Here is a 113,958-nt window from a genome sequence, read left to right on the forward strand (position 1 = left end):
TGCCGGGGCGAGTGGTGTGGGTGAAATAGAGGCCGCTGTAACAGCGCAGCAGGGGAAGCTGTGTCAGAGAGTGCTAGCCATGTTTCTGTGAGGCCTCCAACGTGTATGGAGGATTAAAGGGACTCTGTCACCTGAATTTGGAGGGAACAATTTTCAGCCATAGAGGCGGGGTTTTCGGGTGTTTGATTCACCCTTTCCTGTCCTCTGTCCTCCGTAGTACATGCCTGCACAAGGCAATCTTGCCTTGCGCAGGCGTGTACTATGGAGGACAGAGAATGAACTTCAATCCAATATTGCAGCCAGCATGCAGCCAGCGGGTAAGGAAAGGGTGAATCAAACACCTGAAAACCTCGCCTCTATGGCTGAAAATTGTTCCCTCCAAATTCAGGTAACAGAGTCCCTTTAAGATGCAAAAAGCCCAATAGTAGCTTCCAATAATGTGGAAAGGGAGTAAAATATAATTGAAGGAGTTAACTAGTGGGACAGTTTTATAGGTTGAGTCGTTACGGACGCGGAGATACTAAATATGTGTACTTTTATTGTTTTTTAATTTACATAAAGGAATGTATTTTTGGAAAAATATATTTTTTAAATTTATTTAGGAATTTAAAAAAAAATTTTTTACACGTTAATTTTTTTTTTTACATTGTCCCAAGGTGGGACATAACTATATAGTTTCAGATCGCTGATCTGACACTTTGCAGAGCACTGTGTCAGATCAGCGATCAGACAGGAAGTGTAGAAAGCTTCTCAGCGCCTGCTCTCAGCAGGCACTGACAAGCCACCTCCCAGCAGGACCCCGTGGCCATCTTGGATCCAGGGGCCTGCATGGAGGAGGCCCTCGGAATAACGCAATCACATCGCGTTGTTCTGAGAATCTCAGGGAAGCACGCAGAGAGCCCACTCCCTGCACGATGCTTCCCTATGCCACCAGAATGCTGTGATCTTGTTTGATCGTAGTGTTCCAGGGGTTAAAGTGTTGTGACCGGTCCGTGACCGCTCCTGGCACATAGTGCCGGGTGTCAGCTGTGATAATCAGCTGACACCGGCCGCAATTGGCAGTGCTCCCCCCGTGAGAGCGGCTGATCACGTATGACGTACTATCCCGTCTAATGTCAGAATGGGGTTAAAGAATTCCGTGATTTATTTGTACCAAGAGATTTTGGTGGAGGTGCAGTGGAAGAGGTTTCAATTCTCTTCTGTCAAGAAACGCCTTATGAACTCAAACTTAAATACACAAAGTTCTATCTGTCTCACCTGAAGGTTACTGCTGACATCCGATTTCATCCAATCTTATTTCTTTGAAACATCTTGGGAGGTGCATCACTGACTGGAGTAGAGGCGACTGGGTAGAACATCTCATCAGGGATGCTAAGTATGGTTGTGACTTATCCTGGGGGGGAGCGGGAGTGTCTTGGCCCCTCCACAATTTCTGTTTGATCATACCCTGAGAGGCACTGTATCCTTTTTGTACTAAACTAGTTGTAATTGGAGGAAACTGCATTATGCAGATTAATCACTTTCCTTATCAATAAAGTGGACTTTAGCAGCATTTTCTTAGTCCAGAATTGTCATTGCTATCTTTGCTCCAGGAGCAGTATCTGATTGCTCAGCAAGATAAATTCGGTAGTGGGATGGACCTATGCGTTTTTGGTGGCAAGCCTTATTTATGGTCCATGAATCCATAGGTCTGTCCCGCTATATATTTTATCTTGCTGACCAGTCAGTTTCTGTTCCTGGATAATTTTAATGGTTAAATAAAAGTCAAGTTTTATATATTTACCTGGAATGATGACAGCATGACAGAATGTTGGGACATAGCCCTGACCTGCTAGGTCAGCTCCCCTAAATCGGGGCAGTCCAGCTGGATCCGGGATGGTTAAGAGCTATGTTCGTTGCAGAAAAATGCCTCATTTTACTCCTGAATTTCTCATTCACTCTCAGTTTCCTGTTAGAATTTTTCTTTAGTGAAGACAGACTTTCCAGCTCACAGAGTGAGGAGATGATAGTTGCTGCTCATAAAAATCTATGGTGAGGTTATATTGAAATCACTTACACATAAAATACGAGTTACACTTTATTGCTATGATTACCACATTCTGAAAATAGTTTCTCCTTTGTGTGATTTCTCTTATGTCTAACAAGACGTAATTTCTCTGCAAAACATTTTCCACATTCTGAACAAAAAAATGGCTTCTCCCCTGTGTGAATTCTTTGATGTCTAACGAGACCCAATTTCTCTGTAAAATATTTTCCACATTCTGAACAAAAAAACGGCTTCTCCCCTGTGTGAATTCTCTGATGTGCTAGAAGAACAGATTTACTACAAAAATGTTTCCCACATTCTGAACATGAATATGGCTTCTCCCCTGTGTGAATTCTCTGATGTGTAACAAGATGTGATTTTTCTGTAAAACAAATCCCACATTCTGAACATAAAAATGGTTTCTCCCCTGTGTGAATTCTCTGATGTCTAACAAGATGTGATTTTTCTGTAAAACATGACCAACATTCTGAACATGAAAATGGCTTCTCTCCTGTGTGACTCCTCTGATGTCTAACAAGATCTGATCTTTGGAGAAAACATTTCCCACATTGTGAACATGAAAATGACTTCTCCCCAGTATGACTTTTCTGATGTCTAACTAGCTGTGATTTATCGTTAAAACATTTCTCACAATCTGAACAGGAAAATGGCTTCAGCTGTACAGGAAGTCTTTGACGTGTTACAAGATTTGATTTATCGCTATAACTTTTCCCACATTCCAAATCTAAAATTGGCTTCTCTCTTGTTTGACTAAACTCCAGTCTATCGAAATGTGATTTAGTACTATGATGTTTCTCATAATCTGGAAAGGAATACAGCTTCTCCCCTGTGATATCTCTTTGATGATCATCACTCTTTCTGGGACTTTCACTTTGCTTAGCAGTCTTTGATGAATCTGATAATCGGACATATATAAAAGGATTAGATGATAGATCTTTGTTGGGAAGAGTTGATGGTAAGTCTGGAATAATGGCTTTCTCTTCATATGTATGTTGTGTGATACCACAATCATCGCCTTTAAAATCTGAAGATATCACATATCTCCCTGACCACCTGACACAATCATCTGTCAAAAATAAAACTGTATTATTTTTTAATAATTTAACTTTACAATTATATAAAATATGTATAACATTTTTATATAGAACACTTCCATAATAAAGTAATTTTAGGTGGTGTCCATCTCACAGCCTGTCTGGAAAGTATGGATAAAGAGAATGAATCTTGCCTATCATCAAGTACCGTATTTACTCTTGTATAAACCGACCCCAGTATAAGCCGAGACATCGAAATTTGCCTCGAAAAAACTGGGAAACCGTATTGACTCGAGTATAAGCTGGGTATGCATTGTCCCCTAATCCTTATTCTCGTATGCATGGTTACTCATCCCCATCCTGGTATGCATGGCTCGTTATTCCCATCCTTGTTTGCATGGCTCCTTATTCCCATCCTCCCATGCATGGCTCCTTATTCCCATCCTTGTCTGCATGGCTCCTTATTCCCATCCTTGTATGTATGGCCCCATAAAAAAGCATGAAAAAAAACATCCTACTTACCTTCCCTGCGTGCCCTCGCAGCATCTCGTTCCAGTGCCAGCAGCTCCTGCGGCCGAGCGATCACGTGTCCCCGCTCATTAAGGGAATGACTATTCTCCTCTCTCCACACCTATCGGAGTGGAGAGAGGTGAATATTCATTACCTTAATAAGTGGGCACCCATGATAGCCTGGCAGATGCTTTGAAGCCGGTGATTGCTGCTGACACTGTGCGCGCGCTATAAGACCAATGAATTTTCTCTGCAAGTGCAGTGAATATTCATTTCTTTTTAGCAGCGGACACAGGCTTTAGCTGCAGCCGCCGGCTTCTGCCTCCGGTCACCCATTGCTCCGACACTCTCCGTCCCCCGCTGTCTTCTGGGACAATGACTTGTGTGGAAGCTGAGGGGGCATTTTCAGCACACATAAATGTGCTGAAAAACCCAGCTTATACGGTTAATATTTTATTAGTAGGAATATTTAGTTATAGTTTTCGCAATGATCAAAGATACATACTACATTTTAAATGTGCAGGCATTTGTGAACCCTACAACTCTGTGTCCATGGATTTAATTACAAATATAAGCTTTGATACAAATAATCTTTCTTGGGACTAGGAAGACAGAATATACACTAAACAACTGAAAGAACACACATTGGAAAAGAACGTAAAATTGTAGTAGCCAGTATCTGAGAACAATCTGTGACATCTCAGCATTTAGTGGACACTACTCACCTGGGTAGTCGTATATAGGAATCTCCTCTTTACACCGCACCTCACTACTCACATATGTCTCTGTAGTATTAATATGGGTCAGATCTTCACCCTAAAACAAATATTGTAAAAGTCACAGACAGATGGAGAAGTCACATCTATGATCATCTCTAATCCTGCCATCTCCACTGTTCTCATTACACAAGTATAAAACATATAATACTTGTGGATAAAACAAGACTGAACACAAGACCTTCACAGCCATCTACACACATCATAGAGGAGATCTCATGACACCTTCTGTCCATCTACCTGATGATCTCGAGGAACATTGAGAATTTCTTGTTCACATTCCTGTGGAAGAAGAGGACGGGGACATCTCTCTGGTGTTGTCCTCTTACTGGATAGAACTGGAGAAAACACATACAGGAAACTAAATTCATTCTTTATATACAGTTAGGTCCATATATATTTGGACAGAGACAACATTTTTCTAATTTTGGTTATAGACATTACCACAATGAATTTTAAACAAAACAATTCTGGTGCAGTTGAAGTTCAGACTTTCAGCTTTCATTTGAGGGTATCCACATTAAAATTGGATGAAGGGTTTAGGAATTTCAGCTCCTTAACATGTGCCACCCTGTTTTAAAAGGGACCAAAAGTAATTGGACAGATTCAATAATTTTAAATAAAATATTCATTTTTAGTACTTGGTTGAATACCCTTTGTTGGCAATGACTGCCTGAAGTCTTGAACTCATGGACATCACCAGACGCTGTGTTTCCTCCTTTTTGATGCTCTGCCAGGCCTTCACTATGGTGGTTTTCAGTTGCTGTTTGTTTGTGGGCCTTTCTGTCTGAAGTTTAGTCTTTAACAAATGAAATGCATGCTCAATTGGGTTGAGATCAGATGACTGACTTGGCCATTCAAAAATATTCCACTTCTTTGCTTTAATAAACTCCTGGATTGCTTTGGCTTTATGTTTTGGGTCATTGTCCATCTGTAGTATGAAACGGCGACCAATCAGTTTGGCTGCATTTGGCTGGATCTGAGCACACAGTATGGCTCTGAATACCTCAGAATTCATTCGGCTGCTTCTGTCCTGTGTCACATCATCAATAAACACTAGTGACCCAGTGCCACTGGCAGCCATCCATGCCCAAGCCATCACACGGATTCCGTCGTGTTTTACAGATGATGTGGTATGCTTTGGATTATGAGCTGTACCACGCCTTCGCCATACTTTTCTCTTTCCATCATTCTGGTAGAGGTTGATCTTGGCTTCATCTGTCCAAAGAATGTTCTTCCAGAACTGTGCTGGCTTTTTTAGATGCTTTTTAGCAAAGTCCAGTCTAGTCTTTTTATTCTTGATGCTTATCAGTGGCTTGCACCGTGCAGTGAACCCTCTGTATTTACTTTCATGCAGTCTTCTCTTTATGGTAGATTTGGATATTGATACGCCGACCTCCTGGAGAGTGTTGTTCACTTGGTTAGTTGTTGTGAAGGGGTTTCTCTTCACCATGAAGATAATTCTGCGATGATCCACCACTTTTGTCTTCCGTGGGCGCCCAGGTCTTTTTGCATTGATGAGTTCACCAGTGCTTTCTTTCTTTCTCAGGATGTACCAAATTGTAGATTTTTCCACTCCTAATATTGTAGCAATTTCTCGGATGGGGCTTTTCTGTTTTCGCAGCTTAAGGATGGCTTGTTTCACCTGCATGGAGAGCTCCTTTGACAGCATGTTTACTTCACAGCAAAACCTTCCAAATGCAAGCACCACACCTCAAATCAACTCCAGGCCTTTTATCTGCTTAATTGAGAATGACATAGCGAAGGGATTGCCCACACCTGTCCATGAAATAGCCTTGGAGTCAATTGTCCAATTACTTTTGGTCCCTTTAAAAACAGGGTGGCACATGTTAAGGAGCTGAAACTCCTAAACCCTTCATCCAATTTTAATGTGGATACCCTCAAATGAAAGCTGAAAGTCTGATCTTCAACTGCATCTGAATTGTTTTGTTTAAAATTAATTGTGGTAATGTCTATAACCAAAATTAGAAAAATGTTGTCTCTGTCCAAATATATATGGACCTAACTACAGATAATTATAAGATGGAGGGGTTTAGTCCTTTCTATTACCTGGTGACGTGAGGGGCTGGGGAACCTCCATCATGACATCCTTATACACATCTGTGTGTCCTTGTACATACTCCCACTCCTCCATAGAGAAATAGACGGTGACATCCTGACACCTTATAGGAACCTGACACATACAATAATATTGTTATCCGCCTGATCCCTTCATAGCATTACTGTATAATGTCCCAACATTCCCAGCAGTGTCACCTCTCCAGTCAGCAGCTCAACCATCTTGTAGGTGAGTTCTAGGATCTTCTGGTCATTGATGTCCTCATGTATCAGGGGGTGAGGTGGGGGCACCGCGATTGGGCTCACGGGTCTTCCCCAACCCTCAGACACAGGGGCCTGACAGTGCTCACTACAGGTCTTCTTCACTACTGTGTAATCCTGGTTATGGAGATGCACATTAATAAATCTCACAACAGACATTTCCAGATTCCTCACCCCTCCAATTCTGTCCATCTGCTATTCTCATAGATAAGAATGATGTAATGGGACGTCATCAGAATCTCTCACCTCTCCAGTAAGCCGGAAGAGGATCTCTAGTGTGAGGTGTAATATCCTCTCCGCCATCTTGTCCCTGTCCCTATCCATCCTTAATGGGTCAATTAGAAAAAAATTATTATATAAAAGATCTCCACCGAGAGGATCCAATATTGTAGGGACCTAAACGGGGAGAAGATGATCTGATGTAACATCATAAAGAATCTCATGTAATAACAAAATTACAGAAGATATAAAGTGTAGACGTCATAATCACTGATCATACTTACTGGCATCACCACTGCAAACATAGACTGACAGAGTCCATTAGAGCATCAGCATCGGAGTGGTGAGAGATTTAACATGTATTTAGATGTTTTATTCAACAGCTTTACACTTGTAAATCCTAACTTGACATGAGCAAATCAAATCTGTCTAAAAATTCATAAGCAATTCAGATTCAATAGAACACAATTTTTTTGCAATCTATTTACTTGAATTCAGCAAAATGGCAGCCACATAGCCACTAATTTTTCTGGATTCTTTTAAAGGCCGGGAACAGATTCAAAAATAAAAATACGGTACTTTGACATTCACCTGTTCCACCTCTTAACCTCATAACCTGGTCCCTTTCAGGCTCCCTCCATCCAGGTCAGTACTTCTTTTCTTTTGCCGCTGATTAGACCTCAAGCAGTGTCATGGTGTCACCTGACACCTAGTGATGTTGCATTGAAGAATAAAGGCAAAATTGAGAAGGCCATAACCGAAAGGGATGGAGCCAGTGATGGACTGAGTGGGGACCTGTGGCCGGACAGTTTTTTTTTTTTAAATTATTACCGTATTTTCTAAATGTTTTTTCGAGGAATTGGGGCACATTAAACTCACAATAAATAAATGTGATGCAAATCGAATTTCATGTCTAAATTCAAGAAAAAGAAAACATTGACATTTCAACAGATTCACTAATTTCTAGTCCTAATCCACTGGTTCCCAATTAGTTATACACAGAACTATAGATGTTTGTCTTTCTCTTCAAATGGTTTAGAAATAAAAAATAAAAATAAAAAAAAGACACACTTCTGTTCACTGTGATTCCATATGAAATCGCTGTCTCCCCAATCACTTCAGTGAAGATTTGAATAGGTAACGCCAGTTTATTTGTGACAGCAATGCAAGAAACATTGGCTTTCTCACTTCTGATTTGCACGAGAGTACAGCAGTGTGCTGTGATTCATTTTTTGTGGTCTGAGGGTATGTCTGGATCCGATATTTATCAAAGACTTGGTGTACAGTATAGAAAAAGTGTTTTGCCGTGAAGAACTTTGTATGAATGAATAGAGAAGTTCAAGGAAGTTCACACAAATTAGATCGTGATGAAGAAATTCGGTGGTTTTAACGATGCTACTCCCTGTGAGCAATCTGAAGTATTACAGGAACCATTTCTATATAAAGTCCGGCTGGTTTATTTCAGTCCCCATAAACCACATCACAGGAAAACTTAAGTACAGCCTTTGTACTGCAAAAGTGAAACATAAAGCAAACAGTCCATACAATAGTCCGGGCTCGCCCACTAGGATTAGAGTCCAGCTTCTTAGTCCTTTTGCAAAACCACACAATCCTGAAGGTCTAGTGACCTTCATACACAGAAACATGTATCAGATATACAGGTCCCACTTTACAGTGTGAACCACATCCAGGGGCTGGAGATATGATGAGCAGCCTACCCACCCTGACTCTTCAGCTGCTCACAATTAGAACTGGGCCTAAGATGGCCGATTAACCCCTCTTAGTACTATGTGTACTAGAGCATTGCTCCAGGCTTATATCACAGAGGATATGCACCTCTGAGATACTTATCTCCTATCCACTATGTGTCCGTCAGTGACCTTACGTAAACTGATTTTGTTGGATAGGCAAGTGCCAGTGGATTATGTCTCTTCAAAGAAGTCCCGGGAGGATGAAGATTCACATCTATGAGGAGGTGAAGACAGTGATGCATAATGGGCATAATGACCATCCTTACGTTTGGAGGAAAAAAGGAGAAGCTTGTAACCCTAAGAACGCCATTCTAACTGTGAAACACAGGGGTGACAGCATCATGTCGTGGGTTTCTTTTGCGCCGGGAGGGACTGGTGCACTTCACAAAAAAGATGGCATCATGAGAAAAGAAGATTATGTGGCAATACTGAAGCAACATCTAAATACATCACACAGAAAGTTACAGCTTGGGCAGAAATGGGTTTTCCAAATGGACAATGACCCGAAGCACACTGCCAAAATGGTAAAAAAGTGGCTTCAGAATAGCAAAGTCAATGTTTTAGAGTGGCAATAACAAAGCCCTGATCTCAATCCTATTGAAAATTTATGGGCAAAACTGAAAAGGCAGGTGAGAGCAAGGCGACCCAAGTCATTCAAGTTAAGGGCAATGGTACCAAATACTAATGAAATGCATGTAAACTTTGACTTTGCTTTAAGTAATAAAAATGCCTTAAAACATTCTCACTCATTAATCTGGCATTTGGCAAATATTAATAATGGTTTTTGTCCTCCTCTCCTGGGAGTTTGTAGCTAACTCTCCCAAACCCTATGTGAGATTATAACTTCCCAGCGGAAGGTCATAGAGCAGTGGTTCTGGTGGCATCGAATCCGACCGGGACCCCATTAAGGTACCGTCACACATAGCGACGCTGCAGCGATACCGACAACGATCCGGATCGCTGCAGCGTCGCTGTTTGGTCGCTGGAGAGCTGTCACACAGACCGCTCTCCAGCGACCAACGATCCCGAGGTCCCCGGTAACCAGGGTAAACATCGGGTAACTAAGCGCAGGGCCGCGCTTAGTAACCCGATGTTTACACTGGCTACCATCCTAAAAAGTAAAAAAACAAACGCTACATACTTACCTTCTGCTGTCTGTCCTCGGCGCTCTGCTTCTCTGGTCTGGCTGTGAGCGCCGGGCAGCCAGAAAGCAGAGCGGTGACGTCACTGCTCTGCTTTCCGGCTGACCGACGCTCACAGCCAGAGCAGGAGGAGAGCAGAGCACAGCGCTGGAGGACAGACGGCTGTAGGTAAGTATGTAGTGTTTGTTTTTTTACTTTTAGGATGGTAACCAGGGTAAACATCGGGTTACTAAGCGCGGCCCTGCGCTTAGTTACCCGATGTTTACCCTGGTTACCAGCAAAGACATCGCTGAATCGGTGTCACACACGCCGATTCAGCGATGTCTACGGGGAGTCCAGAGACGAAATAAAGTTCTGGACTTTCTTCCCCGACCAGCGATCTCCCAGCAGGGGCCTGATCGCTGCTGCCTGTCACACTGGACGATATCGCTAGCGAGGACGCTGCAACGTCACGGATCGCTAGCGATATCGTCTAGTGTGACAGTACCTTTACACTTGGAGACCAAACATGAATTTGCTACCTGGCTTCTACTAGCCATTTTGCATATCTACCCATGCTGTGGTTCTAGAATGGATTAAGACCCTGGAAGGCGTTTGGCCCATTCCAGAGATCTAAAAAATATAACAGCTGAGTGGCTAATATGTGCAATAATTCCATATTCTCCTTAAATCTCCTTACAAAATCCTATCTGATTGCAGGAAGTTTGAATGAAGCAGTCACACAGTGTGGACCTCACAGGTGGTCATCCTGTATGAACCTGGATACTAGCTGGAGGGGATGGACCACCTGCTGAGGCAGGTGTCCGGTTACAGCTGTTACCTGCCATTTAAATCCCCCCATTTTCTGCACACCTCTCTTGGTATTGTAGTCCATCCATTCCTTTAATAATCTTGGCTGCACTTGTCTGTACCCGCTGTAGTTCAGCTTTGTCCTTCTTAGACACCGAAGATCTAAACTGTATGGAGTATTCTAAATGTGGCCGCACTAATGACTTGTATAGAGGCAAAGCTGTATTCACATAATGAGAATCTGTTCCTGTTTTAATGCATCCAATTATTTTATTTGCCTTGGTAGCAGCTGCAGGGCATTGGTCACTAAAGTTGAGTTTGCCGTCCACTCACACGCCTATTGTTGTACCACTTAGTACATAATTCTACATTTTATTTCCTAGCTTAAGTTTGTGACCTTATATTTAGCTACATTAAACTTCAGTTGCAATTTCTAAGCCCAAGCCTCCAGCTGACAAAAATCCATCTATAATATTTATCTCCTCTGTGTTGATGACCTTAGCTTAGAAAGCTAAGTATCAGTTGTAAATATTGTAATTTTATTCTTTGTTATTTTTTTCATATAATTTAATTTTATTGAGTAATTTTACTCTTTATTAGAGATGAGCGAACATCATCGGCTTCATCCTTATTCGGCAAGCTATAGCACTTTCGAAGAAGCTGCATCGGGAACCTTGATACCTGTAACGCTCCCGATAAGCAGCTACATGTGTCGTGGCTGTGTGACAGTCACAACACACAAGCTTTCCATGCTTGTGTTGTGACTATCACATAGCCGCATGACATGCAGCTGTGGCGCCGAACAGCTGATTATCGGGAGCGCTCCAGGTATCCGGGTTCCCTCTGCAGCTTCTTTGGTAAGAGCTTTAGCTTGCCGAATAAGGAAGGAGCCGACGATGTTCACTCATGTCTACTCTTTATGACCCTTACAAGATGATTAGTAAATATGTTAAAAAGAAAAGGATGCAATACTAACCCCTGGGGTACCATACTGTTAACTGTTGCCCAATCAGAGTGTGCACCTTCAATAATAAGCCTCTGCTTCTTAACCCTCCGTCACATACAACTGATCTGACAGGCGCTTCTCTTTTACTTTCATTTCTCCTTCCTCACCAGATTGTGAGGAAATCCCCTCCCTCCAGGTAGTCTCCTGTCTCTTGAAGGTCTGTGAAACCTGATATCACAGTTGGATTTCAGAGCTTCAGGGGAGAGGATATAGCTGCACAGATCTCTCAGGCTCATTGTATGTGAATACGTCACATTCAGTAAGGTTGGTATTTTATGTTTTTATTCATCACAATAGTTTATTTAGCTTGTTTTATGAATGTATAGCACAAAATGTGAGGATATTTCATAGAAATAAGGGAGATTTTATAAAAGAAAGTGTGCTGCTCAGGCATATACAGTAGTTCCCTAACATATTCCTTCTCTTGCTTCAGATTATCTGCTGAAATGGAGAGGAAAATGTACAATTTATCCAAACAACTTGATGTTGAGGAAGTAACAAACATGCTGTTAGATGATAGAGACCTCACACTGAATGAGGATTTAGGAGAGGAAAGTGAGATTGATTCTCATGATGAGGTGGAAGAATGTGTCCTGGATTCTGAAACAGAGCAAGATGGTGACAGTGGTGAGGATGAAGAAGTTGGATCATATTATATTGGAAAAGATAAAAATACTAAATGGAACAAGAAGCCATTCCAGAAAAAACGTAGGGAACCTTTAAACATTATTACTCACCTTCCTGCAGTAATAGGAACTGCACGTAATGCAAAAACTGCAGTTGAATGCTGGAACAGTATATTTACAGATGACATTCTGGACTCTATTGTCACATATACCAACCAATATATAGACATTATAAAGGACAAGTACATCTGCAACAGAACCATCAAGCCCACAGATGAAATAGAACTGCGTGCTTTTTTTGGATTACTGTACCTTGCAGGAGCTTATAGGGCAAATAGACAAAGTTTGGAGGAACTTTGGGGTAAAGATCGGGATGGAGTTGAAAAATTTAGCCTTGTTATGTCCATAAACAGATTCAAGATTCTAATTCGTTGCCTTCGGTTTGACGACAGAACTACCCGAACCGAACGCAAAACACATGACCGACTTGCTCCAATTCGTGATATATTTCAAAGATTTGTTGTAAACTGTAAACAAAGTTATTACCCTGGAGAGAATCTCACTATTGACGAAATGCTCCCTGGTTTTCGTGGTAGATGTGCCTTTCGTCAATATATTCCATCAAAGCCAAACAAATATGGAATAAAAATGTATGCCCTTGTTGATGCCAGTAAGACCTACACTTACAACCTGGAAGTTTATGCAGGAAAACAACCAGAAGGTCCATACTGTGTGAGCAACAAATCCATTGATGTTGTAAAAAGACTGGCTGAACCCTTATTTGGATCGGGTTGCAATATTACAGCTGACAATTGGTTTACAAGTTGTGATCTGATTGATTATCTGAAAATTCAGAAGCTGTCATATGTGGGAACTGTAAGAAAAAACAAAAGGGAATTGCCGCCACAGTTTGTAAGTGTGAAAGAGAGACAACAGTACAGCAGTATGTTTGCATTCCATAATGGAAAGGCTTTAGTTTCCTATGTACCACATGCCAAAAAAATCGTACTTCTTCTATCAACACTTCATGATGATGCTGCCATCGATCCTGGGACTGGGGCAGAAAAAAACCCGGAGATAATTACATTTTACAATGCCACCAAAGGGGGTGTGGATACAGCAGATCAGATGTGCTCCACTTTCAACGTCAGCAGAAACATCAAACGCTGGCCAATGGTCATATTTTTTGCTATGTTGAATTTGGGTGGTATAAATTCACAAGTAATTTATCTTGAAAACAAGCTTGAACCACTCCGTAGACGATTGTATCTGAAAAAATTGGCCCATGAACTAGTACTTGGAGAGCTACGCAGGAGAAGCGTGAAAACAATCGGTATCCCCTCTCGCCTTCAAGTTCAGCTCAAAAGGTTCCGCCCAGAAGATGATGGTGAAAAGTCACCATCTGCACCACCTCACAAAAGAAGGAGATGCACCACCTGCCAAACGGAACGCGGAACCAGAAGGCTTTCAAATTATGAATGTCTCAAATGTCATAAAGCAATTTGCCTGACACATGCAAAAATGGTGTGTAATTCTTGCTATTTGCTCTGCAAGTGTGACTTTTCTGGGGAAACCTCAGCATCTACTTCTGATTGAATATGTTTCTAATAGTACTTAAGGTACCTTAAAATTAAGTTTGTGTTCAAAAATTTTCTTTGTACATTTTTTTGAGAGAGTCGAACTGGGGACTATTTGGCGGGAGTTTTGAAAAGTTTGTATTTCATAGTTATTAGTTTTATGTTAAGTAAATGGTTTTTTTTGCAACTGATTATGTGTAGTCTCTTTTATTACATCCCTATGAAGGTCACTGATCACTTTTAGAGCACTGAAATTGCAAACATTAGATATTATAGGTATTTTTCCAGCAGGCGCCTGACAGGCACATTGTATGTGAACTCGTTAGTCCGAATATTGTATGTGACGGAGGGTTAACATTGAGTCCATTGTTAAACCTATTAAACATATTTTCTCCTAGTCCCATTATTCTCATTTTATGTACTAGCCCTTAATGTGGCACCGTATTACAGTAAATGCATTTGAAAAGTCCATATACAGTACAAACCAAAAGTTTGGACACACCTTCTCATTTCAAGATTTTTCTGTATTTTCATGACTATGAAAATTTTTAATTCACACTGAAGGCATCAAAACTAAGAATTAACACATGTGGAATTATATACTTAAAGAAGTGTGAAACAACTGAAAATACGTCTTATATTCTAGGTTCTTCAAAGTAGCCACCTTTTGCTCTGATGACTGCTTTGCACAGTCTTGGCTTTCCCTTGATGAGCTTCTAGAGGTAGTCACCGTAAATGGTTTTCACTTCACAGTTGTTCCCTGTCAGGTTTAATAAGTGGGATTTCTTGCCTTATAAATGGGGTTGGGACCATCAGTTGTGTTGTGCAGAAGTCTGGTGGATACACAGCTGATAGTCCTACTGAATAGACTGTTAGAATTTGTATTATGGCAAGAAAAAAGCAGCTAAGTAAAGAAAAACGAGTGGCCATCATTACTTTAAGAAATGAAGGTCAGTCAGTAAGAAAAATCGGGAAAACTTTGAAAGCGTTCCCAAGTGCAGTGGCAAAAACCATCAGGCGCTACAAAGAAACTGGCTCACATGAGGACCGCCCCAGGAAAAGAAGACCAAGAGTCACCTCTGCTTCTGAGGAGAAGTTTATCTGCGTCACCAGCCTCAGAAATAGCAGGTTAACAGCAGCTCAGATTAGAGACCAGGTCAATGCCACACAGAGTTCTAGCAGCAGACACATCTCTACAACAACTGTTAAGAGGAGACTTTGTGCAGCAGGCCTTCATGGTAAAATAGCTGCTAGGAAACCACTGCTAAGGACAGGCAACAAGCAGAAGATACTTGTTTGGGCTAAAGAACACAAGGAATGGACATTAGACCAGTGGAAATCTGTGCTTTGGTCTGATGAGTCCAAATTTGAGATCTTTGGTTCCAACCACCGTGTCTTTGTGCGACGCAGAAAAGGTGAACGGATGGCCTCTACATGCCTTGTTCCCACTGTGAAGCATGGAGGAGGAGGTGTGATGGTATGGGGGTGCTTTGCTGGAGACACTGTTGGAGATTTATTCCAAATTGAAGGCATACTGAACCAGCATGGCTACCACAGCATCTTGCAGCGGCATGCTATTCCATCCGGTTTGCGCTTAGTTGGACCATCATTTATCTTTCAACAGGACAATGACCCCAAACACACCTCCAGGCTGTGTAAGGGCTACTTGACAAAGAAGGAGAGTGATGGGGTGCCACGCCCTCCACAGTCACCAAGCCTGAACCCAATCGAGATGGTTTGGGTTGAGCTGGACCGCAGAGTGAAGGCAAAAAGGCCAACAAGTTCTAAGCATCTCTGGGAACTCATTCAAGATTGTTGGAAGAACATTCCCGGTGACTACTTCTTGAAGCTCATCAAGAGAATGCCAAGAGTGTGCAAAGCAGTCATCAAAGCAAAAGGTGGCTACTTTGAAGAACCTAGAATATAAGACATAATTTCAGTTGTTTCACACTTTTTTGTTAACCCCTTTACCCCCAAGGGTGGTTTGCACGTTAATGACCAGGCCAATTTTTACAATTCTGACCACTGTCCCTTTATGAGGTTATAACTCCGAAACGCTTCAACGGATCCTGGTGATTCTGACATTGTTTTCTCGTGACATATTGTACTTCATGATAGTGGTAAAATTTATTTGATAGTACCTGCGTTTATTTGTGAAAAAAACGGAAATTTGGCGAAAATTTTGAAAATTTCGCAATTTTCAAACTTTGAATTTTTATGCAATTAAATCACAGAGATATGTCACACAAAATACTTAATAAGTAACATTTCCCACATGTCTCCTTTACATCAGCATAATTTTGGAACCAATTTTTTTTTTTGTTAGGGAGTTATAAGGGTTAAAAGTTGACCAGCAATTTCTCATTTTTACAACACCATTTTTTTTTAGGGACCACGTCTCATTTGAAGTCATTTTGAGGGGTCTATATGATAGAAAATGCCCAAGTGTGACACCATTCTAAAAACTGCACCCCTCAAGGTGCTCAAAACCACATTCAAGAAGTTTATTAACCCTTCAGGTGTTTAATAGGAATTTTTGGAATGTTTAAATAAAAATGAACATTTAACTTTTTTACACAAAAAATTTACTTCAGCTCCAATTTGTTTTATTTTACCAAGGGTAACAGGAGAAATTGGACCCAAAAAGTTGTTGTCCAATTTGTCCTGAGTACGCTGATACTCCATATGTGGCAGTAAACCACTGTTTGGGCGCATGGGAGAGCTCGGAAGGGAAGGAGCGCAGTTTGACTTTTCAATGCAAAATTGACAGAAATTGAGATGGGACGCCATGTTGCGTTTGGAGAGATACTGATGTGCCTAAACATTGAAACCCCCCACAAGTGACACCATTTTGGAAAGTAGACCCCCTAAGGAACTTATCTAGAGGTGTGGTGAGCACTTTGACCCACCAAGTGCTTCACAGAAGTTTATAATGCAGAACCGTAAAAATAAAAAATCATATTTTTTCACAAAAATTATATTTTTGCCCCCAATTTTTTATTTTTCCAAGGGTAAGAGAAGAAATTGGACCTCAAAAGTTGTTGTCCAATTTGTCCCGAGTACGCCGATACCCCATATGTGGCAGTAAACCACTGTTTGGGCGCATGGGAGAGCTCGGAAGGGAAGGAGCGCCGTTTGACTTTTCAATGCAAAATTGACAGGAATTGAGATGGGACGCCATGTTGCGTTTGGAGAGCCACTGATGTGCCTAAACATTGAAACCCCCCACAAGTGACACCATTTTGGAAAGTAGACCCCCTAAGGAACTTATCTGGATGTGTGGTGAGCACTTTGACCCACCAAGGGCTTCACAGAAGTTTATAATGCAGAGCCATAAAAATAAAACAAAATTTTTTTCCCACAAAAATTATTTTTTAGCCCCCAGTTTTGTATTTTCCCTAGGGTAACAGGAGAAATTGGACCCCAAAAGTTGTTGTCCAATTTGTCCTGAGTACACTGATACCCCATATGTGGGGGGGGAACCACCGTTTGGGCGCATGGGAGGGTTCGGAAGGGAAGGAGCGCCATTTGGAATGCAGACTTAGATGGAATGGTCTGCAGGCGTCACATTGCGTTTGCAGAGCCCCTAATGTACCTAAACAGTAGAAACCCCCCACAAGTGACACCATTTTGGAAAGTAGACCCCCTAAGGAACTCATCTTGATGTGTTGTGAGAGCTTTGAAGCCCCAAGTATTTCACTACAGTTTATAACGCAGAGCCATGCAAATAAAAAATATTTTTTTTTCCACAAAAATTATATTTTAGCCCCCAGTTTTGTATTTTTCCAAGGTTAGCAGGAGAAATTGGACCCTAAATGTTGTTGTCCAATTTGTCCTGAGTACGCTGATACCCGATATGTGGGGGGGAACCACCGTTTGGGCGCATGGGAGGGCTCGGAAGGGAAGGAGCATCATTTGGAATGCAGACTTAGATGGATTGGTCTGCAGGCGTCACATTGCGTTTGCAGAGCCCCTAATGTACCTAAACAGTAGAAACCCCCCACAAGTGACCCCATATTGGAAACTAGACCCCTCAATGAACTTATCTAGATGTGTTGTGAGAACTTTGAACCCCCAAGTGTTTCACTACAGTTTATAACGCAGAGCCGTGAAAATAAAAAATCTTTTTGTTTTCCCACAAAAATTATTTTTTAGCCCCCAGTTTTGTATTTTCCCAAGGGTAACAGGAGAAATTGGACCCCAAAAGTTGTTGTCCAATTTGTCCTGAGTACGCTGATACCCCATATGTTGGGGTAAACCCCTGTTTGGGCACACAGGAGAGCTCGGAAGGGAAGGAGCACTGTTTTACTTTTTCAACGCAGAATTGGCTGGAATTGAGATCGGACGCCATGTCGTGTTTGGAGAGCCCCTGATGTGCCGAAACAGTGGAAACCCCCCAATTATAACTGAAACCCTAATCTAAACACACCCCTAACCCTAATTCCAACGGTAACCCTAACCACACCTCTAACCCTGACACACCCCTAACCCTAATCCCAACCCTATTCCCAACTGTAAATGTAATCTAAACCCTAACCCTAACTTTAGCCCCAACCCTAACTGTAGCCCCAACCCTAACCCTAACCCTAGCCCTAACCCTAGCCCTAACCCTAACCCTAGCCCTAACCCTAGCCCTAACCCTAGCCCTAACCCTAACCCTAGCCCTAACCCTAGCCCTAACCCTAGCCCTAGCCCTAGCGGGAAAATGGAAATAAATACATTTTTTTTTATTTTTCCCTAACTAAGGGGGTGATGAAGGGGGGTTTGATTTACTTTTATAGCGAGTTTTTTAGCGGATTTTTATGATTGGCAGCCGTCACACACTGAAAGACCCTTTTTATTGCAAAAAATATTTTTTGCAATACCACATTTTGAGAGCTATAATTTTTCCATATTTTGGTCCACAGAGTCATGTGAGGTCTTGTTTTTTGCGGGACGAGTTGACGTTTTTATTGAAAACATTTTTGGGCACGTGACATTTTTTGATCGCTTTTTATTCCGATTTTTGTGAGGAAGAATGACCAAAAGCCAGCTATTCATGAACTTCTATTGGGGGAGGCGTTTATACCGTTCCGCGTTTGGTAAAATTGATAAATCAGTTTTATTCTTCGGGTCAGTACGATTACAGCGATACCTCATTTATATCATTTTTTTATGGTTTGGTGCTTTTATACGATAAAAACTATTTTACAGAAAAAATAATTATTTTTGCATCGCTTTATTCTCAGGACTATAACTTTTTTATTTTTTTGCTGATGATGCTGTATGGCGGCTCTTTTTTTGCGGGACAATATGACGCTTTCAGCGGTACCATGGTTATTTATATCTGTCCTTTTGATCGCGTGTTATTCCACTTTTTGTTCGGCGGTATGATAATAAAGCGTTGTTTTTTGCCTCGTTTTTTTTTTTTTTTTCTTACGGTGTTTACTGAAGGGGTTAACTAGTGGGACAGTTTTATAGGTCGGGTCGTTACGGACGCGGCGATACTAAATATGTGTACTTTTATTGTTTTTTTTTTTTATTTAGATGAAGAAATGTATTTATGGGAATAATATTTTTTTTTTTTTTTCATTATTTTGGAATATTTTTTTTAATTTTTTTTACACATTTGGAAAATTTTTTTTTTACTTTTTTACTTTGTCCCAGGGGGGGACATCACAGATCAGTGATCTGACAGTTTGCACAGCACTCTGTCAGATCACTGATCTGACATGCAGCGCTGCAGCCTTCACAGTGCCTGCTCTGAGCAGGCTCTGTGAAGCCACCTCCCTCCCTGCAGGACCCGGATCCGCGGCCATCTTGGATCCGGGGCTCGAGCAGGGAGGGAGGTGAGGAGACCCTCGCAGCAACGCGATCACATCGCGTTGCTGCGGGGGGCTCAGGGAAGCCCGCAGGGAGCCCCCTCCCTGCGCGGTGCTTCCCTGCACCGCCGGCACATCGCGATCATCTTTGATCGTGGTGTGCCAGGGGTTAATGTGCCGGGGGCGGTCCGTGACCGCTCCTGGCACATAGTGCCGGATGTCAGCTGCGATAAGCAGCTGACACCCGGCCGCGATCGGCCGCGCTCCCCCCGTGAGCGCGGCCGATCGGCTATGACGTACTATCCCGTCCAGGGTCAGATAAGCCCAGGGCACCTCGACGGGATAGTACGTCTAAGGTCACAGAGGGGTTAAGTATATAATTCCACATGTGTTAATTCATAGTTTTGATGCCTTCAGTGTGAATTTACAATTTTTATAGTCATGAAAATACAGAAAAATCTTTAAATGAGAAGTTGTGTCCAAAGTTTTGGTCTGTACTGTAGATAACATCCATGGTATTACCCAGGTCCATTCTGGAACTTACTTCCTCATACAGGTTGACCAGATTAGTCTGACAGGACCGATCTCTCATAAACCCATGTTGATGCTGGGTCATAAGGTTATTTTTATTGAAATGCTCCAGCATAGCTTCTCTTAGGAAACTCTCAAAGACTTCATGTTTTATATTATGTTCTAGTCCAACATCAAACTCCATCTCCAAGGGAAAGAGAAAGCGTCATCTGTCCCCAAACCAGAGCGCCCTCCCCTGTATACATGAGCACAGCCAGCGTTCTATTACTGTACATATACACATGGCAGAGCTGGGGGCACTATCTCCGGGAATGGAGGGGTTACTGCCCCCTGCCCCCTGCCCCCGCCCAGTAATGAGGAATCTCCAGCACCTACCTCCACCTGCAGAGCCGCACACCACATATATGGCTGCTCTGTGCGCACAGGACCTGTGATGAGGTCACAGGAGGGGAGGAGCCAGGGGTCACATGATCAGGGGCCTCAGTGTCTGCAGGACTCTGTTGTGCTGGTTGTCATGGTGCTGGATGAGGGGAAGTTTCTGTGTGGGGTCAGGAGGGGGTTACAGGGTGGATGTAGCAGAGCCGTGTGTGTACGAGGTGTACAGAGCGGAGCCGTGTGTGTACGAGGTGTGCGGAGCGGAGCCGTGTGTGTACGAGGTGTGCGGAGCGGAGCCGTGTGTGTACGAGGTGTACGGAGCAGAGCCGTGTGTGTACGAGGTGTACGGAGCGGAGCCGTGTGTGTACAACGTGTATGGAGCAGAGCCGTGAGTGTACGAGGTGTACGGAGCAGAGCCGTGTGTGTATGAGGTGTACGGAGCGGAGCTGTGTGCGTACAACGTGTATGGAGCAGAGCCGTGTGTGTATGAGGTGTACGGAGCAGAGCCGTGTGTGTATGAGGTGTACGGAGCGGAGCCGTGTGTGTACGAGGTGTACGGAGCGGAGCCGTGTGTGTACGAGGTGTACGGAGCAGAGCCGTGTGTGTATGAGGTGTACGGAGCGGAACCGTGTGTGTACGAGGTGTACGGAGCGGAGCCGTGTGTGTACAACGTGTATGGAGCAGAGCCGTGAGTGTATGAGGTGTACGGAGCGGAGCCGTGTGTGTACGAGGTGTACGGAGCGGAGCTGTGTGCGTACAACGTGTATGGAGCAGAGCCGTGTGTGTATGAGGTGTATGGAGCGGAGCCGTGTGTGTACGAGGTGTACGGAGCGGAGCTGTGTGTGTACAACGTGTATGGAGCAGAGCCGTGTGTGTATGAGGTGTACGGAGCGGAGCTGTGTGTGTACGAGGTGTACGGAGCGGAGCCGTGTGTGTACGAGGTGTACGGAGCAGAGCCGTGTGTGTGTACGAGGTGTACGGAGCGGAACCGTGTGTGTACGAGGTGTATGGAGCGGAGCCGTGTGTGTACGAGGTGTACGGAGCGGAGCCATGTATGCACAGAGTGGAACAATGTGTTGTACAGAGCAGAGCCGTGTGTATATGACGTGTTTCTATACATGATATAATCTAAGACACTTCTTATCTGGTGGGGATTATTCTCTATAGTATGTAGTGTACGTCGTAATTCCTTTCTATTTTTTTTCCTTAACCAGGTCCCAACATGGGGCTCTATCTATCAAGAGCCATAAGTACTTTATTTTTCCGTCATCATGCCGACCACAAGAGGTAGTGATGGCAGACACTATAAAAGCTTTTTAAAAAGTTCTGGATGATTTCCTCAATTCACATAACATTGGGGGGTTTTAGTGACAGAATGAACAATTGGTGGAGGAAGGTTGAACTTGATGGATCGGATCTTTTTTTCTACCTATGTAATTGTGGGACGAGTTGCACTTTTGAATGACCGTTCATTTTATCACGTGATTTACTGGAAAGCAGGAAGAAATTTCCCCAGTGCGCCAAAATTATGAAAAAAGTGCAATTCCCCAACTATTTTTTTTTATTGTTGCTTACAATGTTTATTACACGGGAAAATATCCTGGCGGTATGATAAATATATGAAGATGTAGATATCTACATAGATGTAAACACATGTGGGAATATATAAGTACACAAATAAATAAATATAGTGTCCTATAGAATCACCTATTCCACGTTTTTTTTTTATAATCAAATATGTGAGAATATCTGATTGGTGCGAGGGCTAAATGGGAAAGAGAGCTGGGTCGTTTAGAGGATGAAACGTGGGAGTCTGTATTAGAATGGATACCGAAACTATCACTGAATGAGCCGTATAGGCTCTCCCAGCATTATATTGTACACAGAGTGTATAGATCCCCAGATGTCCTGTATAGAGCTGGGCTGAGATCTGATTCGGAATGTCCTAGATGTAGGAATGATAGTGCGGGAATGTTTCATATGTTATGGTCGTGTCCGAGATTGACTGCTTTTTGGTTGGTGGTTGTAAGCCGGATGGAAGGGGCATACAGATGTGTAATTCCAAGAGAACCTTTGGTGTGCGTGCTGGGGTACGTGGAAGAGATAACTGTGGATAACAAGCTGAAAATAGCAATCGCCAGACTACTAAAGGTCATAGCCAAAAATTCTAAGAGTGGGAAAAATGGAAATGTATACCTTAATGTGAAATGTTTTATTGTACTCTTATATTTAATTAAAAAAACATTTGAGTAAAAAAAAAAAAAAAAATCAAATATGGGTTCTAGGGGATTGAGTTGAAAAAAACAAAAAGTTTATACTTTACTTGTAATAGAAATAAACACGCTCTTTATTTCACCTCCATCACCGCTTGCATCCACAAGCCTCCTCCCGGATCTCCACCTCACGACACACGCACGGAATCTTCTATAGATAATATCCACAGGTAATCAAACGGGTGCCAATTTTTTATTAAGTGCTGCAAATATTCCTCTTACAACCCATTCCTAATCTTTCACTTTAATTCCCACAGTGGGACCCACACTCCCTGTTTATTTCTATTACAAGTAAAGTATAAACTTTTTTCGTTTATTGTTGTAAGGGATCAAATACTTATTTCTCACTGCAAAATTCAAACAATTTCCCCCAAAATATATATATATATGTATATATATAATGTGTGTCACCAGGATACCGCAACAGAGGGGGTCAGACACTTGCAGCATCTGTTGACAAGTACACCTGCATCACCATCCTGTTAGCAGTTCTGTGTCATGATGTGACGGCCTGAAGTAAATGAGAGGTGACTAAAACTGTTCCTGGAACTGAGCCCCTAACTATCTCTCTTCCTGGTTTACTCTTGATGGTAGAGAGGCCTGAGTCTCCAACCTTACTATGCTCCTGTAAATCCTAATCTATCCCCTCCCCCACCGCACGAGGCATGGGACAGAAAAGTAAGGGAAACAAGACACAAAGACAGACAGGAGTAACTGAAACCCACTATCATACCAAACACTCCCCCAAAATAGGGAGGGAGATGGGGAAAGGGAGGAACAAACAAACTAAATAGGAATAAGGAAGAGGAGATAAACACTCATGAAACAACTACACACAAAACACTCCAGCAGCAACTACTCCCAACTCCATCACTACACAGCTCCACACTTCCAAGAAGAAGATTCTTTCACTGGCAAGGAAGAAACACCCGGAGCTAGTATACATAGGAAGATGACATTATATCAGCATCTGTAGCTGAAAGCAATTACGTTGTATGTTCCCAGCCAGCAAGGAAAGAGTCCTTAATCCTTTTAGCACTGATGAAAATAAAATCCATTTAAAATAGGAAACACTATCATTTTTAAGTGTATTTGTATGATTTTGGGTTTTTTTTATTCCTGTTTCCCCTGTCTGACAGATTTGTGTTATTCCATACACTTCTGTCCCATACCTCCCTGGGTGGGGGAAGAAACAGATAACTGTGCATATAGGAGCCTAGCGAGGTACGAGACCCTGGCATTCCCACCATCAGGGGATGGGGGCAATTGAAAACTTTAGACATATATTTTACAAAACTTTTTGTTTACTTTTCAATGTTCTTTGAGGTTCCTTTAGGGGACTTGAACCTGTCACGGCAATCCATTAGCACACTATGGTTAGAACAGCACGCCCACAACTGGGCTGCTATTGCTCCTGTCTGAGATTGCGGCATTTAACAGGTTAACAACTGTGGGCAGAGCACTGCTCTATGTGTGGCTGTTAGAGGTAGATGATGGCTGCTTTATTCAAAGGCAAAGGTGTGGTCACTCAGCATCAAATACCTAACTGTATGTCATATGTCAGTAAGGATTGAAAGGTGTTGTCCAGTGGAAACCAGTTATCTCCTATTCGCAGGAGATAGCTGAAAGTTACCTGCTGTGACCCGCGCCGTTTGGCATAACCGGGAATTTTTATCAGTCACTGGGCACTTCTGTACCTGTTATTTTATGGGTTAGTATTAGAAAGCTGAGTGCAGTGCTCGCAACCACCACATAGGAAATTAATGGAGTGAGGATCAAGCATGCGCTCAGTGGTCACATCTCCACCGATTAACAAAGTATGATCTTTCCTTTGCACAGATAATATTTTGTCTTCACCAAACAACTCTAAAGCCCCTAATAAAAATTAGACGAATATTGGCTGAACCCCCCAATATTGATAGGTTCAGCTGTCAGTCTAAGGCCGGCGTCACACTGGCATTTTATACGGCCGAGTGCAATGCAATAAAAAAATCGAATTGCACTCGGACCAATTTTAAGCTATGGGGCGGCTCCCACCAGCCGACTTTTTGTTGGCCGTTTTCCTCGGTCCGAGACAATCGCAGCATTCTCCCTGTGTGAGAGAATCGGAGCACAGACGCATGAAACTCGGCTCCTGCTCTGCTGAGAGCAGGAGCCGAGTGTCATTAGCATATTGCATCCGATGATCTCGCATCGGATGCAATACGCCAGTGTGATGCCGGCCTAATGCGTAAGGTGGTGCCCACCGACTGATGGTCAGGAGACATGTTGATCGTGTATGTCCAATTTCAGTCTACCGATCATATTGCTCTACCAGAGGTGAGCGGCCATCTCACGTGTGAGTGTGAGACTTTCTAATAGAGAATGCAGGAGCTCTCGGCCGAGCAAGCACTCCTGTGTATGGGAGTGTCGACTGAAATGGCTGTTGGCCAAAAGATCGATTGGCCAACAGCAATCTAATTTGTTTTGCAAGCCTAAGGGTACCGTCACACAGTGGCATTTTGATCGCTACGACGGCACGATTCGTGACGTTCCAGCGATATACTTACGATCTCGCTGTGTCTGACACGCTCCTGCGATCAGGGACCCCGCTGAGAATCGTACGTCGTAGCAGATCGTTTGAAACTTTCTTTCGTCGTCTAGTGTCACGCTGTGGCGGCATGATCGCATGGTGTAACAAAGGTGTGCACGATATTGTATATGATGTGCGCATAGTAACCAACAGCTTCTACATCGCAAATAGATCGTGAAATTATCGCTCCAGCGTCGTGCATTGCAAAGTGTGACAGCAGTCTACGACGCTGGAGCGATATTGGAGCGATGCTGGAGCGTCACGGATCGTGCCGTCGTAGCGACCAAAGTGCCACTGTGAGACGGTACCTTAACACTTCCACAGTCTAATTACATCCTGATTAATCTTCCTCTCTCCTTCTGGAGATCTGTCCTGCCATCTACTAAGGGTCGTGTACACAACTTTTTTTTTTGGTCCAAATTCTATCGGTGAAAAAATTGGACAGCACTTGGATCCATTTTATTCAATGAAGAAATGCAGAATTATGATTTTTCTCACTGACAATCTGGTTGTGAGAAAAAAAAATCGCAGCATGCGCTAGTTTCTTCAGTATATCGGATGAGACTCTCCCATTCAAACTTATAGGTTGCCAATTTTTTTTTCTTATATACTCGTGTGAACTTAACCTGATTCACAGTAACACAATCCATAGGGGATGCTTTCCTGAAACGGAAAGTACTTGCAAGCAGCATAATACAAAGAATAGCAGGTTTACCCAGAATCCTTTGCAGTAGGCGGAGCTATGCAAATCATCTCTTTCCATCCACAGCGCTTGGAACTGCCAAGCGTGCAATGCTGCGGATTAGTTTCTAAATTTGTATTTCCTTTAAGTAGAGGGCTTTTCGGTCTCTTTCGTCCCGCTACATTTAGCCCAACTTGAGTCTCTCCCTAAGGTGGCTAGCATATATGTATCGCTTGCTCACCGAGCCCCACTCCATACAGCCAACCAATTCCAGCCCTGTGCTGATGAGGGCCTAAAGCCCGAAACACGTGTCCACAGGTAGGAATTGGTTGGCTGTGTAAATTTAGAAACTAATCCGCAGCATTGCACGCTTGGCGGTTCCAAGCACTGTGGATTAGACTGGGGTGGAAAGAGATGATTTGCATAGCTCCGCCTACTGCAAAGGATTCTGGGTAAACCTGCTATTCTTTGTATTATGCTGCTTGCAAGTACTTTCCGTTTCAGGAAAGCATCCACTATGTACTTCCTTTAAGTAGAGGGCTTTTCGGTCTCTTTCGTCCGGCTACATTTAGCCCAACTTGGGTCTCTCCCTAAGGTGGCTAGCATATATGTATAACAATCCATAGGGAAATTCTTTACTCGGGGAGCCAATATAATGGGTGGAAATGTGAAGCAGTAGCCATGCAACATGTCCCTGCAGCCTACAAGAATATTCAAAGTAAAGTACGTGATCTAGATAAAATATACTATGGGATCAGGGGAGGGAATGTATAGAGAGCCCTTTTAAAGAAATAAAAAATATGTTATTAAAAAACGTTGCACCATTGGGGCAAAATAGAGCAGTAAGGTACAAATCTTTTCTGTAGTTCTTAAATCTGCAAGGTTAGCTTAGCTTGAATGTTACATTTTGGGTTTATATCTGACATTTTATACCTAATTTACAATTATATTTTATAGATACTGTATGCATTAGTATTTCTTATATCTCATCTGGGAATGGACTTTGTTTTTCGCCCAGCTTAGCCTGGGAATATATACGGTGTGGGATACTTGCTTGTTTGGCTTTATTATAGGTGCGCCATCAAAAGATCTTCAGCACCATGATCTGAGTTTTTCTATTGGTATATTTATAGACAAGACATGAGTGGGACAGTCAGAAGTGGATTAGGTTTGAGTTGAATTTCCTGAAATTTGTGGTTCTACTCGAATTCGAACATTTTGAGATTCAATTCAGGGTTCGGAAAAAAACAAACACTTGCTCGGCACCATTCCCACACTGCAGAAGCACCAGAGAGTGGGCTAATGTTGTTTTGCATTGTGTGCTTGGGCCTCCTCGTAATGTCATGGCATTATAACATCTTATGGATTATCATCAGTGGTGACAATCGTGGTCAGTATCTGGGTCATCAAAGATCAGCGGTTCGCAGCTGAGCACAATTTGTACCGCAACATTGTTTTCCATCTTTACAGTAACTGGGTAAGTCTGTCTGTAGAGTGTAAGCTCTTATGGTCATTGGGGTCCTCGCTCTCTCCTCTAGAGTATAAGCTATTATGGTTAGCGCAGGATCCTCTCTCCTGCTCTTCTGTAGAGTGTAAGCTCTTATGGTCATTGGGGTCCTCGGTCTCTCTCCTCTAGAGTATAAGCTATTATAGTTAGCAGGATCCACTCTCCTGCTCTTCTGTAGAATGTAAGCTCTTATGGTAAGTGGGGTTCTCTTTCTCCTGTAGAGTGTAAGATCTTATAATCAATGGAGTCCTCTCTCTCTCCTCAAGAGTGTAAGCTCCTATGGTAAGTGGGGTCCTCACTCTCTCCTCTAGAGTATAAGCTATTATGGTCAGCTGGATCCCCTCTCTCTTCTGCTCTTCTGTAGAGTGTAAGATCTTATACTCAGTGGAGTCCTCTCTCCTCAAAAAGTGTAAGCTCTTATGGTTAGCAAGGTCCTTTCTCTCACTCTCTTCAGTAGAGTGTAACTTCTTATGGTTAACCGGGTCCTCTCTTTCTACTATAAAGTGTAAGTTCTTATAGTCAGCGGGGGTTCTCTCCTCTCCTTTACGAGTATTTTCAGATCAATAACAAGCTATCAAGAATTGAGATTCGCTCAAATTTATTAGTCACAAATTAATTTTTGGGGGAAATTCAGCAAATTTGAATTTCAAAAGATCCGCTCATCTCTAATATAGACTGCTTTTATGTATTTCTCTTATAGTAATTAATTCATTTTTTTTTGGTTATTAGAGTTTTTGCATATACATAAGATGAATGCACGTTAGTTAAGCAATATTGTATACCATGTTCTCACTTAACAAGTGTGTTCATTTATGCAGCTGATCAAACAATAGTCAAGTACAAACCCATTTCATATATGTAAAAATGGTACCGATGAAGGGCAAAGTTCAAAAAAGTAATCCAAGTACGGTACTTCCATAAAATTCAAGTGATAGATTCCACTTTACTGCAAACACAATCTTTGTAGCACCTAAAATATCCTCCAGAATTCCTGTCCTCTACCACATTTGCAGCGTCGAAATGTAGATGGAAAACAAACACCTCGGGGTGGCAGGCATGCAATCCTCTTTCAATTCCAGACGTACAGATTACCTCAGAAAATAACTCCTATCCTCGTGTGGATCCGGTTCAGGAAGAAGCCTTCAGGCAAAACCGTGGGTCAGGCTAGGATTAGCATGCTGATTAACTATATTCTTATTGTTTTATATTGCAATTTTATCACCTTGCTCCTGTGAATATAAAAAAAAAATCCTTTCTTTGACATCCACCACCCTGCTGAGGTGCACTATATTCAATCTTGTACTACAAGGTCTTCTACATGGAAGATTGGAAGTGAATGATGATTTCATGCCGGCTCACCGAGGTATTTGTATTAATTTATACTTATTAATGAGTGGTGTTGTGTGATCCTCCTGTTGCATATATCACATTTTCACCTTTATTTGACATCACATTATTATTTATTTTTCTTCTTCCTCAACACTTCCACATTCACGTATGAATCACTCAGCTTTACACGGCACTTCACTACATTTGGTATCTTCTATATAATTGTCTATGGGTCACTTCCGTCTTTCTGTCTGTCCTTCTGTCTGTCCTTTCTGTCAAGGAAATTCATTGGTCGCGGCCTCTGTCTGTCATGGAATCTCGCCAGCTGCCTGTCATGGCTGCCGCGGCCAATCAGCGACAGCCACAGTCCGTTTAGTCCCTCCCAACTCCCCTGCAGTCAGTGCCCGGCGCCCGCTCCATACTCCCCGCAGCCACCGCTCACACAGGGTTAATGCCAGCGGTAACGGACCGCGCTATTCCACGGGTAACGCACTCCATTACCGCCGCTATTAACCCTGTGCGACCAAGTTTTTACTATTGATACTGCCTATGCAGCGTCAATAGTAAAAGGATCTAATGTTAAAAATAATTAAAAAAATTAAAAATCATTATATACTCACCTTCCGCCGCCTTTCCCGCTCCTCACGGCGCTCCGGTAACCGCTCCATGCAAGCGGCAGGTTCCGGTGGCAAGGATGGTATGCGACAAGGACCTGCCATGATGTCACGGTCATGTGACCGCAACGTCATCACGGGTCCTGCGCTACAATCCCTGGGACCGGAAGCTGCCGAGTGTACCACTCACAGGCGACATGACTGCAAGGGCTCCCTCGGAAGGTGAGTATATGTTTATTTTTTTTTAACCTGTGACATACGTGGCTGGGCAATATACTACGTAGCTGGGCAATATACTACGTGACTGGCCAATATACTACGTGGCTCTGTGCTGTATACTACGTCGCTGTGCAATATACTACATGGCTCTGTGCTGTATACTACGTCACTGGGCAATATACTACGTGGCTCTGTGCTGTATACTACGTCACTGGGCAATATACTACGTGGCTCTGTGCTGTATACTACGTCACTGGGCAATATACTACGTAGCTCTGTGTTGTATACTACGTCGCTGTTGAATATACTACGTGGCTCTGTGTTGTATACTACGTCGCTGTGCAATATACTATGTGACTGGGCAATATACTACGCAACTGGGCAAGATACTACGTGGCTGGGCAATATACTACGTCACTGGGCAATATACTACGTGACTGGGCAATATACTACGTGGCTGGGCAATATACTACGTGGCTGGGCAATATACTACGTGGCTGGGCAATATACTACGTGACTGGGCAATATACTACGTGGCTGGGCAATATACTACGTGGCTGGGCAAAATACTACATGACTGGGCAATATACTACGTGGCTGGGCAATATACTACGCGGCTGGGCAATATACTACGTGACTGGGCAATATACTACGTGGCTGGGCAATATACTACGTGACTGGGCAATATACTACATGGCTGGGAAATATACTACGTGGCTGGGCAATATACTACGTGGCTCGGCAATATACTACGTGGCTTGGCAATATACTACGTGGCTGGGCAACATACTATGTGGCTGGGCAATATACTACATTACTGGGCAATATACTACGTGGCTGGGCAATATACTACGTGACTGGGCAATATACTAAGTGGCTGGGCAATATACTACGTGACTGGGCAATATACTATGTGGCTGGGCAATATACTACGTGGCTGGGCAATATACTACGTGGCTGGGCAATATACTATGTGGCTGGGCAATATACTACGTGGCTCTGCTATATACTATGTGGCTGGGCACTATACTATGTCACTGGGCAATATACTACATGACTGGGCAATATACTACATGGCTCGGCAATATACTACGTGACTGGGCAATATACTACGTGGCTGGGCAATATACGACGTGACTGGGCAATATACGACGTGGCTGGGCAATATACTACGTGACTGGGCAATATACTACGTGGCTGGGCAATATACTACGTGACTGGGCAATATACTACGTCGCTGGGCAATATACTACATGGCTCGGCAATATACTACGTGACTGGGCAATATACTACGTGGCTGGGCAATATACGACGTGACTGGGCAATATACGACATGGCTCGGCAATATACTACGTGGCTGGGCAATATACGACGTGACTGGGCAATATACGACGTGGCTGGGCAATATACTACGTGACTGGGCAATATACTACGTGGCTGGGCAATATACTACGTGACTGGGCAATATACTACGTCGCTGGGCAATATACTACGTGACTGGGCAATATACTACGTGGCTGGGCAATATACTACGTGACTGGGCAATATACTACGTGGACATGCATATTCTAGAATACCCGATGCGTTAGAATCGGGCCACCATCTAGTATATTATATTTACTCTCCATGTTTTTTTATTTATTTACATTCTAGTAATTGCTTTGAGCATTGAAAAAAACCTCATCATTGCTATTTTTGCTTATTATATGAACCATGTGTAATAACCTTTTCTGGTCTGTAAATGGTGGTATCTTACCTTTGACATTGTCTCCAACAGGTGTCAATATAATGTTTGCTATGCAGTCTGGCACTGCTGCCAACACATATGTGGGTGTTTTCAGTGAAATACGTTACTGACTATCTATTCCAGTCATCATATATTGTGTAAATATGTCCTGTCATCTAGTCAGGTAATGTGTAAAGGCTGAGCATGAAAATCTTTATATTCACCTATGGTGTCATGTGAACATTTCTCCACCCTCAGGTTTATCTTTTTAACATTTACTGCCAGACTATTGATATCTCTATTTTTAATCTTCAATTACCTCCTGACAAATCTATGGTGCAAAACAAAAATTAAAGTGTCTTGGTGCCTCTGCTCTATATCATGTTGCTCATTTATTTTTTTTTCATATATTTTTATTATAGCTTTATTTTTCAAATTCTGATATTGGCTTTCTATATTTTTAAGTTGATGTTTGGTAGATAATATTTTATTGCTGATATCAATGAGGTAGTCCCAGATTGTTTACCTAACCAATTTTTTTTCTGTATTGTTAGGTCAATCAATATATATATTGTTCCAATAACTACATTTCCTTATGTAAATAATAAAAAAACAATAAAAGTACACATATTTCGTATAGCCGCGTTCGTAATTACCCGACCTATAAAACTGTCCCACTAGTTAGCCCCTTCAGTGAACACCGTAAAAAAAACTAGGCAAAAAACAACGCTTTATCATCATACCGCCGAACAAAAGGTGGAATAACACGCGATCAAAAAGATATAAATAAACATGGTACCGCCGAAAACATCATCTTGTCCTGCAAAAAAACGAGCCGCCATACAGTGTCATCAGCAAAAAAATAAAAAAGTTATAGCCCTCAGAATAAAGCGATGCAAAAATAATTATTTTTTCTATAAAATAGTTTTTATTGTATAAAAGCGCCAAAACATAAAAAAAATATAAATGAGGTATCGCTGTAATCGTACTGACCTGAAGAATAAAACTGCTTTATCAATTTTACCAACGTGGAATGGTGTAAACGCCACCCCAAAATAAATTCACGAATTGCTGATTTTTGTTCATTCTGCCTACCAAAAACCGGAATAAAAAACGATAAAAAAGTCACATGCCCGAAAATGTTACCAATATAAAACGTCAACTCATCCCGCAAAAAAGCAAGACCTTACATGACTCTGTGGACCAAAATATGGAAAAATTATAGCTCTCAAAATGTGGTAACGCAAAAAATATTTTTTGCAATAAAAAGCGTCTTTTAGTGTGTGACAGCTGCCAAACATAAAAACCCGCTATAAATAGTAAATCACACCCCCCGTTATCACCGCCTTAGTTAGGGAAAATAATAAAATTAAAAAAACTATTTATTTCCATTTTCCCATTATGGTTAGGGTTGGGGCTAAAGTTCGGGTTAGGGTTGGGGTTAATGTTAGGGTTGGGGCTAAAGTTAGTGCTGGGGATAAAGTTAGGGTTGGGGCTAGAATTAGGGTTAGGGGTGTGTTGTGGTTAGAGGTGTGTTGGGGTTGGGATTAGGGTTAGGGGTGTGTTGCGGTTAGGGGTGTGGTTGGGATTAGGGTCAGGGGTGTGTTGGGGTTAGGGGTGTGTTGGGGTTAGGGGTGTGGTTAGGATTGGGAATAGGGTTAGGGATGTGTTGGAGTTAGGGTTGAAGTTAGAATTGTGAGGCTTCCACTGTTTAGGCACACCAGGGGCTCTGCAAACGTAACATGACGTCCAATCTCAATCCATACAATTCTGCGTTGAAAAAGTAAAATGGTGCTCCTTCCCTTCTGAGCTCTGCTGTGCACCCAAACAGTGGTTTACCCCCACATATAGGGTATCAGAGTGCTCAGGACAAATTGTACAACAACTTTTGGGGTCCAATTTCTCCTGTTACCCTCGGGAAAATACAAAACTGGGGGCTAAAACAATAATTTTTTGTGAAAAAAAAGGATTTTTTATTTTCACGGCTCTGCGTTATAAACATTAGTGAAACACTCGGGGGTTCAAAATTCTCACAACACATCTAGATAAGTTCCTTGGGGGGTCTAGTTTCATATATGGGGTCACTTGGGGGTTTCTACTGTTCAGGTACATCAGGGGCTCTACAAACACAACCTGACACCCGCAGACCATTACATCAAAGTCTGCATTCCAAAACGCCACTTCTTCCCTTCCGAGCTCTGCCATGCGCCCAAACAATAGTTTTCTCCCACATATGGGGTATCAGCGTACTCAGGACAAATTGCACAACAACTTTTGCGGTCCAATTTCTCCAGATACCCTTGGGAAAATACAAAATTGGGGGCTAAAATATTATTTTTGAGCAAGTAAGAACTTAGCTTTGCTGAACTGGTCAGGAAAACAGGGAAATCCAAAGAGATGTGAATCCAACCAGAAACCTTTTACAAGTGGCACTGGCTGAAGAAAGAGCCATACCTAAATAGCCGAGCAGAAGAGAAGATAAGTGGAGGCAGCTGATGACAGCTAACTCCAAGGAGCAGCCATACCACTAGAAACCACAAGAGGGAGCCCAAGAGCAGAACTCACAAAAGTGCCACTTACAACCACCGGAGGGAGCCCAAGAGCGGAATTCACAACAGTCTCCATTGTTTAGGCACATCAGGGGCTCTCCAAACGAGACATCGCGTCCTATCTCAATTCCAGCCTATTTTGCATTGAAAAGTCAAATGGCGCTCCTTCCCTTCTGAGCTCTGCCATGCGCCCAAACAGTGGTTTACCCCCACATTGTACAACAACTTTAGGGGTCCAATTCCTCCTGCTACCCTTGGTAAAATAAAACAAATTGGATCTGAAGTAAAAAATGTTTAAACATTACAAAATTTCCTGTGAAACACCTGAAGGCTTAATAAACTTCTTGAATGTGGTTTTGAGCACCTTGAGGTGTGCAGTTTTTAGAATGGTGTCACACTTGGGTGTTTTCTATCATATAGACCCCTCAAAGTGACTTCAAATGTGATGTGGTCCCTAAAAAAATGGTGTTGTAAAAGTGAGAAATTGCTGGTCAACTTTTAACCCTTATAACTCCCTAACAAAAAAATTTTGGTTCCAAAATTGTGCTGATGTAAAGTAGACATGTGAGAAATGTTACTTATTAAGTATTTTGTGTAACATCTCTCTGTGATTTAAGGGCATGAAAATTCAAAGTTGGAAAATTGCGAAATTGCAAATTTCCATTTTTTTCACAAATAAGCTCAAGTAATGTCAAGGAAACCTTACCACTAACATGAAGTACAATATGTCACGAGAAAACATTGTCAGAATCACTGGGATCCGTTGAAGCGTTCCAGAGTTATAACCTCATAAAGGGACAGTGGTCAGAATTGTAAAAATTGGCCTGATCATTAACGTGCAAACCACCCTTGGGGGTAAAGGGGTTAAGAAAGGTATATTGTTATTGACATACAGCATACATTCAAGTCTATGTTTTTTGGGGTTTTGTTTGGCACTCTGTATTTGTATTTTCAAGTACCAGAAAGGGGCATTGGTTGGCAATCCCTGCTTCCATTTCCTTTGCAAAATCTATCATCAATCCAGTTGTCTACTTATCAATCAATTGTTTATTTCACAAGAATGCTGCAACCAATCAGGAGATGATCAAAATTTTATCAAGGAGAACAATTATGGTACTTTTTTTTTAATAAACATTTTTTGTTTTGGAAGATTGCTTTTTTTTTCTCAAAGTTAGAAGCAATGGCTTTGTTATCGCTGTGAAAAAGACTTTCTTTTGACAGCTGTTTCAATTTCCTTATAATGTAATATATACAGCTCTGGCAAAAATAAAGAGACCACTGCAAAATGTTCAGTTTGTCTGATTTTTCTCTTTATAGGTATATTTTTGAGTAAATTGCTCTTTTATTCTATAAACTACTGACAACATGTATTGAAATATCCAAGCACTAAATTTTGAATTTATTTTCAGAAAATGAGAAATGTTCAAAATAACAAAAAAATGCAGTGCTTGCAGACCTCAAATAATGCTAAGAAAGCAAGTTCATAATCATTTAGAAATAACAATGCTAATGTTTTAACTCAAGAAGAGTTCAGAAATCAATATTTTGTGGAAGAACCATGATTTTTAATCACAGCTTTCATGTGTCTTGGCATGCTTTCCACCAGTCTTTCACACTGCGTTTGGATGACCTTATACCACGACTGGTACAAAAATTTAAGCAGTTCTTGTTTGCTTGATGGCTTGTGACTATCCATCTTCCTCTTGATTACATTCCAGAGGTTTTCAATGGGGTACAGGTCTGGAGATTGGGCTGGCCATGACAGGGATTTGATGTGGTGGTCCTTCATCTACACAGTGATTGACCTAGCTGTGTGGTACGGCGCATTGTCCTGCTGGAAAAACCAGTCCTCAGAGTTATTATTATTATTTATTATAGAGTTGGGAAACATTGCCTGAGCAGAAGGAATCAACCGTTTTTCCAGGATAACCTTGTATGTGGCTTGATTCATACGTCCTTCGCAAAGATTAATCTGCCCAATTCCAGCCTTGCTGAAGCATCCCCAGATCATTACCGATCCTCCACCAAATTTCACATTGGGTGCAAGACACTGTGACTTGTAAACCTCTCCAGGTCTCCATCTAACCATTAGATGACCAGGTGTTGGGCAAAGCTGAAAATGAAACTCATCAGAGAAAATTTCCTTACTCCAGTTCTTTATGGTCCAATCTTTATGGTCTTTGGCAAACTTCAGCCTGGCTCTCCTTTGCTTCTCATTGATGAAAGGCTTTTTTCTACCTTTACATGACTTGAGACCTGACTCTAGGAACCTGTTACGAATAGTGATGAGGGAGTGTACTCGTTGACCTCTGAGTATTTATGACTGTTCAGAGATTTAGTTTTCATCGTGGCAGCTGAATGATTTACAGCTACTAGTCAGGCTGAGTACATGTGGGGGTTGCCTGGTTGCTAGGGAATCCCCACATGTAATCAAGCAGGCTAGTAGCTGTAAATCATTCAGCAGCCGCGATGAAAGCTAAATCTCCGAGCAGTCATAAATACTCGGAGGTCACCCGAGCATGCTCGGGAAAACCCGAGCAATGAGTACACTTGCTCATAACTAGTTACGAACTGTTCTTGCCGTGCACTTCACCCCAGCTGCCAGTTGCCATTCCTTTTGTAGGTCACTTGATGTCATCCTGCGGTTACTGAGTGATATTCGAATAAGATGGCAGTCATCCTGGTCAGTGGAGAGTCGCTTTCGCCCTCTGCCTGTCTGTAGCTTTGTTGTCCCCAATGTCTGCTGTTTGACCTTGTTGTAATAGACTGCCATCTTAGAAATTTTAAGGATGGAGGCAACATGACGCTCATTGTGTCCCTCTGGTAGTAAAGCCAGAATTGAGCCCTTCTTTTCCTCACTCAAGACTTTTCTTTTCAACTCCTTTGACATGGTTAAAAGTTATTTTTTTCCTTCCTATTACTTTTGGGATATTACTAGCACTTGTTTTGCCATCCAGCTAGTCATATTGCAAGAGAATTGTGAACACCACAGCAGGGTTTTGTATACTTTCCTTTGTTAAATAAGATTTGGTGCAGGTGATCACCTAACCAGAAGCACATTAAGTAGAATGAGGTGTACTCTGGTTGGAGTTCAACTAACACTGGAATGGAATGGCTGTCAGACATGTAGAGAAGCTGATTTTTATAAAACTATGCAGTGGTCTCTTAATTTTTGCCAGCGCTGTAGAATAATATTTGCAGAATAGAGTTCCTCAAAGCAGCAGTAGAACAGTATGGAACATGGTGGACAGGTTGATGTGCAGTGGTAGCAGCTGTGCAGAATAGTATATAACATGATGGACAGGAAGTCAGAAGCAGTGGCATCATTGGGTCAATGATAAATAGCCAGTTTTAACTGTCAAAATTAGCTGATCTGATTATTCATATTCGACAGATGTTTGTGAAAACCCTTATTATCCCAAATGTAATGTTTTCCACATTTAAGGAAGACACTCTTATTCACTTCAATGCGATGATGCCAAATTCTGCGTTAAATACCTCTTCTGATATTACACTGCACAAGTTATTATTATTTATTATTATTATTTATTTATATAGCACCATTGATTCCATGGTGCTGTACATGAGAAGGGGTTACATACAAGTTACAAATATCACATACAGTAAACAAACTAACAATGACGGACTGATACAGAGGGGCGAGGACCTTGCCCTTGCGGGCTTACATTCTACAGGATTATGGGGAAGGAGACAGTAGGTTGAGGGTTGCAGGAGCTCCGGTGTTGGTAAGGCGGTAGCTCCGGTGTTGGTGAGGCGGTAGCTCCGGTGTTGGTGAGGCGGTAGCTTCGATAGTGATGAGGCAGCAGCGGTGTCAGTGCAGGCTGTAGGCTTTCCTGAAGAGATGAGTTTTCAGGTTCCGTCTGAAGTATCCGACTGTGGTTGATAGTCGGACGTGTTGGGGCAGAGAGTTCCAGAGGATGGGGGATATTCGGGAGAAGTCTTGGAGGCGATTGGATGAGGAGCGAATAAGTGTGGAGGAGAGAAGGAGGTCTTGGGAGGACCGGAGGTCACGTGAGGGAAGATATCGAGAGATTAGTTCAGAGATATATGGAGAAGACAGGTTGTGGATGGCTTTGTAGGTCAGTATTAGCAATTTGAACTGGATACGCTGAGGGAATGGGAGCCAGTGAAGAGATTTGCAGAGGGGGGAAGCGGAGGAGTAGCGAGGAGAGAGATGGATTAGTCGGGATTAGTTCTCCTAGTTCCACATCCTACAGTACATGACATTGTTCGTGCTCGTGTCCAACAACCCCAGGAGGGCTAGCAATATGTGAAATCTGTTGCTTCCTCTACCTATTCTTGCATCAGTGTGAGCTTCTGCTCCTATATAAATTTTAGGGGGGATGATATTGTTGATGCCATAGTTGAACCTACTGTCATATCTGGTGGTCTCTTCAAAGGAGCTAAGTAGGTAACAATTGTCTTGGATGTGTTCTGGTGCATGATGTAATAACTTACCTCTTTCCTCTACTTGTACAGTCTGTCCAGCAGTACAAGCTATTCAATCCTCCTTCTTCTCCTCTCTCTTCCTCAAACTCAACGTGGACAAATCTGAACTAATTACTTTTCCTCCATCTCGCATACTTTCCCTACCTATCTGCCTATCACAATAAATGAAATCACACTTTCGCCGTCCCAGAAATCTGCTGCCTCGGAGTAACCCTTCACTCTGCCCTGTCCTTCAAACTGCACATCCAAACTCTTGCCACCTCCTGTCACCTCCAGTTCAAAAATATTTCCAGAATCTGTCCTTTCCTCAACCCTCTACTAAAGTGATGTGCATGCCCTAATCATCTCCCGTATCGACTACTGCAACATCCTCCTCTGTGGCCTACCTTCTAACACTCTCGCACCCCTCCAGTCCGTCCTCAACTCTGCTGCTCGACTAATTAATCTCTCTCCTCGCTACACTCCTGCTTCCCCTCTTTGCAGATCCCTTCACTGGCTCCCAATTTCACAGCATATCCAGTTTATACTACTAACACTGACCTACAAAGCCATCCATAACCTTTCTCCTCCATATATTTCCAAACTAATCTCTCAATATCTTCCCTCACGTAATCTCCGGTCCTCCCAAGACCTCCTTTTCTCCTCCATGCTTATTCGCACCTCACCCATTCGCCTCCAAGATTTCTCCCGAATATCCCCATCCTCTGGAATTCTGTGCCCCAACATGTCCGGTTATCCACCACATTTGGATCCTTCAGATGGAACCTGAAACCCCAATCTCTTCAAAAAAGCTTGCAACCTGTAATGACCACGCGGCCACCTCAACACCATCGGAGCTACTGCAACCCCCGACCTACTGTCTCCTTCCCCATAATCTTGTAGAATGTAAGCCCGCAAGGGCAGGGTCCTCTTCCCTCTGTACCAGTCTCTCATTGTTAGTTTATTGTAAGTGATATTTGTATTTTGATGTAACCCCGTCTCATGAACAGCACCATGGAATTAATGGTGCTATATAAATAAATAATAATAATTCAATCGAGTTGAAATGAGGCCGATAAAGTCTCACTGCCAGATCATTCTATAACTGGAAAACCATGAGATGATTCTTAGCCAAATCATATGGAATCTTCAGGTCATAATCAGAATCAGCACCAACCAAATTTGGATATAAGCCATGAAGGGAGAAAAGAGAAATGGGTTAAAACACTGCCTCAAAGTCACAATGTCATCAAAGGTAACGTCATCCTTCTGTGTCACGCGTTTCCTATACAACATCCATTGCCTCTTTCTTTTACTGGACATTTTTAAATAAGGAACCGCTAATCCTGCGCTGGTTATTGAGTTTTGTTCTTCCCAAATTTGTTACAAACTGACAAAGATTAAATATGAGTGTCTGTGGCATTTAAATCCTGTTACTATTACTTTTTTACTGAAAATGTCCAAAATAATATTGGGTCATTTGGTTTTCTACCTTGAAAAAGGCGCCAAAATGCATTGGTGAAATAAAAACCTTCATTTTACAGCATCGAGCATTCTTAATTTCCGAAAGCGCAGCCAAGGTAATGTGATCTCTCCACTAGAGTGAAATAATATTGGATAAGTCCAGCAAGACCAAGAAGACACTAGCGTACTAGCCCAATCTTTACAAAGTCTAAAGATCTTAGGTGTCATACACATTTCATAGCTTGCCAGCTGAGATACTGGAGACATTGGGCACAATAGGAAAACGCATCCTTGTCCATTACCCTGCAGCTAACAATTTTATTCAGCTATACTTGTCCACCAAAGCTACAATACCTGACACTGTTAAACATTTCAGAAATTTAAGAATTACTATACCACGTGGATAGAAGGAGATAGACACTAGTTTTATGCGTCTTAGTCCTGTTCTCGCATTCAAACTTGTTAGAGTGAAATAACCTTTTTTAGGGGATTCAATTTTTACTACCAACTACTCTGGAACATGCTTGTAAAATATAGAAAGAGATAGCCCAAAGTGTTCAAACCAACATTTATTAACAATTGGTATCAGGTTTTGAATAACAGTTATGGCCACAAACATATAATACACATGTTCGATTGCAAATAAATACCTATATATCAATTTGGAGAACAAGCTCTGTTATACAAGCCTGATAGCAAAAAATCTAAAATGTAAAGAAAACAAGAAGGCAATAATTTAGAAATCTATAATTGCCATATTTTTTTCACAATAGAACATAGAAGATAGATCAAACGGACTGAGGCAAAATGTTAAACTCTCCTGTGGCCAAATAGATCAAAATGTTATTTTTTTATGGAAACCAAGGACACTGTGCCCTGCAGACCCAAAAGGAGAGGGACCATCCAGTTTGTTATCAGTTCACAGTTCAGAAGCCTGCATCTCTCATGGTATGGGGTTGCATTGGTGCCTACGTTATTGGCAACGCAGACACCTTGGAAGACACATTCAATGCTGAGCAATATTAAGGTTTTAGAACAACATATGCTTCATCCAGACCATGTGTATTTCAGAGAAGGCCTTGTATATTTCACTAAGACACAGCTAAACCACATACTGCATCCATCACAACAGCACGGCTTACCAGAAGAAAAGTTCTGGTGATGAACTGGCCGCCTTCAATCAAGACCTTTCACCAAATGGCATGTGAAGAAAAAAAATCCAACAAAGTCCCCATACTGTTGAGCGACTTGAATCCTACATGCGACAAGATAGGGACATTCCTCTCCCAAAACTGAAGCAATTGCTCTCCTCACTTCCAAGATGTTTAGACTATTGCAAAAAGAAGAGGGGCTGCTGCACAATTGTAGACATAGCCCTGTTCCAATTTTTTTGAGATGTGTTGCTGCCATTAATTTCTAAATTAGTTAATTTTGTCACATTAAATGGAAATTTAACATTCATCTAGTGATCTGTGTTCTATGTTCTGTTGTGAATAAACTATGACTGAAAGATATTTCACAATCATTGCATTCTTTTTTTTCTTTGCATTTTACCCATCGTCCCAACGTTTTGGAATTTGGGTTGCATGATATATTGCACTTGTAGAAATAAAAGTAAATTACTTCTTCCTTTTGTGCATTTGTTGATGCTTAAGTAGATTCTTTTTGTGCACAAAACTTTTCCCACATTCAGGACATAAAAATGGTTTTGATTCTGTGTGAGTCTTTTCCTGGTGAACAGGACTGGATGCCTGATGCCTAACAAGCCCTGATTTCTGGTTAAAACATTTTCCACATTGTGAACATGAATATGGCTTCACCCCAGTGTGACTTCTCTCATGTCTAATAAGATGTGATTTCTGAATAAAACGTGTTCCACATTGTGAACATGAATATGGCTTCTCCCCTGTGTGACTTTTCTCGTGTCTAACAAGATGTGATTTCTGTACAAAACAAGTTCCACATAGTAAGCATGAATACGGCTTCTCCCCTGTATGGATTTTCTGATGCCTAATAAGATGCGTTTTTTGGTTAAAACATTTTCCACATTCTGTGCATAAGAATGGTTTCTCACCTGTGTGAATTCTCTGATGTGTAATCAGATCAGATTTCTGTTTACATAGTTTCCCACATTCTGAACATGAAAAAGGTCTCTCCCTTGTGTGAATTCTTTCATGTTTAACAAGGCGTGATTTTTCTGAAAAACATTTTCTGCATTTAAAACATGAATATATATTCTCGCCTGTGTGACTTATCTGATGTGTAACAAATTCTGAAGATGAAAATTCCTCTACTTCTATGTCACTTCTCTCTTGTTTAACACTATCTGATCTATCTATGAAAAAATCCATACATGCAAATGTCTTCTCTGTGTGAGTACTTTGATGTTCCAAAACACCTCTGCTGTTGATCCTATATTGCACAATAGTCTGTAATGAATCAGAAGATAGAAACTGTTGAAAGGGATCAGATGATAGATCTTTGCTGTAAAGCTCCGAAGGTACATCAGGGATAATTGCATCCTCTTCATCTTCATCTGCACCTTGTGTGATATCATGATCATTTACTTTAAAATCTGAAGACATCACACGTCCCTCTGAGTTTCTTATAGAGTCATCTAAGGAGAAAGAAAGATATATTATTATTTTGAATTAATACCACAGTGATATTATATCAATATTATGTACTATTTTTGTATGAGGGTATGTGCACACGTTGCAGATTTCCTGCGGATCCGCAGCGTTTTTTTCTGCACAGAAACGCTGCAGTTTCGCAAGTGATTTACAGTACAATGTAAATCATTGGCAAAAAAAAAAATGCTGTGCTAATGGTGCAGAAAATTCCGCACGGAAAATGCAGTGGATTAAAAAAAGGACCATGTAAATTCTTTGTGCGGATCTGCAGCGTTTCTGCACCCATTCCATAATACAAATTTGCAGGGGTAAAAACGCATTAAATCCGCACAGGTTCTGCAGTAAATCCACAACAAAAACGCACAAAATCCTCAAAAAAAAGCGCAGATTTTGACCTGCGTTTTCTGCCAAGAGATGCAGAATCCGCACAGAAAATTCCACAGGCAAATCCGCAACGTGTGCACATACCCTAAAAGTCAGCATATAACTAACAAAAAGACATAAAAGTACTTAATAACCATTTTTTGATAAACACTGTGTTGTGTTACATCGTATTAAGTTTGTGTTATTAACGCATGTTTTTATCATAGTGTTTTTTAAACCATTATGAATACATGTCTAAAACTGTATAATAGCTCAAAGCTTAGAATACTAATTGTGTACAGTATATAAATGGAGATTTAGATAGGATGTTTACTGGTCATTATCTGCTTACACAAACTGGGATGAACTTTTCCCTTTCTAGTTAGAGAATTGATAGGTTAGGTAGTAATTATAAAGTAACTGAATTCCCCAACTCCTAGGAATCTATAATATAACGCTGGGAGCGTCACTCTGTCCGAAGCCTTTATAGACTGCGCAAGCGCCGGCGCAGTCTGGGCCTCACAGAGTGACGCTCCCAGGAGATCGCGGTATGCGTAAACACTGAACGCACCCCGCGATCTCCACCGGAGAGTCAGGGACCGCCAGGAGGGTAAGTATGTTCACCTGTCCCCCGTTCCAGCGCTGCGTGTGGCTCCGTCTCCCGGGTCCTCTGCTGTGACGTTCCCAGTTCAGAGGGCGCGATGACGCGCTTAATGCGCGCCGGCGCCGCCCTCTGACTAAACAGTCACAGCCAGAGGAGCCGGAAGATGGTGGCGCGCAGCGGTGGAACGGGACAGACAGGTGAGTATACCAAGTGCTGGGGGCCTGAGCTAGCGGTGACTCCGGCACCTGACCACCACAGCGCGCCGGTGTCCCCGCCTGCTCAGGCCCCCAGCACTGGGCGCCCAGCGACGATAGGTGAGTATGGTATTTTTTTTTTTATATATATATGGCAGCAGCATACGGGGCATATATAATGGAGCATCTTATGGGGGGCATATAATACAATGGTGGCGCAGGATGGGAGCAGCACATGACAGAACGGGGGCGCAGGATGGGAGCAGCACATGACAGAACGGGCGCAGGATGGCAGCAGCACATGACAGAACGGGCGCAGGATGGGAGCAGCACATGACAGAACAGGGGCGCAGGATGGGAGCAGCACATGAAAGAACGGGGGCACAGGATGGGAGCATCACATGACAGAACGGGGGCGCAGGATGGGAACAGCACATGACAGAACGGGCGCACGATGGCAGCAGCACATGACAAAACGGGCGCAGGATGGGAGCAGCACATGACAGAACGGGGGCGCAGGATGGCAGCAACACATGACAGAACGGGCGCAGGATGGGAGCAGCACATGACAGAACGGGGGCGCAGGATGGGAGCAGCACATGACAGAACGGGGGCGCAGGATGGCAGCAGCACATGACAGAACGGGCGCAGGATGGGAGCAGCACATGACAGAACAGGGGCACAGGATGGGAGCAGCACATGAAAGAACGGGGGCACAGGATGGGAGCAGCACATGACAGAACGGGGGCACAGGATGGGAGCAGCACATGACAGGATGGGAGCAGTAAATGACAGAATGGAGGAGCAGGATGGGTGCAGAACATGTCAGAATGGAGGCGCAGGATGGGTGCAGCACATGTCAGAATGGGGGCGCAGGATGGGAGCAGCACATGACAGAATGGGGGTGCAGGATGGGTGCAACACATGACAGAATGGGGGCGCAAGATGGGTGCAGAACATGTCAGAATGGGGGCGCAGGATGGGAGCAGCACATGTCACAATGGGGGCGCAGGATGGAAGCAGCACATGACAGAATGGGGGTGCAGGATGGGTGCAAGACATGACAGAATGGGGACGCAAGATGAGTGCAACACATGGCAGGATGGGGGCGCAGGATGGGTGCAGCACATGACAGGATGGGGACGCAGGATGGAGCAGCACATGTCAGAATGGGGGTGCAGGATGGGAGCAGCACATGTCAGAATGGGGGTGCAGGATGGGTGCAGCACATGTCAGGATGGGAACGCAGGATGGAGCAGCTCATGACAGGATGGGGACGCAGGATGGAGCAGCACATACCAGGATGGAGACCATATACCAATATAGATGCTAGCCACCCGGGCGTAGAACGGGTTCAATAGCTAGTGAAGTTATATTGACACAACACTGGATCAAATTCCTATCTGCAGATTGACTGTATTATGGTCTAAAGTCTGAAATTTTTACACTGATTAGACTTGGATAAGGTTGACAAATATACTTTTGATTGCGGTCGGCCAAACGATGCTTCTGTAACACCCCAGGTAACCGGTTGTTACAGTGATGTTGCCTTCCTTTCGGGGAGGGTGATGTCATGCCTGGAGGCAAGGAAGATTCCCTTTAACAGGTAATACATCTACATGCAACACATTCTGAATCCAGGCCAGAAAAGGGACCCCTGAACCCGGATTCAGGAGAGCTTCCCCCAGATATATACACTGCTGTTGTGAATTCTGTGGCAGAGCTCCCTCCTGTGGTCACAAGTGGTACTTCGGCTGATTCTCTCTGGGAGCTTCCGTTTGTGGAGGAAACTGGTACTGCTGCTTCTGAGTTTCCTGCCTCAGGTGATATGGTGAGGTCGTTTGTGCTTCTCTACTTAACCCCACCTAATGCTTTGATTCATGCTTCCTGTCAATGTTCCAGTGTTGGACTTGTGTTTCTCTGGATCATTCCTGTGGCCTGCTGCTCTGCATAGCTAAGTGCTTCTTTGCTATTTGTTGCTATTTTTTCTGTCCAGCTTGTCTATTTGTTTTGCTGGAAGCTCTGGGACGCAAAGGGTGTACCTCCGTGCTGTTAGTTCGGTACGGAGGGTCTATTTGCCCCTTTGCGTGGTTTTCTTTAGGGTTTTGTGTAGACCGCAAAGTTATCTTTCCTATCCTCGTTCTGTCTAGAATATCGGGCCTCACTTTGCTGAATCTATTTCATCCCTACGTTTGTCTTTTCATCTTACTCACAGTCATTACATGTGGGGGGCTGCCTTTTCCTTTGGGGTATTTCTCTGAGGCAAGGTAGGCTTATTTTTTCTATCTTCAGGCTAGTTAGTTTCTCAGGCTGTGCCGAGTTGCATAGGTAGCGTTAGGCGCAATCCACGGCTGCCTCTAGTTGTGTTTGGAGAGGATCAGGGATTGCGGTCTGCAGAGTTCCCACGTCTCAGAGCTCGTTCTATTATTTTGGGTTATTGTCAGATCACTGTATGTGCTCTGACCTCCATGTCCATTGTGATACGGAATTGCCTTTCATAACACACTGCTCAAAAAAATAAAGGGAACACTAAAATACCACATCCTTGATATCTCTGAATGAAATATTGCAGTTGCAAATTTATATTCATTGCATAGTGGAATGTGTTCAGAACAATAAAACATAACAATCATCAATGTAAATCAAAATGAATATCCCAGGGAGGTCTGGATTTGGAGCGATACTCAAAATCAAAGTGGAAAATCAAATTACAGGCTGATCCAACTTCAGTGGAAATGCCTCATGACAAGGAAAAGATGCTCAGTATTGTGTGTGGCCTCCACGTGCCTGTATGACCTCCCTACTGTACAACACCTTGGCATGCTCCTGATGAGGCGGTGGATGGTCTCCTGAGGGATCTCCACCCAGACCTGGACTAAAGCATCCGCCAACTCCTGGACAGTCTGTGGTGCAACGTGACGTTGGTGGATGGTGCGAGACATGATGTCCCAGATGTGTTCAATTGGATTCAGGTCTGGGGAACAGGCGTGCCAGTCCATAGCTTAAATGCCTTCATCTTGCAGGAACTGCTGACACACTCCAGCCACATGAAGTCTGGTATTGTCCTGCATTAGGAGGAACCCAGGGCCAACCGTACCAGCATATGGTCTCACAAGGGGTCTGAGAATCTCATCTCAGTACCTAATGGCAGTCAGGCTACCTCTGGCGAGCACATGGAGGACTGTGCGGCCTTCCAAAGAAATGCCACTCCTCACCATTACTGAATCACTGCCAAACAGGTCACGCTGAAGGAAGTTGCAGGCAGATCGCTCTCCATGGCATCTCCAGACTCTATCACATGTGCTTAGTGTGAACCTGCTTTCATCTGTGAAGAGCACAGGGCGCCAGTGGCAAATTTGCCAATACTGGTGTTCTGTGGCAAATGCCAAGCATCCTGCACAGTGTTGGGCTGTGAGCACAACCCCCATGTGTGGCCGTCGGGCACTCAGATCATCCTCATGGAATCAGTTTCTAACTGTTTGTGCAGACATATGCACATTTGTGGCCTGCTGGAGATCATTTTGCAGGGCTCTGGCAGTGCTCCTCCTATTCCTCCTTGCACAAAGGCTGATGTAGCCATCCTACTGTTGGGTTGTTGCCCTCCTACTACCCCCTCCACATCTCCTGCTGTACTGGACTGTCTCCTGGTAGCGCCTCCAGCCTCTGGACACTACGCTGACAGACACAGCAAACCTTCTTGCCACAGCTCACATTGCTGTGCCATCCTGGATGAGCTACACTACCTGAGCCACTTGTGTGGGTTGTAGAGTCCGTATTATGCTACCACGAATGTGAAAGCACAACCAACATTCAAAACATCAGCCAGAAAGCATTGGTACTGAGATGTGGTCTGTGGTCCCCACCTGCAGAACCACTCCTGTATTAAGGGTGTCTTGATAATTGCCAATAATTTCCATCTGTTGTCTATTCCATTTGCACAACAGCATGTGAAACTGATTGTCAATCAGTGTCGCTACCTAAGTGGACAGTTTGATTTCACAGAAGTTTGATTTACTTGGGAGTTATATTCTGTTGTTTAAGTGTTCCCTTTGTTTTTTTGTTTTTTTGAGCAGTGTATATTCTGGTCTGGAGGAGGAGTTAGTTAGTTGTAGTTGGGGAGTTGTTGAGAGGAGTTGGAGGAGAGGAATGTGAGCAGATAGTGGGGCCGTGCAGCGACGTGTGGTGCTGCAGCTCCAGGACAGAATAGAATGAAATGGGTGGCATTGATAGCAAGAGGGGAGAAGCAAAGGAGAACAAAGGAGTTCGGAGGGGGAACTGTGACCGGGCACCCTCTGAGCTGAAGTGCAGGAATCGGGCACCGGGAGCCCCAGGCTGTATAGGACTTCACATAGGATTGCATAAAAGTGTTTTGTGCACTTCTGAAAAGGACAACGCTGAACAGAAGCCAGACGGAGTCCAAAGTAAATCTGCTGCCTCATTATAGTGAATGGATCCCTCAGGGGTTTCATCTGTCAAGTCACTCAGAGATTTAGATGGAAATCCCAAAGTGCTCAGCGTAGAGCGGCGGATAAATGTGATCCTAAACGTTATGTAAAATGTACCCAATAAAAGCTTCAACTAAATCCACAAAAAATCAAGTCCCCACTCAGGTCTGTCATCTTTTAATGGAAATATAGGGGGATTTCACGTTACTGGTAGCACAAAGGCTCTGGAAAAGCTAAATGGCTTCACACTCCCCAAACGAATTTCAGCAAATTCTCCGCTCCCAAATCCTCCCCCTCCCTTCTGAGCCCCAGTGTGCCTAAACACTTAGCGCCCACATGTTGGGAATTTCTGTAGTGATGAGAGCCCGCCGAACTTACAGGTGCGTGTCTCCAGAAGCATGAGCTGGGCATAATGTACTGGTGACTGTAATGTACTGGTCACTACAGCATACTGGTCACTACAAAGGCAGTTTGCAATTTTCACTCAGCAACATCCAGTGCTGCCTGTTTCTGGAAAACACCCATGGAGTCAAAAATCGTCACTACATCTGTAGATAAATTCCCAAAGGGTTATAATTTCCAAAATGTGGTCACTTGAGCTGGGTTTCCATTGTTTAGGCACATCAGGGGCTCTCCAAATGCTACATGGCACCCGCTAATTATTCCAATAAATTTTACATTCAAAAAGTGAAATGGCGTTCTTTCCTTCCAAGCTCTGCCGTACACCCAAACAGTAGCATTCCTCCACATATTGGGTTTCAGTGTACTCAGGAGAAACTGCACAACAAATTGTATGGAACAATTTCTCTTGTTACTCTTATGAAAATGCAAAATTTGGAGCTAAAAAAAGATTTATCTGGGAAAAATGAAATTGTTTTTTCATGTCTTAATGCTATAAACTTCTGTGAAGCACCTGGGGGTTCAAGGTGCTCAATACACATCTAGATAAGTTCCCTAAGGGGTCTAGATTCCAAAATGGTGTCATTTGTTTGGGGTTTCCACAGTTTAGGCACATCAGGGGCTCTCCAAACCCAACACGGCAACTGCTAATTATGCCAGCAAATTTTGCATTCAAAAAGCTAAATGGCGCTCCTTCCCTTTCGAGCCCTGCCGTGTGCCCAAACAGTAGATTTCTAAGGTCTAAAGGAACATTTTTGTGAAAGAAAAGTAAATGTTTATTTTTTTCTTCCACCTCCAAAAATTCCTGTGAAGCCCCTGAAAGGTTAATAAACTTGAATGTGGTTTTAAGTACCTTGAGGGGTGCAGTTTTTAGAATGGTGTCATTTTAGGGTATTTTCTGTCATATAGGCCCTTCAAAGTCACTTCAAATGTGAGGTGGTCTCTAAAAAAAATGGTCTTGCAAATTTTGTTGTAAAAATGAGAAATCGCTGGACAACTTTTAACCATTATATCTTTCTAACAAAAAAATTATGTTTCCAAAATTGTGCTGCTGTAAAATAGACATGTGGGAAATATTATTTATTAACTATTTTGTGCAATATGACGCTCTGATTTAACCCCTTTACCCCCAAGGGTGGTTTGCACGTTAATGACCGGGCCAATTTTTACAATTCTGACCACTGTCCCTTTATGAGGTTATAACTCTGGAACGCTTCAATGGATCCTGGTGATTCTGACACTGTTTTCTCGTGACATATTGTACTTCATGACAATGGTAAAAATTCTTTGATAGTACCTGCGTTTATTTGTGAAAAAAACGGAAATTTGGCGAAAATTATGAAAATTTCGCAATTTTCCAACTTTGAATTTTTATGCAATTAAATCACAGAGATATGTCACACAAAATACTTAATAAGTAACATTTCCCACATGTCTACTTTACATCAGCACAATTTTGGAACCAAAATTTTTTTTTGTTAGGGAGTTATAAGGGTTAAAAGTTGACCAGCAATTTCTCATTTCTACAACACCATTTTATTTTAGGGCCCACATCTCATTTGAAGTCATTTTGAGGGGTCTATATGATAGAAAATACCCAAGTGTGACACCATTCTAAAAACTACACCCCTCAAGGTGCTCAAAACCATATTCAAGAAGTTTATTAACCCTTCTGGTGCTTCACAGGAATTTTTTGAATGTTTAAATAAAAATGAACATTTAACTTTTTTTCACAAAAAATTTAATTCAGCTCCAATTTGTTTTATTTTACCAAGGGTAACAGGAGAAAATGGACCCCAAACATTGTTGTACAATTTGTCCTGAGTATGCCAATACCCCACATGTGGGGGTAAACCACTGTTTGGGCGCATGGCAGAGCTCGGAAGCGAAGGAGTGCCATTTGACTTTTCAATGCAAAATTGACTGGAATTGAGATGGGACGCCATGTTTCGTTTGGAGAGCCCCTGATGTGGCTAAACATTGAAACCCCCCACAAGTGACACCATTTTGGAAAGCAGACCCCCTAAGGAACTTATCTAGAGGTGTAGTGAGCACTTTGACCCACCAAGTGCTTCACAGAAGTTTATAATGTAGAACCGTAAAAATAAAAAATCATGTTTTTTCACAAAAATTATCTTTTTGCCCCCAATTTTTTATTTTCCCAAGGGTAAGAGAAGAAATTGGACCCCAAAAGTTGTTGTACAATTTGTCCTGAGTACGCTGATACCCCATATGTGGGGGTAAACCACTATTTGGGCGGATGGGAGAGCTCGGAAGGGAAGGAGCGCCGTTTGACTTTTCAAAGCAAAATTGACAGGAATTGAGATGGGACGCCATGTTGCGTTTGAAGAGCCACTGATGTGCCTAAACATTGAAACCCCCCACAAATGACACCATTTTGGAAAGTAGACCCCCTAAGGAACTTATCTAGAGGTGTGGTGAGCACTTTGACCCACCAAGTGCTTCACAGAAGTTTATAATGCAGAGCCGTAAAAATAAAACAAAATTTTTTTCCCACAAAAATTATTTTTTTAGCCCCCAGTTTTGTACTTTCCTGAGGGTAACAGGAGAAATTGGACCCCAAAATTTGTTGCCCAATTTGTCCTGAGTGCGATGATACGCCATATGTGGGGGGAACCACTGTTTTGGCACATGGGAGGGCTCAGAAGGGAAGGAGTGCCATTTGAATGCAGACTTAGATGGAATGGTCTGCAGGTGTCACATTGCGTTTGCAGAGCCCCTAATGTACCTAAACAGTAGAAACCCCCCACAAGTGACACCATTTTGGAAAGTAGACCCCCTTAGGAACTTATCTAGATGTGTGCTGAGCGCTTTGACCCACCAAGGGCTTCGCAGAAGTTTATAATGGAGAGCCGTAAAAATAAAACAAAAATTTTTTCCCACAAAAATTATTTTTTAGCCCCCAGTTTTGTATTTTCCCGAGGGTAACAGGAGAAATTCGACCCCACAATTTGTTGTCCAATTTGTCCTGAGTGCGCTGATACCCCATATGTTTTGGCGCATGGGAGGGCTCGGAAGGGAAGGAGCTCCATTTGGAATGAGGACTTAGATGGAATGGTCTGCAGGTGTCACATTGCATTTGCAGAGCCCCTAATGTAACTAAACAGTAGAAACCTCCCACAAGTGACACCATTTTGGAAACTAGACCCCCTAAGGAACTCATCTAGATGTGTTGTGATAGCTTTGAACCCCCAAGTGTTTCACTACAGTTTGTAACGCAGAGCCGTGAAAATTAAAAAAAAAAATCTTTCCCCCCAAAATTATTTTTTAGCCCCCAGTTTTGTATTTTCCCGAGGGTAAGAGGAGAAATTCGACCCCAAAAGTTGTTGTCCAATTTGTCCTGAGTACGCTGATACCCCGTATGTTGGGGGAAACCACCGTTTGAGCGCATGGCAGAGCTCGGAAGGGAAGGAGCGCCATTTGGAATGCAGACTTAGATGGAATGGTCTGCAGACGTCACATTGCGTTTGCAGAACCCCTAATGTACCTAAACAGTAGAAACCCCCCACAAGTGACCCCATATTGGAAACTAGACCCCCCAGGGAACTAATCTAGATGTGTTGTGAGAACTTTGAACCCCCAAGTGTTTCACTACAGTTTATAACGCAGAGCCGTGAAATTAAAAAATCTTTTTTTTCCCACAAAAAATATGTTTTAGCCCCGAGTTTTGTATTTTCCCAAGGGTAACAGGAGAAATTGGACCCCAAAAGTTGTTGTCCTATTTGTCCTGAGTACGCTGATACCCCATATGTTGGGGTAAACCCCTGTTTGGGCACACGGGAGAGCTCGGAAGGGAAGAAGCACTGTTTTACTTTTTCAACGCAGAATTGGCTGGAATTGAGATCGGACGCCATGTCGCGTTTGGAGAGCCCCTGATGTGCCTAAACAGTGGAAACCCCACAATTATAACTGAAACCCTAATCCAAACACATCCCTAACCCTAATCCCAACAGTAACCCTAACCACACCTCTAACCCTGACACACCCTAACCCTAATCCCAACCCTATTCCCAACCGTAAATGTAATCTAAACACTAACTGTAACTTTAGCCCCAACCCAAACTGTAGCCCTAACCCTAACCCTAATCCTAGCCCTAACCCTAGCCCTAACCCTAGCCCTAACCCTAGCCCTAACCCTAGCCCTAACTCTAACCCTAGCCCTAATGGGAAAATGGAAATAAATACATTTTTTAATTTTTCCCTAACTAAGGGGGTGATGAAGGGGGGTTTGATTTACTTTTATAGCGGGTTTTTTAGCGGATTTTTATGATTGGCAGCCGTCACACACTGAAAGACGCTTTTTATTGCAAAAACTATTTTTTGCGTTAGCACATTTTGAGAGCTATAATTTTTCTATATTTTGGTCCACAGAGTCATGTGAGGTCTTGTTTTTTGCGGGACGAGTTGACGTTTTTATTGGTAACATTTTCGGGCACGTGACATTTTTTGATCGCTTTTTATTCCGATTTTTGTGAGGCAGAATGACCAAAAACCAGCTATTCATGAATTTCTTTTGGGGGAGGCGTTTATACCGTTCCGCGTTTGGTAAAATTGATAAAGCAGTTTTATTCTTCGGGTCAGTACGATTACAGCGACACCTCATTTATATCATTTTTTTATGTTTTGGCGCTTTTATACGATAAAAACTATTTTATAGAAAAAATAATTATTTTGGCATCGCTTTATTCTCAGGACTATAACTTTTTTATTTTTTTGCTGATGATGCTGTATGGCGGCTCGTTTTTTGCAGGACAAGATGACGTTTTCAGCGGTACCATGTTTATTTATATCTGTCTTTTTGATCGCGTGTTATTCCACTTTTTGTTCGGCGGTATGATAATAAAGCGTTGTTTTTTGCCTCATTTTTTTTTTTTTTTCTTACGGTGTTTACTGAAGGGGTTAACTAGTGGGCCAGTTTTATAGGTCGGGCCGTTACGGACGCGGCGATACTAAATATGTGTACTTTTATTGTTTTTTCTTTTTTATTTAGATAAAGAAATGTATTTATGGGAATAATATTTTTTTTTTTTTTTCATTATTTTGGAATATTTTTTTTTATTTTTTTTTTACACATTTGAAATTTTTTTTTTTTACTTTTTTACTTTGTCCCAGGGGGGGACATCACAGATCAGTGATCTGACAGTTTGCACAGCACTCTGTCAGATCACTGATCTGACATGCAGCGCTGCAGCCTTCACAGTGCCTGCTCTAAGCAGGCTCTGTGAAGCCACCTCCCTCCCTGCAGGACCCGGATCCGCGGCCATCTTGGATCCGGGGCTGGAGGGAGCAGAGAGGGAGGTGAGACCCTCGCAGCAACGCGATCACATCGCGTTGCTGCGGGGGGCTCAGGGAAGCCCGCAGGGAGCCCCCTCCCTGCGGGAAGCTTCCCTGTACCGCCGGCACATCGCGATCATCTTTGATCGCGGTGTGCCGGGGGTTAATGTGCCGGGGGCGGTCCGTGACCGCTCCTGGCACATAGTGCCGGATGTCAGCTGCGATAGGCAGCTGACACCCGGCCGCGATCGGCGGCGCTCCCCCCGTGAGCGCCGCCGATCGCGCTGGACGTACCATCCCGTCCATGGTCATAGGGGCCCACCCCACATGGACGGGATAGTACGTCCGATGTCAGAAAGGGGTTAAGGGCATAAAAATTAAAATTTTGAAAATTGTGAAATTTTCTAACTTTTCTCCAAATTTCCGTTTTTTGTTTTTTTTTTTACAAATAAACGCAAGTCATATCAAAGAAATGTTACCACTATATGTCACTAGAAAATAAACTCAGAATCAGCGGGATCCATTGAAGCGTTCTAGAGTAACGACCACATTAAGTGACAGTGGTCAGAAATGTAAAAAGTGGCCTGGTCAGGGAGGTGAAAACAGGCTTCGAGGTGAAGGAGTTAATATCAATGTTCCACGTGTAAAAAAAATTGCATCATGCAATACTTTGATCCAAGTTTATAAGTTAATACAGCCGCAAAAAAAATTGATCACATACAGCGTTCCTGAGAGACATGGGCAGGACCATCAGCTTTCTAACCCCTGATCCTCTGACTTCCACTAACAGTCAATAAGTTCTGCTAACCTGGTCTATAGCCTTAGTCCTTACGCCTGTTGTGTTTCCTGATTTAGCCAGTTTTCTGACCTAGCCTTGTACTTTGACCATTGATATCTTTCCCTGACGTGACCTCTTAGGACTAATTTTGCGTGACAACCTTTCTAGCTGTCAGCTTGCTCCAACAGTCAGCAGCTGACCCTGCAGCTCCAGCCCAGGCGTCCCTGTGCAAGTCCAGATGCCTGTACAGAAGTTAAACGGTGAAAGCCAGGGCAAACTCTGGCATGTGATAAATGGAGTGGCTGGTGCCAAGCCTGTCCGTGAAAGCAGCTGCCAAGCTTCCATAAACAGGGCAACAGTGACAAAGACAGAATGTAACTAGGTTGTAAAACAGAACCTTCAATATACAGTCATGGCTGAAAGTGTTGGCATCCTTGAAACTGTTCCAGAATATGAAGTATTTCTTCCAGAAAATTCTTGCAATTACACATTTTTTATACACATGTTTATATTTTTTGTGCGTATTGGAACAACACAAGAAATCACAAAAAAGCCAAATTGGACATCATTTCACAAAAAATCCCCAAAATGGCTCCGACAAAATTGTTGGCACCATCCACTTAATATTTGGTTGCACTCCCTTTGGAATAAAAGACTGCAATCACTTACTAAAACCATCAACAAGCTTCTTATACCACTGGAATTTTTGACCACTCTTCTTTTTCAAATTGCTGAAGGTTTTTCACATTTGAAGGCGCCTTCTCCCAACAGCAATATTAAGATCGTTGCACAGGTGTTGAGATCCATATGGGAATTAGATCCTGACACATTGCTGGCCACTTCAGAACTCTCCAACGCTTTGTTTCCACCCATGTCTGGGTGCTTGTTGAACTACGTTTGGGGTCATTACCCTACAGAACCCGTAGAAGTGCAGTTAGCGCGAAACGGCCGCCGTCCGGCATGCTCCACAGAGGAGTCTCCTGCTTCCACATTATAATGTGACTCAATAAAAGGCAATTTTAAATGAGATGGTGAGTGCCACCCTCACTCTTTTTTTTCACAGACATTGCCTGAATTGTGGTTTTCCTGTGTGGGCACACGAGATCCCAGGGGCGGTACACCCAGCTCTCTTTGACAAGACTGACACAGTTGGAAACAGGTGGATTAGCACTGCGGATTACATTGCCTCTCACCCGTGTTCTTTCTTGGTCTCATCTATCCACAAGACACTTTCCCAGAAGCATTTTGGCTTACTCAAGTACGTGTTGGCAATCTGCAATCTTGCTTTTTTATGCCTCTGTGTCTGTTAGGTGTCGAGTTCCCACCGCTGCACAGGGGGAATCTTGAACCATGTCCTCTGCAGTCTCCCATTCTTCCCCAGCTGCAGTGGAGTCTGCTCAGCAGAGACATCGGTCCCAGCGTCTGGCTCAAGCTGATACTGTGTGTCTGGTTACAGCTGCCATCCCAGGTTCAGCCTTTGTAACCAGCATTGATCATCGGCGAGCAGATGTTCCAGGGACTGTCCTACTTTTCGTCTACTGAGCATGTCGTGGGATGACCTCTCATTGGAGGTCACATGCTCACGTTCTGTAGCAGCTCCGATTGGACCACTGGGAAGCTGCCAGATGGCTGCATCTATAAAAGGCTCGCATGGCCGTTCGGCCATGCGCTAGTATAATACTTAACTCGTGTGTGTGTGTGTGTGTGTGGATGTGATTGTTATCTGGTGAAAGCTCCTAATCATTCCCCTCCCTAGCGTTGTTGTATGTACTTGAGTGATTGAGCTAACTAGCGCCAGACTGTGCCATCCAGCACTAGGCACGAGTATACTGCGTCAAATTAGCAGCATCCGTCAGTGCAGCACCGTGCGCAATTAGTGCTCTTTCCAGGCCCTAGTCAGGGTGGTTAGTGGCATCCACCATTGCGGAGCTGCACGCACATAGTGCGCTAAATCTTTAGCGTAGTTTCTTCCTGGGACCGCAGTTGCGGCGCTGAGCAATAGTGGTCTCAAGGGACTCTAACCCTGTGTCCTTGGGGCAGAGTCCTGTGACTGTACACTAGCGCTCACTTTGTTGAGCTCTGTGAGCTTTAACAGGCTACGGCATTTATATTCCTCGGTAGTGCGGTTCTGTGAAGTAACAGAGTCCTCCTCTGTACACACTGGGTGACAGTAACTTGCGTGTGTTCATCTATTATATCACCATATAGCGTCCGTCATTACCGGGTAGCAGGTAACATCACTGCACGGTGGACCCCGGGCTGCGAACGCACCTTATTACCACCTATTATTTGGTGCGTTAAGCCAGCCCTAACAGTGTCAGCAGTGGGGTTCCCCTGGGGCTCCTGCCTTAACATTTCATTTTATTCAGATGTCAGCAGATAGTTCACACTGACACTGATGCACCCGAGCTTGCAGGACAGCTTGAACTTCTTTACAACTTAATTGGGGCTGCTTATCCACCATCTGGACTATCACACGTTGCAACCTTTCATCAATTTTTCTCTACCATCCACATGCAGGAAGATTAGCTATAGTGCCATGAGTTGTAAACTTCTTGATTATGTTGCGCATCATGTACAAAGGAATATTAAGATCTCTGGAGATGGATTTGTAACGTTGAGATTGTTGATATTATTTAATAATTTGTTTCTCAAGTCCTCACATTTCTCTTCTCCTCTTTCTGTTCCCCATGCTTAGTGTGGCATACACAGACACACATTGCAATGATTGAGTCAACTTCTCCACTTTTTATCTGGATTCAGGTGTGATTTTCATATTGCCTACACCTATTACTTGCCACAGGTGAGTTTGAACGAGCATCCCATGCTTGAAACAAGATTGTTTACCCACAATTTTGGAAAGGTGCCAACAATTTTGTCGGTCCCATTTTGGGAGGTTTTGTGTGGATTATGTCCAATTTGCCTTTTCTTCCTCTGTTTTTTTGTGTTGTTCCAATACACACAAACAGAAATACACTGGTGTATAACAAAATGTGTGTAATTGCAATAATTTTCTGGGAGAAATACTTCATTTTCTTTAACAATTTCAAAGGTGCCAAGACTTTTGTCCATGACTGTCAATGTTTTTGTAGACAACCAAAATCTATGTTTCGAAAAAAAAATATTGTTATCTGGATATCAATAGTTGTCAAGAACCCTTCATATATTAACAACAGCAACCAAATTCTTCTGGTCCTCTCTACAGATGTATTTGATATTTATTACTGCATTTTATTCACACTTTTGTTGTAGCTTTGAGAATAATTGAGAGGAAACAGCTATTTCAGATGGACTTGCAGTATCTACCACATTTTCTGTTTCTTGTTCACGTAAATTGCAAGTTTTTTTCTATTTAGGCATATTTCATGTCCATGCTTTTTTTTACATCCTTCTTTTATTATCTATAGCAATATCATATTTTTATTAATTTTATCCTTTCATTTTGGCAGAAATGGTGACTCTAAAGTTGAAAAACCGAAAGACAACAGAAATCACAAAAAACAACACAAAATGGTACCAAACCTTGAATGAGAAGGATCTGTGACCTCTCTGCATTTAGTGGTTATTACTCACCTGGATCATTGTCTGCAGAAATCTCCTCTTTACACAACTCATCACCCAGCACATATGTCTCTGTAGTATCAATATGTGTCAGATCTTTACCCTGAAACTAATATTGTAAAAGTTATAGACATATGCACTCACATCTACATCTAAATAAATTATATATATATATATATATATATACACCCCTGTTAAAATGCCAGATTTCTTATTATGTAAAGATCGCAGCCAGGGGAGTTATGATGAACCACGCCCTGTTACCTTTTTGTTCCAAAGAGCTTTCTGTTGCCCTCTATCATCCGGACAATTACGCGATTGGCCGACAATTAACAGAGGCATTTGATATACCGTATATACTCGAGTATAAGCCGACCCGAGTATAAGCCGACCCCCCTAATTTTGCCACAAAAAACTGGGAAAACTTATTGACTCGAGTATAAGCCTAGGGTGGAAATGCAGCAACTACCGGTGAATTTCAAAAATAAAAATAGATCATTATTTCCCCATAGCTGTGCCATATAGTGCTCTACACCATTCATATTTCCCCATAGCTGTGCCCCATATAGTGCTCTGCACCGTTCACTGTGCCCCCTAGCTGTGCCATATACAGTGCTCTGCACCGTTCACTGTGCCCCATAGCTGTGCCATATACGGTGCTCTGCACCGTTCATTGTGCCCCCTAGCTGTGCCATATACGGTGCTCTGCACCGTTCACTGTGCCCCCTAGCTGTGCCTTATACGGTGCTCTGCACCGTTCATTGTGCCCCCTAGCTGTGCCTTATACGGTGCTCTGCACCGTTCATTGTGCCCCCTAGCTGTGCCTTATACGGTGCTCTGCACCGTTCATTGTGCCCCCTAGCTGTGCCTTATACGGTGCTCTGCACCGTTCATTGTGCCCCCTAGCTGTGCCTTATACGGTGCTCTGCACCGTTCACTGTGCCCCATAGATGCTCCACATTAATCTGTGCTGCCGCTGCTACTGCTGCAATAAAAAAAAAAAAACACATACTCACCTCCCTTGATTGCAGCTCCCGGCGTCTCGTTCCGGCGCCTCCATCTTCCCGGCGTCTCTGCTCTGACTGATCAGGCAGAGGACGCCGCGCACACTATATGCGTCATCGCGCCCTCTGCCTGATCAGTCAGAGAGCGCAGACGCCGGGAAGATGGAGGCGCCGGCCGGGAAGATGGATCGGCGCCCGGCGGCTGGAACGAGGACAGGTGAATATAACATACTCACCTAGTCCTGGCGATCCTCGCGCTGTCCCCTCCTGTCTTCGGCGCTGCAGCTTCTTTCTCTATCAGCGGTCACCGGCACCGCTGATTAGAGAAATGAATAAGCGGCTCCGCCCCTATGGGAGGTGGAGCCGCTTATTCATTTCTGTAATGAGCGGTCCCACGTGACCGCTGAAGAGAGGAAGAAGCTGCAGCGCCGAAGCCCGTGGGACGGCAGGGACAGCGCGAGGATCGCTGGGACTAGGTAAGTATACCCCAGCGCCCTCAGCCCCTCACCTGCCGACCCCACTGCTACCGTGACTCGAGTATAAGCCGAGGGGGGCACTTTCAGCCCTAAAATTTGGGCTGAAAATCTCGGCTTATACTCGAGTATATACGGTATATCACCTCCGATTCTAAAGCATGGAGTACATGTATTTACTCCTGGCAGGGTCACTGTTATTTCCACAATAACCAAAGAACTACTCGCTGCAGCCAGTCGTTTATACAGGCTGACAGGTAGCATATGGCTATTGGGTGTGGTTTACAGAACAAAAGGAACAGAACTATTACATTTTATATTTAATCCAGAATGATAGGCAGTGTTTATAAAAATATACAAAACATTTAACAAAGGGGACAAAACAATACAGCATATACAATTACATAAAATAAACAGAATTAACAAAGAAGTTGATCACGGACATGATTCGGTTTAACGAAAGAGAGAACCTCGATTGAAAATGTCCAGTGACGCAATCGTGCATACATGGATATGTATCTCTCTACACAAACACAGATCACACAGATCAGCCCCTAAGTTGCACCCACACCCTTCCCCCTTGCTGGCCTCACGTGGGCTGGGTTGTGGGATGTTCTCAGCCCTTCAGGATTTTATGACGTTCACATCATTAACAATATCTTCACTCTAGACGATAACTGCCATCTTTTCTTATTGGGATTTTACTTTTCTTTTACATAGTAAACATAGCATGGCTTGTGTCAGATCGATCACTATTGATCTGAGGCAGGTGTCACAGTTATGAAAAAATATGCATATTCTTCCCCAATTAGTCCTGAAATTGAAAATGTATGTCCCATCACTAACGGATCTATACAAACTCCAATATTCAAAATTTTCAGGTGGAGACACAAAGTCTGGGGAAAGTTCTTTCAGTGTGGCAGCTCATCCTGGAGAGAGCACAATAGGTATCCTACCTAAATTGTTTGTTCACACCAGAGAGCCTTGGCTTTGATGCATTTGTACAGATTAGAAGTGTCATTAAAGGTGGAAAAAAATTTGAAATGGTTCATCGTGGTATGATAAAAACCTGGCATTTTATCAGGGGTGTGTATAATCTTGCCTTCTCCACCATTCCCATTACACAAGTACAAAATAACAATTCTGGTGGATAAAACAAGACTGAACACAAGATCTTCACAGCCATCTACACATCATAGGGGAGATCTCATGACACCTTCTCTCCATCTACCTGATGATCCTGAGGAGCATTGGAATTTTCTTCTGAACAGTCCTGAGGAAATATAGGACTGGGACATCTCTCTGGTGTTGTCCTCTTACTTGATAGAACTAGAAGAAACGTATACAGGGACTGAATTTATTCTTTATATACAGATAATTATAGGCTGTCTGTATTTTGTCCTATTACCTGGTGATGTGAGGGGCTGGGGATCCTCCATCATGACGTCCTTGTACAGATCTTTGTGTCCTTCTAAATACTCCCACTCCTCCATGGACAAATAGACGGCGACATCCTGACACCTTATAGGAACCTGACACATACAATGATACCATCATCACCCAACCCTTTCATAGCGTTACTGTATAATGTCCCAACATTCCCAGCAGTGTCACCTCTCCAGTCAGCAGATCAATCATCATGTAGGTGAGTTCTAGGATCTTCTGGTCATTGATGTCCTCATGTGTCAGGGGGTGAGGTGGAGGCCCCGTGATTGGGCTCAGGGGTCTTCCCCATCCCTCAGACACAGGGGCCTGACAGGGCTCACTAGAGGTCTTCTTCACCACTGTGTAATCCTGGTTATGGAGAGACACATTAATAAATCTCACTACAGACATTTCCAGAGTCCTCACCTCTCCAGTTCTGTCCATCTGTTACAGTATTCCCATAGATAAGAATGATGTAATGTGACGTCATCAGAATCTCTCACCTCTCCAGTAAGCCGGAAGAGGATCTCTAGGGTGAGGTGCAATATCCTCTCCACCATCTTGTCCCTGTCTCTAGCCATCCTTGATGGTCAATCAGTAAAATGCTCTTATATAGAAGATCTCCACTGAGAGGATCCGATATTGTAGGGACCTGAATGGGGAGAAGATGATGAGTAACATCAAAGATTCCATGCAATAGCACAATTACTGGAGATAAGGGGAAACATATGAAGAGATATAACGTGCAGATATTTTATTATCTCTTTCTTTGTGGTACTTCCCTTACATTACTTTAAGAGAAGCAATAGTGTGTGATAGTCACACCATACATGTACCCTCTGGCTCAAGACAGAATCAGCTGTGGAGGATATCCACTAATAAAACATAACCTTTAATGATAAATACTAAAAAATGCACACCCAACAGGACACAAACAAAAAGAAAATATAAGGTGCTCAAGTGAACCAGTGCTCAATATAAAATGTAATGGTTTGATCTCACCCAAGCTGCCGGACACTGTATACATCCAAACGACACAGTAGAGATCCAGGTTTGTGAAAGGAGGCAGGGCTGAAATTCACATGTTTACCCTGTAGCCCCTGTGTAACTCCTGTCCTGACAAGGACAGGCCCCAAATGGACCTCACTCTAGGGGACCAACACACCCAATGTATATGAAGGCAGAGTCCCAAATCCTCTTGAAATATAGTTTCCTCCTCCCTACCCGTTTCAACTTCGGTCATGGAGAATCATCAGGGGAGTCACATGGAAGGAGGTGCCAACGGGCACAGAAATTATAAGTGTAAGTCCGTACAGAATATGGGGCCTGCAGTGGCTAGGCATCCCAAGCTGGAAGTGACCGTCTGTGTCCACAGTCTCTGGTAGAATACAGCCCATCTCAGCAGAGCCTCTCTATATGTCTAAGGCCCCTCCCCCTAATCAGCGGTGTTTAGGAGTTTGGGAAAACTCGGAGCGGATCAGGCTAGTAAATAATGTGCCATCAATGCATAGATACAAAGCATGATCGAAGTTGATAATTACGCCCGAGAGATATTAAAAATGCCTATGCCTTAATGAGAAGTGTGCGAGATGCGCACCCCCCTATATACAAACATATAGTGCTGCTAAAAGTATTTATGCAAAACAAGCGCTAAGAGAGATATATGAAGTACGCCGACATCTTCATGGGTATAACAAAGATGCGCACTCCCATATCCAGAGATACATAGCACGGCCAGAAGCGTCATACAGTGCTTACGCTCAAAACATATAAATAATGCTGGGACATTATTGAGGGGTATGATTAATACCAATACAGACCCCCGCAGATATGAATGGAGCACTGTTACAGAAAGCCGTGCGAACATAACACTCACCATGTGTGTCTGCATGGTTACCGGACTGCTAACACCGGAAGTTGCGGTGCCATCTTGTACGCATCACATCCTGTTCGGCGCTTACATGTTATCTAGGTGAGTGCGTTCCAGCATTGAAACGCAAGCCGACTCCCTCGTCCATAACAACGAGACGCCGGCTAGCGCAAGTTTAAAGGGGGCGTTCCGAGATGTAGCGGAGTTCTTAAAGAAACCTAGATCTGCACATATGAGGTACACATATGTGATAAGTAAGCAGATAGGCGGCAATAACTTATGAACCCAAAACAGGGGGGAGGAGGGTTAGAGACTCACACGATTACATCAATGGGTGTAGTGACCATCTTGCTAAAATAAAGGCTGTCACAATATACCATATGACAAATAAGTGAAGTGTATATAAAATTGGATGCACATAACAAAAGAAAAAGAACAGGAGCTCATTCTAGATCCAGCGGTGTCACCCACTCAAGTCAAAAGGACACCTACTGCATAGTTACCTAGATGGCTAGAGGGGACATAGCCGTGGCTAGTTCCCAGAGAGATCCAAATGGATCATAACATATCTTGCTTTCTTTGGCGCAGTAAACTAACAGAGACCCATCAGACAGAAAAATCATAAGTAACAAAAGTATAGACAATCAAAGTAAAAGGGAGAGGGTGGGGAGGGGGAAGGTTGTAGGGGGGGAAATGAACAGAAGGGGGAAAAAGGGGGGACGAGGGTTTATTGGGGGAAACCTAAAGGAAACAACTATAATTGAGTTGTTTGTTCAAGCCACGGGGTTGGCATGTATCCAGGAGGAAGATCCATCTCGCTTCTCTCTGTAGAAGCATTTTATCCAAGTCAACCCCCCCTGGCTGGAGGATGCACCTTGTCAATCCCCATAAATCGCAGGACCTTAGGGTCACCCCCATGCATATCATGAACATGTTTAGCGATCGGGGTGTCCCTCTTATTTCGTACATCCCCTAAAGTGTTCCCCCACTCGTCGTCTGAATTCCCTGATGGTTTTTCCAATATAGGTGATGCCACAGGCACAGCTCACCCTAAATATGATACCTGTCGTTCTACAATTAATAAAGTCCCTGATGGTATAAGACTGCTGTGTATTCTCATCATGGAATTCCTTTCCAGTAAGGATGAAGTCACATGCCACACAAGTTCCACACTTGAAACATCCTACTGGTCTTTGAGGAAGCCATGTCTCCTTTCTAGGTGTGGTAAAGTGGCTATGCATGAGTCTATCACCTAGAGTCCTGCCTCTCCGATAGGTTATATTTGGTTCCTTGCCAATAATGTCTCTTAAGTCCTCGTCCATCCCCAGAATTCCCCAATGTTTTTTCAAAATGTCCCTAACGGGTCCTGCCCCATTGTTGTAGGTGCAGATCACCCTAGTCTCTTTGGGGATCTCTTCCTCTCTATTTAGGGGTATTAGCAAAGTCCCCCTCTCGCGTGCATTCGCATGGCGAAATGCTTCCCTGAGGATCCAATCCGGATAACCCCTGGCCAGGAACCTCTGCCGAAGATCATCCGCTTTAGTTTTAAAATCCCTTTGGTTAGAGCAATTGCGGCGCAGCCTAAGGTACTGGCCCTTGGGGATTCCCCTTTTCAGGGAAGAGGGATGATGGCTATCCCACCTTAATAAGGAGTTAGTTGCAGTCGGCTTCCTGTACACGGTGGTTTCAAGACATTCTCCTCCCCTGGACTTTGAGATGAGGATGTCCAGAAATGGTAGTCTCTCCTCCTGTATTTCAAAAGTGAAGCTGAGGCCAACTTCATTATCATTAAGGGATGCCACAACATTACCAAAGGCCTCCTTGGTGCCCCTCCACAGTATAAAAATATCATCTATATACCTGACCCAAAGATCCACAAGGGCCAGAAAATTCTCATGAGTCTCAGAAAAGGCAATACTGTCCTCCCACCAGCCCAGGAACAAGTTTGCGTAGTTGGGCGCACATGGGCTGCCCATGGCAGTGCCCCTGAGCTGGTGGAGGATTCTGCCATCAAAGCAGAAAAAATTGTTGTTGAGTACAAATTCAAGGAGGGAAATGATAAATTCATTGTGGGCCCTGAACTGGCACCCCCTTGTATTCAAAAAGTGTTGCACCCCCCAAATCCCACAATGATGTGGGATTGAGGAGTACAGGGCCTCAACATCAATACTGGCCAGGAGGGTGCCAGGTTCAAGGGAAATACCTTCAAGTCTGCGGAGCAGATCCATGGTATCCCTAACATACGATGGAAGTGAGGTCACAAATGGTCTTAAGACATTATCGATGTAGATGCCCACGTTTTGTCCAACACCTCCTATCCCAGAAACAATGGGTCTGCCCTTTAACGGATCCAGGCCCTTGTGGATCTTCGGAAGGGCATAGAACGTGAGCATAACCGGGTGGAGGGGCAACAGAAAGGAGAACTCATCTTTATTAATCAGCTTCTCATTTTTAGGTTTAAGTAAAATGACCCAGCTTGGGATGCCTAGCCACTGCAGGCCCCATATTCTGTACGGACTTACACTTATAATTTCTGTGCCCGTTGGCACCTCCTTCCATGTGACTCCCCTGATGATTCTCCATGACCGGAGTTGAAACGCGTAGGGAGGAAACTATATTTCAAGAGGATTTGGGACTCTGCCTTCATATACATTGGGTGTGTTGGCCTCCTATAGTGAGGTCCATTTGGGGCCTGTCCTTGTCAGGACAGGAGTTACACATGGGCTACAGGGTAGATATCTGAACTCCAGCCCTGCCTCTGCTTCACAACCCTGGATCTCTACTGTGTCGTGCGGAAGTATACAGTGTCCGGCAGCTTGGGTGAGATCAAACCATTATATTTTATATTGAGCACTGGTTCACCTGAGCACTTTATATTTCCTTACATTACTTTACATATAGATGGGAGAAATGTAAAAATGGGTCTGGTAATTATGAATTGGATTATCAAGTCTTCTAACACTGAAGGGGTTACAACCTGCCTGTGTCCAGTAATGGGGAATGTCCAGCACCTACCTCCACCTGCAGAGCCGCACACCACATATATGGCTGTTCTGTGCGCACAGGACCTGTGATGAGGTCACAGGAGGGGAGGAGTCAGGGGTCACATGATCAGGGGCCTCAGTGTATGCAGGACTCTGCTGTGCTGGTTGTCATGGTGCTGGATGAGGGGAAGTTGTGTACAAGCTGTGCGGAGCAGAGCCGCGTGTGTATGAGGTGTACAGAGCGGAGCCGTGTGTGTACGAGGTGTACGGAGCGGAGCAATGTGGGTACGGTGCGGAGCTGCATGTGTACGGAGCAAAGCCATGTGTGTACCGAGCGGAGCCGCATGTGTACGAGGTGTACAGAGCGGAGCCGTGTATGTACGACGTGTATGAAGCGGAGCCGTGTGTGTACAGAGCGGAGACGCATGTGTTCAACGTGTACAGAACTGAGCCGCTTGTGTAAGGCTACGTTCACATTTGCGTTGTTGTGTGCTGCGTCGGCGACGCAACGCACAACGCACGCAAAAACGCATGCAAAATGCTGCGTTTTGTGACGCATGCGTTCATTTTTATAGCGCAAAAAAATGCAACAAGCAGTGTCCTCTGCGCCCTGACGCTTGCGCCCAAAAAACGCATGCGTCACAAAACGCAACAAAACGCATGTCCATGCGCCCTCATGTTAAATATAGGGGCGCATGCGTCGCAGCGGTTGCGCCCGACGCACCGCAAATGTGAACCTAGCCTTAGACGTGTACAGAGCGTAGCTGTGTGAGTACAATGTGTACGGAGCTGAGCTGTGGGGGAAATTTGAGATGTAAGCTTTTCTATATGGACAAATGAAATGAGATACGTCTTAGCCAGTGAATTCCATGTTTTCCTTCAGTCCTACTGCCACACTCTATACCCTCCCCCACCATCCGCCTTTACTAATGTGTAACAGAAAGGCTGTGAGTGATGTTATTGAGAAATGGAAGCAACTACAGAGTCCAAACATCCAGTGGGCATTACAGAGGTTGTTCCGACCCCGAAATCCACATTTTTTTTTTTAAGCTAAGTAATCTGTGCTGTATTGTGATATTCCAGACCCCAATACATTTGGTTTCTCTCTTTCGTTCCTCCTGAATTTCACTTCTGAGTTTCACCCTCTTTGTTTATCTGCGGCTCTACCAAACTTGACAGCTCCCTGTGCTTTATTATGTAACCTCACAGCCAGAGCTGGACCCTCCTGGCCTCAGTGTCCAGCCACATCCCCCCAACCCACTACTCACTAATTGGCTGTCAGTATATTTGCCCCAGCTCAGTAACAGAGCTGTGTCCTCATCTGTGGAAAGCAGCACAATCACTGCACTCCACTGATAGATTGCTCCCTGACACTCAAGGGTTAGATGTATTTTGATGCACTTGTATGTAGTAAAGGTATGATACACCCTGGGGCTGCAGTTAGCTGGGACTGGGTTAACTGAATTGGCCAGCCCAGTTGCGGAGGGGGAACAGAGTGCTAGTGACAGAGGCAGGAAGTGACAGTCAGTCAATGTGAGGGTAGAACTGGGGCTGCTAGGGACAGCGTAAGCCTAATACTCGGGGCAGTGGATTGCCCCTTCCATGTGAATGGCCAGGGGCAACCTCGTGATGGAAATTGGGGGCCTGGGTCACACTCAGTTTATGAAACTACAGGAAAATATGGACTCAGACTACATGGGGCAGAAGGTATTGCAATCTGGATATAATGCTAGAGGTGAGGAAGATTCCCTAGGTCTAGAGAAGCCAGTGAGAGGGACATTCTACCTATACTGAGAACCAGAGCCGAAGTTATATCTGGTACCTGTGGGAAAGATGACAACAACCTGTTGGTCCTTATCCTTTGTATCTGCTTGTAAATACTGTACATAAATTAAATAGATAAACGTGTGCACAGCTTGTGGAGTGTGGTGCCCAGGTAGGTTCCAACACCTCAGTAATATGAAATGAAACCTGGCACTCAACTTGTACGTGAAAGTGGTTTTATTTACCAGCAACAAAAAAACGTTTCGGTCGTTAATCTGACCATCAGGTATAGAAAAAAAAAAAAAAGAAAAGTATACTGCTGAGTATATTAATACGGCTGCAGCAGGGGAGAAAGAGGGTAGGTAGTATGTCTTACCGCTGGCTTGTGATGTGACGAGACGCAGTGTCCACCACTGGTCTGCTGTCTACTTTTTCTATAGGTTACCGGTCACATACCCGGTCTCTTCTCATAACAGGGGTATGCTATTATATTGCATGGGGCACATTATTCACCCATTTATCCCCCACCTAACTAGGTTAACCCTTCCATTACAGAAAACATAGCCCTTCGCTCACAGGAGTGTACACTCACTATAAACAACACTATCTATACGGTATGTTATTTACCTTCCTACTATCCACATTCCTTATATTGTGCCAGGATTGGTTGTTTCTATACAGTGTTCTATTTCGTTCTATTTCGCCTGTACGATTTTTTTGTACCTTACATTATACCATTTATATACTAATCTCTATATGTAACCATACCATCTTGATGTTGAAAGCTCTATATTTTTTGTAAATACTTTATTTTTTATATGTACTTTGGTTTCTTTGTACAATTTGCTTTTTCTTTATTTATACTCACAGTAACTGATGAAGGTCAGATTAACGACCGAAACGTTTTTTTGTTGCTGGTAAATAAAACCGCTTTCACGTACAAGTTGAGTGCCAGGTTTCATTTCATATATGTAAATACTGTACAGACTGTCATCACAAAGTAAAAGTTTGTTTTTTTATGAACGCTGTGTCTCCTGGATTATTTGCTACTCTGGTTCCAGCAGAAGGATTCCTGGAGTCAGAAGAGGCCTGCAGGCCAGAAGTAAGTGGAAAGTACCCAGGGACGATTTTAGACAAAGTGGGGTCCTAGGCAAAAGTTTAAAGTGGGGCCCTAAATGCTCACATATTGCACCAGCACACAGAAACATTTTGGTTGTATTTACATGCGTTAAGTTCAGGATGTCTGTGCATGCATAGTGGGCATGGGATGTCTTGAAATCCCATCCACTATGCTGTAACATCTGGACTCTGCACAAGTATGCAGCACCCAACACGCAGCGTTTACTGACCGTATGCACCTAACCTTACTCCGGCTGAGGAAGAATGATGGGGATAAATAGTCTTCGATACAGTATAATGCAGGTCCCATATAGTACATAAAGTAAAATGCACTCGCCATGATCCTTGATAGAGTATAATGCAGCCCCCTCATAGAGTATAATGTAGTCCCCTCATAGAGCATAATGCAGCCCCCTCAGAGTATAATGCAGCCCCCAGAGAATAAAGCAGCCTTCTCAGAGTATAATGTAGACCCACACCGTATAATGCAGCCCCCACATAGTATAATTGAGCCCCCCCAAACACACAGTATAGTGCAACCCTTCACATACAGTATAATGCAGCCCCCCACATACACAGTATAATGCAGCCCCCACACACAGTATAATGTAGCCCCTTCAGAGTATAATGCAGCCCCCTAAGAGTATGATGCAGCCCCCTCAGTGTAATGCAGCCCCCCAGAGTACAATGCAGCCCCTTCTGAGTATAATTCAGCACCCCAGAATATAATGCAGCCCCCTTAGAGTATTAAACAGCCCCTTTGGAGCATAATGCAGCCACCTCAGAGCATAATGCAACCACCCACACAGTATAATGCAGCCCTCTCAGAGTATAATGCAGCCCCCTCAGAGTATAATGCAGCCCCCCCACACACAGTATAATGCAGCCCCACACACAGTAAAGTGCAGTCACCCCCACACACAGTAAAGTGCAGCCCCCACACACAGTATGATGCAGTCCCCCACATATACACTGTATAATGCACCCCCTCACACAGTATAGTGCAGCCCCCACATGCACACAGTATAGTGCAGCCCCCACACAAACACAGTATACAGCAGCCCCCACACACAGTATAGCGCAGCCCCTCACACACAGTATAATGCAGTTACCACACACAGTATAATGCTGCCCCCACACACAGTATAGTGCAGCACACCCCCACACACAGTATAGTGCAGTCCCCACACACAGAATAATGCAGCCCCCCACACAGTATAGTGGAGTCCCCTCACACATACACAGTATAATGCAGCCCCCCACACACAGTATAATGCAGTCCCACACACAATATAATGCAGCCCTCAAACACAGTATAGTGCAGCCCCCCAGTTTAATATAGCCCCCCATACAGTATAATTCAGCCCCTACACACCAAAAATATAGTGCAGCCCCCACACACAGTATAGTGCAACCCTTCACACACAGTATAATGCAGCCCCCCCACATACACAGTATAATGCAGCCCCCTTACACAGTATAATGTAGCCCCTTCAGAGTATAATGCAGCCCCCTAAGAGTATGATGCAGCACCCCAGAATATAATGCATCCCCCTTAGAGTATAAAACATCCCCTTTGGAGCATAATGCAGCCACCTCAGAGTATAATGCAACCACCCACACAGTATAATGCAGCCCCACACACAGTATAATTTAGCCCTCACACACAGTATAGTGCAGTCACCCCCACACAGTTTTGTGCAGCCCCCACACACAGTATAGTGCAGCCCCCCACACAGTATAATTCAGCCCCCACACACAAAAAATATAGTGCAGCCCCCACACACAGTATAGTGCAGCCCCCACATACAGAGTAAAGTGCAGCCCCCACACACAGTATAATGCAGTCCCCCCACATATACACTGTATAATGCACTCCCTCACACAATATAGTGCATCCCCCACACAGTATAGTGCAGCTCCCACACAAACATACAGTATACAGCAGCCCCCACAAACAGTATAGCGCAGCCCCTCACACACAGTATAATGCAGCCACCACACACAGTATAATGCTGCCCCCACACACAGTATAGTGCAGGACACCCCCACACACAGTATAGTGCAGTCCCCACACCGTATAATGCAGCCCCCCACACAGTATAGTGCAGTCCCCTCACACATACACAGTATAATGCAGCCCCCACACACAGTATAATGTGTCATGATCCCAATGGCAGGGGATCACTAAAGGACAAGCACAGATACAAACAAGCTCTAGGGCGATGGAACCTGAGCTGACCGCGACCCTGAACCTAACACACAAATAAAAGTAGCCGGGGAACGTGCCTACGATGATCCTAGACGTCTCGCTCCAGCCGAAGATCTAACTTCCCCTATTAGAAGAAACACAGACCTCTCTTGCCTCCAGAGAAATCCCCCACAGAAATAGCAGCCCCCCACATATAATGACGGTGAAATGAGAGGAAAGCACATACGCAGTATGAAAACAGTTTCAGCAAAATGAGGCCCGCTAAAGCTAGATAGCAGAGGATACAAAAGTGAACTGCGCGGTCAGCGAAAAACCCTTCAAAAAACCATCCTGAAATTACTTGAACTCATGTGCCAACTCATGGTACATGAGGAGCAATTTCAGCCCACTAGAGCAACCAGCAGCAAGAATCACATATCTGCAGGCTGGACTAAAAACCAAATAAAGCAAAACACCAAAACAGGAAAATCCAAACTTAGCTTGACCAGAAGGTTCTAGGAGCAGGGAGCAGAGGTAACAAGACACACTGGATACATTGATAACCGGCGAGGAAATGCCAGCAAAGCCAGGTTAAATAGGAAACTCCCATATGCTGATGGAACAGGTGGAACCCAGAAACCCAGGAAAGACAAGTCACCCAGTACCATCAGTAACCACCAGAGGGAGCCCAAAAACAGAACTCACAACAGTACCCCCCCCTTGAGGAGGGGTCACCGAACCCTCACGAGAACCACCAGGGCGACCAGGATGAGCCCTATGAAAAGCGCGAACCAAATCATCAGCATGAACATCCGAGGCAACCACCCAAGAATTATCCTCCTGACCATAACCCTTCCACTTGACCAAATACTGGAGTTTCCGTCTGGAAACACGAGAATCCAAGATCTTCTCCACAACATACTCCAATTCTCCCTCCACCAGCACTGGAGCAGGAGGCTCAAGCGAAGGAACAACAGGTACCTCATGCTTCCGCAACAACGACCGATGAAACACATTATGAATAGCAAACGATGCCGGGAGATCCAAACGAAACGACACAGGGTTAAGAATTTCCAAGATCCTATAGGGACCGATGAACCGAGGCTTGAACTTAGGAGAAGAGACCTTCATAGGAACAAAACGAGAAGACAACCACACCAAGTCACCAACAAGGAGTCGAGGACCCACGCGGCGACGGCGATTAGCAAACTGCTGAGCCTTCTCCTGGGACAACTTCAAATTGTCCACCACATGACTCCAAATCCGATGCAACCTATCCACCACCATGTCCACTCCAGGACAATCAGAAGGTTCCACCTGACCAGAGGAAAAACGAGGATGAAACCCCGAATTACAAAAGAAAGGAGAAACCAAGGTAGCAGAACTATCCCGATTATTAAGGGCAAACTCGGCCAGCGGCAAAAAGGTAACCCAGTCATCCTGATCAGCAGAAACAAAACACCTTAAATAAGTTTCCAAGGTCTGATTAGTTCGTTCAGTCTGGCCATTCGTCTGAGGATGGAATGCAGACGAAAAGGACAAATCAATGCCCATCTTAGCACAGAACGTCCGCCAAAATCTAGACACAAACTGGGATCCCCTGTCAGAAACGATGTTCTCAGGAATCCCATGCAAACGAACCACATTCTGAAAAAATAGAGGGACCAACTCAGAGGAGGAAGGCAACTTAGGCAAGGGTACCAGATGAACCATTTTAGAAAAGCGATCACACACAACCCAGATGACGGACATTTTTTGAGAGACAGGGAGATCCGAAATAAAGTCCATGGAAATGTGCGTCCAAGGCCTCTTCGGGATAGGCAAAGGTGACAACAATCCACTGGCCCGAGAACAGCAAGGCTTAGCCCGAGCACAAACCTCACAAGACTGCACAAAAGAACGCACATCCCTCGACAAGGAAGGCCACCAAAAAGACCTGGCCACCAAGTCTCTAGTACCAAATATTCCAGGATGACCTGCCAACGCAGAAGAATGGACCTCGGAGATGACTCTACTGGTCCAATTATCCGGAACAAACAGTCTCTCAGGCGGACAACGATCAGGTTTACCCGCCTGAAACTCCTGCAAAGCACGTCGCAAGTCTGGGGAGACAGCAGACAAAATCACCCCATCCCTAAGGATACCAGAGGGCTCAGAATTTCCAAGGGAGTCAGGCACAAAACTCCTAGAAAGAGCATCCGCCTTCACATTCTTTGAACCTGGCAGGTATGAAACCACAAAATTGAAACGAGAGAAAAACAGTGACCAACGAGCCTGTCTAGGATTCAGACGCCTGGCAGACTCAAGGTAAATCAAATTTTTGTGATCAGTCAAGACCACCACACGATGTCTAGCACCCTCTAGCCAATGACGCCACTCCTCAAATGCCCACTTCATGGCCAAAAGTTCCCGATTACCAACATCATAATTCCGCTCAGCCGGCGAAAACTTTCTAGAAAAAAACGCGCATGGCTTCATCACTGAGCCATCGGAGCTTCTCTGTGACAAAACCGCCCCCGCTCCAATCTCGGAAGCATCAACCTCAACCTGAAAAGGGAGCGAAACATCAGGCTGACGCAACACAGGAGCAGAAGAAAACCGGCGCTTAAGTTCCTGAAAGGCCTCCACAGCCGCAGGAGACCAATTAGCAACATCAGCACCCTTCTTAGTCAAATCCGTCAAAGGCTTAACAACACTAGAAAAATTAGTTATAAAACGACGATAGAAATTAGCAAAGCCCAAGAACTTCTGTAGACTCTTAAGAGATGTAGGCTGCGTCCAGTCACAAATAGCCTGAACCTTGACGGGATCCATCTCAATAGTAGAAGGGGAAAAAATATACCCCAAGAAAGAAATCTTCTGGACTCCAAAGAGACACTTTGAGCCTTTTACAAACAAGGAATTGGCCCGCAGGACCTGAAACACCTTCCTGACCTGCTGAACATGAGACTCCCAGTCATCAGAAAAAACCAAAATATCATCCAAATACACAATCATAAATTTATCCAGATATTCACGGAAAATATCGTGCATAAAGGACTGGAAGACTGAAGGAGCATTAGAAAGTCCAAAAGGCATTACCAAATACTCAAAATGGCCCTCAGGCGTATTAAATGCGGTTTTCCACTCATCACCTTGCTTTATTCGTATAAGATTATACGCACCCCGAAGATCAATCTTAGTGAACCATTTAGCCCCCTTAATGCGAGCAAACAAATCAGTCAACAATGGCAAAGGATACTGATATTTTACGGTAATCTTATTCAAAAGACGATAATCTATACAAGGCCTCAAGGAACCATCTTTTTTGGCCACGAAAAAAAAACCTGCTCCCAAAGGGGACAAAGATGGACGGATATGTCCCTTTTCCAAGGACTCCTTAACATAATCCCGCATAGCAGTATGCTCTGGCACTGACAGATTGAACAAACGACCTTTAGGAAATTTACTGCCTGGAATTAAATTTATAGCACAATCGCAATCCCTGTGAGGAGGAAGCGAACTGAGCTTAGGCTCCTCAAAAACATCCCGATAGTCAGACAAAAACACAGGAATCTCAGAAGGAGTAGATGAAGCGATAGAAATTGGAGGTGCATCATCATGAACCCCCTGACAACCCCAGCTTAACACAGACATTGATTTCCAGTCAAGGACTGGATTATGAGTTTGTAACCATGGCAGACCAAGTACTAGGACATCATGCAAATTATACAGTACCAGGAAGCGAATCACCTCCTGATGAACGGGAGTCATACGCATGGTCACTTGTGTCCAGTACTGAGGTTTATTCATAGCCAAAGGTGTAGAGTCAATTCCCTTCAAAGGAATAGGGACTTCCAGAGGCTCCAGACTAAACCCACAGCGATTGGCAAATGACCAATCCATAAGACTCAGGGCAGCGCCTGAATCCACATAGGCATCGACGGAAATGGATGATAATGAACAAATCAGAGTCACAGACAGAATGAACTTAGACTGTAGAGTACTAATGGCAACAGACTTATCAACCTTTTTTGTGCGTTTAGAGCATGCTGATATAACATGAGCTGAATCACCACAATAAAAGCACAACCCTTTTTTCCGCCTATACTTTTGCCGTTCACTTCTGGACTGAATTCTATCACATTGCATTATCTCAGGTGACGGTTCAGACGACACCGCCAAATGATGCACAGGTTTGCGCTCCCGTAAACGCCGATCAATCTGAACAGCCATAGTCATAGACTCATTCAGACCAGCAGGCGCAGGGAACCCCACCATAACATCTTTAATGGCCTCAGAAAGGCCATCTCTAAACTTTGCAGCCAGAGCGCACTCATTCCACTGAGTAAGTACCGACCACTTCCGAAATTTTTGACAATAAATTTCTGCTTCATCTTGCCCCTGAGAGAGGGCCAACAAAGCTTTTTCAGCCTGAATCTCTTGGTTAGGTTCCTCATAGAGCAAACCCAATGCCAGAAAAAACGCATCCGCATTAAGCAACGCAGGGTCCCCTGGTGCCAATGCAAATGCCCAATCCTGAGGGTCATCCTGCAGGAAAGATATAATTATCTTGACTTGCTGAGCAGGGTCTCCAGAGGAGCGAGATTTCAAAGAAAGAAACAACTTGCAATTGTTCCTAAAATTCAGAAAACGAGATCTATCTCCAGAAAAAAACTCTGGGACAGGAATTCTAGGTTCAGACATAGGAGCATGTACAACAAAATCCTGTATATTTTGAACCTTAGTGGCAAGATTATTCAGGCTGGAAGCCAAACTCTGGACGTCCATGATAAACAGCTGGGATCAAAGCCATTCAAAGATTAAGAGGAGGAGGAAGTAGCCAGGCTGCAATAAGGCTAGGCAGCAAACTCTGAGGGAAAGAGAAAGAAAAAAAAAAAAAAACTTCCTCAGACTACTTATCCTCCTACTTCAGCCAATACAATTAACACTTTGTGGGCCGGTTATACTGTCATGATCCCAATGGCAGGGGATCACTAAAGGACAAGCACAGATACAAACAAGCTCTAGGGCGATGGAACCTAAGCTGACCGCGACCCTGAACCTAACACACAAATAAAAGTAGCCGGGGAACGTGCCTACGATGATCCTAGACGTCTCGCTCCAGCCGAAGATCTAACTTCCCCTATTAGAAGAAACACAGACCTCTCTTGCCTCCAGAGAAATCCCCCACAGAAATAGCAGCCCCCCACATATAATGACGGTGAAATGAGAGGAAAGCACATACGCAGTATGAAAACAGTTTCAGCAAAATGAGGCCCGCTAAAGCTAGATAGCAGAGGATACAAAAGTGAACTGCGCGGTCAGCGAAAAACCCTTCAAAAAACCATCCTGAAATTACTTGAACTCATGTGCCAACTCATGGTACATGAGGAGCAATTTCAGCCCACTAGAGCAACCAGCAGCAAGAATCACATATCTGCAGGCTGGACTAAAAACCAAATAAAGCAAAACACCAAAACAGGAAAATCCAAACTTAGCTTGACCAGAAGGTTCTAGGAGCAGGGAGCAGAGGTAACAAGACACACTGGATACATTGATAACCGGCGAGGAAATGCCAGCAAAGCCAGGTTAAATAGGAAACTCCCATATGCTGATGGAACAGGTGGAACCCAGAAACCCAGGAAAGACAAGTCACCCAGTACCATCAGTAACCACCAGAGGGAGCCCAAAAACAGAACTCACAACAATAATGCAGCCCCCCACACAGTATAGTGCAGCCCCCACACACAGTATAGTGCAGCCCCTCCACACACAGTATAATGCAGCCCTCACACACAGTATTGTGTAGCCCCCCACACGCACAAAGTATAATGCAGCCCCCACACAAACATACAGTATACAGCAGTCCCCACGCACAGTATAGTGCAGCCCCCACATACACAGTATAGTGCAGCCCCCCACACACAGTATAGTACAGTCCCCCCACAGCATCGTGCAGCCACCCATACACAGTATAGTACAGCCCCCACACACAGTATAATGTAGCCCTCACAAACACAAAGTATAGTGCAGCCCCACAGTCCCCCCACACAGTATCGTGCAGCCACCCACACACAGTATAATGCTGCCCCCACACACATTATAGTGCAGCCCCCCACATACACAGTAAAGCTCAGCCCTCCCACACAGAGTATAATGCTGCCTCCACACACAGTATGGTGCAGCCCCACACACCAAGTATAGTGCAGCACACACAGTATAATGCAGCACCCACACACAGTATAGTGCATTCCCCCACAAATACACAGTATAATGCAGCTCCCACACAGTATAGTATAGTATGTAGCCCTCACACATGGTATAGTGCAGCCCCCCACACACACAGTATAGTGCAGACACCATATGCACAAAATATAATGCAGCCCCCACACAGTATAGTGTAGCCCCCACATACACAGTATAGTGCAGCCCCCCAAACACAGTATAAAGCAACCCCCACACACAGTATAGTGCAGCCCACACACACAGTATAATGCAGCCCCCCACATGCACAGTATAGTGCAGCCCCCAGACACACACAGTATAATGCAACCCCCACACAGTATAGTGCAGCCCCCACACACCGTATAATGCAGCCCCCATATACACAGTATAGTGCAGCCCCCCACATAGTATAATGCAGCCCCCACACAGTATAATGTAGACCACCCCACACACACACAGTATAATGAAGACCCTTCAGAGTTTGTGCAACCCCCTAAAAGTATAATGCAGCACCCACAGAGTATAATGCAGCTCCATACACAGTGTAATACAGCCCCCACACACAGTATAACTCAGCCCTCCCTACAAACTCACAGTATAGTGCAGCCCCCACACACAGTATAATGCAGACCACCCCATACACACAGCATAATGAAGCCCCTTCAGAGTTTAATGCAACCCCCTAAAAGTATAGTGCAGCACCCACAGAGTATAATGTAGCCCAGCCACACAGTATAATGCAACCCCCTCAGAGTATAATGCAGCCCCCCCAGAGTGTAAAGCAGCCCCCTCAGAGTAAAATGCAGCCCCATAAACACAATGTAATGCAGCCCCACCACACACAGTATAATGCAGCTTCCACACACAGTATAGTGCAGTCTCCCCACACAGTATAGTGTAGCTCCCATATACACAGTATAGTGCAGCCCCCCACACAGTAAAGTGCAGCCCCCACACACAGTATAGTGCAGCCCCCACACACAGTATAATGCAGCCCCTACACACAGTATAGTGCAGCCCCCACATACAGCATAATATAGCCCCCAAATACAGTATAGTGCAGCCCTCCAGACGCACAGTATAGTGCAGCCCCCCACACACAGTATAATGCTGCCCCACACACAGTATAGTGCAGCCCCCTCATATACACAGTATAGTGCAGCCCCCCACACACAGTATAGTGCAATGCCCACATGCACAGTATAATGCAGCCCCCACATACACAGTATGTTATATTAGGATGTTTCTCTTGTTTGACTAGTAGATATGTTGTCTTTCGGTTCCGATCTCGTATTTGAGTATAGATGTACGGTCTTTTGTATCCTTAAAGGGATGTTTTCTATTCCTATGGGACTTCAGGATATGATCCGAGGTTTTGTTTTGCTTTTGTCCATCAATGTTTTTCACTTTATTTATTTTTTTGATTTTTACTTTTATTTTTTCCTTTTTTGTTGCTATATGTATTCTAATGTATTCACTTTTGATATCATTACAGATTCATGTACAGGTTTTCTTGAAAAAGGCTTATAAGCCGAAACCTTGAAATAATTACCTGTGAAGTGATGAATTCTATTGTTTTTTTCGTCTCACTACGTATGCGGTGTTAATCTTTTCTTCAAACGGATTTAACGTCATTTGAAACGTCATTTGCAACGTGATGGGAATTTCCAATAAACTCATATGTGCATTATATTGACTTTCATTGTGTGCCGGAGTTACTTTTTTGGATATCTCTATTTTTCTCCTGAGCACCTTATCAAAGGGTAGTGAGCACCTCATTTTCTATATACTTACCATTATTGTTCTTTGAGTTGCTGCTCCTACGCATCCCTCCCCTTTTTTCAAATGTCTTTTTTGACGCTATCATACAACGCGGACGAGACATCAAGCATCATTTCTCAAGTTACGACCCCGGGTACCTTTCTTCATACACCTTCTGAACAAATACGGACAAGAGACTTTGATAGGGATCTACGTCGACTTACGGCCTTGGACTTGCATGCGACAACATTGGCTGAGTATCATAAAGTCCAACGTATCCCGAGAGGTCTCCGGGTCTCACTTAGACCCACACTTTTCCAGGAAAACACTGACTACTGTGTCAAATTTGAATCCATCCTGAATAAATGTTCTATGGACCTTATAATTCTTACGATTGATTTTTTACAGGAGATAGCAGACCTGAAAGCAAAGATCTCTATTGCAGAGCAACAGTTGGTTGACACCACCAAGCCGGAGGACTTCAAGACTCTCAAGACCAAGCTCGATAATACTATATCAGAATTTCGGAATAACTTACAGGAGAAGAAAAGGACCAAGTTCCTACGCGATACAGACGACTACAAATACAACTCAGTCTATCGATGGCGCTCTACTGGACCTTACAGAGGACCAAGAACGTACAAGAGAAACAACAACTCTTTCTCCACCAGTTCGGACAGCGACTTTGGAACCTCCAGAATGCCTTTTTTAGAGTCACGACGTACTCAACCACAAAAAGGAAGACGCGGAGAGGAAGGAGGCAACACAGATCGACAAAGGATGACGAGATCTCAGGTAGGGAGACCACTGCATCCCACAACATCGTTTACAACATCTCGTCACAGATCCTCTCCCCAGCCGACATGACACTTTTACAAAAAGGCCTCACATTCTGTCCGGTTCCTCACTTCGATTCTTTTCAGATCGACCAAGAATTACACCGATTCTTTAGGACCTTAAGACTAAAAGCTCACTTTGCTGATCGCTCATATGATCAAGTAGTCGAACCTCCAGATACATCAACGTGCTTTTCTTTGAAGTCCCTCGGCCTTTGAGTGGGTAGTACCTTCCAACCACCACGATCTTACCATCCTGTTGAGACTTTTATTTCATTAGTACAAAAAGACGTTACATCGATCCTGGATTCCATTGATAAGGGACACATGAAGGTCAGAAATAATTTATCTCAGGAGGAACACAGATCTCTCCTTGAGATCAAGAACAACAAAAACCTAGTTATCAAGCCCGCTGATAAAGGGGGAGCAATAGTGGTGCTAGACAGGGCATATTACATGGAAGCGATACGGACACAATTGAGAGATATTACGACATATACCCCCATACCCTGTAATCCTACCTTTGAAATAGCTAAACAAATCAAACTAGTTGTTACTCATTATCAGGGATTGGGGACTATTGATTCCAGGTTGGGCGACTTTCTTATCAACATGCATCCGGTCACACCGGTTTTTTATACGCTCCCCAAGGTGCATAAAAATGTATGGAAACCTCCTGGTAGACCCATAGTCGCGTCCACTAATTCTCTACTGTCCCCTTTGGCTATCACATTGGAAAATTTTTTATCTCCAATTGTACCTAATATGAAATCTTTCCTAAAGGACACAGCACATTTCCTTAGATTATTAAGAGATCTGGGCTCCCTACCCCCACAATCAGTTTTGGTCACTATGGATGTGACAAGCCTATACACCAGCATTTGGGCATCAACAAGGCATTGAGGCTGTCATGAGGTATCTACAAGAGCATATGACCTTCACTACGGATAAATTGTCTTTCTGTCATGATCTGCTTGGGCTGGTACTAACCAAAAACTTTTTCCTTTTTGAGGACCAATATTATATGCAGCAGATCTAACGTCGCGCCCCCCTACGCTAACATATTTATGGACTTTTTTGAGAACACATTTGTCTATTGTCATCCTCTATTTACATCTTATGTGTTTTTTTGGCAGCGTTATATAGACGATGTGTTCCTTATTTGGACAGGTGATGTGGAAACACTACTGGGTTTTCATAGTGATTTGAATTTATGTACACCGAACATTGCATTTTCTATCCAATATGACTGCAATTCAATTAATGTTTTGGACACATTGGTGTTGAATAAAGCAGGGGGATTGGTTGAGACAGACCTGTATGTTAAACCTACGGACAAAAATAGTCTACTTTTATACACGAGCAGCCACCCCTGCCACGTTAAGAAGGCTTTACCTAAATCCCAACATGAGAGGATTAGGAGGATAGTCTCAAACCCACTCGTTCGTTCTCGGAGACATCTTGAGATGGATCTTAAATTTCGGGATAGGGGTTACCCCCCAACGATTTCAGGGGCATCAGAGAGCACTGATACACAGCACGTGATAAGCATAAGACTTCCAGGATAGCTTTTGTGAATATGTTTCACCCTTTTAAGCGGCCTATACATCAAAGTATTTTTAAACACTGGAACATTCTACAGACTTCGTATCCTGATATCCCCGAATTTAACACACGGCCGTTAATTTGTAATAAAAGATCTGACAATCTTCGGAACCATCTTGTCAGAGCAGATGTCGGTTCAGCAATAGTTACACCACGTCAACGGACTTTGAGTACTCCATGCAATGGGACATTCCCCTGCCTAGGCTGTCGCCAATGCTCCAATGTGATAAAAGATGACTCCTTTTCACATCCACGGACCGGGCGTAGGTTTCAGATTAAAGGTCACTTCACATGTGACTCTACGTATGTGGTGTACCTCATTAAATGTCCATGCGGTCTCGGATATGTTGGTGAGACTACCTAGCATATCCGGGACCGCATCTCCCAGCACAAGTCTACCATTAGGTGTTCACGTAGCCTGCTACCTATCCCTGCCCATTTTCTGGAACGTAGACACACCATCGCACAATTGCGTTAACAGGTCATTGATCACATTCCTTTATCGAGGAGAGGCGGTGATAGGATTAAATAACTCAAAGCTCGTGAATCTTATTGGATTCATAAGCTGCAGACACTCTCTCCCCTTGGTCTCAACAGGGAATATGATATCATCTACTAATATATAGTTGTTGTGCCACCAGGTATTATAATTTATCCTTTGGTTGCCGGCGCATGCTGCCCCTTTGGACTCAATTATTGTGTTGGAGGTCTGTTTTCTCTCCCTTCATGTCATTTGAGTAACTGTGGTTATTATTATTATTATTTTTTGGTATGTTTTGCATGTATTTTTCCTCCCCCTTTCTTTTTTTTCCCCTTTTCTTTCCCTTCTACGTTCCCTTCCTCCCTCTGGCCACTGGTTTTCGTACTTTCGTTCCTGTCTATATGTGCCCATGGCCTGGTATTCACTTTGTTCTTTGTTTTTTTCTTTACAGGTCGGCTCCGATTTGCGCTAATTGCGCATGCGCCGAGTTTATTCACCGCTCGGCTCTCTCTCTTTTTTCGGCGCTCTGCTCACTCCCGGCGCCTGCGCACTGTGGATCCTGACCTCCTGGGCACCCGGAAGTTCTCTCTCTTCCCTCACTTATTGCGGCAGGCGGGTACTTATAAGCGGGGTTGAGCGCTCTCTCCCTTACCGCACTACGGACCTCGCACGGCTGGACCCCCGTCACTGGTAATGTCTCTTCATTTTCTTATTTATCTCTCTCTGGTTTTTTTGCTGCCTCTTTTTTTCCCAGCCGTCCTGGGGTTTCTTTTAGGGTTTCTCTATGGCCACTCTCAGTTTGTGCCATATACACCTTGTACCCTTGGACTTATACATATGTGGGCTTAATATGTCTCATTATATATCTCGACCTGTGGTCTGTGCTGGACTTCATTTTCCTTAGTGTACTCCCCCTTTTATATAGGTCTACATATATGTCTTTTTTCTCTTCGTTTGTATGTGTGTATAGATATACATATATTTATGTGAGTGTGTGAGTGTATGTGTATATGTATATATGTACATATGTATATTTGCTATCTCATACCTTTTGTTCCCTCCCTTACTGGATCTTTTGTTCTCTTCCTCTTTTGCTCGTTTTTCTTTCCTTTTTCTTTCCTTTTTCATTCCTTTTTTTCTTTTTAGGATGTTTCTCTTGTTTGACTAGTAGATATGTTGTCTTTCGGTTCCGATCTCGTATTTGAGTATAGATGTACGGTCTTTTGTATCCTTAAAGGGATGTTTTCTATTCCTATGGGACTTCAGGATATGATCCGAGGTTTTGTTTTGCTTTTTTCCATCAATGTTTTTCACTTTATTTATTTTTTTGATTTTTACTTTTATTTTTTCCTTTTTTGTTGCTATATGTATTCTAATGTGTTCACTTTTGATATCATTACAGATTCATGTACAGGTTTTCTTGAAAAAGGCTTATAAGCCGAAACGTTGAAATAATTACCTGTGAAGTGATGAATACTATTGTTTTTTTCGTCTCACTATGTATGCGGTGTTAATCTTTTCTTCAAACGGATTTAACGTCATTTGAAACATCATTTGCAACGTGATGGGAATTTCCAATAAACTCATATGTGCATTATATTGCCCTTCCCAGGATATTAATATTAGCTTACAGCTGTCTGCCTAGCCTTTGCTGGCTTGATTTTATAGAGGGACCTCATGTCAATTGTTTTCTGGGGTTTCCCTGTAAACTTGCCAGTAAAGGATAAGCAAACAGCTGTGAGCTGATATTAATAGCCTGGGAACCTTTATGGCTATTAGCTCCTTACCAGAATATTAACATCAGCCCTCAGCTGTCGGCTTTCCGTCTGCTGGTTATTAAAATTACGCGGGAGCCCACGCAATTTAAAAAAAAATAAACAGATATTGCATTTCACGCAGATTTCTGAGGGTATTTTCCCATAATCAGTAAACGCTGCGGGTTGGACGCTGCATACATCCACAGCGTCCAACCCACAGCGGCCAGATGTTACAGCATAGTGGATGAGATTTCAATAACTCCCATGTTCACTATGCGTGCACCAGTGCCCGTGGCTACCCTGCAGAGACGAACATATGGCGCGTCTTTCCAGACCACAGTATGTCTATTTATCTTACAGAGATGCCCAGTCTCCGCAAGATAAATATCACCCGACCAATGTATAGGGCGCAGTGATTCCGCACATTTCAATGAACACCTGCGTTCAAAAGCCAGCAGCGCTTTAGAGACAGTGGACATGTGCTGCGTCCAAAGTGCTGCCGATTACTGACCGTGGGGACATAGCCTAATAACAGTTGCTGTTTTGTTACAGCATATCTAGATCAATTATGTTAATGCTCCTACATAGGCTGGTGACTGTGTGTGTATGTGTATGTCTTTATTTAATTGTGTGTCTCTTTATTTAATTGTGGGTGTGTGGTGTTATTTAATATTAATGAGGGTATCTGGCTGAAGAGGTTGAACAAGGAAATGACATCACTTTTTTTAAAATATATCTTTATTTAGCTTACAAATTCGCATCAAATCCATTTTCTGCCAAGAGATGCAGGAACCCCACAGAAATTTCCTCAAGCAAATCCGCAACGTGCACTCATAACCTTATTCTCCCTGCAGCATTCCGGTTTCAGTCACGAGGGCGGCGTCACCTCAGTCAGAGCTCAGGCTGTAACTGCACCCCCAGTTCCGATTGAGAGCCAACCACAAGGCGTGGATACAGCAGGCGCTCTGTATTCTCAGAGCAGTGAGTAAAACAGTGCCACCCCTGTGAGCTGCAGGGGGAATAAAGTTCATTTTCTACCTGCAACATTGGGCTTTATGGTCCAGCAGCTGCATGCAGCCTTACATCAACAAATATAATGTCAAGCGACTGATGGAGTGGTGCATAGCAGCCACCATTGGACTCTGAAGCAATGGAAGCATGTTCTGTGGAGCAATGGATCACGCTTCTCTTGCTGGTGTCTGATGGACAATTCTGGATTTGGTGATTGCCAGGAGAATGTTACCAGTCTGACTGCATTGTGCCGCTGTACAATTTGGTGGAGATGAATGCACGAGGTAGCCCAGCAAGATGCTTTGACACTAGCAGAAGCAGAGCGGTGCATGCAGTGAGGAGCAGGACACTTACAAACAGTGTGAGTCACTGGCATGACAATGCGCCAGCTTAAAAGTTTGCAACTCACAAGCTGCTATCAGGAAATGCAGCTTCATTAAGCTTAACCATCCACTCTTTGGTATTTGTATTTCTACCTTTTGAACTGGGATCCAAGAAGTATCGTTTCTCCTTGTGGAGAGTGACATGATAAGCATGTCGAGGTGAGGAGACTTAAAGCTGCAATGCTCCTCTGGGAAATATGCAAATTGTCTCTTCAGAGAGGAAGAGGACTAGAACTCTAGTGCCACCTATTGGAAGTAGCAACCCTAACAGTCAATGATGACCCTTTAACGAGCCTTGTCACGTGACTTAGGATAATAGCCAAACCAGAATCTCAATTTGTAGACACTGTTTCGGGGTACTAAGTGCAAAGTGGAGATCTGGTTTGGCTGATAGAGAGGCGTCTGACCGGGATCCAAGAAGTATCGTTTCTCCTTGCAGAGAGTGACAAGACTCCTCTCAATCAGCCAAACCAGATCTCCACTTTGCACTGACGAGGGGCAGTACCCCGAAACACAGTGTCTGCAAATTGAGATTTTGGTTTGGCTATTATCCTAAGTCATGTGACAAGGCTCGTTAATGGGTCGACATTGACTGTTAGGGTACCGTCACACTGAAACGACGCTGTAGCGATACGACAACGATGTCGTATCGCTGCAGCGTCGCTGTTTGGTCACTGGAGAGCTGTCACAGCTAGGGTTGAGCGAAACGGGTCGAACATTTTCAAAAGTCGCCGACTTTTGGCTAAGTCGGGGTTTCATGAAACCCGATCCGACCCCTGTGCGGGGTCGGCCATGCGGTACGCGACTTTCGCGCCAAAGTCGCGTTTCAATGACGCGAAAAGCGCCATTTCTCAGCCAATGAAGGTAAACGCAGAGTGTGGGCAGCGTGATGACATAGGTCCTGGTCCCCACCATCTTAGAGAAGGGCATTGCAGTGATTGGCTTGCTGTCTGCGACGTCACAGGGGCTATAAAGAGGCGTTCCCGCCGACCGCCATCTTACTGCTGCTGATCTGAGCTTAGGGAGAGGTTGCTGCCGCTTTGTCAGAAGCAGGGATAGCGTTAGGCAGGGTCCATTAACCACAAAACCGCTTGTGCTGCAGCGATTTGCACTGTCCAACACCACCCTCGGTGTGCAGGGACAGTGGAAGTTTTTTTTTTTTTTTTTTTCCCCTCAGCGCTGTAGCTCATTGGGCTGCCCTAGAAGGCTCCCTGATAGCTGCATTGCTGTGTGTACGCCGCTGTGCAAACCAACTGCTTTTTTCAAAGCACAAATCCTCTTGTTCCTTCCTTTCTGCACAGCTATCTTTTTTGTTTGTCCACACTTTTTATTTCATTTGTGCATCAGTCCACTCCTTATTGCTGCCTGCCATACCTGGCTGAGATTACTGCAGGCAGGGAGATAGTAGCTGCCTGCCATACCTGGCTGAGATTACTGCAGGCAGGGAGATAGTAATTGTAGGACATTCCCTGTTTTTTTTTTTTTTTTTTTTTTGGTGGGAGATTAAGATTGGCAATTTGGCATTTCTGCTAGAGTGCCATCCCTGTGTGTGCCATCTCTCTCACATAGTGGGCCATAGAAAGCCTTTTCATTTTTCTGTATTTTTTTTTGTGGGGTGTATAAATTCTCCCTGATAAAAATACAGTGGGAGATTAATATTGGCCTTTGGGCTTGTGTGCCAGTCCTGAGTGTGCCATCTCTCTCACAAATAGTGGGCCATAGAAAGCCTATTTATTTTTTTTTTTGGTTTTATAAATTCTCCCTGAAAAAAAGGGAGATTAATATTGGCCTCTGGGCTTGTGTGCCAGTCCTGAGCGTGCCATCTGTGCCAGCCCTGAGCGTGCCATCTCTCTCACAAATAGTGGGCCATAGAAAGCCTATTTAATTTTTTTTTTTGTTTTATAAATTTTCCCTGAAAAAAGGGAGATTAATATTGGCCTCTGGGCTTGTGTGCCAGTTGTGAGCGTGCCATCTGTGCCAGTCCTGAGCGTGCCATCTCTCTCACAAATAGTGGGCTATAGAAAGCCTATTTAAATATTTTTTTGGTTTTATAAATTCTCCCAGAAAAAAAGGGAGATTAATATTGGCCTCTGGGCTTGTGTGCCAGTCCTGAGCGTGCCATCTGTGCCAGCCAGCCCTGAGCGTGCCATCTCTCTCACAAATAGTGGGCCATAGAAAGCCTATTTAATTTTTTTTTTTGTTTTATCAATTTTCCCTGAAAAAAGGGAGATTAATATTGGCCTCTGGGCTTGTGTGCCAGTTGTGAGCGTGCCATCTGTGCCAGTCCTGAGCGTGCCATCTCTCTCACAAATAGTGGGCCATAGAAAGCCTATTTAAATATTTTTTTGGTTTTATAAATTCTCCCAGAAAAAAAGGGAGATTAATATTGGCCTCTGGGCTTGTGTGCCAGTCCTGAGCGTGCCATCTGTGCCAGCCAGCCCTGAGCGTGCCATCTCTCTCACAAATAGTGGGCCATAGAAAGCCTATTTAATTTTTTTTTTTGTTTTATCAATTTTCCCTGAAAAAAGGGAGATTAATATTGGCCTCTGGGCTTGTGTGCCAGTTGTGAGCGTGCCATCTGTGCCAGTCCTGAGCGTGCCATCTCTCTCACAAATAGTGGGCCATAGAAAGCCTATTTAAATATTTTTTTGGTTTTATAAATTCTCCCAGAAAAAAAGGGAGATTAATATTGGCCTCTGGGCTTCTGTGCCAGTCCTGAGCGTGCCATCTGTGCCAGTCCTGAGCGTCCCATCTCTCTCACAAATAGTGGGCCATAGAAAGCCTATTTTATTTTTTTTTTGGGTTTTAGAAATTCTCCCTGAAAAAAGGGAGATTAATATTGGCCTCTGGGCTTGTGTGCCAGTTGTGAGCGTGCCATCTGTGCCAGTCCTGAGCGTGCCATCTCTCTCACAAATAGTGGGCCATAGAAAGCCTATTTAAATATTTTTTTGGTTTTATAAATTCTCCCAGAAAAAAAGGGAGATTAATATTGGCCTCTGGGCTTCTGTGCCAGTCCTGAGCGTGCCATCTGTGCCAGTCCTGAGCGTCCCATCTCTCTCACAAATAGTGGGCCATAGAAAGCCTATTTTATTTTTTTTTTGGGTTTCAGAAATTCTCCCTGGAAAAAAAAAGGGAGATTAATATTGCCCTTTGGGCTTGTGTGCCAGTACTAAGCGTTCCATCTCTCTCTCTCTCTCAGTCAGTGGGCCATAGAACGCATATTTTTGGTTTTATTTGTTTTCTAAATTCTCCCTGAAAAAATCATTTTATTTTATTTGGTTTCTAAATTCTTCCTGATAAAATCATATTTTTTTTATTATTTTTATTTCTAAAGTCTCCCTGAAAAAAAAAAAAAAAAAACAACCAAAAAAACAGTGGGAGATTAATATTGGCCTTTCTGCTTGTGTGCCAGTCTTGACTCCTGGGTGTGCCATCTCTCTCTCTCTCTCTCTCTCTCTCTCTCTCTCTCTCCAATTGTGGTCCATAGAAAGCCTATATTTTTTTTCCTTGATTTGGGTTCTAAAATCTACCAGAGAAAATAACTACATCAATCATTGGTAGAAAAATATTGGCCTCTGGGTTTGTGTGCCACTCCTGACTCCTGTGTGCGTCATCTCTCAGTCAGTGGGCCATAGAACGCCTATTTTTGGTTTTATTTGTTTTCTAAATTCTCCCTGAAAAAATCATTTTATTTTATTTGGTTTCTAAATTCTTCCTGATAAAATCATATTTTTTTTATTATTTTTTTTTCTAAAGTCTCCCTGAAAAAAAAAAAAAAAAACAGTGGGAGATTAATATTGGCCTTTCTGCTTGTGTGCCAGTCTTGACTCCTGGGTGCGTCATCTCTCAGTCAGTGGGCCATAGAACGCCTATTTTTGGTTTTATTTGTTTTATAAATTCTCCCTGAAAAAATCATTTTATTTTATTTGGTTTCTAAATTCTTCCTGATAAAATCATATTTTTTTTATTATTTTTTTTTCTAAAGTCTCCCTGAAAAAAAAAAAAAAAAAACAACCAAAAAAAACAGTGGGAGATTAATATTGGCCTTTCTGCTTGTGTGCCAGTCTTGACTCCTGGGTGCGTCATCTCTCAGTCAGTGGGCCATAGAACGCCTATTTTTGGTTTTATTTGTTTTATAAATTCTCCCTGAAAAAATCATTTTATTTTATTTGGTTTCTAAATTCTTCCTGATAAAATCATATTTTTTTTATTATTTTTTTTTCTAAAGTCTCCCTGAAAAAAAAAAAAAAAAAAACAACCAAAAAAAACAGTGGGAGATTAATATTGGCCTTTCTGCTTGTGTGCCAGTCTTGACTCCTGGGTGTGCCATCTCTCTCTCTCTCTCTCTCTCTCTCTCTCTCTCTCTCTCTCTCTCTCTCTCTCTCTCCAATTGTGGTCCATAGAAAGCCTATATTTTTTTTCCTTGATTTGGGTTCTAAAATCTACCAGAGAAAATAACTACATCAATCATTGGTAGAAAAATATTGGCCTCTGGGTTTGTGTGCCACTCCTGACTCCTGTGTGCGTCATCTCTCAGTCAGTGGGCCATAGAACGCCTATTTTTGTTTTTATTTGTTTTATAAATTCTCCCTGAAAAAATCATTTTATTTTATTTGGTTTCTAAATTCTTCCTGATAAAATCATATTTTTTTTATTATTTTTTTTTCTAAAGTCTCCCTGAAAAAAAAAAAAAAAAAAAAAAAAAAAAAAAAAACAGTGGGAGATTAATATTGGCCTTTCTGCTTGTGTGCCAGTCTTGACTCCTGGGTGTGCCATCTCTCTCTCTCTCTCTCTCCAATTGTGGTCCATAGAAAGCCTACATTTTTTTTCCTTGATTTGGGTTCCAAAATCTACCAGAGAAAATAACTCCATCAATCATTGGTAGAAAAATATTGGCCTCTGGGCTTGTGTGCCACTCCTGATTCCTGTGTGCGTCATCTCTCACTCAGTGGCCCATAGAAAGCATATAGTTTGTTACATTTGTTTTCTAAATTCTCCCTGCAAAAATCAATTTTTTTTATTTTGGGGGGTTTCTAAAGTGTTCCTGAAAAAAATAAAAATAAAAAAAAAATAATAGTGTGACATTAATATTAACATTTGTGCTTCAGTGACAGTCCTGCGTGTGGGGCATCTCTCTAATTTGCAGCCACCAAAAAAAGAGTGTGTAACATTGGGCCTGATTTTCGCTGTGGTCTCACCAACCTGTAAAGGGGTAGCTAAATCATACTGAAGTTATAGCTCACCGTGTAAGTTGTGTGACTGCAACAAATAACGTTAGTTTGGTTACGTTTTTAAAACAATGAGGAAGTCTAGTGGAAGAGGTCGTGGCCGGGGGCGTTCATTGTCAGCTGGTAATGAGGGTAGTGGTAGTGGTGGAGCATCAGGTGGTCGTGGGGGAAAAAATATTGCACCTAAGTCTGGAGCTGTGGAGCCAGGTTCGTCGTCCGGCTACACAAGGCCTCGAACGCTCCCTTTTCTGGGATTAGGAAAACCGCTTTTAAAGCCGGAGCAGCAAGAGCAAGTTTTGGCTTATCTTGCTGACTCAGCCTCTAGCTCTTTTGCCTCATCTCGTGAAACTGGTAAAAGTAAAAGCAGCGCGTCGTTAGTGGATGTTCACGGTCAGGGACAAGTCACTTCCTTGTCCTCTTCAGCAAAAACAACAACAGAGAAGAATGCAGCAGGCGACACAACGGGTTACTCCATGGAGCTCTTTACACATACCGTCCCTGGCTTAGAAAGTGAAGCAGTTAACAGTCCATGCCCATTACAAATTGAATCTGACATGGAGTGCACTGACGCACAGCCACAGCCAGACTACTATGCTGGTCCTTTGACTCAGACCACAACATTGCCCTCGCAGGGTGCTGATCAAGAATCAGACCCTGATGAGACTATGTTGCCCCATCACGAACGCTATACCACCGAACGACACGGTGACACAGACGAAGTTGCGCAGGAGGTACAAGAAGAGTTATTAGATGACCCAGTTCTTGACCCCGATTGGCAGCCATTGGGGGAACAGGGTGCAGGCGGCAGCAGTTCTGAAGCAGAGGAGGAGGAGGGGCCGCAGCAGGCATCAACATCGCCACAGGTTCCATCTGCCGGGCCCGTATCTTGCCCAAAACGCGTGGCAAAGCCAAAACCTGGTGGAGGACAGCGTGGCCATCCGGTTAAAGCTCAGTCTGCAATGCCTGAAAAGGTATCCGATGCTAGAAAGAGTGCAGTCTGGCATTTTTTTAAACAACATCCAATTGATCAGCGCAAAGTCATCTGTCAAAAATGTTCTACTTCCTTAAGCAGAGGTCAGAATCTGAAAAGTCTCAATACTAGTTGCATGCATAGACATTTAACCACCATGCATTTGAAAGCTTGGACTAACTACCAAACGTCCCTTAAGGTTGTTGCACCCTCGGCCAATGAAGCTAGTCATCAACGCAACATCCCTTCCGGCAGTGTAGGACCACCATTTAGCGCACCACCTGCTGTATCTGTGCAGGTATCTTTGCCAGGCCAAAGCAGTCAGGGTCAGGGAATCACCAGTTTCGTAGTAGGAAACACTGCATCTAGGGCACCGGCGGCAACAATACCATCTCCCACCGTCTCTCAGTCTGCCATGTCCACCGGCACCCCCGCTAGTTCCACGATCTCCAGCTCTCCAGTCCAGCTCACCCTACATGAGACTATGGTTAGAAAAAGGAAATACTTAGCCTCGCATCCGCGTACACAGGGTTTGAACGCCCACATAGCTAGACTAATCTCGTTAGAGATGATGCCCTACCGGTTAGTTGAAAGCGAAGCTTTCAAAGACCTGATGGACTACGCTGTACCACGCTACGAGCTACCCAGTCGACACTTTTTTTCCAGAAAAGCCATCCCAGCCCTCCACCAGCATGTTAAAGAGCGCATCGTCCATGCACTCAGGCAATCTGTGAGCACAAAGGTGCACCTGACAACAGATGCATGGACCAGTAGGCATGGCCAGGGACGTTACGTGTCCATCACGGCACACTGGGTAAATGTGGTGGATTCAGGGTCCACAGGGGACAGCAAGTTTGGGACAGTTCTGCCTAGCCCACGGTCTAGTAAACAGTTGTCTGTAGCCGTTCGCACCTCCTCCTCCTCCTCGTCCTCCTGCAGAAGCAAGAGCTCGTCCACAGACCGCAGTCGCACAAACACTCCATCCGCACCTGCCACTGTTGCACACCAGGTCTCCCATTATGGGGCAGCTACTGGCATACGTCAGCAGGCTGTATTGGCTATGAAGTGTTTGGGCGACAATAGACACACCGCGGAAGTTCTGTCCGAGTTCTTGCAGCAAGAAACGCAGTCGTGGCTGGGCACTGTAGATCTTGAGGCAGGCAAGGTAGTGAGTGATAACGGAAGGAATTTCATGGCTGCCATCTCCCTTTCCCAACTGAAACACATTCCTTGCCTGGCTCACACCTTAAACCTGGTGGTGCAGTGCTTCCTGAAAAGTTATCCGGGGTTATCCGACCTGCTCCTCAAAGTGCGTGGACTTTGCGCACATATCCGCCGTTCGCCTGTACACTCCAGCCGTATGCAGACCTATCAGCGTTCTTTGAACCTTCCCCAGCATCGCCTAATCATAGACGTTGCAACAAGGTGGAACTCAACACTGCACATGCTTCAGAGACTGTGCGAACAGAGGCGGGCTGTTATGTTTTTGTGGGAGGATACACATACACGGGCAGGCAGTAGGATGGCAGACATGGAGTTGTCAGGTGTGCAGTGGTCGAAGATTCAAGACATGTGTCAAGTCCTTCAGTGTTTTGAGGAATGCACACGGCTGGTTAGTGCAGACAACGCCATAATAAGCATGAGCATCCCCCTAATGCGTCTGCTGATGCAAAGTTTGACGCACATAAAGGATCAGGCGTCTGCACCAGAGGAAGAGGAAAGCCTTGATGACAGTCAGCGATTGTCTGGTCAGGGCAGTGTACATGACGAGGTACCGGGCGAAGAGGAGGTGGAGGATGAGGAGGATGATGGGGATGAGTATATTTTTAATGAGGAAGCTTTCCCGGGGGCACGGGAAATTGGTGGCGTGGCAAGGCCGGGTTCTGGTTTTTTGAGGGACACAAGTGACGTAGATTTGCCTGCAACTGCCCCTCAACCAAGCACAACCGCAGATTTGACAACGGGAACTTTGGCCCACATGGCGGATTATGCCTTGCGTATCCTCAAAAGGGACACACGCATTACAAAAATGATGAACGATGACGATTACTGGTTGGCCTGCCTCCTTGATCCTCGCTATAAAGGCAAATTGCAAAATATTATGCCACATGAGAACTTGGAACTAATATTAGCAACAAAACAATCAACTCTTGTTGACCGTTTGCTTCTGGCATTCCCTGCACACAGCGCCCGTGATCGTTCTCACACGAGCTCCAGGGGCCAGCAGACCAGAGGTGTTAGAGGGGCAGAAATCAGAAGTGGCGTTGGACAGAGGGGTTTTCTGACCAGGTTGTGGAGTGATTTTTCTATGACCGCAGACAGGACAGGTACTGCAGCATCAATTCAAAGTGACAGGAGACAACATTTGTCCAGTATGGTTACAAACTATTTTTCATCCCTTATCGACGTTCTCCCTCAACCGTCATTCCCATTTGATTACTGGGCATCCAAATTAGACACCTGGCCAGAATTGGCAGAATATGCATTGCAGGAGCTTGCTTGCCCGGCAGCTAGTGTCCTATCAGAAAGAGTATTCAGTGCTGCAGGTTCAATACTAACAGAAAAAAGGACTCGTCTGGCTACCCAAAATGTAGATGATCTAACCTTCATTAAAATGAACCACAACTGGATTTCAAAATCTTTTGCCCCACCCTGCCCGGCTGACACCTAGCTTTCCTATGAAAAGGTCTTGCCTGTGGACTATTCTGAATGACTTTTCCAATCTCGTAATTTTCTTCACCTGATTGTCCAGCATACGACATGTTTCCACCTCACGAAATGGCCAAACTCCCCACACGGGGCCGTGCTATCGCCACTTTGCGCTTGGACCCTTGAGAGTGCTGTTTGTCTGAAGAGGTGGGTGTGGCCGCTTTTGGTCGACGGCACTGCCACTGGGTCCCTCATAGTACAATAAAGTGTCTCTGGCGGTGGTGGTGCGCACCCAACGTCAGACACACCGTTGTAATATGAGGGGCCCTGTGCCTGTACCGCCGGCCACAAGACAGTTCCCCCCCCCAGCTCAAACAGTGCTCTACCACTAGCAAAATTATCTCTCACAGCTTCACCAATGTGTAGTCTAGCCGCTGACATCCTTCAATGCCTGGCACTGACAATACCATTGTTTTGACATTTTTGTTATGTTAGGCCTTCGAAGCCTGTCTGCGGTCCCTTCTTTCTACAACTACTACACTGACCAGGCCACTGCTGGCCGTGTTACCCTGGAACCAATTTAAAAGTGCCTACAGTCAGCCCAATTTTGTTATGTTAGGCCTTCGAAGACTGTCTGCCGTCACTCCTTCCACTAGACTTCCACTGACCATACACTGCTGCCCATGTACCCCTGGAACCAATTTAAAGTGCCTACAGCCAGCCCAATTTTGTTATGTTAGGCCTTCGAAGCCTGTCTGCGGTCACTCCTTCCACTAGACTTCCACTGACCAGACCACTGCTGCCCGTGTACCCCTGGAACCAATTTAAAAGTGCCTACAGCCAGCCCAAGTTTGTTATGTTAGGCCTTGGAAGCCTGTCTGCGGTCACTCCTTCCACTAGACTTCCACTGACCAGACCACTGCTGCCCGTGTACCCCTGGAACCAATTTAAAAGTGCCTACAGCCAGCCCAAGTTTGTTATGTTAGGCCTTGGAAGCCTGTCTGCGGTCACTCCTTCCACTAGACTTCCACTGACCAGACCACTGCTGCCCGTGTACCCCTGGAACCAATTTAAAAGTGCCTACAGCCAGCCCAAGTTTGTTATGTTAGGCCTTGGAAGCCTGTCTGCGGTCACTCCTTCCACTAGACTTCCACTGACCAGACCACTGCTGCCCGTGTACCCCTGGAACCAATTTAAAAGTGCCTACAGCCAGCCCAAGTTTGTTATGTTAGGCCTTGGAAGCCTGTCTGCGGTCACTCCTTCCACTAGACTTCCACTGACCAGACCACTGCTGCCCGTGTACCCCTGGAACCAATTTAAAAGTGCCTACAGCCAGCCCAAGTTTGTTATGTTAGGCCTTGGAAGCCTGTCTGCGGTCACTCCTTCCACTAGACTTCCACTGACCAGACCACTGCTGCCCGTGTACCCCTGGAACCAATTTAAAAGTGCCTACAGCCAGCCCAAGTTTGTTATGTTAGGCCTTCTAAGCCTGTCTGCGGTCCATTCTTTCAACTACTACTACACTGACCAGGTCACTGCTGCCCGTGTACCCCTGGAACCAATTTAAAATTGCCTACAGCCAGCCCAATTTTTTTATTTTAGGCCTTCGATGCCTGTCTGCGGTCCATTCTTTCAACTACTACTACACTGACCAGGTCACTGCTGTCCGTGTACCCCTGGAACCAATTTAAAATTGCCTACAGCCATGTGTTATTATTTTAGGCCTTCGATGCCTGTCTGCGGTCACTCCTTCCACTAGGCCTCCACTGACCACACCACTGCTGTCCGTGTACCCCTGGAACCAATTTAAAATTGCCTACAGCCATGTGTTATTATTTTAGGCCTTCGATGCCTGTCTGCGGTCACTCCTTCCACTAGGCCTCCACTGACCACACCACTGCTGTCCGTGTACCCCTGGAACCAATTTAAAATTGCCTACAGCCAGCCCAATTTTTTTATTTTAGGCCTTCGATGCCTGTCTGCGGTCCATTCTTTCAACTACTACTACACTGACCAGGTCACTGCTGTCCGTGTACCCCTGGAACCAATTTAAAATTGCCTACAGCCATGTGTTATTATTTTAGGCCTTCGATGCCTGTCTGCGGTCACTCCTTCCACTAGGCCTCCACTGACCACACCACTGCTGTCCGTGTACCCCTGGAACCAATTTAAAATTGCCTACAGCCATGTGTTATTATTTTAGGCCTTCGATGCCTGTCTGCGGTCACTCCTTCCACTAGGCCTCCACTGACCACACCACTGCTGTCCGTGTACCCCTGGAACCAATTTAAAATTGCCTACAGCCAGCCCAATTTTTTTATTTTAGGCCTTCGATGCCTGTCTGCGGTCCATTCTTTCAACTACTACTACACTGACCAGGTCACTGCTGTCCGTGTACCCCTGGAACCAATTTAAAATTGCCTACAGCCATGTGTTATTATTTTAGGCCTTCGATGCCTGTCTGCGGTCACTCCTTCCACTAGGCCTCCACTGACCACACCACTGCTGTCCGTGTACCCCTGGAACCAATTTAAAATTGCCTACAGCCATGTGTTATTATTTTAGGCCTTCGATGCCTGTCTGCGGTCACTCCTTCCACTAGGCCTCCACTGACCACACCACTGCTGCCCGTGTACCCCTGGAACCAATTTAAAATTGCCTACAGCCAGCCCAATTTTTTTATTTTAGGCCTTCGATGCCTGTCTGCGGTCCATTCTTTCAACTACTACTACACTGACCAGGTCACTGCTGTCCGTGTACCCCTGGAACCAATTTAAAATTGCCTACAGCCATGTGTTATTATTTTAGGCCTTCGATGCCTGTCTGCGGTCACTCCTTCCACTAGGCCTCCACTGACCACACCACTGCTGTCCGTGTACCCCTGGAACCAATTTAAAATTGCCTACAGCCATGTGTTATTATTTTAGGCCTTCGATGCCTGTCTGCGGTCACTCCTTCCACTAGGCCTCCACTGACCACACCACTGCTGTCCGTGTACCCCTGGAACCAATTTAAAATTGCCTACAGCCAGCCCAATTTTTTTATTTTAGGCCTTCGATGCCTGTCTGCGGTCCATTTTTTCAACTACTACTACACTGACCAGGTCACTGCTGCCCGTGTACCCCTGGAACCAATTTAAAATTGCCTACAGCCATGTGTTATTATTTTAGGCCTTCGATGCCTGTCTGCGGTCACTCCTTCCACTAGGCCTCCACTGACCACACCACTGCTGTCCGTGTACCCCTGGAACCAATTTAAAATTGCCTACAGCCATGTGTTATTATTTTAGGCCTTCGATGCCTGTCTGCGGTCACTCCTTCCACTAGGCCTCCACTGACCACACCACTGCTGTCCGTGTACCCCTGGAACCAATTTAAAATTGCCTACAGCCAGCCCAATTTTTTTATTTTAGGCCTTCGATGCCTGTCTGCGGTCCATTTTTTCAACTACTACTACACTGACCAGGTCACTGCTGCCCGTGTACCCCTGGAACCAATTTAAAATTGCCTACAGCCATGTGTTATTATTTTAGGCCTTCGATGCCTGTCTGCGGTCACTCCTTCCACTAGGCCTCCACTGACCACACCACTGCTGTCCGTGTACCCCTGGAACCAATTTAAAATTGCCTACAGCCATGTGTTATTATTTTAGGCCTTCGATGCCTGTCTGCGGTCACTCCTTCCACTAGGCCTCCACTGACCACACCACTGCTGCCCGTGTACCCCTGGAACCAATTTAAAATTGCCTACAGCCAGCCCAATTTTTTTATTTTAGGCCTTCGATGCCTGTCTGCGGTCCATTCTTTCAACTACTACTACACTGACCAGGTCACTGCTGTCCGTGTACCCCTGGAACCAATTTAAAATTGCCTACAGCCATGTGTTATTATTTTAGGCCTTCGATGCCTGTCTGCGGTCACTCCTTCCACTAGGCCTCCACTGACCACACCACTGCTGTCCGTGTACCCCTGGAACCAATTTAAAATTGCCTACAGCCATGTGTTATTATTTTAGGCCTTCGATGCCTGTCTGCGGTCACTCCTTCCACTAGGCCTCCACTGACCACACCACTGCTGTCCGTGTACCCCTGGAACCAATTTAAAATTGCCTACAGCCAGCCCAATTTTTTTATTTTAGGCCTTCGATGCCTGTCTGCGGTCCATTCTTTCAACTACTACTACACTGACCAGGTCACTGCTGTCCGTGTACCCCTGGAACCAATTTAAAATTGCCTACAGCCATGTGTTATTATTTTAGGCCTTCGATGCCTGTCTGCGGTCACTCCTTCCACTAGGCCTCCACTGACCACACCACTGCTGTCCGTGTACCCCTGGAACCAATTTAAAATTGCCTACAGCCATGTGTTATTATTTTAGGCCTTCGATGCCTGTCTGCGGTCACTCCTTCCACTAGGCCTCCACTGACCACACCACTGCTGCCCGTGTACCCCTGGAACCAATTTAAAATTGCCTACAGCCAGCCCAATTTTTTTATTTTAGGCCTTCGATGCCTGTCTGCGGTCCATTCTTTCAACTACTACTACACTGACCAGGTCACTGCTGTCCGTGTACCCCTGGAACCAATTTAAAATTGCCTACAGCCATGTGTTATTATTTTAGGCCTTCGATGCCTGTCTGCGGTCACTCCTTCCACTAGGCCTCCACTGACCACACCACTGCTGTCCGTGTACCCCTGGAACCAATTTAAAATTGCCTACAGCCATGTGTTATTATTTTAGGCCTTCGATGCCTGTCTGCGGTCACTCCTTCCACTAGGCCTCCACTGACCACACCACTGCTGTCCGTGTACCCCTGGAACCAATTTAAAATTGCCTACAGCCATGTGTTATTATTTTAGGCCTTCGATGCCTGTCTGCGGTCACTCCTTCCACTAGGCCTCCACTGACCACACCACTGCTGTCCGTGTACCCCTGGAACCAATTTAAAATTGCCTACAGCCAGCCCAATTTTTTTATTTTAGGCCTTCGATGCCTGTCTGCGGTCCATTTTTTCAACTACTACTACACTGACCAGGTCACTGCTGCCCGTGTACCCCTGGAACCAATTTAAAATTGCCTACAGCCATGTGTTATTATTTTAGGCCTTCGATGCCTGTCTGCGGTCACTCCTTCCACTAGGCCTCCACTGACCACACCACTGCTGTCCGTGTACCCCTGGAACCAATTTAAAATTGCCTACAGCCATGTGTTATTATTTTAGGCCTTCGATGCCTGTCTGCGGTCCATTCTTTCAACTACTACTACACTGACCAGGGCACTGCTGGCCGTGTACCCCTGGAACCAACATCAGAAAATATAAAAATAAGTATTTTGCTTATAAAAAAGAAAATACTGGTGAGATATCAAATGCAGACATTTTAACATTAAAAACAAACACACAACTCTAATCTGGTACAGTACTAAAAATGGCCACCAGCTACAATTACTTTCTCCTGCAAGTAGTTAACTGAAAGTTTTTTTAAATTGAAAACACACATATGGCATCCACCGAGTGTTGTCCTGTCGCGTCTTCTTTATATTATTGCCGAGAAGATGCAAAATAATGAAAATAATAAAATCATTAATTACCAAAATAATAGAGAAAGTCAACACCACATTGCAAATAAACATTCATTCCAAATAAAGAAGCAGGGCGCGTCCGAGGGTGAGTATATACCTAATAAGAATATAATCACCCTCGGACGCGCAATGCTTATTTCCAACAGCCTTCCTTCCTAAGAATCAGCCCTTCCGTCGTGTAGAGAGACGTTGTGTTACACTCCAAGGTGTTCCCCAGGTTGCCTTTCCTGAGCTTCGATCTTCCGGCTCTCGTTTAGTAGTTCTTGGAAACTACTCTGCATTAGGCCTTCAAATTGGGTATGGGGTGTAGAGAGATGGTGTGTTCCACTCCAAGGTGTTCCCCAGGTTGCCTTTCCTGAGCTTCGATCTTCCGGCTCTCGTTTAGTAGTTGTTGGAAACTACGCTGCATTAGGCCTTCAAATTGGGTATGGGGTGTAGCGAGAGGGTGTGTTACACTCCAAGGTGTTCCCCAGGTTGCCTTTCCTGAGCTTCGATCTTCCGGCTCTCGTTTAGTAGTTCTTGGAAACTACACTGCATTAGGCCTTCAAATTGGGTATGGGGTGTAGAGAGAGGGTGTGTTACACTCCAAGGTGTTCCCCAGGTTGCCTTTCCTGAGCTTCGATATTCCGGCTCTCGTTTAGTAGTTGTCGGAAACTACGCTGCATTAGGCCTACAAATTGGGTATGGGGCGTAGAGAGAGGGTGTGTTACACTCCAAGGTGTTCCCCAGGTTGCCTTTCCTGAGCTTCGATATTCCGGCTCTCGTTTAGTAGTTGTCGGAAACTACGCTGCATTAGGCCTACAAATTGGGTATGGGGTGTAGAGAGAGGGTGTGTTACACTCCAAGGTGTTCCCCAGGTTGCCTTTCCTGAGCTTCGATCTTCATGCTCTCGTTTAGTAGTTGTCGGAAACTACGCTGCATTAGGCCTACAAATTGGGTATGGGGTGTAGAGAGAGGGTTTGTTACACTCCAAGGTGTTCCCCAGGTTGCCTTTCCTGAGCTTCGATCTTCCGGCTCTCGTTTAGTAGTTGTTGGAAACTACGCTGCATTAGGCCTTCAAATTGGGTATGGGGTGTAGCGAGAGGGTGTGTTACACTCCAAGGTGTTCCCCAGGTTGCCTTTCCTGAGCTTCGATCTTCCGGCTCTCGTTTAGTAGTTCTTGGAAACTACACTGCATTAGGCCTTCAAATTGGGTATGGGGTGTAGAGAGAGGGTGTGTTACACTCTAAGGTGTTCCCCAGGTTTCCTTGCCATTGCTTCGGTCTTCCGACTCTCGTTTAGTAGTTGTAGAAAAGTACACTGCATTAGGCCATACAAAATGGGTATGGGGTGGAGAGAGATGGTGTGTTACACTCCAAGGTGTTCCCCAGGTTGCCTTTCCTGAGCTTCTATCTTCAGGCTCTCATTAAATTGTGGTTAAATGGAACAACTGCATTTGGCGTACTAGTTGGTTTGGGGCCTACTATCGGTGTCTGCCACTCCTTGCTGTTCTCCTCCACTGAACAAAGCTGTGCCGCCTGTTTACTACGGTTGCCAATTTTGAACTGCATTTCGACTACTTACTGATTTGGCCCTACTCTCTGTGTCAGCCTCTCATTCCAGTTGTCCTCCACTGCAATGCCCCCTGGTTATTCCTGTGTTACCAATTTTGAACTGCATTTAGCCCACTTTCTTCTTTGGGCCTATATCTGTGTTTCCACTTCATCGTGCCCATTGCCCAGCCAGTGATAGATGAGTCTGCTGGTACATTGACCCATAACGCAACATTCCCCGTGCACGCTACACAACAACATTGTGACCCTGCTGAAAGTCAGGTTGCTCTTCCCGCATACCATACCACCTTACACGGGGACAAAGAGGAAGGTGCAGATGAAAGTGCAGGTTCCTTCATCAGGTGGGGGGAGGAATACTAGTTGGCGACGTCACTGGCACAGGGCCTCTCATAGTACGCAAAAGTGTTGCTGCCGGTGGGAGGCGCCCCCGCCGTGCAAACACACCGCTGTACTTTGAGGGGCCCTGTGCCAGTGCCAATGCCAACGAGTGGGCCCCCCCTGCTTGCTCAGGTTCACAGCACTTGCAAAGTTGAAATACTTACCTCTCCCTGCTCCACTGCCGTGACGTGGTCCAGATTTCCTGGGCCCACTAATTACTTGAACCAGCCCTACCCCCCACAACTTTAGCCAAATGACCCCCAATTTCAAATGCCTTCCAATTATTATAAGGTAAATTACGCTTGACAAGCTTCATTAAGAAGAATGGATGGTTTTGACATTAAAATGGCCACTCTAGGTGTTTTCCTGGCCCCCACTCACTGTCGACTATGCTGCCCCATTGACTTGCATTGGGTTTCGTGTTTCGGTCGATCCCGACTTTACGTCATAATCGGCCGATTTCACTCGACCCGACTTTGGACATAGTCGGGTTTCGCAAAACCCGGCTCGACTCTAAAAAGGTCAAGGTCGCTCAACTCTAGTCACAGCTCTCCAGCGACCAACGATCCCGAAGTCCCCTGGTAACCAGGGTAAACATCGGGTTACTAAGCGCAGGGCTGCGCTTAGTAACCCGATGTTTACCCTGGTTACCAGCGTAAACGTAAAAAAAACAAACATTACATACTTACATTCCGTGTCTGTCCTCCGGCGCTGTGCTTTCCTCTGCATTGTCAGCGCCGGTCAGCCGGAAAGCAGAGCGGTGACGTCACCGCTGTGCTTTCTGGCTGGCCGGCGCTGACACAGGATGCAGGAGGAGTGCAGAGAAGCAGAGCGCTGGGGACAGACAGCTGAATGTAAGTATGTAATGTTTTTTTTTTTACGTTTACGCTGGTAACCAGGGTAAACATCGGGTTACTAAGCGCGGCCCTGCGCTTAGTAACCTGATGTTTACCCTGGTTACCAGTGAAGACATCACTGAATCGGCGTCACACACGCCGATTCAGCGATGTCAGCGGGAGATCCAGCGATGAAATAAAGTTTCAGACGATCTGCTACGACGTACGATTCTCAGCGGGGTCCCTGATCGCAGTAGCGTGTCAGACACAGCGAGATCCTAACGATATCGCTGGAACATCACGGATCGTGCCGTCCCAGCGATCAAAGTGCCACTGTGTGACGGTACCCTTAGGGTTGCTACTTCCAATAGGTGGCACTAGCACTAGAGTTCTAGTCCTCTTCCTCTCTGAAGAGACAATTTGCATACCTTTTGAACTGAAATAATTGCAGGGTTTGACTGGTCCTCCAGAGAACCGGAGAATCCTCCGGTGGGCCCAAGGTTCTTCAGTCTGACACTGAATAAATGCCCTTCATTATGAGGTGGTCTAATCTGAAGTACCAGTTTCATCCTGAATATGCCTGTTGTGCAGCAGTATTTCGGATAGGCAAATGCTAAGCTTGGCTCCTGGGGAGTAATCTAGTCAAAATACATTATTGCCTAACCACAAGATTGGCAAAAAAGTATTGGTGTATGGTCCAACCGCTCGGACTTACACCGATTGGCAAAACGGGGAACTTTTATACTCATTAGAATGGAGCAGCTGTGTATAAGCAAGACCCATGCTCCATTCATTCCCACTGAGGATGCTAAGTACTGTGCTTGGCTTTTCCTGCCAGCCCCATAGAGAATGAATTAGGCTCCTTTCACACTAGCGTCGGAATCTCCCCGTCGCAATGCGTCGGGGAGAGATTCCGACGCTAGCGTTTGCTGCATTGCACAATGGGTGCAGCGGATGCATTTTTCCGGCGCATCCGCTGCCCCATTGTAAGGTGCGCGGAGGTGGGGGCGGAGTTCCGGCCGCGCATGCGCGGTTGGAAAAAGCGGTCCGTCAGGAGAAAAAAACGTTACATGTAGGGTTTTTTTCTCCCGACGGTCCGCCAAAGCACGACGCATCCGTCGCAAGACGGATGCGAAGTGTGGCAATCCGTCACAAATGCGTCGTCAATAGAAGTCTATGGGGAAAAAACGCATCCTGCAAGCACTTTTGCAGGATGCTTTTTTTCTGAAAAACGACGCATTGTGACGGATTTAAAAAACGCTAGTGTGAAAGTACCCTTAATGTGGCAGCATTGCCACTTTCAAACTGCTGTGCCAAATTATAATGGGGATAAATATGCCCGGTTTCCTGATCAATGTGAGTCAAGACATCAGCAAGTTATCACCATCCAAGGGATATGTGATAGCTTGCTTTAACTGGACAAGTTTTTATTATTTATAATTTTATTTTTATTGTTTTTTTTATATTTGTATAACTTTATTTGTATTTATTATTTTTTTCTTTTTTATTATTCATCATTTTATATCTAGTTCTTCATTTTTTTATATATTTATTTAATTTTTATCTTTTTTATCTTTCTACTTTTATTTATTTTTTTTCCATCGTTTCCATATTTATCTTGTGTATGCATATGTGAGGTTATTATTTATTTTGTAATTTCTTTTGTCATTGGTTCTGCACCATTTATTTATACATATTTGATGTATATGTTCACATATCACTATATGTATATAATTCGTTTGTATTTTCCATTCCGATGCCGCTTACTGTGAGAACCATTCATTCTTTTGCTCTGAACACTTATTGCAATGAGCCGGTTGCATGCATGCTCAGGCTGCATCTCGGTCTTCTCTCGGAGTCTGTCTCTCTTACGTGTGTGAGGTGGTGTTATGTGGCTACTCATGTGGGGCTGTCATGCTGCTGCAATGCGGGTAGGTGCAGGCTTCCCAAGATGGCAGTAAGGCAACCACAGGTGGCAGCAGAATAGTCAAAACAAGCCAGATCAAATCCTAGACTGTAGCGCAGTACCAAAGGAATAAGCAAAGTCACAGTCAGAGACAAGCCAGGGGGTCAGTAACGGTCAGGAGCGGATAAGACAAAGGACGGAAACAGATCAGGATACAAGCCAAGTCAAACCAGGGAGTATGCACACTAATGGGAAACACTGAATCAAGATGGGAACAGGGGAAACAGAGATACAGGTGCAGACAACAAGCGACGCAGGACAAATCGGAGAAATTAGAGTCAGCTACAGCAGCACTAGGCAGAAAATATAACTGACATGATCTGCAGGACACAGCGGGGATAAATAGCAAACCTGAGACTAGACTGAGGCTGAGAAAAGTTAACCCCTGACATGATCACACTGGGAAAAGGGAAGGCAGGACTCAAAACCCGGTCTGGATCATGACACTAACTTTGTGCATCATGTGACGTGGGTTCCAGCTGATTTCCGGTCCACCTGCATCATCATTACCAGATCTCTAATGATTGGCTGCTGTTGATTTTTAAACCTCTGTCCCCGGTATGACCCCAGCCCCTGATAAAGGTAATAACCGAAAAGCATGTCAAGGTGGGCGTCACACTATTTGGTTGAACTTATCAAGGTGTATTGATATCCTTTACTTACATTGTATACTTGGTTTATCTGTATAACATTATGTTGATTATATGTGTCTGCTGTTTATGAGTAACCATTTTGGAAGACTCACTACATAAAGTATCTATCCGTGTGTATTATCATGAAACACACATATTCTTTTAACAACTGTCATGATCCAGGTTGGGGTTTGCTTTCTGCTCCCCCTGTTGCTTGTCTCTGTATTGCATGACAACAACATTGAGATGTTCATTTTGCTATACGGAATACTGGGAGTTCACCATTCTATTTCATTGCTTTCACCGTTATCATTGTCGTTGCACAAGTCCCACTAGGTATGTTGGTGCATCATTAGCGAGTAGACTATTTTTCTGATTACATTGTCCTTATGTGGTTAATTTTTTTGTAGGCTACTTATTGTGAGTACCTTATACCTATGTTTTCCTTAATACTATGTTTTAGTATCAGTGAGTTGATATTTTTTTCCAATTACAGTGCCCTCATACTTTTTTCATATTATCACATTTTTTTTTGTTTGTAGACAACATAGCTTTAGTATCTGTGAGTTGACTATTTTTCTAACTACATTGTACTAACTTCTCTATAAACCTTGTTATAATATCTGTGAGTTAACTATTTTTTCCAATTATATTGTCCTCACACCCTTACATTATGGTATAACCGGTACAGCTAGCAAGGTCATGGCATTAATGAGTTCACTATTTTTCCAGTTACATTGCACTCACATATTTTGTATTGCATCTTTCCATTTCTCCCCCTTTTATTCAGAAGTATATCAACTCTATGTATATGTTTGTGGTCGTATGCTTACATTACTATATACATTATGTGTGAATTGACCACTTATTCAATTTCATTGTCCTCACTCTAGTTAGTATAAATTGTGTCATCACCCTAAATACCTAATATATTAGTTGGGGCATCAACATATGTGTATCAAGTGATCTGCATTTAGTACTTTATTGTATCGTTGATTGTAAAATAATATATAATAAAAATAATAATATAATAATGCAACGTATATGCAGAGATCAGCTCTGAGCTCTAGTGTGTGCATGTCAGCTATCCTGAGGACCTTGGCCTCTGCATCTGTTGTTTGTATGTCAAAGCCTAAGAGGAGTTGTCAAACTGTATCTATATGTGGATTGCTTAGGTTACCCGTAACTAAGACAAAATATATTTAAGATGTACCATGAGGTAATGTAAAGGGTGGTAATGTAAAGAGCCAATGTAAGTTTGCAAAATGTTAGGCTTTACTAATATGGTATGCGCTATGAATATGGTACCAGGTAGATCACCTTATGTGGTTAAGAGGTAGGAAAAGATAGTAACCAATGGAAGTCTATGGGTCAAAAGAGTATATAAGGGTAGACCCAGCACCAGTAGGGGGCAGACTTTCTCATTCCATGAGAATACTCCACATGGACCACATCATGCCTCAAAGACATACGTAAGACCTATGCTTAATTTTTCTCTGATAATATAATACTTGATTTGTGTGCTATGGACTTATAAACTGACTTTTTCTTCAATTTTGTAATGAATTTTTGAATGGACATTAAATAAGACTTGTTTTATCCACACAATTCAATTTTGCTTATTTTTCCTATTCTCATCGTATTACTTACAAAAATAAGGAACGGTTACTTTTTCTAACATTGATCAGTATACATAGAATCATAGAATGTTAAGAGTTGGAAGGAACCCCAGGGTTGTTTGATCGAATTCCCTGCTCAATGCAGAATTCCCTAAACCATCTCAGACAGATGTCTGTCCAGCCTCTGTTTGAAGACTTCCATTGAAGGAGAGCTCACCAACTCTTGTGGCAGCCTGCTCCACTCATTGATCACCCTCACTGTCAAAAAGTGTTTTCTAATATTTAATCTGTATCTCTGTATATTTTCAGTTTCATTCCATTTCTTCTCATGTTTTAATGTTTGCTTTTTTTGCTGCTGCATCACATTGTTGACTCATGTGCAGTCTGTGATCTACTAGTATACCCAAGTATTTTTCATACGTGCTGTTGCTTAGTTCTATTCCTCCCATTCTGTAGATGTCATTTTCGATTTTCTTGCAAAGATGAATCTTGCATTTCTCCCTGTTAAATACCATTTTTAGTCACTGCCCATTGTTCAAGCTTATCTAGATCCGCCTGAATCCTTTCTTGGTCTTCTCTAGTGTTAGCTGCTGTGAATTCTGTTATCGAACTCCCTCCTGTGGTCATGAATGGTACTTCGGCGAGTTCTGTCCATGGACTCCCTCTGGTGGCTGTGAGTGGAGCTGCTGGTTCTGAGGTTCCTTCCACAGGTGATCTAGTTTATTCTTAGGCTGGCTGCTCTATTTAACTCCACTCTGATCGTTACTCCATGCCAGCTGTCAATGTTCTTGTACTGGTTCAGTTCGCTCTTGGATCTTTCTGGTGACCTGTCTACTCCAGCAGAAGCTAAGTCCCTGCTAGTTATTTATTTGTTCCTTGTTTCCTTGTCCAGCTTGCTATCATGATGCTATCATGATTTTGCCTTGCTAGCTGGAAGCTCTGGGATGCAGAGTGGCACCTCCGCACCGTGAGTCGGTGCGGAGGTCTTTTTGCACACTCTGCATGGTCTTTTTGTAGTTTTTTGTGCTGACCGCAAAGATACCTTTCCTATCCTCAGTCTGTTTAGTAAGTCTGGCCTCCCTTTGCTGAAACCTGTTTCATTTCTGTGTTTGTGACTTTCATCTTAACTCACAGTCAATATATGTGGGGGGCTGCCTTTTCCTTTGGGGAATTTCTCTGAGGCAAGGTAGGCTTTATTTTCTATCTCTAGGGCTAGTTAGCTCTTAGGCTGTGAAGAGGCGTCTAGGCAGAGTTAGGTACGCTCCACGGCTATTTCTAGTTGTGTGATAGGATTAGGGGTAGCGGTCAGCAGAGCTCCCACTTCCCAGAGCTTGTCCTGTGTAAGTTTAACAATCAGGTCGTTCCGGGTGCTCCTAACCACCAGGTCCATAACAGTACAGCTGGCCCAAAGTATTAATGCATCTCAATAGAGGGATAAGAGAAGTTCTGAGACCATTTTTTTTTCTCTGCAGTGTGTTTTGTCTTTCTTTTCCCCTTAACCTCTGGGTGGTTCAGGACACAGGTGTAGATATGGACATTCAAGGTCTGTCTTCTTGTGTGGATCATCTCACTGCAAGGGTACAAAACATTCAAGATTTTGTGGTTCAGAAACCGATGTTAGAGCCTAGAATTCCAATTCCTGATTTGTTTTCTGGGGATAGATCTAAGTTCCTGAATTTCAAAAATAATTGTAAACTGTTTCTAGCTTTGAAACCCCGCTCCTCTGGTGACCCCGTTCAACAAGTAAAAATCATTATTTCTTTGTTGCGTGGTGACCCTCAAGACTGGGCATTTTCCCTTGCGCCAGGAGATCCTGCATTGCGTGATGTAGATGCGTTTTTTCTGGCGCTTGGATTGCTTTATGATGAACCAAATTCAGTGGATCAGGCAGAGAAAATCTTGCTGGCTTTGTGTCAGGGTCAGGATGAAGCAGAGGTGTATTGTCAGAAGTTTAGAAAGTGGTCTGTGCTTACTCAGTGGAATGAGTGTGCCCTGGCGGCAATTTTCAGAAAGGGTCTTTCTGAAGCCCTTAAGGATGTCATGGTGGGATTTCCCATGCCTGCTGGTCTGAATGAGTCTATGTCCTTGGCCATTCAGATCGATCGGCGCTTGCGTGAGCGCAAAGCTGTGCACCATTTGGCGGTATTCTCTGAGCATAGGCCTGAGCCTATGCAATGTGATAGGACTTTGACCAGAGCTGAACGGCAAGAACACAGACGTCGGAATGGGCTGTGTTTTTACTGTGGTGATTCCACTCATGCTATCTCCGATTGTCCTAAGCGCACTAAGCGGTTCGCTAGGTCTGCCACCATTGATACGGTTATATATTCACCATAATTGCTCTCATAATTAACCGGGGAGGTAAAGTACCCACTAACAATATATTTCTCACATAGGGTGTGACCAGAAAAGTAAATTGATCCACACTATGGTACTAATTAAAAGATAACAGTTTATTAAAGTCAGATATAAAAAGTATATAAAATACAAAACTACAGTTTCAAAAAAGGGTGCAATGAATCCACAAAACGAGGGACACAACTTCCATAGGCAATTCAAAACCCAAATCTGCATATACGCCTACATAAAAAAATAGCCATCTACAAAGATACTCTAGATAAATAAGACATATCCTAAATAGGGAGCTAAAGAGGCCCTACTGAAGGAGAAATGTGTGCGACGTTCCAACATGAACTGACCTAACAAGAATGTATGGTCATACTTCTATGCACAAGTGGCAATGGTGGAATTAGCAGTATGTAGATGTAGGTTAACATTAATTACCTTATGGTGTATGCAGGGTGAATGCCCCTCTGCCCCAGGGTGAATGTCCCTGGGGCAGAGGGACGTCGGGTTTTGAATTCGGGTTTTGAATTGCCTATGGAAGTTGTGTCCCTCGTTTTGTGGATTCATTGCACCCTTTTTTGAAACTGTAGTTTTGTATTTTATATACTTTTTTATATCTGACTTTAATAAACTGTTATCTTTTAATTAGTACCATAGTGTGGATCAATTTACTTTTCTGGTCACACCCCATGTGAGAAAAAAAAACCATTGATACGGTACAGTCTAAATTTCTTTTGTCCGTTACTCTGATTTGCTCTTTGTTATCCTATTCTGTTATGGCATTTGTGGATTCAGGCGCTGCCCTGAATTTGATGGACTTGGAGTTTGCCAGACGCTGTGGTTTTTTCTTGGAGCCCTTGCAGTATCCTATTCCATTGAGAGGAATTGATGCTACGCCTTTGGCCAAGAATAAGCCTCAGTACTGGACTCATTTGACCATGTGCATGGCTCCTGCACATCAGGAGGATATTCACTTTTTGGTGTTGCATAATCTGCATGATGTGGTCGTTTTGGGGTTGCCATGGCTACAGGTCCATAATCCAGTATTGGATTGGAAATCTATGTCTGTGTCCGGCTGGGGTTGTCAGGGGGTACATGGTGATGTTCCATTGCTGTCAATTTCGCCTTCCACTCCTTCTGAAGTCCCTGAGTTTTTTTCAGATTACCGGGATGTATTTGATGAGCCCAAATCCAGTGCCCTACCTCCTCATAGGGATTGCGATTGTGCTATTAATTTGATTCCTGGTAGTAAGATTCCTAAGGGTCGACTGTTTAATTTATCTGTGCCAGAGCACGCCGCTATGCGGAGTTATATAAAGGAATCCTTGGAGAAAGGTCATATTCGCCCGTCGTCATCACCGTTGGGAGCAGGGTTCTTTTTTGTGGCCAAGAAGGATGGTTCTTTGAGACCTTGTATTGATTACCGCCTTCTTAATAAGATCACAGACAAATTTCAGTACCCTTTGCCGCTGCTGTCTGATTTGTTTGCTCGGATTAAGGGGGCTAGTTGGTTCACCAAGATAGATCTTCGAGGGGCGTATAATCTTGTGCGAATTAAACAGGGCAATGAATGGAAAACAGCATTTAATACGCCCGAGGGCCATTTTGAGTACCTGGTTATGCCATTCGGGCTTTCTAATGCTCCATCTGTGTTTCAGTCCTTTATGCATGACATTTTCCGAAAGTACCTGGATAGATTCATGATTGTATATTTGGATGATATTTTGGTCTTTTCGGATGATTGGGAGTCTCATGTGAAGCAGGTCAGAATGGTGTTCCAGGTCCTTCGTGCGAATTCCTTGTTTGTGAAGGGGTCAAAATGTCTCTTTGGAGTTCAGAAGGTTTCATTTTTGGGTTTCATTTTTCCCCTTCTACTATCGAGATGGACCCTGTTAAAGTTCAGGCCATTTATGATTGGACTCAGCCGACATCTGTAAAGAGCCTGCAGAAGTTCCTGGGCTTTGCTAATTTTTACAGTCGCTTCATCGCTAATTTTTCTAGTGTTGCTAAACCGTTGACTGATTTGACCAAGAAAGGTGCTGATGTGGTCAATTGGTCCTCTGCGGCTGTAGAGGCTTTTCAGGAGTTGAAGCATCGTTTTTCTTCTGCCCCTGTGTTGTGCCAGCCAGATGTTTCGCTCCCATTTCAGGTCGAGGTTGATGCTTCTGAGATTGGAGCAGGGGCTGTTTTGTCGCAAAGAAGTTCTGATGGCTCGGTGATGAAACCATGTGCCTTCTTTTCTAGAAAATTCTTGCCTGCTGAGCGCAATTATGATGTTGGCAATCGAGAGTTGTTGGCCATGAAGTGGGCATTCGAGGAGTGGCGATATTGGCTTGAAGGAGCCAAGCATCGCGTGGTGGTCTTGACGGATCACAAGAATTTGACTTATCTCGAGTCTGCCAAACGATTGAATCCTAGACAGGCTCGAGGGTCGCTGTTTTTCTCCCGTTTTGATTTTGTGGTTTCGTACCTTCCGGGCTCTAAGAATGTGAAGGCTGATGCCCTGTCAAGGAGTTTTGTGCCTGACTCTCCGGGTGTGCCTGAGCCGGCGGGTATTCTCAAAGAGGGGGTAATTTTGTCTGCCATCTCCTCTGATTTGCGGCGGGTGCTGCAGAAGTTTCAGGCTGATAGACCTGACCGTTGTCCAGCGGAGAAACTGTTTGTCCCTGATAGATGGACTAGTAGAGTTATCTCTGAGGTTCATTGTTCGATGTTGGCTGGTCATCCTGGAATCTTTGGTACCAGAGATTTGGTGGCTAGATCCTTTTGGTGGCCTTCTTTGTCACGGGATGTGCGTTCTTTTGTGCAGTCCTGTTGGACTTGTGCTCGGGCTAAGCCCTGCTGTTCTCGTGCCAGTGGGTTGCTTTTGCCCTTGCCGGTCCCGAAGAGGCCCTGGATGCATATTTCCATGGATTTTATTTCAGATCTCCCTGTCTCTCAAAGGATGTCGGTCATTTGGGTGGTTTGTGATCGCTTCTCTAAGATGGTCCATTTGGTACCCTTGTCTAAATTGCCTTCCTCCTCTGATTTGGTGCCATTGTTTTTCCAGCATGTGGTTCATTTGCATGGCATTCCGGAGAACATCGTCTCGGACAGAGGTTCCCAGTTTGTTTCGAGGTTTTGGCGGTTCTTTTGTGCTAAGATGGGCATTGATTTGTCTTTTTCTTCGGCTTTCCATCCTCAGACAAATGGCCAAACCGAACGAACTAATCAGACTTTGGAAACATATCTGAGATGCTTTGTTTCTGCTGATCAGGATGATTGGGTGTCCTTCTTGCCTTTGGCTGAGTTCGCCCTTAATAATCGGGCCAGCTCGGCTACTTTGGTTTCGCCTTTTTTCTGTAATTCTGGTTTCCATCCTCGTTTCTCTTCAGGGCAGGTTGAGCAATCGGCCTGTCCTGGTGTGGATGCTTTGGTGGACAGGTTGCAGCAGATTTGGACTCATGTGGTGGACAATTTGACATTGTCCCAGGAGAAGGCTCAACGTTTCGCTAACCGCCGGCGCTGTGTTGGTCCCCGACTTCGTGTTGGGGATTTGGTTTGGTTGTCATCTCGTTATGTTCCTATGAAAGTTTCCTCTCCTAAGTTTAAGCCTCGTTTCATTGGTCCGTATAAGATTTCTGAAGTTCTCAATCCTGTGTCATTTCGTTTGGCCCTTCCGGCATCTTTTGCCATCCATAATGTGTTCCATAGGTCGTTATTGCGGAGATACGTGGCGCCTATGGTTCCCTCCGTTGACCCTCCTGCCCCGGTGTTGGTCGAGGGGGAGTTGGAGTATGTGGTGGAGAAGATTTTAGATTCTCGTATTTCGAGACAGAAACTCCAGTACCTGGTCAAGTGGAAGGGTTATGGTCAGGAAGATAATTCCTGGGTTGTTGCCTCTGATGTTCATGCTGCCGATCTGGTTCGTGCCTTTCATTTGGCTCGTACTGATCGGCCTGAGGGTTCTGGTGAGGGTTCGGTGACCCCTCCTCAAGGAAAAAATGGACCTCAACATCCGCTGTGCAATTTCTCATATGTGAATTCTGTTATCGAACCCCCTCCTGTGGTCATGAATGGTACTTCGGCGAGTTCTGTCCATGGACTCCCTCTGGTGGCTGTGAGTGGAGCTGCTGGTTCTGAGGTTCCTTCCACAGGTGATCTAGTTTATTCTTAGGCTGGCTGCTCTATTTAACTCCACTCTGATCGTTACTCCATGCCAGCTGTCAATGTTCTCGTACTGGTTCAGTTCGCTCTTGGATCTTTCTGGTGACCTGTCTACTCCAGCAGAAGCTAAGTCCCTGCTAGTTATTTATTTGTTCATTGTTTCCTTGTCCAGCTTGCTATCATGATTTTGCCTTGCTAGCTGGAAGCTCTGGGATGCAGAGTGGCACCTCCGCACCGTTAGTCGGTGCGGAGGTCTTTTTGCACACTCTGCATGGTCTTTTTGTAGTTTTTTGTGCTGACTGCAAAGATACCTTTCTTATCCTCAATCTGTTTAGTAAGTCTGGCCTCCCTTTGCTGAAACCTGTTTCATTTCTGTGTTTGTGACTTTCATCTTAACTCACAGTCAATATATGTGGGGGCGCTGCCTTTTCCATTGGGGAATTTCTCTGAGGCAAGATAGGCTTTATTTTCTATCTCCAGGGCTAGCTAGCTCTTAGGCTGTGAAGAGGCGTCTAGGCAGAGTTAGGTACGCTCCACGGCTATTTCTAGTTGTGTGATAGGATTAGTGGTAACGGTCAGCAGAGCTCCCACTTCCCAGAGCTTGTCCTGTGTGAGTTTAACCATCAGGTCGTTCCGGGTGCTCCTAACCACCAGGTCCATAACAGTTAGCTATCCCTCCTAACTTTGCATCTTCTGCAATTTGATTAGTTTACTTTCAGTTCCATTTGAAAGCATTGCTCATGCCCATGAATATGTATATTTTTTTACTACTTTGAAGGTTCTACATATTTTTTTTTTATAATTTACTATATGTATTTTTAGTGTTGTGTGTACACCTGTCTCCGTTCAACCACCACATACCCTCTTGTATATTTAATAAAGGTTTTTAGTTCAGGACCTCAATAGTGACCGGTGATTGGCTGAAGAGTTCACAATAATGTCACACGAGCCCCAGGGAAACCCAGGGCCAGAATCACTGGAGCAGCGCCGGTCCAGTAGGTGAGTAT

General features: G+C 44.1%; 2 protein-coding genes across 2 annotated transcripts; both read right to left on the reverse strand.

Annotated features, from left to right (window-relative positions):
* Nucleotides 1-1,960: 1,960 nt before the first annotated feature.
* Nucleotides 1,961-20,568, reverse strand: LOC138663966 (oocyte zinc finger protein XlCOF22-like). Its single transcript, XM_069750356.1, has 7 exons — nucleotides 20,525-20,568; nucleotides 6,954-7,103; nucleotides 6,645-6,824; nucleotides 6,438-6,561; nucleotides 4,608-4,705; nucleotides 4,317-4,407; nucleotides 1,961-3,113 (listed from the first exon to the last, which is right to left on the reverse strand). Exons 1-7 carry the CDS (start codon nucleotides 20,549-20,551, stop codon nucleotides 2,071-2,073), a joined length of 1,713 nt encoding a protein of 570 aa, XP_069606457.1. The 5' UTR covers nucleotides 20,552-20,568; the 3' UTR covers nucleotides 1,961-2,070.
* Nucleotides 20,569-40,460: 19,892 nt separating this feature from the next.
* LOC138663970 (zinc finger protein 2-like) lies at nucleotides 40,461-66,033 on the reverse strand. Its single transcript, XM_069750361.1, has 7 exons — nucleotides 65,968-66,033; nucleotides 61,586-61,734; nucleotides 61,272-61,451; nucleotides 61,066-61,189; nucleotides 60,889-60,986; nucleotides 58,193-58,289; nucleotides 40,461-42,525 (listed from the first exon to the last, which is right to left on the reverse strand). The coding sequence occupies exons 2-7, from the start codon at nucleotides 61,661-61,663 to the stop codon at nucleotides 41,528-41,530; spliced, it is 1,575 nt and encodes a 524-aa protein (XP_069606462.1). The 5' UTR covers nucleotides 61,664-61,734; nucleotides 65,968-66,033; the 3' UTR covers nucleotides 40,461-41,527.
* Nucleotides 66,034-113,958: the final 47,925 nt, after the last annotated feature.

The sequence above is a fragment of the Ranitomeya imitator genome, chromosome 2 (assembly GCF_032444005.1).
Source record: "Ranitomeya imitator isolate aRanImi1 chromosome 2, aRanImi1.pri, whole genome shotgun sequence".
NCBI lineage: Eukaryota > Metazoa > Chordata > Amphibia > Anura > Dendrobatidae > Ranitomeya > Ranitomeya imitator.

What these genes read in the sequence shown, in the direction of transcription:
- LOC138663966 (XM_069750356.1), bottom strand. Translation starts at nt 20,551, where the DNA reads ATGTGGTGTGCGGCTCTGCAGGTGGAG. An exon ending in TCTTCCGGCTTACTGGAGAG is followed by an intron (nt 6,825 to 6,953) that starts GTGAGAGATTCT and finishes CTCCATAACCAG; the next exon opens with GATTACACAGTAGTGAAGAA. An exon ending in TTGAGCTGCTGACTGGAGAG is followed by an intron (nt 6,562 to 6,644) that starts GTGACACTGCTG and finishes TGTATGTGTCAG; the next exon opens with GTTCCTATAAGGTGTCAGGA.
- LOC138663970 (XM_069750361.1), bottom strand. Translation starts at nt 61,663, where the DNA reads ATGGCTAGAGACAGGGACAAGATGGTGGAGAGGATATTGCACCTCACC. An exon ending in TCTTCCGGCTTACTGGAGAG is followed by an intron (nt 61,452 to 61,585) that starts GTGAGAGATTCT and finishes CTCCATAACCAG; the next exon opens with GATTACACAGTGGTGAAGAA. An exon ending in CCAGCCCCTCACATCACCAG is followed by an intron (nt 60,987 to 61,065) that starts GTAATAGGACAA and finishes CGTTTCTTCTAG; the next exon opens with TTCTATCAAGTAAGAGGACA.